The following is a 144179-nucleotide window of genomic DNA, read 5'->3' on the forward strand; positions in this document are numbered from 1 at the left end:
GATGACTGCAAACTAGGAGCCATAATTGAAACTCCTAACGATGTGGACATCCTACAAAAGGGCCTCACTGAGACAGATGCCTAGTGTCAAAGCCATGGCCTCAAGCTCAATGCCAAAAAGTGCATTGTCATCCCCTTTGGTAAAAACTCTGTACCCATGAACTACAACATAGGTGGTAGTATACTTAACACAAAAAGTGTGATAAGAGACCTTGGGGCACATTGGACAGTAGTCTCTCCTTTGATAATCACATTGCCACAGTAGTCAGAAAATCCTTCTACGTGGCACACCTCATCACAAAAGGTTTCTCATACAGAAAAAAATAGGTCATTGTTCACCTCTACTCATCACTCATTAGACCCATTATAGAATACAACACCCCTTTTGGTATGTACCTCACAAGACATCTACAACAACTGGAAAGGCCACAGAAATACCTCACAAAAAAGATTACCGGCCTCAAACAGATGCCCTATGCAGACCGTCTCAAAAAACTCCAGCTTTACTCCGTCGCATATCGCCTACTCAGAGACGATCTCTGCCTAACATACAAAACTATGTCAAACCCAGAGCTGTTGGACATGCTCCACTTAAAGAAATCCCAATCCCTCCAAGCTACACGCTCTAGGGACCTAAACCTTGTCACCACAATAAACAGAACATGCTGGAGGGATAGATTCCTATCCCAGAGACTTCCCATACTCTGGAATAAACTACCTATCTATATCAAACAAAGCTCCTCATTAGCACTCTTCAAGAAAAATCTTGATGATTGGATGGGAAATAGGAAATTCACCCCAGGGATCACCTCTGTGGCTCTGGTCGACAGTGGCACAGGAAAATAATTTTCTTGGGTGGCAAAAGCCAGGGTACCTTTTTTTTTTTGATAGCCTAGTACCTACCTATGAACCTATGAAGGCCTGAATGTGTCCGGTGCAGTTGTGGTCCTGATAACTGCAGATCTTTCTGTCTGTCTGCCTGACTGTCTGTGATATGACTCATACATATGGTAGAATAGTTTATGGGGCTCATATGTGTAGTGAACATCTAATCATTCTATCAACATGCTCCATGATAATATTGTATAGATTATTGATAGTAACATGATAGGTTATTGTATAGGTTTGGCACCATCTTTCTTTCACTTTTAACCACTTTACTGTCTCCTGCAAGCCTTGGTGGTGTGTATGAGCCATTATTTCAGTGATTTTATGGTAAGTGTTTGGCTACATCAACCTGAATTCAAGTAGCATGTACAATTTCCAGTCTGCAACATAACAAAATAAAGTTGTAAAAGTCTACAAATCACCCAACGTGAATTTCAAGTAACACCTACACTAAGTACAGTGCTTTAAATCTTCAGTCTGCAGCACACTGAAATAAAGTAAATGTTTGAAAATAATTTTATCACTCTCCTGTAACCTGTATGTTTTTTTGTAAGGCTCTCTGCACACCACAGGGCACCATCTTTATTATGACCCTTCTTGTTCATCTCTACTTTTCTGGAAGTAATTGAACTCCCTTTAGATTCCCTTCCTTTTTACCCCTCTCACTGCTTTGTGTTAACTCTGTGATATCTAGTAGACCCTGCCTATACCCCAGCTCAGTACCTTGCTTTTGCCTTCCTTTTACCCTCTCCTTTGCATTCCTATCATTAAATATTCTATAAGACAGAGGCACAGTAAACTAAACTTTAAAAAGGGCACAGTATACTCAAATCAAGGGGTGGCGTAAGCCAAACACAATCGGGCTAGGCTTATAAATGCCCCAGGGCAGATAGCCTAGTATGAAGCTATGAACCTATGAACCTATAATAGTCTAAATACTGATTACTGTACTCTACCTATGTTTCCAGTGATAGGAATCTGCTTATAGATGTAATTCCTGCAATCTGGTTCTTCTTGCTCCATTCTCTCTGCTAACTCTGCTCCCCTCCCACCCCCAGGGCCTCCACTCATATCTCCAGCAAACTGCTACCTCTAATTTCCATTATCTAGTTATATACAACTCTGTCCTGTCAAGTTCCTATTACATTATCAAAGTTCTGAAACTTCGAACACCATAAGGTCGAACCCTTATGTTCGAAGTTTCAGAACTCCGATAACACTAAAAAAAAACAAAAAACAAAAAGCAATAGATAAACTTTTGCAAGTAAGCCCCCCACACCCCCACTCTTTAAATATACCAACTCTGAGATTGCACTACAGTGCGGTAAAGGGAAATCTTTCCTTTCCGCACTGTATTATGATCTCAGAGTTGGTATATTTAAAGACCAAGGAGTGTGGGGGGTGTAAGGGGGCTTGCCCCCCTGCTTGCAACAGTTACGTAGGTTTTAGGGTTTCTATTTATTTAATTTTTTTATGTTCGAATACTTGAAACTTCGAACATCTGAATTCGATGTTCTCAGGTTCGAAGTTTCAAGTATTCGACAACGTAATAGGAACCCATCCTGTCCACACCCACATCACATCCATAGATGACATACTTTTATATAACCAAGCTGATCTGCTTTCCCCTTTCTCCATCACTTTGAATCTCATTTCCCCCTACTACAAGTCTTTGCATCTTATTATACTTCTTCTTCTTTCGGCTGCTCCCGTTAGGGGTCGCCACAGCAGGTCATCTGTTTCCATTTCCTCCTGTCCTCTGCATCTTGCTCTGTCACACCAACCACCTGCATATCCTCTCTCACCGCATCCATAAACCTTATCTTAGGCCTTCCTCTTTTCCTGTTACCTGGCAGCTTCATTCTTAGCATCTTTTTCCCAATATATTCTGCATCCCTCCTCAGCACATGTCCAAATCAACGTAATCTTGCCTCTCTGGTTTTGTCTCCAAACCTTCCAACCTGGGCTGACCCTCTAATATACTTATTCCTAATCCTGTCCATCCTCATCATGCCCAGTGCAAATCTTAACATCTTCAGCTCTGCCATGCCAAGCTCTGACTCCTGCCTTTTTGTCAATGCCACTGTCTCCAACCCATATAACATAGCTGGTCTCACTACCCTCTTGTAGACCTTCCCTTTCACTCTTACTGGTTCTCGTCTGTCACAAATTACTCCTGACACTCTTCTCCACCCACTCCATCCTGCCTGTACTCTCTTCTTCACCTCTCTTCCACACTCACCATTACTCTGAACTGTTGATCCCAAGTACTTAAACTCATTCACCTTTGCCATCTCTTCTTCCCGCATCCTCACCATTCCTCTATCTTTCCTCTCATTCACACACATATATTCTGTCTTAGTCCTGCTGACCTTCATTCCTCGTCTCTCGAGAGCATATCTCCACCTCTGCAGGGTCTCCTCCACCTGTTCCCTACTCTTACTACAGATCACAATGTCATCTGCAAACATCATAGTCCACGGGGATTCCTGTCTGATCTCGTCTGTCAACCTGTCCATCACCATTGCAAATAAGAAAGGGCTCAGAGCTGATCCTTGATGTAATCCCACCTCCACTTTAAACGCATCCGTCACTCCCACCACCGACCTCACCGCTGTCACACTACCCTCGTACATATCTTGTACCACTCTTACATACTTCTCTGACACTCCCGACTTCCTCATACAATACCACAACTCCTCTCTAGGCACCCTGTCATATGCTTTCTCTAAATCCACAAAGACACAATGCAACTCCTTCTGACCTTCTCTGTACTTCTCCATCAACACTCTCAGAGCAAACATCGCATCTGTAGTGCTCTTTCCTGGCATGAAACCATACTGCTGATCACTAATCATCACCTCCCTTCTTAACCTAGCTTCCACTACTCTTTCCCATAACTTCATGCTGTGACTGATCAGTTTAATCCCTCTGTAGTTAACACAGCTCTGCACATCACCCTTATTCTTAAAAATCGGTACCAAAACACTTTTTCTCCATTCCTCAGGCATCCTCTCACTTTCCAAGATTTCATTAAACAATCTAGTTAAAAACTCCACTGCCATTTCACATAAACACCTCCATGCTTCCACAGGTATGTCATCTGGACCAACAGCCTTTCCATTCTTCATCCTCTTCATAGCTATCCTTACTTCCTCCTTGCTAATCCACTGCACTTCATGATTCACTATCCGCACATGATCCAACCTTCTCTCCCTCTCATTCTCTTCATTCATCAACCCCTCAAAGTACTCTTTCCATCTGCTCAACACACTCTCCTTGCTTGTGAGTATGTTTCCCTCATTATCCTTTATCACCCTTACCTGCTGCACATCTTTACTAGCTCGGTCCCTCTGTCTAGCCAATCGGTACAGGTCCTTTTCTCCCTCCTTAGTGTCCAACCTTTTATACAACTCTTCATACACCTTATCCTTAGCATTTGCCACCTCTCTCTTTGCCATGCACCTCATCTCCTTATACTCCTGTCTACTTTCTTCATCTCTCTGACAATCCCACTTCTTCTTTGCCATCCTCTTTCTCTATATACTCTCCTGTACTTCCTCATTCCACCACCATGTCTCCTTGTCATCCTTCCTCTGTCCAGATGTGATACCAAGCACCTTTCTAGCCGTCTCCCTTACTAGCTTTGCTGTAGTTACCCAGCTATTTGGTAACTCTTCACTGCCACCCAGTGCCTGCCTTAACTCATCCCTGAACATCACCTCACAATTACCCTTTTTCAATTTCCACCATTTGATCCTTGGTGCTGCCCTCACACTCATCCTCCTCTTCTTGATCACCAATGTCATCCTACAAACCACCATCCTATGCTGCCTAACTAAACTTTCCCCTGCCACCACTTTACAGTCTCCAATCTCCTTCAGATTGGCCCTTCTACATAAGATATAATCCACCTGTGTGCATCTTCCTCCACTCTTGTATGTCACCCTGTGCTCCTCCCTCTTGTTAAAATATGTATTCATCACAGCCATGTCCATCCTTTTCGCAAAATCCACTACCATCTGACCTTCTGCATTCCTTTGCTTAACACCATACCTACCCATCACTTCCTCATCCCCTCTGTTTCCTTCACCAACATGCCCATTGACATCTGCTCCAATCACCAGTCTCTTACCCTTGGGTACAGTCATCACCACTTCATCCAAATCACTCCAAAATTTTTCTTTCTCATCCATCACACACCCAACTTGTGGAGCATATGCACTAACAACATTCATCATCACACCATCAATTTCCAGCTTCATAAACATCACTCTATCCGACACTCTTTTCACCTCCAAAACACTCTTAGCATTCTGTTCCTTCAGGATAATGCCTATGCCATTTCTACTCCCATCCACACCATGATAAAACAATTTGAAACCACCTCCAATACACCTTGCCTTGCTCCCCTTCCATCTGGTCTCTTGCACACACAATATACCTACCGTCCTTTGGTTCATCATATCAGCCAGCTTCCTCCCTATACCAGTCATACTGCCAACATTCAAAGTTCCGACCCTCACTATCACAGTCCTAGCCCTTACCTGCCTTCGGGCATGCCTTCCACCTCTTCTCCTCCTTCGGCCAACAGTAGCCCAATTTCCACCAGCACCCTGTTGGCCAACAGTACTGGTGGCGGTCTTTGTTAACCCAGACCTCGACTGATCCGGTATGAGTTTCTGTACAGTTTTCTGCATGTGTGATGTGGCACACATTTACGCCGGATGCCCTTCCTGATGCAACCCTCCCCATTTATCCGGGCTTGGGACTGGCATAAAGAAATGCACTGGCTTGTGCATCCCCGGTGGCTGGGTTGCATCTTATTATACTTCAATCCTCTCTATATAAACACCACCTCTAACTATCTTACAGTAAGTTCGGCCCTACCTCCTTCTCTGCTATTACTCCTATTATTTCACTAGCTTTACACCATAAATTTACTATTGACCAATCACATCCCCCCCCCCACGTATCAAAAATTTCAAGATAAAAACATCTAACCAAACTGTCAAAGCCCACCCTGAAGACAACACATTTCCAGCCCTACCGTAACCTGCTCTCCTATCACTGGATAGTATACATCTCTAATTAAACCTGATACTTCATTCTAACACATAAATACCACTTCTACTATTTGTAAACCCACCCTCATCTTAGACATGCTCCTCTTAACTTTCCTAATATTTTTACTCTTAATTCTCAACCTCTCTACAGCTGTATGATCACATACCCCCATTCACCAATACGCGTCAATAACCACCTCTAACCATCTCTGTGATACACAACACATCTTCTCACATATCTCTGCCCAGCTTTTTTCCTAGACTCTCCCATACTATTCAATCTACAAATTGACCTCCTTGCCTCTTATGAAACCACACTTGACACCAGTGCCATCATCTATGTATAAAAAGCATATTCCAGGGCACTCATGCCTCATCACCTATCTACTCAAAAGTGGAGACATACATCCTAACCCAGGCCTACCCTTTAATCCTAAACCCAAAAGTAGGAGAGGGATAGCCCTCCTATATCCCTCTGCACTCAATATCACATCCTACACCAGTAATGTACCCACCTTTTCTAATGCTGAGGTACTAATCTCTTTCTGGAACCTGAACACAACAAAAAGAATTTGCATAATAGCAATATATATCCCACCAGGTCACAATATACCCGTGTTGGAAGATATATTATCCTGGACATCCCAAACAATAAATCCCAAAAGAATAATTTTAGGAGACGTTAATATAGATTGGCAGACCATTGCTTCCAGCTCTCTCATAAATAGCATCAATCTGTATGGTTTTTCACAGCTTATTAATAGTCCAGCAAGAAACAGCAAAGATCTTACCTTCCAATCCACCCTAGACTGGGTCCTAGTATCCCAGCCCCCAATTATCCCTCTTCAGGTACACTGTCTATTACCCTGAATGCAAGCCTTGAAAATGGTTTGAAACAGGTAAACAAGAAACTTCCCAAACACTGTCTTCCAAGACCACGTGAAAAATCCACTACGAAACCTGCGTTTGAAATATTTATTTTGTTAATACTATATATGTGTTCATATATCCTGTCCCTTAGTCTTCTGTCGGTTTTGCCGACATAGAACGCAGGACAGTGGGTGCAGCTTGCCAAATACACTACTTGCTTACTGTTGCAATCATACTTGTCCTTGGCTTTGATCTTAACATCCCTAATACAACAACTGTTACCCTCATGGATATATTTGCATTGGTTACACATATAACATTTGAATGTACCCAGTTTCTTTTTCATCACAGTGGCTCTGTTTTCTAAGATTTGTTTCAAATTGGAACCACGTCTAAAAACTATTTTCGGGCATTCAGGGAAAGTTTTGCGTGTCTCATTATGGTTCAGCAGTAACCCCCAATTCTTACAAATGATGTTAACTATTTCAAAGGATTCCATGGCAAAAGTGGAGATAAAGCAATAAGGGCTGAACAACTCGTCAGGCCCCTGTTTATCACTACAAACCAAAGTCATATTTTTGTTACACAAAATTGGTGGGAACACTCCTCCATGTCTCTTAGCTTTCACTTCCTCAAGGAGGGTCATGAACAAATCGAGAGGGTAACCTCTCTGTAAGAAAAAAGTTCTTTAGTGTATCGCATTCGGCTATAAAGTCCTCATCTTTTGTGGACATCCTAGCTGCCCTAACTAACTGCCCCTTAATCACAGATTTCTTCTGTGAAAAAGGGTGGCAGCTGGAAAAATGAAGGAAGGAATTTGAGTAAGTACTCTTACAGAAAATTTTTGCTAAATAAACTAATTCTCTATAATCTTTCCTTAATTCAATGTCAAGATATGAAATCTTGTCCTTGTGTACAGAATAAGTGAATTCCAAAAACTCCGTGCTGTTATTAAACATGTCTATCATTCTCAGTGCCTCTGATTCCTGGCCGACAAACATCACAAAAATGTCAAAAAAAAAATCACAAAAATGTCACAAAAATGCAATTTTTGGACGCGATTCTTGGACGACATTTTTGTGATGTTTGTCGGCCAGGAATCAGAGGCGCTGAGAATGATAGACATGTTTAATAACAGCACAGAGTTTTTGGAATTCACTTATTCTGTACACAAGGACAAGATTTCATATCTTGACATTGAATTAAGGAAAGATTATAGAGCATTAGTTTATTTAGCAAAAATTTTCCGTAAGAGTACTTACTCAAATTCCTTCCTTCATTTTTCCAGCTGCCACCCTTTTTCACAGAAGAAATCTGTGATTAAGGGGCAGTTAGTTAGGGCAGCTAGGATGTCCACAAAAGATGAGGACTTTATAGCCGAATGTGATACACTAAAGAACTTTTTTCTTACAGAGAGGTTACCCTCTCGATTTGTTCATGACCTCTTGAGGAAGTGAAAGCTAAGAGACATGGAGGAGTGTTCCCACCAATTTTGTGTAACAAAATATGACTTTGGTTTGTAGTGATAAACAGGGGCCTGACAGTTGTTCAGCCCTTATTGCTTTATCTCCACTTTTGCCATGGAATCCTTTGAAATAGTTAACATCATTTGTAAGAATTGGGGGTTACTGCTGAACCATAATGAGACACGCAAAACTTTCCCCGAATGCCCGAAAATAGTTTTTAGACGTGGTTCCAATTTGAAACAAATCTTAGAAAACAGAGCCACTGTGATGAAAAAGAAACTGGGTACATTCAAATGTTATATGTGTAACCAATGCAAATATATCCATGAGGGTAACAGTTGTTGTATTAGGGATGTTAAGATCAAAGCCAAGGACAAGTATGATTGCAACAGTAAGCAAGTAGTGTATTTGGCAAGCTGCACCCACTGTCCCGCGTTCTATGTCGGCAAAACCGACAGAAGACTAAGGGACAGGATATATGAACACATATATAGTATTAACAAAATAAATATTTCAAACGCAGGTTTCGTAGTGGATTTTTCACGTGGTCTTGGAAGACAGTGTTTGGGAAGTTTCTTATTACCATGAATGATCATCTCCCAGCTTATGCCATTAGAACAAACTACCAACAACTGAGAGTACACACTGTAAAATCGGTTATGAATTAATTTAACTAATTTTTGTCAGCATACATTCAACTATCTCCTACATGAAATAGACTGGACACCCCATTCAACTACTACCCCTTAATGATGACGTATATCCTTCAATAACACCTTCTTTCACATACTTAATACCCTAGTCCCCATTCATGTGAAAAGAATCAAAAGGAACCCAGCCTCATGGCGCTCTAAGGAATGTAAACACCTGATGAAGCAAAGGGATCTTGCCTGGAAAACCTGGAAACTAAACAAAACCAAACAAAATCATGTCAACTTTAACATACTATGTAACAAAGTTACAAAATTAATCAACAAAGATAAGAAACCATACTATTCTCAGCTTCAACTCCAGCATAAAACCATCCCACCCAAAAATTTGGGGCTCCATATCTACTCTACTTAACCCTGGGATAAATAGAGATCACACCCCTTCACCTGATACCCCTCCATTACAAATAGCCGAAAACTTTAACAAGCACTTCATAAAATGAATAGCAGACCTACTAACTAACATCACTAACACTGGACCCCCCCCCTTCAACCTATTTAAGCACCAATCCTATGCCATCCAGTACCTCTAACCCTATCATTAATAAGCCCCCTGCTCAACAAAATGTCATACAAACCCCATTCTCATTTCAGCTCATACCCGCAAATACCATAAAGAAACTGCTACAAAAACTAAAACCCTGCTCCACCTCGGGTGATAATCTGTTACTACACTACCTCAGATTGGCTGCCAACTCCATCGCCTACCCAATCAGTATCCTTCTAAATTGGTCTTTATCCAAATCAGAAGTACCAACCACATGGAAATAATCTCACATCACCCCCATCCACAAAGGAGGCAACTCTATTGAACTAACCAATTTCTGTTCTATACCCATCTCTAAAATTCTCAAGAGAGATATCCATTGGCAGATTTTATTTATTTAACATTTGTTGACCAGGAAAGAGCCTATTTTCAGTGAAGGCTCAGGGAGAAACACTCCAGACACATGTTTTTAGAATGTGGGAGTAAACCAGCGTACCCAGAAGAAACCCACATGAATGCAGGGAGAACATGCAAACTCCACACAGAAGGCACCCCAGCCAAGAATCAAACCGGAGAAACTCTTGCTGTGAGGTGACAACGTTAACCGCTGCACCACTGCTACCCTAATGTGATAGCTGTTGCAAAAACAATCTTTTAACCAAACCCAACCTGGTTTCCAACCCAGCCACAGCCCAGATACAGCCCTATTATGCTTTACAGACACTGCGGCCAGAGATGCAAGATGCTATACAGCCTCAGTACTCCTTGATCTCTCTAAGATGTTTGATACAGTGTCTCATCCCTTACTACTGAAAACTCTGTCTAACCTAGGCTTCTCACATAACACAGTAAAATGGTTTCAGAGCTACCACAAGGATTGTAAACAAGCAGGGAAATGGTCCAACAAACTCTTACTCTTTTTCCACAACCCTATTGGAGTCCAAGGCTCCATCCTCGGACCCCTACTTTTCAACATTTTCACTAACAACCTTCACACTGCCTCTCACCCTGGGACCCTCATTCAATACACTGATGGTTCCACCATACTCTCTACTGCTCAATCACTACCAGGACTACTCTCAAAAACTCAACAGTCCTTTACAGCAGTCAAATGCTGGCTAAAAATGCCCAACTCTTTCTTAATCCAAAGAAGACTAAATTAGTAGTCTTCCACCCTAAAAACACCTCCCCTCTCACCAATAATTTCAACATCTTTGCATCTGACAACTCTGTCAAAGAAACAGTGCAGGAAACCAAACTTCTTGGAGTAATCATTGATAATAAACTTTCCTTTGACCTCTATATTCAGCAAAATATAAAGAAAACTCATCAAAAACTGGGACTGTTATATAGAAATAAACATTTTTTTTTAACTACAGCAACCAAAGTTTCCCTAGCAAAAACCCATTTTCTTCCCTCCCTTCTTTACGGTGCCCCTATACTAGCTAATTTAAAAACTTCTACCCTAAGCAAGATGGAATAGTGCTATAACAAAGTAGCTAAGTTTACAACAAACTCTAAATATCACAGACATCGCTGTGAAGTGCTACTAAAACTAAACTGGTTTGAACTTCCCAACCAACTTGCTTTTATTCAGCTATCCACTTTGCACAACCTTATTTTCAAGCCTAGTGCCTGCCCTGCACTAGCCAACTTAGTCACACCTTATACACCCAATAGATCCAGTGATGAGAAGACAAAAATCTCTTAGTTATCTCAAAACCCACAAAAAAACAAGCTACTCTCTGTAGTGGCCACAGTGGTGTAGTGGGTAGTGTTGCTACCTCACAGCAAGAGGTTCTCCAGTTTGAGCCTCAGCTGGGATGCCTTCTGTGTGGAGTCTGCATGCCCTCCCTGTGGTCGCTTGGGTTTTCTCTGGGTGCTCTGGTTTCATCCCAAAGACATGCTGTAGGTGGATTGAACATGATAAATTGGCCCTAGGTGTGTGTGTGTGTGTGTGTGCGTGTGCGTGTGTGCCTTCTGTAGAAGGTTGGGTGCTGGGCTCGCAACTTGACACTGTAAAAACTCCACTGCCAATCATGAGCAGACAGGTGATCTACTGTGGTGACCCCTAACCAGGAAAAGAAGAATAAGACTCTCTGTATTTAAATTCTGTTGCTAATTATGCCTGGCTTAACCCACTTTGAAGCCTCTTTAAAAAATAATCTCAAAATGACATGGCTCTGCTCCTATATAAATCCAGGCTAATGCTCAGCTCTTCCTCTTCATCCATGCTAGCTTCATTTTCTTCTTCTTCTGTTGCATTTCACTCATTCACAGTCTATGAGATCTAATGTCTCTAGTAACTCCTTCTCTGTTTCTATACCATATCCTTAAGCTACTTCTGAGTCTGTAATGCCTCTGCTCTTCTTAACTCTCTATCATTCTGCATCACTAACTCTTCTATTATTTTCCTAGCTGAAGCCAGCATTTTATTTTTCATGTACCATAACAACAGATGTCATACATTGTACTACCTACATACTACTTTTGTACACTTTTTCTACTCATAGGCTATGTATATGTTGTAAGAATTACTAAAATTGTCTATAATGATATAACTTTATAGAATTGTCAAAACATGTAACCTAGCTTACGTTCTATCAACTTATTTTTTTATAGTGTTCCTCATGTCACTTGTATTGTTTTTTGGACTGTAATGTATTTGTATTGTACTGTATGTGGAGCTTTTCTCCCCGGGCCTCCACTGAAAATGGGTTCTGTAGACCCAGTCAGACCACCCCAGTAAACAAATGACAAACAAATAATAAATAAATAAATAGGTCCATTATACCTATGGATAGGAGCAACAAATGACTGGCTTCTGGCTAACAGGTGACTTGGATTCAATTAGTAGTCCTGGGACCTGATTAACCATTCAGGGAGGGGAAGAAGAGAAGGGACATGGTTCACTCACCTTTCTCAGGGCAGAGGAAGGAGGGATTGCACATACTCAGAGGCACACTGAACAGTGCTAACTTCCTGATAGAGACCAGGAAGCTTACTGCAAAAATCAAAGATGGGCGCGCAATGTATTCTGAGGTTTAACATTCTTTTGTCTGACCTTTGCTCCTCTTTCATAAGACCAGTGGCATTTAGTCACCTCAGTCCTTCTTCTCTCCTAGCTTTTTTTAATTATATCTGTAATCTCTTCATCCTCTGCAGAGTTGTCATCTGTTTAAACACTGCCATGGTCTTCATCGAACCAGGCTCTAAGCATTTTATCATCAGTAACTTCACAGCCATTCAGTATGATTACAGTGATTCAAAGTTTATAACAGAACTTGCTTCTCAAGTCATTCAGTTAACTTATTTATTTATTTATTTATTTATTTATTTATTTATTTATTTATTTATTCATTCATTCATTCATTCATTCATTCATTCATTTATTGATTGATTCATTTATTTATTTATTCACATCAATGGATTTGTTCAGTGTTATACAAGTAAGAAAAGCACATCTCCCATCCTATGATGCTGCCACCTAGAAGTAATAGTCAAGAAATGCACTGTTCATTCAACTTTTTCTTTACAATAGCACACTGCTTTGGAAGTTGCTGTTATGCATACTTATTTGAGTAAATTGCCATGTTTGTAACCTATTGCTTTACTCCCATACTTCTTGGAGAACTGTATTCCTTGACAGCCTTTATCATTTGCATTTGTAGACTTTCCAATGAGCTCTAGTAATAGTAATAGCTTTTTTATGTTGTCATGCATCCAGTTGTGTATGTAGATTTCAAGAGGAGAAGGTAATGATTTGAAGGAGTAGGGAAAGTTTTGTGACCACCATTTTGCAAAGTTAATCTTATTATATTTGATAAGGAATGAGACACCCTCTCAACCTCTTCTACAACAGGCGATATATTCATGTTTATTAAAAAAAAAAAAAAAAAAATCTATTAACCAATCCATTTGCATGCCTTACATAAAAAACAATCCTTGTGTTCAATGCAACCTCTCTCCTGGCATCAGAGCTAAGGCCATGCAACACTTATGTTAACTATAGGATATCTGAGTTTTCCAGATGGAGTGATATCCATGACCAGATCATTAACTACGTTAAAATATCTCCCTATTAAAAATAGACAGTTGGCTTCAAGCATGCTGGTAATAGCCCTGAATATCTCCAAAAGTGGAATCATCTCATTACTTTTAGATAAACTGCTCACCAGCACCATGTTTTTCAAAATCTCACTACCTTAACTGACCAAATAAGAGAGATAGTATGATAACCTCTCTGTATTCTATAGACAATATACAGTAGGAATTTAACATGTTAACCTTGAATAAATAAAATAAAAAGTATTCAAGCAACAGTTATATACAATGTGCAATACTCTAATCTGTTATGTAGCTACTTCATTGAATTGCAGTCAGTTAATGAAAGTAATTTATAGCTCTTCAATAATATCTGAGGTTATATATTCCTGATATATTTCTGCAAAGCAAGTGGCATAGCTGGCAAAATGATGCCAATCTTAAGTCTCAGGGAGCTATCTGCAGCAGCGAAGGAAGTCTGTTGTCAAGTGGGAAAGTAGGAATGAGCAGGGGCATGGATGGACTTCAGGTGACTAGAAATTGGAAACATAAACCCTGGGATTCATTAAACGTCTTATATCGTGCAGGAAGAGTGTAGCCACTCCTGCACGTAATATGGCCGCTGAGCGATTCAACAAACAGCTGATCTGACATGCCCGAGCCTGCCAACAATGTTTCTGCATGGAAAGCCATGCAGAATGCTAATTACCTAATTTTCTGGTGAAAACCATGCAAATGAGGTGAATTAGTGATTCAGGAAGCAGGCAGGCATCCATGCAGGAACAGTGCAAGTTGCAGAAATGTGTTTGGTTACTAACAGAGCACATTTCTGTAAATAGCAAAAAAGAGGCATGACAGCTTAAATAAAAGCATACACTATAAACTTTAGTCATGCATGGAAAAGTGTTTAATTTAATTAAAAAAATCCAAGTATTTTTGTTGACTGATCTCGGCCGTTTAAGCATAGGGCAGTGGCGCACAAATGGGATCATGCTGAAAATAAAAAAAAAAAAGTAAAAAGTCAATTTTAGAGGAAATCTACATGTTGCCATTATAGTCAATGGCATGCAGAATCAAAGCATTACCAGGGAACAGTGGTTGTTAAGGGGAAAGGCTCTGGGGTAGTGCAGTGACTATGGACTAAGGCAGTGGGGTATGTAAATGAGGGGAAATTTACTGAATCACAAAATATTCTAAGTCCACACACTGCACCTAACCATGTAGGTGCTAGGACAGGAGAGTGTAGGCAGGAGGAGCAGCTTACATGAAAAGGGTGTGTGTCATGCTTGCTGTAAGCACACTGGAGATCTGTTGCCTGGGTTTGCGCTTAGCTAAACACAGTTAAGCAAGGGGGTGTGTCTGAGGCTGTAATGTCTTACACCATGAAATTCATAAAATGAAGAGCATGTTCACATCCAGGGAGGGTCATTTCTGCTAAAATGTGTTTACCTTAGCTAAATGGGTGTGAGTGGCACCCACTGGGACTTAAAAAAATGGAAATAGCAGCATTGTTTACATTTAGGCAGCGTATTTGCACTCCATGACTCGGGGCTTAAAAGGGCAGAGATGGGAAGGGGGAAAAGGAAAAAAAAACTTAAAAGGGGTGGAGATGGGAAGGGGGAAAAGGAAAAAAAAGGGAAATTGAAAAATACAGCTACTCAAATATAAGTAAAATAGCTGGCAGGTGGAATGTGTCAAAGTTAACCAATCACACAGGCAGCATTTGCAGCACACCACTATAAACTATGCAAACACCTTCCAGTCTGTTTTTTCCCACAAACTCTGCCCCATATTGTACACATTCGGGGGAAGTTTAACTAACAAAACTGGCAAAAAATGTTAGGGGCTGCTGTCACATTGATCTATCAATATGCGCAGGAGGCCAAGGTTGTTGAGGAGTATAATGCTGATAACCAACTCAGCCCGAGGAGGAGGAGAACAGTGTTCAGACCCAGGGTAACCTACCATGGGCTACATCATCTTTAGATAGTAGAGCACTACAGGGTAGACACAGACATACTTCAGCAACTTGTTGAGCTGTGCTGGCCTCTCCTCAGACCCAGAACCAACAGAGGGGAACTCATCCCAGTGGATACCAAGGTATGTGTAGCCTTAAGAATGCTAGCTACAGGTATTTTCCAAAGACCAACTGGGGATATCATAGGGGTCTCACAGGCATCTGCATCTAGGATACTCCACCAGTTCCTGGATGCCATGTGCCCACATGCTGCTGAGCACATTTACTTCCCCAGCACATGTGAAGAGACGACAAGCAATATGCATCTCTTCCACTGTGTAGCAGAATACCCAGAGGTACTGGGTGCCATAGATTGCACACACATCCACATCAAAGCACCAACCAGGGTAGGGTCTACCAAAACCGTAAGGGGTTCCACTCAATCAACTGCCAGGTCAAGTGCGATGCACAGGACATTATTATGAATGTGTTTGCTGGCAGCCCTAGAAGTTATCACGACTCCCTCATCTGGCATTCGTCACAGCTGTACCAGGCATTTGCCAGTGGGGACATCCCATATGGCTATCTCTTGGGGAATACTGGCTATGCACTGGAGCCATGGCTGATGACACCCATCAGAAATGCACCCACACCCACACAAGAATGCCATAATGAGGCACATGCATAAACCAGGATCATTATAGAATGTGTGTTTGGGATGCTCAAGTCATGGTTCCACTGTCTTCACATATCTGGTGGAGCCTTGCAGTACTCTCCAGCCACATGTGCACACATGTTCATAGTATGTGCCATGCTGCACAATATGATCCTGCAGAAACAGCTGCAGCAGGAAAAAAACAGGGAAGGGCCGCACAGTCTCCCACCATTGCCAAGGTCTCCACAGGCACAGAGGGAGGAGGAACATCCTAAGCCTGCCACTGTAGACAGACTGTGGCATGCCCAGTATGCCCTGTCCTTGGCAAATAGGCAATGCATAGCACATACACTGACACTGTAGAGCCCAAGGGACTGATGCCTCTCTTTCTGACTCGCACACACAGTAGAATGGATGCCAAATATAACATCTCCTATACCTTCCCATGTATAGGCAGTGTACCGCATGCATCTGACATCGTCATCCCTCAAGCACCATCCTCACAACTGCCTCAGGCACAAAGCAAGTAAGTCTCCTTAACAATAAATGAATGGAGTAAAATGTACTGATAGCACATCTATGGTATTGATGCAAGCATGCAAGGGAATAGGGTGGCTTACTAGGATAGCAGCAGACAACTGACAGCTCTGTGGGACAGCAGGAAGTGTATTCCCAGTACTGGCCTACCCACACTATGCAGTACTACCCTAGTTGACAAATACCACTGCAGTATATGTGGTGAGCCAAATAACTGGAAGGTCATGGGTCACATGCATGGATGTCAAAGTGGGGGTCCCATACCCACCCTCATACTCACCCAGCAGATCAGCTGTAGAAAACCATACAGAAATATCTGGAAAAGGCTCCCACATGGTGACATTCATGAAATCCCCACCTACAGACTTTTACACAGTGATATCGCAGCAGGTCTGGCAGTGGCAGTATGACTCTGAAAGGTAAGAAGTCTGAAACTACAACTGTCTATGCCAGAACAATCTGACCTGAGGTTGATACTGTTATGCCTGTAGTCTCATAGATAGGGCACACCACTATGCTAAATGGGACCAAAATATTAAGCAAATATCAGCACAGTCTCTGCAAATGTGTATTGTGTACAGATATGTCACCCCTCATAGTCCCATAGAAATGCAATAACATGTCCCTAGCCTTAAGCAGCATCCAACCGTCAACTAGAGTGATGGCTCAACACAAACAGAAAGCAATTCTCAGTAACACCCACAGTCAACTTACTGGTGCCATCTCAGAGTTGTCCACTGCTGGCAGCCTGGTACCATATGATCATCAGAATGCACTACCTTGCTACAGATGGTCTGCATCTGTCACACCTGACCTACAGGCCTCTGCCAAATGTTCATGCCTCACCCACAGTACCCTGTTAGGGAATATCATGGGGTCCATAACACAAACATAACACAGTCTACAAAATGCAAAAAAAGGCCATGCTGCTAACTGCTAGGAGAAAACCTGCCAGTGTCAGAGAGCCAGAAATATGGACAAAGCCATAAATAATGGGGTGAAAAAGGTCCAAAGAGTGGGACACCTTTGAAATACTGCTCTAATAATGTTAGAAAGTTGATGGAATGATTGTAGTAGCATGGAATGTCTGCAGGGTATGAAGTCTGAAACTGCAATGTCAACTGTCAGTAACATCTGACTTCAACCCTGAATGACTTGCAAAACACTTTTCCTTGAAAAAACCACACTCGTTTGGGTAACCAACCAGATATATGAGTCATGAATCTGAACATTCTGTGATACTCTGTACAGTCGACAGGCAAGGCTAGGAGTCTAAATATAGGAATGCACTCATTGCAGGCAGTCCTAACCCTGGAAGATGGTGACATGTCTGCACTTCTTACACAAAAAGTGACACAAGCACCACAATGCTCAATAGAACTCCATTTATTAACAGTGCTAGTAACAATACTTTCACCTCTTAAGGCTTCTTCAGGCAGAAAATCTGCATAAGGATGTCAGCATAGTTTAAATACAACCTGATTCATATCGTGACCTTAATTGAATACAATTAAAGATATATATCGTATATATCAATCATTTAAAAATAATATAAAACAACAGATAATTTAAAAAACAGTTATAATGTATTTCTTATGTCCTTCTAGACTAAAATAATCATTTAACCCTGGCCATAGGATGATTACTCAGAGTCAAAAGAGATTTTGAATGGTACTGTTTTTAACCTTTCAGATTATATTTTGACTGATAAAGACAGTTATTAAATAAGGGTTTGACTTTCATCCCATGGCAGTTAGCTGACATTTCTGATATATTAATGAGCTTTAAGCTATTTGTACGTACATTGAATTTGAAATTAATTTATGGAATTAACCAGCCAGACTTGGGGAATTTATGTGATTTAACTATAAGTAGAAAATGTACTTTTATTCCTGTTAACAATCCACTAATTGCTGAATTTGAGGAAGTGGTTACAAATTAAATATATGATTTGTTATTGCATAATAAAAAAAGTTTCTATCCATATAGGGAACAACAGTATGCAGTTAAATCACTTATAGCTAATAATAATATAGTAATCAAACCAGCGGACAAAGGAGGGAGAATAGTTATTTTGAATTTATCAGATTATGTAATTGGCATGATGGAATTGTTGAATACAGAAGATTATATTATCCTGAATTTTAATTAAGTAGATAATATTATTCAGAACATAAAGGCATGTGTATATGATAGGCATCTAAATGGCCAGATTTTTTTTAGATGTTTTAAAATATTTTCATGTTATGCATCCAAAAACTCCTTTTATTTATGGTATTCCCAAAATACATAAATCTCTTATCCCCCCCACTTGCAACCCAGTGTTTCTGCATCAGGTTGGATTACCGAACCTTTGTCTAAATATGCAGAATTACAGCTAAAGAAAGCTTTAGGCCGTTCTATTACTATTATAAAAGATACACCTGATTTTTTAGAATAATTATATATCTGGTCTGATGAATATGATGTTTCTAATTGCTATTTTCTTACTTTAGATGTGGATAGTCTTTTTACATCTATTCCTAATGATGTGGGAAATTACTATTTTAGGGATTACATAACCCTTTGTCAAATATTTAGCTCTACAGAAATTTAAGCTATTTGTGCTCTGGTAGATTTAATTTTAAATAATAACATTTCCTTATTCCAGAATGTTATATATAAGCAGTGCAGAGGGGTAGCCATGGTTACACCCATAGCTAATAGTTACACCAATTTAGTGGTTAACAACTGGGAAATGAAATATGTGTTTGACAGTGAAAATAATAGATTCAGTAACAATATTTTATTTTATAAACGATTTGTGGATGATCTTTTTCTTATTTGGGATGGACCCTTATCTGGTTTTGATGATTTTATCAACTACTTGCATTCTACTTGTACATTTTTATGGTTTAAATCTAATATTAATTATACAAATATTGAATTTCTTGATATTAAACTTTTTAAAAAAGTGGATTTGGCAATAGGTACTACTCTGTTTAAGAAACCTGTGAAGAAGAATATCTATCTGCACAGAGGTAGTATGCACCCACCTGCATATTTTCAAAATATAGTTAAAAATCAAACTAAAATGGGTTATTTGTTTAAATACAAATGCAGACTTAATGGATACACAAATATAGGCTATGACCACAGATTTTCTAGATAGGGGATATATGGAAAATACAGTCACAAACCTTGTTACAGATTTGAAACAGGAAGTTGCTAATAGTAATTTATATCCTATTTTTTCAGAAGTTCATGTTAAATAGCATAGTGATAAACACCATGCTAGAACAGAGATTTTCAACCTTTTTCATCTCTTGGCACAGAAAAACTAATTGTAAAAATCTTGTGGCACACCAAAAAATATATTGTAGTTTTTGCCTGGCAAAAAATAGGTATAATTTTGATTGATTTGGAAAATCTTTTTTCTCTTTTTTACTTGCATTTAATATTTAATGAGATATCTGAGTTTGACATTATTTTAGAGTGTCTTTTGTGTGAGGCTGAATTTTGGACTGGCATAATCTTACATCTTCTTCCATGGTTTCCAGCTGCAATCTATTTTTTGTTCTTAATATTATTCATTGCAAAAAAAGCTTGATTTGCACAGATATGACATGGAGAAAGGAAGAAATGCTTCTACTGCTTTTTTTTGTAATATTGGGAAATCCACTTTTAAGAGAGAACCAAAATGTAGTTGTATCTGTTATTTAAGTTTTAAGCCTTTGTCCTTTCCTATTTCTGTCAACTCATCCTCTTCTGTAATATTTACATTTGCCGGTCTGCAAGCATTTAAGACAAGTAAATCTCTTATCCAGTCCAAGGATGATGTATCAGCTGGGGGAAAATATTTTTTCAGTATTTATACTAAGTAATTTTAACGTCTGTAAAATTAGATCTATAAGACGTCCATCCAGTTTCCACCTTTTTGTTAGCTCAAACATTTCTACTGCATTTTCTCTTCTGATTCTTTCTTCCCAAAGCATTAGTTTGTCCTTTGAAAGCATGAATTTTGTTGGTGGAAGTAAGAATATTTTTTCAAAATCTCCTTGAGCACTTTTATTATGTGTGTTTAAAGATTGAAACAAATCAGAAAGAAATGCAATCTTGTTGCATCAAAGCTCATCACTGAGAAAATCAGCTAACTGAGATTGTTGAGTTATCAAAAAAACTTCTTCTTTTAGTTCATAAAATCTTAATAGAATTTGACAATGAGATAACCACCTAACTTCATTTTATTTATTTATTTTACATTTGTTTACCTGGAAAATCTGACTGGACACAGGTCCCTTTTCAGTGAAGGCCCGGGTAGAAAATCTCCAGTTACAAGAATAATGACAACATATACTAGCATACATAGAGTTCCAGTTACAGACATTTCAGCAGTTAACAAACATGCAGGATACTATATTGATGACAAATAATGCAAAAGTATAAGACATACATTTCATCTAAAAAGTCCCATCAAAGCTCATCCTCATCCTGTTAGATAGCTTTCAAATCATGTAATAGTCGAATTGTTGAGGTTTAGACTGGAGAGAATATTGAGGAGTTTATTGTGATTGATCATATCAAAGGGCTTGGATAAGTCTAAAAATATGGCTGATGCAAATGTTCAATTGTTACTATGGTAGTTAGTGTTAGTAAAGGATAGTAGTGCTGTGGTAGTGCTGTGAAAGGGACAGAAGCTGTGTTGGGTGTTTTGATAGTTTGTGTGTGAGAAGGTAGTCCATTAGTTGGGAGTGCATGACTTTCTAGTATTTTGGATAAAGGAGATAGAATGCAACTGGGCAAAAATTGGTGAGTTCAGTGAAATTATCTCCCTTGTGTAGTGGTAGAATGGAAGGTTTTCCATATTACGGGTACCTGGCTTTCAGATATTGAATGGTTTAGGAGTATGGCTACTAGGTAGGCTATTGCTTCAGCTGCATTTTGTAGAAGTTCTGCTGGAAGGTTGTCAGTGGCTAGAGTTATTAGTTTAAGTTTTTGAAGTAGTTTTTTTACAGTTATTACAGAAACTGGATGTAGATTGAAGTGGGAGGTGGAGTCTTGGGATTTGGTGCTGTTCTGTGGGGCAAAACGGGTAGGGTTACTGTCACAGCCTTGAGAGTTTTCTAGGGATTGGATAGTTTCTGTGAAGAATTTATTAAGTTGGGTTGCAATATTATCAGAATTATTGGTTGCTGTTGTTGGTGCAGGGGTGGTGGATTTACCTTGTTGAAGTATGTTGTTAACTGCTGTCCAGAATCTTTTGTGGGGTTTGTATGTTTATTTTGGATCTTTTGGTAATAGTTGATTTTCTCTATTTTTTTTTTAATTATTCTGAAGTTCTAGCTATGTTTGCTTAGTTGTTTGCATTTTTTTTTTTAATTTGTTGCCAGGCTTTGTCTCTAGCCTTTTGTAGGGATCTACATTCTTTAGTTAGCCAGGGTGCATACTTAGATTTTACTCTGATAGTTCTAGGGGGAGCATGGGAGTTTAGTATGTCTAAGAATGTGTTGAATGAGTTAACTGCATCGTCAAGAGGTAACTGTTGGAGAAATTCTCAGTTACAACTGTTTAGAGTGGTGATAAAGCTATTTAAGTTGAATTTTTATTTTGTTTCTGATTAAGCAGAAGGTGGGTTGGACGACTTGGTGAGTCCAATTCCTAAGAAGGAAGGTTGGCTGATAGTCACTTAGACTGTATGGCAGACAAACTGCTTGAGATGCCTGAGAGGGGATGCTAACTAAATCCAGTCAAGAATTGACTGTCTTTTGGAAGATTTATCAGTTCTTGTAGGGGAGGCGATGAGTTAAGTAAACTCACGGAGGTTTACATGGGAAGATGGATTTTCTGAGGAGCAGTTAAGCAAATCTATATTGAAGTCTCCCTCAGAATTAAGTGTGGGAGAGAATTAGATATCCAGAGTAGTATGTTTTCCAGAGTGGGGATATTGTTTTCTGGTGGGAACCTCATTGAGTTGATTGCTGACCTTATAAGGGAGATGAGTAGTAAAAGGGCCTCTGGCCACTTCAGACCCATCCTCTCCCAAGGATGGACAGCAGCTCACATTTTGGAAACCAACATCTCAGTAAAGATAGAACTGAGTAACCCCATAGTTAGGAATAGTATTGGACCACAAAGGGAGCAAAATTGTTTGAGATTCGTGACTACATTCTCTTTAGATTATGAAGCCCTGATCACAATACTGAGCAAAAACTGGCAGTTGTTACTGTCCAATAGGGATATACAAGGAAAGTTGGGAGACAAACCGCTGGTCACCTGGAAAAAAGGAAGGAACCTAAAAAACTTACTGAAAGTAGTAGCAGCACTTTTAGAGGCACCCCAGAGACATTTAAATGTGAGGCATGTAACCAGTGTTGACACATTGCTACAGGGTCAAAATTCATTATTAGGGGGTGAGACTATTTCCTGAAGAACAAGTTTAACTGTAACTCCAAAGCCTTAGTCTATGTAACATTATGTCAGTGCTGCCCTAGTTTTTATGTAGGCAAGACTGATCGTAAGTTTAAGGAGAGGATTTACGAACATGTTTATTACATTAACAAAAGGAAAATGGAGAGCCCACTAGCTAGACACTGCGTTGAAAACGCTAGCCACCATTTCAAATTTAAGGCCATCAATTCAATTGAGATGAATAGTAGAGGAGAGGTGTCTACACTTATGTTGGAGAAATTGGAACTTTTGTGGCAGCTTAGACTCAACGCATGCTTTCCACCGGGCTTGAATGAAATGTCTTCTATTCTATGTGTGCTAAAATTAAAGAGCCTTAAGAGATAGTAGCTGCACACACACTATTTTTGTTGGATGGTTAAATCATAGATGCTCATTAGCCCCAGGGAGGTTACAATTGCTAAGTTACACTCAACTTTTATAGGTTAAAAGAAACATTACACAACACAGTTTTTTATGAAAAGATTACTATTTCCATGGGTCCCTGAACATTAGTTATAAGTAAAGTGAACTAACTACGATTGTAATTAATACTATTTCATTTACTACATGTGCCATTACAAGACAAAAGAACTTTGTTTTTTTATAAAACTAAGGCACTCATTTTACCTAATGACTTAACAAAAACAAACTGTTTGACTGCAGTATTTTAGAATTATACCTTTAAATTATGTGACTGTGCTTAATTGGCTTAATTGTATTAACAAATATGAGTTACTAGGATAGTACTTAAACTTGTTTTTTTCTTTCTGAGCACTATTGTCTGAAGAAGTTAGGAGAAGTGTTTCCTAACGAAAAGTGCTTTACACTTTGTGACTTGGATTCTGTGCAGCCAGATCGTTTTTAACTTTTTATTGCTTAGCAGTTACCGGAGTGTGCACCAGACTACGGATTGCTGTAAGCTTGTTTTACTCAGCTATTAAACCTTGTTGGACTTTGCAGTGTACGCTTGTCTTGTGCCTATTAGTTTTTGGATGTTTTTAGTATATCTGGCTAAGTGCTCCAAATGTAATGCATTTTATATAGGCAAGAGGAACAAGAAACTGAATGATAGGATATGTGAACATCTTTCGGAAATAAGAAGAAAGTTAGCAACTAATGCCTTACATAAACATATTAAAAATACAGATAATACACATGTATTTAATTTTCTTATTTTGCAGAATATTAATAAATCCATTAGAGGGGGTGATTTACTTAACTATACAGAGTTGTCAGAGAATAAATGGATATCATGTTTTAAAGCTTATCAATATCCAGGATTAAATGATTATTTTAGTCTTGAAGGACATAAGAAATAAATTATAACTTTTTTATATTATTTGTTGTTTTATATTATTTTTAAATGATTTGATATATATGATATATATATATTAATTTGTATTCAGTTAAGGTCACATGATGAGTCAGGTTGTATTCAAACTATGCTGATATCCTTATGCAGTTTTTCTGCCTGAAGAAGCCTTAAGAAGTGAAAGTATTGTTACTAGCATTGTTAATAAATGGAGTTTCATTGAGCATTGTGGTGCTTGTGTCACTATTTGTGTATGATTTGGACTTTTTGAGTGACACTGACTTTATCTGCGTGGTAAGAGCCCTTTTTGCTTTGACATGTCTGCACTCACAGAATCCTGGCCCACAGACATGGGGAGTAACACACCCTGCCCTGATCACTCATCCTATGCAACATCCTGACCTCAAAATGTGGCCATCCAAGCAAAATGAGGTGGGCCATACATATATGTAAGACATACACACACATCTCCAGGTTGGTCAAACAGTCTGACACACCCAAGACCCTCTAAGTGCAGTCAACCTTTAAGAAGACCCCTAAGCAAAGTACTGGTAGCTATAGGCCAACATATCTGAACCAGGACACCCCCCCACATATTTATCCCCTACAAATCTATCTAGGGTCTGCCTGTCACCCTGATCATGCCTGACTTATATTACCCAGCAATGGATTGGAATTCAGACCAGGCAAGAGCTGAAATGCACAGATATTTGACCATTGTAATATATCACAAAGGTGCTGGACTGTTACCACAGCTCCAGCAGTCAATTGCTCATAGGCACCCCTCTCAACAAGCTGGATTGTGCAAGAATGCATAGCATTTGGCCCATAATATTGGTGTGTGCATCATCCATCCTGTATTCCTCTGGTAAATCACTGTGATGATCTGAGGAGGTATGTCACGAGGTACTGAAACGATACATGACAGTGTCAAATGTCATATGTGTCAGATGTCTGCTAAAACAAACCCTGTAACCCTAGCAACCCATGCATTACTGAGAGAAATAGTCACAACCACCATATGTACCATTGTTTCCCCATTTTGATAGGCTATCTCCAGATATCCTGCACCAACAGGTTGAGAATTATGACTGTAGCAGAAAACAAACTGGACTGGAGTACAAAAATCCCAGGAATGGAGTCCCACATTTACTATAGAAGGTCACACTGGGCATGCTCATACACTTAGAGAAATGTCAGTAGGATATAGGAATTAACAGGCCTTCCCCACTCAGTGCACTTGCCATTGCCCTACTTTAGCAGTCCTGAAGATATCTGTCACCATAGAAGAACCTTTCATCAACCTCAGCCCTATAAGCTCTGTGGCACGTGCGATACCTGCATAATACTATAGTACAAGGAACTAGGTAGGTAAGAGTTCTAATCCCAGTTCTGGCAAATGCGTGTGTAAGTGTGTATACATGTAATTTAAAGTATTTTCTGGCCTCTCTCACCCAGTACATTACCCATTGCCATACTATACAAGGGATGGTGATGTTCCTCACCTTAGAAGTTCCACCCACCACACTTACCATTGTCTACTATACTAGATTTGAAGTCAACCACCAAAGACTGGGATACAACCCCTCAGCCATATAAGCTGTGAGGCACATGCAAGAACTGTTACACAAACCTGGGAAATGTGTGCAGATACAGCTCTAGCTCGACAATGACATGGTTGATGTGTTACAACACTGCCATACCCCTTGTTGGTGATGTCTGCAGGGCCACATCCTGCTGACACACAGACACCTGAAACACAAACAGAATACAGCATGTGAGAACACATTTGCTTAGTGTTACTAACACCAATAATGCATCACAGCTGAAAAGGTACACACACACTCTGATGTGTACCCATTACAAATGCCAGATGGCAGCACCTTGCACAGCATTAAATAGCTACACTCTGCAAAGTCACCTTGTGCATCAAACCCATATAAACATGTCACTCCACTGATGGTATGGATGGCATGGATATGGCACAGGTATCATCATATGCATAGGGTGTTGTGTGGGTTTGCCAGAACCCTAGGCTGGGCCATATAGTTGACATCATGTGTGTGTGTTAGTGCGGTGTTCATTAAATTGGTTGTGCAGGGGTGGTGTGTGTGTGTGTGTGTGTGTGTGTGTGTGTGTGTGTGTGTGTGTGTGTGTGTGTGTGTGTGTGTGTGTGTGTATGTGTGTGTGCGTGTGTGTGTATTATGTGTGTGTGTATTATGTGTGTGTGTGTGTGTGTGTGTGTGTGTGTGTGTGTGTGTGTGTGTGTGTGTGTGTGTGTGTGTGTGTATGTGTAGGTGTGTGTGTGTGTGCATTAGTGTGTATTAAAGTGTTTCTGAGTGTGTAAACATGTGGATGAGAGTAGTTGGTGGCCTGTCTCACCCAGAGCAACTACCATTGCCATACCTTACAAGTGCTGTAGATGTTATTCACTATATAGGTACCTTTGGAAACTCCACAACATATAAGCTCTGTGGTGTGTAGAGTAACTGCATAACACTTTAATACCAATAACCACATAGCTAGGAGCTGTAATATGAGTCCTGGCAAGTGTGTGTGTGTGTGTGTGTGTGTGTGTGTGTGTGTGTGTGTGTGTGTGTGTGTGTGTGTGTGTGTGTGTGTGTGTAAGTGTGTATATGTGTAGGTTACAGCATTTCTGGCCTCTCTCACCCAGTACATCACCCATTGTCATAATTTGCAAGGCCTGGTGATGTCCCTCACCTTAGAAGTACCTTCGGACAAGTGTCACCCCATAACCTCCATGGTACATGCAATAAATGCATAACAATGTAGTAAAAATAAAGAAATAGGATTATAATCTCAGCCCTGGCAAATGTGTGTGAGAGAAGACTATTGTGTGTGTTTGTGTTTGAACATCTATTGGATGGGCATGGCTTCATATTTTATGCCATGGTAGACAGAGTATACATTCCTAGGTCTACTGTGTGAAGTCCACTGTTAACATCAACTGTAGTGGTATCTGTAGACACTCTTCAGCCCTATAAACGCTGTACAACAGTATGGAATAGTATGGTACGAATAACAAGATAGGTTGGTCTGTGAATATCTGTACTGGCAAGTGTGTGTGTGTGTGTGTGTGTGTGTGTGTGTGTGTGTGTGTGTGTGTGTGTGTGTGTGTGTGTGTGTGTGTGTGTGTGTGTGTGTGTGTGTGTGTGTGTGTGTGTGTGTGTGCGCGCGTGCATGTGTGTGTGTGTATTGGTGTGTATAGCAGTGGTTGTGAGTGTGTACACTTGTATGCGATACTATTATGAGTACTCTCACACCCAGTAGAGCCACCATTGCCATACCCCACAAGGCCACGTGATGTTATTCATCTTGCAGGTACCTTGCAACACTCATCACACTAGTAGTCCTGTGCCATCTGCAATAACTGCATAATAGTGTGGTACCATAACTTGCTGAGTAGAAGTTCCAAACACAACACTGACAACTGTGATCCTGTGCGTGCATATGTGTTTGTGTGTGTGTGTGTGTGTGTGTGTGTGTGTGTGTGTGTGTGTGTGTGTGTGTGTGTGTGTGCGTGCATGTGTGTGTGTGTATTGGTGTGTATAGCAGTGGTTGTGAGTGTGTACACTTGTATGCGATACTATTATGAGTACTCTCACACCCAGTAGAGCCACCATTGCCATACCCCACAAGGCCACGTGATGTTATTCATCTTGCAGGTACCTTGCAACACTCATCACACCAGTAGTCCTGTGCCATCTGCAATAACTGCATAATAGTGTGGTACCATAACTTGCTGAGTAGAAGTTCCAAACACAACACTGACAACTGTGATCCTGTGCGTGCATATGTGTTTGTGTGTGTGTGTGTGTGTGTGTGTGTGTGTGTGTGTGTGTGTGTGTGTGTGTATGTAACAGTATTCTCTGTGTGATTATTCGACACAATATACTCTGGGGTTGAGGGCATTAGCAATCTGTGGTGTATTCTACCCACCACACTTACCATTGTCCACTATACTAGATGTGATGTCAACCACCGAAGACTGGGATACAACCCCTCAGCCCTATAAGCTGTGAGACACATGCAAGAACTGTTACACAGACCTGGGAAATGTGTGAGATACATCTGGTACCTTGACAATGACATGGTCGATGTGTTACAACACTGCCATACCCTTGATGGTGATGTCTGCAGGGCCATATCCTGCTGACACACAGACACCTGAACCACAAACAGAATACAGCATGTGAGAACACATTCGCTTAATGTTACTAAGACAAATAATGCATCATGGCTGAAAAGGTACACATACACTCTGATGTGTACCCATTACAAATGCCAGATGACAGCACCTTACGCAGCATTAAATAGAAACACTCTGCTAAAGTCACCCTGTGCATCAGACTCATATAAGCATGTCCCTTGCATTGATGATATGGATGGCATGGATGTGGCACAGGTATCATCATATGCACAGGGTGTTGTGTGGGTTTGCCAGAAGCCTAGGCTGGGCCATACAGTTGACATCATGTGTGTGTGTTACGGTGGTGTTCATTAAATGGGCTGTGCAGGAATGGTGTGTGTGTGTGTGTGTGTGTGTGTGTGTGTGTGTGTGTGTGTGTGTGTGTGTGTGTGTGTGTGTGACTTTTCTGATGGTGATGTGTGTGTGTTTGTATGCACACAGTCACACCATGTAGGCGCCCTACACAGGAGTATTTTGGAGAGCTGTTGGCTGTACATGGCAGGGTGTACAATTCACCATCTCTGGTCACAGATACGGGAACTGGGCCTGCCGAGGGTATCACAAGCACCAACAGGGCTGAGTTCAGATGCAGTACTACTCCCCAATTGTGACTGCTGCCTGCTGAATCCGCGTCCCTGTTGGGATCAGCCAGGATCACGTGCCCATGGCCTGCTGCATTATAGCATGGACAGCACACCCCCTTCACCAGTGCTGGTTGTGCTGCCAGCATGGGAAAGTGATGATGCACAGCCACGTAGACCCTTATCTGATCATGGTGCTGCCCTACAGCCACATGGCTGCTGGCCACTGTCCACCAAATGCTCAAGCACAGATATTCCACAATCGAGGAGTGCCAAGGTCTCCCCCACTGTCTATCCATGACCCAAGTATGCTAACAGATGGCTGCACTGAGTTCATATCACCTAGGACACCAGGGATGTACTCATCCACTACCCTGTGTATATGTCTGGTATTACATTTGTTACATGCCTATGCACCCATGACGGCCTGAAACATGCATCTGGTGACTGCTGCATTGGCATTTGTAACAGGGGCATGATGGGCTCCTCCGAGCACCCCTGCCCATCTGCCTGTGTAGGACCTCACCAGCACTCTGACTATGGCTAGTGGCTGCACCCTCACTTGCCATAGTCACCACAGTAGCCTGTTCCATGCCACCACCCGCCAACTTTCCATTATCTGTGTCCACTGGTGACAGGGTATGTGTGGGCATTGTGACTGTGTGCAGGGATGGGGTTGACAATAGTGGGATGTGAACTGATGGCACAATATCAGCCCCTGACAACTCCACCTGTGCCTCAATATGAGTATCATCATGGTCTGCAGAGACACTGACATCAGTATCAGAGCAGGAGGGATTGCAGCCATCATGTCCACCTGTGAGGGAAAACAACATATGTAAATTACTACCGGCACTATAAGCTTAGCTGGTATACACATACACACACATACACACACACATGGACACACACAGACAGGTGAGGTGCCTCAAAGGCATTACACAGACCTCACATTAGCTGACTGGGGGCATTCACGACATACAGCCAATAACATACACACTCTGGACGGACCCTCAGCATCATGCAGTGCAGCCCTCTCTAATTATTGTTACTACTAATATACACCTCTGGGATACATGAGTGGTGTTAGTAGGTGTTGGGCCTTCAGCTAGCACACACTGTACCTATGTAAATTATTGTTATTCACATCTATAGCATTGTGGCAACTCCTGTGGCTCATATGTTTGGTCTGTTCCTCATAACTCCTGTGTTTGTCTGATACATTAGCAGGTTGGCCTGTGGATTGGTGCCACTAAGTAATGTCCTAATTTGAGGTGCAGACTGCTTAACCTGCACTACATGTATGTTAAAACAAAGTCAGTTACTCAAACAACTTGCCAAGCTTACAGTGGATATACTAAGTATACATACAACTGTTAACATGCCAGGTTTTCTTGATATATCAGATGAGACCTCAGAAATCAGGTCATAACATTGCCATCATTTCATATGACATATAACTTGTGCAATCCAACTGAAGAACATACACATCAGTTGCAGGTAACATCTGGTAACTGAAATAGGTATAATAGGCTGGTTGCATGAGTGTGCACACCTTTAATGTAATACTCTGTTAAAGCACCTTTTGATTTAATCACAGCATGCAGTCCTCTTGGGAAGGTGTCTATCAGCATGGCACATCTTGACTTGCCAATGTTTGCACACTCTCCCTTGCAAAACACCTCCAACTATGTCAGATTGCAAGGGCATCCCCTGTGCACTGCCCTCTTCAGGTCACTATGCATACATCCTATTAGACTTAGGTGTGGGCTCTGACTCATCCAGTGCAGAATGCTGCATGTGTTCTGGTGAAGCCATCCTTTTGTTGATTTGGATGTATGGTTTGAGCCATTGTTGTGTGGAAAGGTAGAATCCCTCACCATCCACAGCTGGCAGACATCAGAATGTTTTGGAGCCACAAGGGACCAGTGTTTGGAACTGTTCATAATCCCTTTTAACTTGACTATAGCCCCAGTCCCAACTTGTGAACAGCAATCCCAAAGCAGGGCATTGCCATCGCCATGCTTCACCATGAGGGTGGTGTTGTTGTGGTGATGTGCAATGGTGATATTGTGCCAAACACACCTGTAAGAATGGTGGCCAAGGAGTTCAACCATGGGCCCATATTACAGTAACACATTTTCATTTTGCTTTTTGGAGCCCTGATGTATTGTTTTCAGACTTTCACCAAGCCTGGATATTGTTTGGTGTGAGGAACTTCTGCCATCTTCCAACCATACACTATAGGCAGGACATATGGTGACTATGAAAGATTGTTGTGACATGTAGTACACATCCAGTACTTGCTGGAGATTCCTGCTGCTCCTTCACTGTTGCTGTAGGGCTCCTGGCAGCCTCCCTGGCCAGTTTTGGTCTTGTATTCTTATAGACTTTTGTGGGATGTCCACTCCTTCGCAATGTCACTGTAGTCCCATATTTTCACCACCTTTAGATGACTGTCTGCACTGTGTTCCATGGTATGTGCAATGCTGTGGAAATGTTTTGTTACCCTTCTCCAGGCTGATACATTGTAAACATTTGGTCCCTTAGCAGCCACGTCAGCTCTATGTAAACCATGGCTGTTGCTGTAGCAGGCAACTGGGTATATATTAGGATAATCCTGGTAGGACATCTGACCATTATTTGCTGTTAATCAAAGAGTCTGTAATTGATGGCTGTTGTGTACCCAATAAGATGTGTTGCTGTAGTTATATTGAAAGCTGCCTCAACAAAGTACTAGCTTCAGCCTGTGCACACATAGGCATCTAGGTTGTTGTACTATTATGTGTCATTATTGTTCCCCTAGCAGATTTGTTTGCTTTACAATTAAATTGTACAGGTTACAGGTCACATGAAAAGTTGGCAGTATTTTGAACTTGTATATTATGCTCTCATTTTTGTATATTGCACATACCTGGCATTCTAACAGGTGTGTACACTATCTGGATGCACTGTATACCACTAATTTCTACAGTATGACCATAGCTTTGCGGCCTTTGTCCCCCTATTTTGTTGGTCTTTGTCCAGATGTCCTGCAATGACAAACTGTATAGTATGCTACAGATATGTGACATCTCCTGCAAATAGGCCCTGTCATGACCACCATGATGCAATGCAGTAAACACCAGAACAGGTGAACATGCAGATATTGCCAACTGACTGAGTGTAACAGTTGTGTGAATGGCAACATGTATTAACTTTAGCATGCCTGGGGTACTGGTGAGCCACAACAGGAAAACCCCATACTTACTGAGTTCAGGCTGCTGTCCCATGTGCAGACCAGAGGAACCTATGTAGTTGTGAGGGAGAGGTATTGTCAGCAGATTCACTTAGGCATTGGTGCAAAATGAACGCTACATTTCTGCACAGGTACAGTACACACTATGATATTACACAATTTTCTGTCCTTCACTACAGATGTGCACTTGTGTGCATTACTATATTCCACCCACTAACCCATTTTGCACTCACATATGCATCTAGAGACTCTGTAGAAGATAGTTTTAAATGCTACCTCATTACATTAATGTGCACCTTGGTCTTACCTGGATGCTCCTCCCCTATTGCCTGGGTGCCACCTACCTCCACGACTGCTGTTTCCCATGTTTGAGTTTGTGTGGAAGCTACCCTAAGGCTAGCAAGAGCTCCTCTGTCACCATAAGTGGGCCCTGTGTGGCTGGCCCTCACTGGTAGCAGTACAGTCCCTCACTACAGCAACAGCCCTTTGCCAGGCATGACATATCAGGTCAGTTGCTCTATGCCTGACCTGATCATAAGTGCATCCATGGTGGCCCAAGACATTCACTCTGTGGATGATCTCATCCCACAGGGTAGTCTGCTCCTGCAGATTTTGCCAGCTATGGCCAGAAAGGATGGCATAGTTTAAGATTACAGCTTCAGTGATGGCTGCTGTCTCCACATCAGTGTAAGGCAGTTGCTGCTACATGGCACATGGAAGACATACACAGTGAAACACATCACAGGACCTCAGACATTGCCCAGAGTTCTTTACAGAGCCAGCACATGAATATGGACTATCATTAGCCACCACTTGCAAACACATCGTACTCCTGTACCTGGCAGCACTGTATGAACATGCATTGTACTCCTGGTCCTGATGTGTCATGTTCCTCCCAATGAGGGCCAGTAGATTGCATAAACCACCATTCACCATTCACGTTTGTGTAGAGGAATGACAGCGGCCGTGTTCCTTGCAGATGGAATGTCAATGGTGCTCAGGCCTTGTTTCCATACAGTCTGCAATGGAGCTGGAAGCATATGCCTGGGTTCATGTAGGATGAAGACAGTGATGTTATCAGGCCCAAAGGGGACTTGCTTTTGTTAACTTTGATTAGGCAGTTTGCACCTGATCCATGATGATGAGGGGAGGGGTGCATGTGCTATGCATATCCACCTTTACTGATGGTGATCCAGGGGGTGACGTTTGCCCTAAACCTGTCTGCAGCAGGTTGGCTGTAGCTATGGTGTGTGTGTGTATGTACTGTGATTGACCACCATTACAGGATGGGTTGGGTTGGTGTCTCTGAGACTGCAGACATATGTGAAGATGGCCTTGTGAGTGGCCTTATTGGAGGTGTCCGATTTGTACTCATAGTTAGCCTTATAGTAATCCACCTGTGACATAATATGCTCATTCAGACAAAGGTTGATATGCCGCCCAGTTGGTGCCTGCTCCTACTTTGCCCTGTACAACCAATTTAGCATTACATTATGTGTTTTGTGCATTGCTGCTGTCCAGCAAAGGGGTTTACTCTACTTTGGTGAAGACAGGTTTTACAAGTAAGGTATTGCTGAGGCCATACAGCTATGTGGGTAGTCATACATCTGTTTGTAGCAGGCATGGACACAGGGTCAGAACACAGTTGGCCACCTCTACAATTTCAATGTGATACCCATGCTTATCATACTACCCATGTCTGTGTCAGGGCAATGACACAACCAGTAGCTGTAGAAGTGAAACTCTATCGGATGCACAGAAACTAAGGTTACACATGTGTACAACATGTACAGCTTATTCACCTGACGTTTTGCATCCCAAGTCAGTGGTTATGAGGCAGCCAGGTACACCTACCCATACATACATATGCACAGGTAATACCTGGTATACATTTCTGTTCTATGTCAGTATGGCAGACTGTAATTACAGTCTTGCTGCTCAGTCAGTCATGTCAACCTGTTAGGGCAGGACATCTGGAGGACACCGCACATACATTGTGGGCTATGGGCCACAATTAGTGACACTTTCTTCATGTTGCTGTAACACATATATGTCATTTGATAGTGCAGTAACCTTTGCATTCACAGACATACCCTAGAGGATGTCTGATGCTCATTTGGCAGGCAGAGAGGTGAAAGGCTAGGTGTGTGGTAGTGAAGGAAGGAACTGTTAATGTTGTGAGTATGATTGGTATGGGGACATAACTAGCTGATATGCTGGATAGAGGAAAGGTGGATATATTATGTGCGCCACAGACTACATGGAAGGGATGTACAGCTGTGTGAATCAGAATCGGGTACAAATAGTCCTATCATGGTGTGTATGGGAGGGGAATGGTGTAGGGGTTAACCTGAAGGAACATTATGACAAATGTGTTTGTGGAGGTGATAAGAGTGTTGGGTAGAGTGATGTTTATGAGGCTGAGAATTGATGGTGTAATGTTGACAGTTGTTAGTTCATATGCTCCGCTAATTGTGTGTGTGATGGATGAGACAGACGTACTTTGGTGTGGTTGGATTAAGTGGTGATGAGTGTACCCAAGGGTGAGTGAGTGGTGATTGGAGCAGATTTCAATGGACATGTTGGTGAAGGGGACAAAGGGGATGCAGAAGTGATGGGTAGGTATGGTGTTAAGCAAAGGAATGCAGAAGGTGAGATGGTGGTGGAGTTTGCAACAGATGTTGGACATGGGTGTGATGAATACATAGTTTTACAAGACAGAGGGGCATACGGTGACATACAAGAGTGGAAGAAGATGCACACGGGTGGATTATCTCCTATGCAGGTGGGCCTGTTTGAAGGGAATTAGCAACTGTAAAGTGGTGACAGGGGAAAGTGTAGTTAGGCAGCATGGGAGGTTGTCTGGGGGATGACATTGGTGAGCAAGAAGAAGGGAGGAGTGTGAAGGCAGCACCACAGATCAAATGGTGGCTACTGAGAAAGGGTGATTGTGAGGTTGAATTCAAGGAAGAGTTAAGACAGGCAGTGGGTGGCAGTGAAGAGTTAGCAAATATCTGGGTAATTATATCAGAGCTAGTAAGGGAGATGAGTAGAACGAGGCTTGGTGTGACATTAGCACAGAGGAAGGAGGACAAGGAGACCTGGTGGTGGCATGAGGAAGTACAGGGGAGTATACAGAGAAAGTGGTTGGCCAAGGAGAAGTAGGACTGTCAGACAGATGAAGAAAGTAGACAGGTGTATAGGGAGATGGGGTGCATGGCAAAGACAGTGGGTAGCAAAGGTGAGGATGAGGCATCTGAAGGGTTGTGTGTAAGGTGAGACGCCAAGGATGGAGTATAGGACCTGTACCAATTGGCTTGACAGAGGCATGTAGCTAGGAAGGATGTGCAGCAGATAAGACTGAGAAAAGATAATGGTGGAAGTGCACTCACATGTGAGGAGAGTGTGTTGAGCAGGTGGAAACAGTACTTTGATGGGCTATTGAAGGAAGAGAATGAGAGAGTGATAAGGGGGGATGATGTGGGTATGGTGAATCAGGACGTACAACAGATTATCAAGGGGGAAGTAAGGATAGCTATGAAGAGGTTTAAGAATGGAAAGGCTATTGATCCAGATGACATACCTGTGAAAGCACGGAGGTGTTTAGGACAAATGGCAGTGGTCTTTTTAAACAGATTATTTACTGTAATCTTGGAAACTGAGAGGATGCATGAGGAGTGGATAAAATGTATTTGGGTACTGCTTATGAGAATAAGGGTGGTGTGCAGAGCCGTAGTAACTACAGAGGGATAACACTGATCAGTCACAGCATGAGATAATGTTAAAGGGTGGTGGAAGCTAAGCTAAGAAGGGAAGTGATGATTGCTGATCAGCAGCATGGTTTCATGCCAGAAAGAGCAGTACCAATGCAATGTTTGCTCTGACAGTTTTGATGGGGACATACAGAGAAGGTCGGAAGTAGCTGTGTTATGTCTTTGTGGACTTAGAGACAGCATATGACAGGATGCTTAGAGAGGAGCTGTGGAATTGTATGAGGTGGCCAGGAGTGGCGGAGGAATCTGTAAGAATGCTACAGGATATCTACAATGCTAGTGTGACAGTGGTGAGTTTTGCACTGGGAGTGACAGGTGTGTTTAAGGTGGAGGTGGGAGTACACTGGGGATCAACTATGAGCCCATTCTTATTTGCAGTGGCAATGGACAGGTTGACAGACATGATCAGACAGGAGTCCCCCTAGAGTGTGCTGTTTGCAGATGATATTGCGGTATTGAGAGTAGGGAACTGGTTGAGGAGACCCTGGAGAGGTGGAAGTATTGTCTAGAGATGGAGGAATAATGGTCAGCAGGACTAAGATGGAATATATGTGTGTGTGAATGGGAGGGAAGATAGATGAATGGTGAGGATACAGGGAGTACAGTTTTTAAAGGTGGATAGGTGTAAATACTTAGGAACAACAGTTCAGAGTAATGGCGAGTGTGGGGGAGAGGTGAAGACAAGAGTATGGGCAGGATGTGGGTGGTGGAGAAAAGTTTCAGGTATGATTGTGACAGACGAGTACCATTAAGAGTGAAAGGGAAGGTCTACAAGAGGGTAGTTAGACCAGCTATGTTATATGGGATGGAGACATTGGCACTGAAAAAAAGAGGCACAAGTCAGAGCTGGACGTAGCAGAGTTAATGATGGTAAGATTTGCACTGGATGTGGCCTAGCAGTGTCACAGTCAGTACTGTGCAACACACACTCCAGTAGTGGTCATATGTGAGCCATCCTTTCCTGGGGTGACTCAGGGTCCTGAGCTGTGTTCTATGTCACTGCAGACAGACACAGTTTCTATGGCTATAGGTTCTGCTCAGCAATATACCAGAACAGCATGTGTTGTTGAGACATAATATTGTTTGAACTACCTATTTTCCATGTTTACATACCCCCTAGTAAATTCCATTACATGCTTAACTGTTTGACATACCTGTGTTTTTTTTTTTGGGGGGGGGGGGGTCAGTTAGCATAATCCATCAGTTTCAGTGTGTGTGTGTCTGTCTTTTTGTCAGTTTGTCTCTCTCTCTCTCCCAGACAGATGTAGGATATACCTCTGTTTTATATAGGCAGCAGCTTGCCTTTTGTAGGTAATGCTCATGAGCAGCTGATGGAGTCCCCCACTTGCTAATTGCATGTAGAACAGCTGTGGTATCATTCCCATACTCAATGGCATGGTAACACACTCCTTTAACTGAGTACTTAATGTAGGCATTGTCCCTTTTCCTTGCCTGTGAGGACTTAAGGACCTCTTGCAACAAACATTGTGGAGACAGACCAACAAACTGGGGGAATGTTCTAGACATAGGGACAGAATGTAAATATTGCTGTTATACAGTTGGATTAATGTTAGTTTGATAGGGTTTGTGTGGATATGGCTGCTCTGCATGCATTTAAGTCTGATAGTGTTATATGGTTGATGTAACTCTCAGCTGTAGGGCTATCCACAGACTGGCCAGAGTTTTGACTTTTATATTTGGTGTGTTACTCACACATTTTTTGGCCTTGGAAATTCAGTAGCATACTCTGAGGATTGCAGTCAGTAAATGGTAACATCCATGTGTGTTTTTGACTTCATATCCCTCAGAACAGATATGTTACAACAACCCTGCTACACCAGCAACGTTCTCAGTTTATAACAGCGATATATCCATAATGCCCCTGTGTTTGGGCCTCTGCCTCCCAAGTATGCCAGGCTTTGTCCAGATGTCATGCTATAAAAGGTGAATAGGTATCATATATCATTATATAGTGACTTCATTCCTGATATTATCTCAGTGATGTATCAGACTGCCAGACATGTTTTATGCAAGAGGCCTTATATATATGAGGACAAGGCCTGGACATTCTGTGGGACACTATACAGTTGAGAGGATTGTGTATTTCTGGCAATTGTTGACAGACTGTCAGGATTGTGCAGCAGTGTATTGTGCATGTGTTATTTGGCCTGTATAGGAAGGGGGGTAGATGTAAGTGTTATGGGTCCTTTTCTATATGACTTTGCATGCTGCTCCAGTTTCTGGTGGTCTATCAGCTGTATATGTTTGTAGGGGCAGACTGACACATGTCCCATACCACAGTCAGGTATCAGACTACACTATGAATTAGGCCAGTATATGTAGGGCTAGTGTGTGAGTGGCAAACATGCTGATGATTTTGTTCACACAGTCCATATACTCTACTGCTCATGTGGCTTACCAGTGTGTCAGTTTGAATGTGATGAGATTCGTTATGGGTATGCACTTTCACACTAGTGTCTGTTTGTCAGTGCTGTTACATCCCTGTATTGCCTGATATATGTGCAATTACATGTGTATTCCAGTATAGCAAACTTGGGTTAGTGTTGTGTTAGTCTGCCTGTAGTTTAGACAGTGCTTGGTGACATGCATAGCAGCTCAATGTAGTTTCCCTACTGTGATGTTATGCCCATATATACATCAGATGTACTGTTGCCTGGCCCCCATACGTGTTGTGTATTTCTGACACATCAGTGGGATGATGTGAGGATTTATGTCAATAACTAGTTGGAATTAATGTTTTTTTGGACTTGGGCTATTCCAGTCAATATACATTACAACAGACAGGAGGGTGCTACTGCACCAACTGTGTCACTTTATCTACTGCAGTATTCAGGATATGTTCCTAGATTCATGGTTTTACCCCCCCCCCCTTTGTCAGGCTTGGTCCAGATTTATTGCACTAAGGGATTCTGAGCATACGTCTCGACTGGTCAGATATTTTCAGACTGTCCAGGTTTACGTCCAGGTTTATTGCTCATATTTCTGTTCTGTTCCACAGAATCATTATTTTCATTTCTGTGGTAAATCACTTTGAGGATCTCAGGATTTCTGACAGTAAATGATGACATACATTTCAGGTTCAGAACTCACATCCTTCTGAACATTAATGCTAACACAAACCTTGTTACTGTAGCAACATTCAACATTTATAACTGCAGTACGTACATTATGTCCCTGTTCTTGGCCCACTGCCCCCCATTTTGACAGCCTTTGCCCAGAATTCTTGTGACTCCACTACATGTTATGAGCATACATATATATATATATATATATATATATATATATATATATATATATATATATATATATATAGATATATCACTATATATATATATATATATATATATATATATATATATATATATATGGGTATGACTCCATTACATATTATGAGCACATATATATATATATATATATATATATATATATATATATATATATATATATATATATATATATACCCTAGGTAATGAGTACTGTACTGTACTATTTCAGACAACAGATATGTGTTAGGTTTTCAGTAATAGTTGCATGAAACAGTTATTTTCTACCAGAAACACATAACTATGCAGAACTTGTACACATTTATATTCCTATCCCAACATGACAAAGTAAACACAACAGTCTGGGGTTTTTATTTTTATTAAATGTTACAGAGACCTTTATTCACCTGACAGACCTTTATTCATTGCACACAGTACACAGTTTACCTACTAGTTATTGACAATGTACTACTTTCTATTTATTTACTCTGGATAATGCAAGCTACATATTTACTCACCAGCCTCCCAGCCCAGACTTAGCAGTCTGCTGCCATGTGCATCAATATTTGCAGCCCTCTCATCTGCAGCTGTACATGAGATAGATAAACAGTTATGCATAGCTATTGATTACATACTCAGTTTGGACTTTGCAGAACACTAATTGATACTGATACTTACACACTTCAGGGACATTCCGTGCCTGTGTGTCTTGGATCCACTGGTTCAAGAGATCCCTCTTCCTATGCTTCAGGTCAGTATAATGGTGCCAGACCTGCTCACCCATCTGAGGGATACCAGTAGCACTGGTGAGGTCACGTGCGAGATGGTCCCAGGCCTCCACTTTGTACTGGGATGCCTAGTACTGGTCCTGCAACCGTCTCCCTTCATAGTCTTTTACAAGGAGTCCAGTCATGACCCTGGACTCTTGAATGCCCCAACACTGTGCCAGAAACTGCACACCTTCCCCAATGCCAGCCATAGTGCCTGTAATGATCAGCTACAACTGGTTATGGGCTGTATTCCTGCCTGTGAGGTTTAAATATGGCTGATTTCCCATCCTTTGCCATGATTGGATGATTTTTAATATGCTGAGTTAAGCTAAGTGACGGTCAAACCCGCTTAGTACAGATAAGCATTGCTTAAAGGGGTAGATGCTAAGCACTGCTTACAAGTGTGCAGATCTGCTTAGCTATGCTAATTTTTGCTAAGCATTCAAATTTAAGCAATACCAAAATCTTTTTAAAACAATATTTTTATATACAATGTTTTAACAAAGGCTGTGGATGCATATACTTGTACATATTTGAGAATGTGTTTTTAAGAGAGTTGTATTGCTTATTTGACTTATTTAAATTAAGTTACTAATTATGTGCTAATTTACAGGATATATATAGGTATCTTAATTATGAGATGTAGTCTTGTTCTGATGAAGTCATTGTCTATGATAAAAGCGCTTAACAACTAATGGATTTTGCTGATGTTTGGTTCTAATAAAGTGGCATTTTTGTTGATGGCTATCGGGTGCATTATTTTTGGTTACTAGTAAATTTAAGCAATGCTTACACCAGCTAAGCACAATTTAGCATTGTTTATCTTTCATTTTATGGACCATCAGGATTGTGGGGTTGATTCCTTCTTAATGACATCTTCTGATATGTATATAGTTCCCTTCCATAACATCCCCTATGTGCTTACATTACATTATATTCTTTTATGGTTATACTGTTTGGGACACTTGTATTTATATGCGGGTTTCACATCTGTACTACAGTGCTGTTTTCACATATAAAAATTAATGGCTTGTCTTGGTACTCAATCCACGAATGACTGCATGCTAAACAAAAGCTCTTACCACTACGCTATTTCACTTTGAAATTTTTGGCTGTATATTTCTATTTATCACCTTTGGATGTTTAAGCTATGCTATACATAGCTGTGTGACATGCACAGCCACTCAGCTGCACTTAAACTTTAGTGGGGATAGGAAAAAAATATATATATATTTTTTTATTTTTCTTAGTTTAGGGGTGTGCATATAGCTAACAGTCATACCTCTCCACTTCTTGCAGCATGCAATCTGGATAAAGCCTAACATGATGTGGGGGGAGGGGCAGAGAGGACATATTTTAAATATTGCTTTTACAAACTTAGGAAGTTGATGAATAATAGGTTTGGCATTACCATGACTTATTTGATGGATGTGGACTCTTACACTCAAATGTTTGTAATTATTTAATGACTTAGAGCCTCAGCTCTTTGCCAGGACAGTAGGGGGAACACACCTGACATATGCGGCAAAAATCTTGACATTCTGCCATTATCTGTTCATTTGGGGATATGCTATCAGTGTCCATGGACACTGTTTTTGTTTGCAAAGTGCCGTATGGCACTTCATGAGTGCATGGGGCGTGTTTACTGTGCATGTGATGCTCAGACACACCCCCTGCACTCATTCACGGATCATATCCATGCAGGTTATATAGTAGTGTGCCTTCATAAATATGCATTCTACTCTGCTGTGCTGCACAGGCACAATCTGCTCCATGCAGGAATAGACTTATTCTTGTACGGAGCTTTAATGAATCCCAGGGAAAGTGATACTTCTTGAACTGAGGTCACAGTGCATTGCATACTATGTGCAAGTCTAGTCTTGACTTTTGCTTCAAGGAAGCAAAAAGGCATCTGAGTTGAAGCCACAGAGTGATGCACACTGATGACAACTGATTCTTTTAATCTATTTTTGTCATATAACTAGCATGGAGTCATACGGGTTGAGTGATCCCTTTTCATGACATCCACTTGTAGCTAATTTCTTTAGAGAACCCAAAATGCTGGAAAATGTCCTAACATTGTCTTTTCAAGTACCCAGTATATCCAAGTAGGGTTCAACCTCCACAGCATAATTTGAGCTGCAAGTCATTTATCTGGATAAAATTGTGCAGGGGAGCTTAGTTGTGCAGTAGTAACTCAACCTCTGAAGCTTCTTGCAAAAAGAACATTTTCTTTTATTGCAAAAGGCATTGCTGTAATTTGGAGCTATTTTGACTTGCCCATCATCTTTGTTGCTAAGCTAAGTGCTAAACTAACTTCCCTTACTAATTTCCCTTACATTGTAATGCATTAAATGAATATCAGATATCTAGGGAAGTTATTGCTATGGACTTTCATTGTGACTTTATGGACCGGCCACTGCTGAGAATAATTTTTGAAAGAGTAACCCAGCTCATGTTGCATAAATTTTGCAGGTGATAATCTTTCTTTGCCTTGCAATAGCCCAGTGTCTCTTAAATTATTTCAGTGATTTCTGCTTTCTAGGTTATACACATCTGTGTCCAAATGATAGAACCAGACTTGCATCTCTGGTATGACTGCAATAATGAAGTATAGTGGTCCTTGGCTTGTTTATTTTTTGAGGGGGTTACAATTGTAGTTCTCATTTACATTCAACTTATTAGTTTGATTTTGTTTTAACAGTATCAGTTTCCTGAAGAATGACTTCAACCATCTGGATAAACACTTGCAGAGAATCATGGGCCCTGTGGACATTGTCTTAGGTTGGACAATGCATAATACTTGGCCACATTATAAATCAACGATAACTAAACCACAAACATCTTTAAAAAGATGAACTTTAATTGACATAACTTTGATTTTTAGCAACTTATTTTCATTGTTCTATTCACTGTTGTACTCTTTGCTTGCAATATCTACTTGTAGGTAGTCCATCCACCTGGGCCAGCTTCAAGAATTCTACCTGGCCCCAAGGACTCAGCCAAAGCCCTAATTTTGCCATGTAAGGATGTCAGTGATGTAAGATGGGCTTTGACACCATCTTCAGATCTTACATCTAGTGGAGTATTGCTAGTCACAGTCTTTTGGTTGACCTGCTTCCAGTAACCAATATGTACTGCATAGTGAATTATCTTGTCTATATTTTTATACATCATTTTCTAAATGGCTGATAGTAATTGATTCCACATCTACGGTAAAGTGAAAAAGTGTCCATCATGTACATGTTGTAGATGCATGTAAACACTGTGCTAGCTTCACCTACATAACAACCCAAAAAAGGGCAAAATCCCCCAAGGAGTTTACAGCCAAAAAGGGGGCGCATGCCATTTTCAAGGCATCTATTGTGTCTGCCAAAGCCTCTGGTAATGTCTTGCCTAGAAAACAAAATATTCATAGAGAAAAAGATGGAGAGAACAATCAGGAGACTGAGGATGTCTTACTGGATTTTTTTCTTATGTGATCCAGTGTTCCAGCTTTTACCATTGAAGTAGTTTTCTTGCTTCAATAAGTATTTAAGTTTTTTGACAACATTCAAAATCGGTTTTACTTACTTTATGTATAGTATAGCTTGTACTAGTCAACATCTCATTCAAGACATTAGCCTATTTATTAGACACCTTTCCAATCAGCAAAAACTTTCTTAAGGGGAGAGAAACAAAGTTATGGCTAAAATTGTAAATAGTGCTTAGTAACAAAAACACACACGTGCACACACACACACACACAGACACACACACACACACACACACACACACACACACACACACACACACACACACACACACACACACACACACACATATATATATGTTTATACATACATAAAACTAAAAGTTATTCATTTTAAATCTGACAAAAATTCATTAACGTCCTATGCCCACGGAAGTATACCAATAAATTATCAGTATATTAATAATGTGTATTTCATATTGCCTGAAAAATTGATGGAAAAGCATAAAAACATTTTCAAAAAAATCCAGTAAATACATTTCTTTGGTTGGGTACAAAGGTTCCACCCACAATAGAACCTTGTTTCTATGCAACAAATTTCCATAAAACAAAAAGTAATGTTCTTGGAAGGGTGGTTAATGGTTAAGGTGTTTGCCTTACAAGCACAAAGTGCAGGGTTTCAGTCTCACAAGGGATAATTAGCTAGGCTTAAAATGGCTTGCAAGGGCAGTTAGTTTAGTATGAATCTATGAACCTTAAACAGAAGTAAATTAAAAATAATTAATTATGTGTGTGTGTGTGTGTGTGTGTGTGTGTGTGTGTGTGTGTGTGTGTGTGTGTGTATATATATATATATATATATATATATATATATATATATATATATATATATATATATATATATCTCTATGGGTCCACCTTTAAATATCATAGCCCATAATACCGACTAATCTCTTGCCCAGCATGTAAAAATGCCCCTTTGCTCCACTGTAGCGCTGTAGTGTGATCCTGGAGTTGGTATAAATATATATATATATATATATATATATATATATATATATATATATAGAGAGAGAGAGAGAGAGAGAGTTAGGGAGATATGGGTGCAGCCCCCACATTGGGAGGTGTGGGTGGAATAGCCCCCAACCTAGGTGGTTGTGTTATTGGCATGTGTGTTTGCATTTGGTTTTGGACAAGCATTTCCTTGCCCTGGGTGACTTGAGCCATTCATGATTATGTGTTTTCAGTATTCTGGTCTAAAGAATGTCAACATCGGTGCTACAGGCTACAATATTTAGAAGTGGACCCCTATATATATATATATATATATATATATATATATATATATATATATATATATATATATATATATATGTATATACATACATGCACATAGGATCACTACGGAATACCAAACTTCCACAATCCTGAGACACTGAATCTCGAGGAACAAAATCTTGAAACAAAAACAAAAAAAAGGAAAACATACAACAAATAATTCTAACATGTATGCAGGGGGGCAAGCCCCCCTGCACCCCCCACACCCCCTGTAACTTAAATATACCATCTCTGAGATCGCACTGCAGTGGAGTGAAAGGCAAAGTTCCCATTCTGTACTGTACGGCAATCCCCATTCACTACGTTCGAGATTCCGCATTCTCGAGATTCTGGTTATCGGGATTCAGAGTTTCGGGATTGTGGAGTTTTGGTATTCCGTAGTGATCCTATATATATATATATATATATATATATATATAGCATCATCTCAAATCCAAATTTATGCTAAATAAGTGTGTAAAGGCTATATCTGCCAGTAATTTAATTGTCAATGAACATTTAGTTTAGCCATTAAGTTGCAAACTCCTTTAAATGTAAAGGCAACTTTTTAACACTGGAAAGTAAGGCAAAATTCCATAAATCACCCATTATTTCAAAACAATTACCACACCTCGAAAATAACCTGTTTTACAGGATAATTGGGTCCTTATGTTAATTAAGAAGGCAGTAACAAAAAAAATCATTAGCCTCTGAAGTTGATACATTTGAGCTTGCTTATAAAATAATATTTTAAGAGTAAAAGTCAACTGTTATTTTTTTGCAAAACCTTTATATAATGTGCCTATTAATTTTCTCATATACATTCTTACTATCTAAATAACTCATATACCTTGCATAATATTGCTTAGACTAAAACAGAACCCTGTCTTTTTTCCTTGTCATCTGGTTCAGCTACAATATTTCTAGGATGTTACAACTCTTTTAAAGCATATCACCACTACTTATTTGAATTATATGGCATTGAATTTATATTAAATGCATTAAAACATATCTTAATAGTGTATCAGAATATCATAGCATCACTATACTGTTGCATTATTTGAAGAAATTCAATTTTATTTTTGTCAAAAAAGTTTCTATCGTATATATACTGACAGATATATATGGGTTCAGTGTGTTATTTGTACACTGAATGTTTTTGAAAGAAACTTTTTTAATCAAAATTTTAGTTCATCAAAGGATGCCAGCTTGGAATTGCTATACAATAGGTAGTGGTAGCTTGTCTTTTCTTTTGTGATCTTGGAGATGGCATACACACATATATATATATATATATATATATATATATATATATATATATATATATATATATTATATATATATATAGGTTTACTATTATAATATTGAGGTAGACTCAGTCAACTCCACTTTACACGAATTCTGGAGGTCAAACAGGTGACATTGTCGATCTCCAATATTGTCAAAGTACAGATCTTGCCACATGCTAATGCTTGTTCCTAGGTCAAATTTGGGATGTAATTCAGTAATATCAGACTTCGGCACTGTGACTTTTTGCTGACATGGGTCAATGATATGATCATTTGAATGAATCTGCTTCAATATTATGATAGTAAACCTATATACAGTCTAAATATATATATATATATATATATATGGATCTACCTGACTAGATCGACAGGTCACAACAGCGACAACTACCCAGAAGATCGACAAGTCAGAAGACCGACGGAGGAAAACACCGACGCTGAGAACACTGAGATGGGGAAAGGATGTGTAAGTATGTGGGAGTGACGGCCATTAGGGTGCGAGTAAGGTAAGTGTGCGATGTTGACGGTCTGTAGGGATAGGGGTGGGATAAGTGAGTTAGGGTTAGGGCGCTGGTTAGGTAAGGGTGCGAGTAAGGTAAGTGTGCGATGTTGACGGTCTGTAGGGATAGGGGTGGGATAAGTGAGTTAGGGTTAGGGCGCGGGTTAGGTAAGGGTGCAGTAGTGATATTTTTTGGGTTAGGGGGTTAAGTGAGTTAGGGTTAGGGCGCGGGTTAGGTGAGTGTGCGATAGTGACGGACCTTAGGGTTACGGTTTCGGTTAGGGTTGTAGATAGTTGTGTATGTAAGGGTTAGTGTTGGTTTGTAAGGATTTTGGTGTGCCTGTGTTGTGTGTGTGGGTTTTGGACAGGGGATTTGTTTTGTTTGTTGTTATGATGTGTCAAGTGTATGAGGTGTCGTGTTTGTGAAATGTCGATTATGTGGTGTCGGTGAGGTGGCTGTCGGTGTAATGAAATGTCGATCTAGTCAGGTAGATCCATATATATATATATATATATATATATATATATATATATATATATATGTATATATATATATATATATATAGATATATATATATATATATGTGTGTGTGTGTGTGTGTGTGTGTGTGTGTGTATAAATAAATATATATATATATATATATATATATATATATATATATATATATTTATATATATACATATATAGTTCCACTTTATAATCTCAAAATACTGAAATCTCGAATTTCAGTAACTCAAAACCATAAAGTGAAATTTTAAATCACGAAACTCCATAACAGCGAATCCGGAAATGTCTGTATTTGTTGTGGGATGTAGTGAGTGCAGCATGTGCTGTCTAGTATGTGGATTTGGCTGGTATGTAAGGTAAGTGAGCATTTTGTTAGGGTTTTAGGTATTTGTTTGAGTGTATGTGAGTGCGTTTGGAATTTCTATGTGTGAATTAGGGTAGGCATGTAAAAGTATGAGTGTTTAAGTGCTGAAAATGGTGATGTGTGTGAGGGTGCTGCAGAGTGTCTAGTGGTGAGTTTGCTGTCTTTTTCTATTTGATGCAATCTCAGAGTTAGTATATATAAGTAGGGGGGGGTGGGGGGTACAGCCCCCCACATGGGGGGTTCAGGGGTACTTGCCCTGTGCTTATATGTAGCATAGGTTTGTTGATTTGTGTTTTTGTTTTTGTGTGTGTTTTGTTTATTTGTTGTAGTTTGGGTAGGATGGTGTATGTGTTGTGTGGTGTATGGTGCGTTTATGTTCGCGATTTTGTGTTTCACGGTTTTGGGGTTTTGGGATTTCATGTATTCAACTTTATGGTCTCAAGATACTGAAATTCGAACATGTTATTTGGGAAACACATCACTATACTCACAGTCAGCTCTGTGAAGCAATCCTCTTTCACCTAAGTAGGTCAATCTAATCACATCACTACAGTTCTTGTACTTGAACACTTCATATTATTTAGATTTTCCACTAAAGAGTAACCTCTTAATATTTATAACATAAATAATTCAGTGTTAGCATCTGTCCAGGCTGGTCAGTCATGTTATAAAATGGCATCCAAGCATGAGCCTTGTGTGTGCTTTCCTGTATACCTGATTATCTTTTGCATTCTACACACAGATCATTGTGCACACTTCATTTACTACACTGTAGCAGAACATTCCCTGGGATTCAATAAAGCAATTTTACCATGTCAGAATTGTGTAGAGGTTCTGCATGGAATATGGTCACCGAGCAATCCAATAAACAATGCTGGGGGCATGCATGAGCCTGCCAGCACTATTCTGACAAGGACGCCACTGAATAATGCTAATTACCTCATTTGCTGGTGAAAACCATGCAATGGAAATTAATTAATGATTCAGTAAGCAGGCAGGCATCCGTGTCAGAGCAGTGTCTGTTGCAGAAATGTTTTCGGTTACTAACTGTGTACATTTCTGCAAAAATTAAAATGGGGGCATGACAGCTCAAAGTAAAACATGTATTATGAGTATTAGGCATGCCAATGGCCAAAAATATGGCCATTGGTATGGAAAACAATTTAAAAATTATGAAAATCAAAGTTTATTTTTTTTTGCCAATTTTGGCCGTTTAAGTGTAGCGCAGTGGCGTGGAAACGAGATCATGCAGAAAATATGAAAAAATGTAAAAAGACAATTTTAAGTGAAACCTGCATTTTTACATTATAGTGGGTAGCATGCAGAATCAAAACAATAACAGGTAACACTGGTTGCTAAAGAGATAGGCTCCAGTGTAGTGGTGTAACAAGAGACTAAGGCAGTGGGGTATGCAAATGAGCTAAATGTATTAAATATGAGACCATGTTCACCTGCGCCTAACCATGTAGGAGCTATAATGTTGCAGTGTAAGCAGGATAAGCAGCTGACATGAAAAGGGGGTGTGTCATGCTTGGTGTAAGCACAATGAAGCTTTGCTGCCTCTACTTGCATTTAGCTAAGCATAGCTAAGCAAGGGGATGTGTCTGAGGTAGTTCATGAAATGCTGAGCATGTTCGCTTTCGTGGGAGGGTCCTTTCTACACAATACTGTTTACTATAGCACAGACATTTGTGTGGTGTGCTGTGGGGCTTAAACACAAGGGAAACAAGAAAAAAAAAACAACAGGAACCAGCAGAAGTGTTTACATTTGAGCAGCGGTGTGAGTGGCATGCCACAGGGCTTAGAAGGGGTGAAAATGGGAAGAAAAAAAGGGAAAATATCAGAATAAAGGCAGTCAAGTACAAATAATATAGCTGGCAGGTGGAATGTATCATAGTCAGCCAGTGACACAGGCAGCATCTGCAGCACATCAGTATAAACTATGGAAACACCTTTCAGTCTGAGTTTTCCCACAAACTATGCACCACTGGTGTACACACTCGAGGAAATTTTAACTGACAAAATGTTAGGGATTGCTGTTGCTTTGATACATCAGTAATTGCTAAAGGCTAAGGGCAGTAAGAAAGATAATGCCAACAACCATCCCAGACTGAAGAGGAGGAGAAGAGTGTTCAGACCCAGGGTAACTTACCAAGGGCTACATGATCTGGAGATACTAGAGTGCTAAGGGTGGACAGGGACACACTTCAGTATCTCATCAAGCTGTGCCGGCCTCACCTCAGACCCAGAGCTAACAGAGGGGAACCCATCCCAGTGAATACCAAGGTACGTGTAGCCTTAAAAATACTAGCTACAGGTATGTTCCAATGACCTACTGGGGACATCATGGGGATCTCACAGGCATCTTCATCCAGGGTACTCCACCAGTTTCCAGATGCCATGCTCCCACATGCCAGTGAGCACATTTACTTCCCCAGTGCACCTGAGGAGAGTACAAGCAATGCGTGCCTCTTCCACCATGTAGCAGACTACCCAGAGGTACTGAGTGCCATAGACTGCACGCACGTCCACATCAAAGCACCACCTGGTGAACAGGGTAGGGTCTACATAAACCACAAGGGCTCACTCCATCAACTGCCAGGTTGTGTGCAATACCCAGGGCATTATCATTAATGTGTGTGTTGGCAGCCCTGGAAACTATCATGACTCCCACATCTGGCATTCCTCACAGATGTACTAGGGATTTGCCAGGGGGGCCATCCCATATGGCCATCTAGTGTGGGATGCTGGCTATGGAGCCATGGATGATGACACCAATCAGAAATACACAAACATGCACTCAAGAATGCCATAATGAGGCACATGCACAAACCAGTATCATTATAGGGCATGTGTTTGGGATGCTCAAGTCACTGTTCTGCTGTCTTTGCATATCTGGCGGAGACCTGCAGTGCTCTCCAGCCACATATGCACACATGTTCATAGTATGTGCCATGCTACACAATATGATCCTGTGGAAACAGCTGTGGCAGGAACAGCATGGGGAAGGGCCACAAACCCCCCCCCCACCATTGCAAAGGTCCCCACAGGCACAGAGGGACTCAGAGGAGGAACCCCATGAGCCTGCTCCTGTAGACAGATAGAGGCACACCTTGTATGCCCTGGCCTTAGCAAACAGGCAATGCATAGCACACACACTGACACTGTAGGGACCCATGGACTAACACCTCTCTCCAACTTGCACACACAGTAAAATGGGTGCCAGACACATCACACTGCCTGTACCTTATCATGTATAGGCAGTGTACTGCATGCATCCAACTTAGGCAGCCCTGAAGAACCATCCTCACAACTGCCACAGGCACAAGATAAGTCAGTCTTCTTAACAATAAATGAATGGAGTAGTATGTTCTGGCAGCATATCTATGGTATCACTGCATGCATGCAAGGCAATGTGGTGGTCTACTGGGACAGCAGCAGAGAAGTGACAGCTATGTGGGACACTAGGAAATTTTTGCCCAATACTGGCTTCCCCACACTATGCAGTAGTACCCAAGGTGACAAATCCCACTGTAGTATATGTGGGGGCCAACTAACTGGGGGTCATAGGTCACATGAATGGATGTCAATGTGGGGGTCCCATACTTACCCCTCAGCCTCACCCAGCTAGACAACCATAGAAAACCATAAAGAAATGTCTGACAAAGACCCACAAATGGTGACAACAATGAAATACCCCCTACAGACTTACACAGTGATATTACAGCAGGTCTTGCAGTTGCAGTAAGGCTCCGAAGGGTAAGAAGTCTGAAACTAAAATGTATGCCATTCCAATCTGACCTGTGGTCTTTAGTGATATGCCTCTATTCTCCAAGAAATGGCACAATATTATGCTAAATGGATCCAAAATGTAAAGCAAATGTCAGCACAGTCTGTGCAAATATGTACAGTTGGCAGGTGTTCCAGCCCCACATCCATATTCCCACAGAAATGCAGTAACATGTTTATTTCTAGGGAAATAGCAGCAGATCACACATTGCCAGGGCTGTCCCTATCAACATGATAACTTGTTGCATGTCCACAATATGTAGGGGACAATGAGCTATGTATATGTGTGGTTAATACTGTCAGGATGTGGCCAGCACTTACTCCTGGCTGTTGTGTCTTAGTGGCCTAGGTACAGTACTGTGGTTGACAGGACCATGTTCCAAGAACTGCAGTGCCAACTATTTTGCCTGTCAGCTACACCTATGGTAGGAGTTGTACACACTGTTCAGATGTCAATATTTGTTACTGCAGGAAAGCTGGACAGGTCATGGACAGGGGGCCACATATATGGACAGTACACAGCTTGGAGTAACCTACACAGTGCCTACCATACCTCTCAACTGTACAGACCTATTGCAGAATGTCCAGAGGTTTGCATCATATTTGTTGCCTATATATATATATCATGAAATAATGGTTGTCTAGCAATGCATTGGCAAATCATGTAAGATTAAGGTCAGAAAATAATGACAGATTGTAGTGTCAGACTTCATACCCTATAGAAAAACACATGTTAATGCAAAACCTGTTATTGTATCACCTTTCTAGGTTTGCAAGGCCATTATTTAAAAATGGTCTCTATAGTTAGATCTTTGTCACCCAATTACTTATGGCTTTGTGCAGATGTCTGGATCTCAGATGTTGAGAGGTATGGTGCCTAGTAGGACAGCAGGTACCTGAAGGTCAGTGTACTGCCAGTATATAAAGTGCTTCCACCTTTCTGTGTCAGCACTGACAACATGCCACTGGCCAACAGCCATACCCCTGGAATGATAGAGGATGTCACAGAAGGAGTGCAAGTATGTCTTGTATATCTGTTCTAATTGTCCTACCATTGCATTTGCCTGCCAACTATTTGCAAAACAAGAAAGGGTCATGTCAAAACAGCAATGGCAGACAGTGAGGAAGTAGACATCATACCCTTAAGAGAAAGCAAGCAATTACTAAACTGGTCTCCCAACTGTCTTAGTTTGGCAGAACATTATTAACACCCTGTCCCCATGTGTGGGCCTTTGCCTGACTGTCACTCTGTGACAGTATGACAGTTAGGCCACATGTAGTCTCGTAATAGCATATAGCAACACAAACCATCTAAGGATCACAGCAAAAGTAGTGGTGCAATGATGGACAACCGGCTAAATAGCTACACTCAGAGGTGTGAAGTTACAGCATTTACCCCACTCACATCAGAATTATAAATACATAACAGCAGCTACTGTGGCCAACACCTGTGACTGGACTACAGAAGGACAAAGAGACACACATAAGGGGAAGGGGAACCACTGGCTAGACAAATGGAGAATGTGCACATCACAACAGATCGTGCAGTAACATAGGTGCCATGCAGTGTAAGGGGTCAGTAAGACACACCTGCAAATACACAGCACACACGCATGTAACGGGAGGTCTGCAGCAAAACCAAATCCCAAACAAAGGACCCCACAGAGGAAAAAACACATGAGAATTCCGCAAACCTACACACCACAGACCATGTAGACACCACACACCAGGGTCTTGCAAATACTAAGGCCTTACCCCAAACCCCAAACACCTTCCCTACACAGATAGGCTGACAGCACTGTCTCTCTCTACCCCATTCCATACAGACTCTACTGGGGTGATCCCTGTCTAGCATACAAAGCAATCTAGACCCTGCCTTGATGGGACTGTTGCACATCTGGAAGTCAAGCCCCACTCCATCAACCTATAGGCGCAGCATCAACCTGTGCTGTGATATCAGTATGGCTTGCCAATGTGACAGATATGTGTCCCACACACTCCCCCATCTGTGGAATACATTCCCTGTCCACAGTAAGCCAAGTGCCTCAGTATCCCTAGTGATGTGCTTCCTGTATAAGTGCATGGGAAACACAAAATATAGTCCTGTGATTCCAGCTGTGTCCCTACTGGACAGGGCCTCTGTGCTGACATGACTTGACATGGGCTACACTCTCATCTGTGTGGGTTATAAGGGTTTCAGGCCCAATTCCCTACTAATATTATATTACTCTATCAACCTATGCACAACTGTCTGTCAGTGGTTCACCACATTACTCTTTACTGCTTTGCCACTCACATGCCTGGAAGTGACAATGCTATTTGGAATATACTGCACATATAATGGACATTTCTGCACAGTAGAATCCACTCTGTACCCACAGCCATACCTCTCAACCGCTGACAACAAGACATCTGGACAAGATCATAAATAAAAGTGGGACAAAGGCCAAATGATAGGCAAGTGTTGTAAATATTGTCCTTACATACATGAGAAAGTTAATAGAATAACAGGTCATGGATTAGCAGAAATTGTCTGAAGGTTATGAAGTCAAAAAATAAGTAATCTCCGTGGTATCCCCGAAGTCTCAAAACAACCCACTAAAGTGTAGTGGGTACAAAAACAAAACAGTGTAAGAAACTTCTCTGTGTGGAAGATTGTCAGTCCATATATTTCTAGTTAATCACTGTATATTAATCAGATCAGACAATAGTAGAAGTAGCGAACTTAAACTCAAGTCAAAACAAAACAAAACAAAAAATAATAATAGAAAATATAAAATTGTACAGCGTTAATAAGTATACAAAAGTAATCAAAGCAAGGCAGACAATCTGTTTCCAGTCGAAATCCTTTATTAAGTACACAGACAAGTGATCCAAGTAAAACCAAAATAGAGTAATAATTTCCTCACAAGCTTTCTAAATATATATATATATACTTTTTATCAGGCATGGGAGTGGTTTATTGTGCTGTAAAACAAAGTGTTATTGGTACACATGTTAAATTCACATCCTTTACCCCATCAGTGTGACATTTGAGCTGGTCCAGCCCTACTTAGTAGCTGTCATAATAATATATAACCCTTATGTACTTTAAATAACTTTTATAATGATGTGGTACCTCTTATTTAACCAGATTATTAAATAGATTATTAAGTATGTGATTTTATCCAAGACAATATACTACATGGCTGGAAATATATCAATCTTAGTTCATTTGGCAATCAAAATATATATATAAATATATACATATACATTTTGCATGTAAAAAACACCTGAGATGTACCATTGGACACCTGTCAGCCCTTTAAGCTCTGTAGCGCATGCGATAATTGTGTAACACTTTAATACAAACAACTAGATAGGTAGGGGTTCTAATCTCAGTCCTGGCAAATGTGTGTTTGTGTTTGTTTTCTAGTAGATGAAACAGTTTTAGGACATTTCCACCCAGTACATTTCCCAGTGCCCTACTTTAGCAGTCCTGCTGATGACCCATGGATGTATCAGGCCTATGAAGACTTCTGTGTTTGAGAAGGCATTACGGACCTGCTTCCTGATGATGATGAGGGGAGGGGGGCAGGTGCTGTGCATGTCCATGTGTACCAATGGGGGGACAGTGGGTGATGTTTACACTTAACCTGTCTGCAGCAGGTTGGCTATATCTATGCCGTATGTGTATGTGGGGTTAATGACCACCACTACAGAGCAGATTTGGGTGTTGCATCTGAGATTGCAGACATATGTGTGGAAAGCCTAGTGATTGGCATTGGTGGATGGGTCCAATTTGCACTCAAAGATAGCCTTAGGTTAATTCACCTATGACCTTATTTGCTTGTTCAGACCAAGGTGACATTGCTTCCAATTAGGCATCTGCTCCTTCTTGGGCCTGTCCAGCAATTATTTCCACCTATTATAGTATTTGTGTAATACTGCTGTTCACCACAGAGATTTATGCTACCTTGAGGGAGATGATTCTGTCCTGTCAGGTATTGCTGACTCTGGTGTATGCTTGGACTCTACTGCTGGTTCCAACTGATGGGATGATGTCTGTAAAGTTGCTTTTACCTGCTCTGAGGTGATTTATATTCAGTTTTGGAAAGTTATTTTGTTTGACCCTGACAAGGGAGGGCATGGGAGATGGTGACCTCAACAGTGATGGCTATGTGGTCAGATATTACCAAGGTGGATGACACTGTAGGAGTGCTACAGTGACTACTCATGTTGGTTAGGGCCAGGTACAGGATATTTCCACCTGTCATAGGAGTGTTGACCAGCTGATCCATTGCATTGCCATTGACAAAGCCGAGGAATCTCTGTGCATTCATGATAAGGTAGAATAGGTCATGCACACTATGTTTGGGTAGTTAAAGTCACCCAGGAACAGGGTTGATGGTTGAATCTTGACAGATTCAAGACAATTCCTGATAGGTGTAGTGGATGTCCAGAGTCATAGCTGGGGGCTGTAGCTAGCTATGATTTGAGTAGGTGTTCTGTCAACAGTTAACTGCACTTTGGATGTCTCCCATGTGTCATACTATTTGGCCAGCCTGGAGGTGTGTATGTGTATGACAATGTTTAAAACTACACCTTCTGTGGCTTTGCAGCCCTCCATTTGGGGTCTAAATGTATAGTGGGACGAGTAACCTGGCAAGGTTAGTGTGCTCTCCACAGCTGCAGACCAGGTGTCAGTGACTGCATAAATGTCAGCATCCTCCAGGATAAGGTATGCTTGCAATGACATGAGTTTCATGCTAAGACTCCTAGCTTCTGTTAGAGCAACACGTCTGCACAAAGGCTCAATGGTGGGAATAGGCTGGAAGATAATGACACCTTATACATCTAGCTGTAACACACTTAGATGGTTTCGCATTCACAGGAATACTCCACAGGATATGGTATCTGACATTTAAATGTATGCTATTATGTTATGACTTCAGTCTTTACTGGGTTGCCAATGATTTGCCAGACAATACACAACTGTAGGAGGTATTGTCTACAAATATGAGGCAAACATGTGGTCAGTCTGCAGCACTCTGGACAGTTGAAAGGTATGAGCTGAGTATATAACATACAGTTCAACACACACTTCTGCATAAGTTGTTTACTATGCACATACCCTATATAAGTTTCTTACATTTGTAAGACAAGCATATGTATCATGGTAGCATTCACAGGTGACATATGAATATTTACAACATTCCAGGTAGCTGGTCAAGCAGTGTCACAGTCAATATTGCAGAACAGACACTCCACTAGTGGTCATACATGAGCTGATCTTTGCTGGGGTGGCTCACAGGCCAGAGCTGTGATCTATATCACTGCAGACAGGGCCAGTAGGAATGGTGTTAGGTGCCAGATAGCAACATGCGAGTCCAGCAAGTCTTGTTGCAACCTAGTGTTTAACTTCCTATTTCACATTATTGCATCCCCCCTTCTGCATTCCATTACATGCTTAATTGATTTCCACACCTGTTATAGTGTTGAAGGGTTTCCCCAGAATAATGCAAATGTTTGGGTTTGTGTAGTCACAGTTTGTCTTTGTGTAGAAGGGTTCAGACCTGTTTTGCATAGGCAGCAGCTTGCCTTTTGTAGGTAATGCTCATGAGCTGGTGATGGCCTGTGCACCAATTGGTGTTTCCCACTTGCTACTTGCATCAAGTCAGCTGTGTTGTCTTTCTATTAGCAAATCCCATAGCAACACAGTGCTATAGTTAAGTCCTTCATGTGGGAATTTCCCCTTTTCCTTGCCTGTGAGGAGGACATTATGGAGGTGTAGGGGCTACAGCTTCACAGAAGGTAGGTGGAAATACCTCTCAGAACAGGAAATGTGGAGACAGCCCAACAAAACGGGGGCAAAGGTCCAGCATTGGGTACAGATTGTAAGTATTGCTGTTATACACATGGAAGACTGCTAGATTAACAGAGTTTGCCTGGACATGTATTTTCTGTGTGACATGATATCTGACAGTGATATGTCTCTGACATATCTCTCAGCTGTCCAGATGTTCACAGAATGCCCAGGGATTTGCCTCCTATGTTTGGTCTGTTCCTCAGACAATTTCTGTTTTTGAGAAATCTTTAGGATAATGTGAGTACTGAAGTCAGTAAACGTTGACATCCATTTGTGTTTCAGACATCATATCCTTCAGGGATGTTAAGTTGCAACAAAGCCTGTAATACCAGCAACTCTTTCAGTTTGTAACACCATTATGTGAGATATGTCCCTCTTTTCAGCCCCCTATCCCACAAGTATGTCAGGCTTTGTCCAGATGTCTTGCAGTAAGAGGTTCAGAGGTATGGTATAGCATGATTTAGTGACTTTACTCCTGATATCGCAGTGACTTAGCAGACTCTGGGAAGTGGTATGCGTCAGTGGCCATAAATATGGTCCCACACCCTGGACATTCTGTCGAAATCTGTACAGTTGAAAGTTATGTATGTCTGGCCATTGTTAACAGACTATCAAGATTGTGTAGCAGTGTAGTGTGTAAATGTTTGTTGGGCTGAGTTGGGAGAGTGGCAGATGTGAGTGTCATAGATCCTTTTCTATCTGACTGTGCATGCTTCTACAGTTGCTGATGGTCTATCAGGTGTATATCATTGTAGGGGCAGACTGAGAAATGCCCTATAACACCTCAGAATTCCCAGTAGACTGTGATGTGGGGCAGTATATGTCGGTGTAGTGTGTGACTGGCAATTATGATATGTTTGTTCTAACAGTCGTTATACTCTAGAGTCCAGTTAGGATAGTTCATAGGTTCATAGGTTCATAGGTTCATACTAGGCTATCTGCCCAAGGGCATTTATAAGCCTAGCCCATAGTTATTTGGCTTTCGCCACCCCTTTAGTTTGAAGAAAACTATGCCTATTATTTTGCTGTGCCTCTGTCAAGCAGTGACACTGAAGTAATCCCTGGGGTATATCTGCGATCTCCCATCCATTGGTCAAGATTCCTCTTGAACAAGGCCAGCGAGGTGCTTTGCCTCACATGTACCGGGATTTTGTTCCACAGCATAGGGAGTCTCTGGGTGATGAATCTGTCCCTCCAGCACGTCCTATTAATAACCGTGTCAAGGTTTATGTCTCCCGCCCTTGTGGTTCTGAGGGATCTAGATTTTTTGAGGTGAAGCATATTCATCAAATCTGGGTTTGACATGGCCTTATATGTCAGGCACAGGTCACCTCTGAGCAAGCGGTATGAGACTGATGTTGCTGTGACTGTGGTGCAAATGGTTGTGGGTGGACAATTTCTCACTTATGTCTGCTTTTCCCTACAGTTACAGCCCTGTAATGCATGATATATTTGCAATTGCATAGATAATTCCCTAGAGCTGATTTGGGGTTTGGTCTGTTCCCCATAACAGTTGTGGGTTTCTGACAAATCAGTGGGATGATGTGAGCATTGACATCAGTAAATTATGACAATCATTTGTGTTTCAGACCTGGAATCTATCTGAAAATATATGTTAAAACAAACCATGCTACTCTAGCAGACTTCTACACGTATAACAGCCATATTTCAAATATGTCACTATTGTTTTCCCTTTATCCCCCCACTTGGTCAGGCGTTTTGCTGATGTCTTGCAGTAAGAGATTGAGTGCGTGTGTGTGTGTGTGTGTGTGTGTGTGTGTGTGTGTGTGTGTGTGTGTGTGTGTGTGTGTGTGTGTGTATATATATATATATATATATATATATATATATATATATATATATATATATATATATATATGGGTCTACTTTCATAGACCGAACGTACGAATCACCGACACCGACATTAGCGACCCCAAAACACCGACAACTCCCTTCGGCGAATACTGAATAAACCGACACTTCACTCTACGACATTCTTCTAACCGACAATGTAACATAACTCGCAATTAAGAGACTGCATAAGTGACATTCATTGAACGATCACTTGAAACGTTCCAAGTCGATTTCCGCTTTGAAAAGTAAACATATAAGCATGGTGCAATGTAAATTACAAACAAATCCAGGGTCGGCCATTAATATCAGAGAAATGAGTTCTCTACAAATAGTTCTACGCAGTCTTCCAACACATTAACAAGTCCTAACGTATTACAAACAAATCATGTAAGTATGCATTAAAGTAATTGAGACTGTTACTCCGTCTCACTTATAATTCACTTTGAAAGGTTTTCAGGATGCACTCCACAACACAACTACCATCAGGTTACACCTTTAGTAACCTAGCGACACATGTTACGAATTCAACTGCAGTGTATTCCCTCCGATTGTTCAGAACAGTAATAAAGCGTTCATGTCTACTTTTAAGTTTCCTTTTCTTTGGTGAAGGAGGAAAACCTGTTGACATTCGAACGCACAGTTCATCAACTCCTGTTCTCTGCACAAACAATGCATAAGTGAATTTAGATCGCCGTCATGACATCCTATTATACATTTTAAACGTCTATGCCATGCCTCCACCGAGTTTTGTGTATGAGGCAAATGCAGTTCATTGAGTTCAGCCACGTTCCAAAACTCTATAGGGAACAGTGGGGGAAGTCTTACAGCAGTAGACATTCTTGTACTAAATTTACGTAGTCTTCCGACAACATACCAATCAGAAAAATACTTCAACAAATCTCGTCCCTCAACAGGAAAGTTTAGTTTTAATTGCTCAAATGTTGCAACAATCTCAGACTCCTGTAAAAATGCCAAAGCTACGAGTGACTTTACAGACAACTGGAAAGATGCATTGCTATTATACAATGATGACAAACCAAGGCTCTGTACCTTTCGCCAAATGTTTTGACCAAAGTGGAACAGACACCCTTTGCTTTTAGCTCCTGTAAGATTCATTCTAATACTTTTAAGTGCTGCAATCTCAAAGTCACAAAGGACATATTTAACATTAACTGTCAAACTATTTGCAGTTAGCAGATAAAGTACAGAGTGCCAGAGATAATTGTAGCACTTTAGCGACTTTTTACTCATGACACAATACAACAATGGAACAGCTTTGCTGTAAGAACCGCATTTCACCATACCATGAATGCTGTACAACTGTCGACAAGTAATTCCTTTCTTGAAATAAGTACCATCCATCAACCAAATGGATGCAGAGTTCATATCTTGCAAATTAGTAACTGTAGTAAATGTAAAGACTACAGTGTTAGTAGCTTTATCACACATTCGTTTACTAATAAAGTGTCCTGCTTTTAACGGATAATCACTAATCTTCACATTCATCAAACTAACTTCATCACATTTTTCCAGAATATTTTGTTTACGCCGTACTCTTCCAATAGTTTGTAAAAGAGCTTTCCGGCTAGGTAAGCTATGTACAGCGTCCAATGAAGTGGAAGCCATGGCTAGATCTATTATGCAACAGGGGTTATCCCTACTATATTTTGCCCTGACTTTAATGTCAGTATTTAGATTATACCGTTCAATGTCAGTCGGATCTGCCGAATGATAATGTGCCACAGATTTTAACAACATTTCGCCTTCCGGTACTGAAATGGTCACAGCTCTACCTTTACATTTTAGTCCTGATTTGTCTTTACACCCCCAATACCATCTACTCTGTTGATTCTTCTCCAAATGATACAGATATCCATCTAAGTATAACATTTATTTCCCTCTTTGCGATAATATGCAATGGTAAGTATTCCCCACAATTCCTGGTGCTAACTCTAGCCCTTCCGCCATCTTTACGTAATGATAGCACATTGATACACTACATAGCTGGCTATTAATACGTACGTTACATGCTAGGGAAGTGATTAACACTGTATAATGATTGTCGGTTAATTGACTGTCGATAATAAGAAGTTTCAGTGAATTAGATTGTCGGTAAGTTAGTCTGGCGCTTTTGAATGTCGGTGATTTGTTCGTTCGGTATATGAAAGTAGACCCATATATATATATATATATATATATATATATATATATATATATATATATATATATACACATAAATATATAGATAGATATATGTATTTATATAATCATACATATGTATTTAAGAGTACTATGGATATGTAATTTCCTTTATGTTAAATGACTGTTGTGCATGATATGTTTGTAAAAGCATTACAAACTCCCATAGCTCAGAGGGTGTACCTTGCTGTGATTGTTGGTAGTGATGACTTTTTTCATTAATGTTAAGTGACCATAATGCATGATATGTTTGTAAAAGCATTACAAATCCTCCTAGCTCAGATGGTGCAGTGGTACATTGCTGTGATTGCAGTGCACAGTGTCCCTGGTTTGAGATTGGCAGGACTGATTATTTTGTTGCTGTGCAGAATAAGGGCTGATGGAGACAGAGTGGTTAAAACACTTTTAAGCAATTGTAAATGGGTTTGCACGATTTTGCGTGAAGCTACATGATGCTAACAGATGGTTAAGTCCTCTTAGCTTCATTTAGCACCTCTTTCTCTCACTTACACCAGCACTAATTTTAATTAAAGAAAAGAAAAAAGGGTGAAAGGAAAGTAGTGACATGGGGGCAAGGAGGGGGTAAAACATTAGGAAGACAATATAGGGATGTGCAGGATGGGTCTAGGAAAGGACCATAGCTCTACATTTCTACTGTGGCAACAGCTGTGACTGATGTAGAAAATTTGGGATTTACAGCCTCACACCCCATAGGAAGGGGTGTTGGCAACATATATTTGTAGAATAACATCAGTGTTGATTGATTTATGTCACTGGTCATGGAGGTGAAATGTAGTGCTATGTATGGGGCAATGATTTTTCTTCTGGGACAGGTACCTTTTTTTATTAAGGTGAGAGTGGGATGTTGAGGAAAGGCTGTAGGTATGTTTGGGGAGGTAGGTTGGGTAGGATAGGTTGCATTTGCAGACAGACAAGACACACAAGACAGCAGACAGGGGTGGTATATGACATGAGGGGGTAAACACCTTGGCCAGGGAGGGTGGTTGGGAATCAGAGGCCTATGAGCACCCAAATGGATACAGTGGGACTGAGGTCCCCACCTATGGACAGTCACCACTACACCTTCATGGCCCCAAAGGTGGCTGTGCTGGGGGCTGAACAACAGGGGCAGCTTGCCCATCCAGGTGCACCTGGTGGCCCTCCATCTGGTGCAGCCATTCCCCCAACTTGGAGCGAATGGCACTGTGTGCCATACCTCGGAACTTGTGGTGGGTGATAGGCTCTTCTCCATGCCTGCCCCCAGGGAAGAACAGGCCCCGTCCCCTGAAGCAGTCTCACCCAAAGGTGGAGCAGGACCAGCAGATGAGGAAGTTCCAAGTTGGGTCCCAGATGTGGGTGGGGCCTGGTGCCATGGCCAGATGAGGCAGGACAGGTGGATCCACCGAGATCTGCCTTCCCAAATGTGCTATGATGTTGAGGTTATCCAAGATATATTGGTTAGTCATGAACAAAACATTTCAAAATTAGTTATAACAGCATAGATTTGAAGCAGTTACACAGCAAACAGAACACATGCATAAATGAACAACAGTAAGCATTTTAACAGCATGCAAGTTACATTGATGGCAACAGGCCACCAATAATAGTATTTTAACAAAGTATAAAATAAGAGCACTGGACAGCCATTGACCCAAGGAAAAAAAATTTTAATGACACAGCAAACCCAAAAGAACACCAAACATAAAACTTTTAACATTGAAATCACAGGCAGTAGATTTCCATCCGCAACTTCATCAGAATACAGTCCAAAACCAAATTTCAACATTAAATAGGATGCCCAATTACATTAATTGCGTGCAATCAATGTTGACAATAAAATAATTCACATTAATTAATAAAACATTCAACTTAAAACGGTATGAAATAGATATAAAATATGAATATGCAGTATAGTTTATATATAAACCTAAGATGCAAGATACACCATAAATAAACCTATTGTGAATTTTAAAACCATACCTTAAATTAAAGTTTAAGACAAGCATACTACTGACTTGCTTCTGTCAACAAGCCTGCTAAAATGAGAATGTATCAAATGTAAACTTATATATTAAAATATGTGCAAACAAGTACAAGTCTTTCATATAAATAACCTGATGGAAACCTCAAAACATTTTAAAATATTTAAAAAATATGTTTAAAAATGTAATAGAACAACACTGTAAGAATGTATAAATGTATGAATATATAATAATTGGTGAATATAAAATTAAATATATGAACAATAATAGAACACATGTCCCAACAATAGGTTTTGAGAACAACATACCTGTAGTTCATGAATAATAATTACTGATGCAGATGAGGAGTGGGACGAGAGAAAATAGTCCGTTAAAACTGTATAGGCTTCTATTTTTCACAACAGTACTGCTCAATACTCTACAGGTCTGCCTTCACTTTACATCCACCGATGGCCCATACATTCTGTAACACATACATACCCGTTAGACTGTCAACCTGTAATAGTATGGGGCAAACTGGGAGAGCAATGGCTACATTACTGGAGGGAGATTGTACATGTCAGGGTTCCATACCTGACAGAAAAGGAGTACCCTGCACTGATGTTGTGTGAGTCTGCTACTGGCATACTTTTCTGGATTCCTATCTGTGTCCAAGGTTATTGGCAGCAGTGACCACTAGCCATGACAGCATGACACTTGAGGGACATGTATCGGGGAGAGGGCATGGTGTATGTACTTTTCCTGCTGTCATTTGCAGGCATATGTGTTTGGACAATGGAACAGTGGTACACAGAATATTAGTATATCCTTCATAAAGCTACTACACACATTTCTTTACCTGTAAGACCCGTGGAGAAAATATCTGTTAACACTTTCCTGACTATTCTACAAATATTCAGGATTTCTTTACTGTATATATGCACACATCTCAGTGCCACTCCTTGGATTCAAACAATGTCTGGGTGTGCTAAAATTAACAACAGGGCTATTTTTCGTCACACTGAGCTACTGGGAAAATGATGTCGCTTGCTTGACTGACTTCTGTCTATTCTCTCTGGGTTAGACAGTCTAACCTTGTAATCTTGATGTTCATGCATGGCAGATAGTTATTGTACTGTGTATTAATCCTTTGAAATAATACAATCTGGAAAGCAAAGGTTAACACATGAATGCAATACTGCAGGGGGGACACTATCATACTGTAGACATTACTATTCAGGATTCAGAACTTAGTGCATGCAATATTTCATATTTCCTTTACATCTTGTTTTACAGCTCCACATTCTACTGTTTTGCATACTAGCTGGTTTTCAGAACAGCCTCAGTTACCTCATGCTGTCAATGCCATATTTGCTGTGAAGAATCTGTACATATTCTATTTCTACAACAACATACCAGAGTAAACACAACAGTTTGTGGTATACATCTTTATTACAGTGAAATGACACTTTTATTAATGGATATTCTGTGGATCAATATTAGTGTGACAAACATTTATTCATTAGACACAGAACACACTATACCTACTGGCAGTAAACAATGTACCCTTTCTACTTTATGCCATTATATCCTGCAAGATAGATCTATACTCACCAGCCTATCAATGCATCAATGTCAGGGGTGAGAAATGAACATTATGCATACCTGCCTATCACATACCCAGGGTAGAATTTGGTACACCTATATCTGTGATACTTACAAACTGCTGGAGCATAGTTGTCCCAAGCATCTTGGATCCATTGGGCCAAGAGCACTTTAGGTCAGCATCGTGATGCTGTACCTGCTCACCAGTTCGGGGGATACAAGTGGCACTGGTGAGGTCACAAGCCACATGGTCCCAGGCTTCCACTTTATACTGTGAGCCCTGGCACTGGCCCTGAAGCAGTCTGTCATGATTTGATGCAAGGAGCCCAGCCATGACTTTGGACTCCAAAATGCTACAGAACTGTGCCCAAAAGCATGAGCCCTCTCCAACACCTGACATAGTTCATGCACAGATCAAAATACAACAGGTCCTGGCTGTATTCCCACCTACATGGTCTAAATAAGGCCGTATTCCTGACCTTTGCTGTCACTGAACCAGTTTGAAAATGCTAAGCTCAGCCAACTGGTGTGCAAACCCACAAAGATGAGTTGAACAGTGCTTAAAGGTGTAAATGCTGAGCACTGCTTAACAGTGTGCAAATCTGCTTAGCTGAGCTAACTGCTGCTTATAATTTACATCTAAGCAATGCTTAAACTGGCTAAGCATAGCTGAGCATTGCTTAGCATTGCCCAGTTTTCATTTTAAAGATATATTGGGATTGTAGATTAATTCCTCATTTCCAACATATTATTAAGTGTATCTGATTTACTTTACATGACATCCCCCTATGTGCTTTCATTACATTACCTTGGGAAGTGACTATACTGTATGGGACACTTGGGTATACATAGGTGATTTCACATGTTATATGCATTCACACTTCCTTTTTGGACCAGCTACACTACCCTGGGTGACAAATATCACTTACTACATAATTTAACTTAAATTAAATTTAACAAAGCGTTCCTATGTAAAAATAAAGTGTCAGTCTTGGTACTTGAATCATGAACTCCTGCATGCAAAGGTGAGACTCTAACCACTACGCTGTCTCATCATTGAGTTTTTAGCTATATGTTTTTATTTAGCTGCTATGAGATGTTTAAGCAATGCTGAGCAGAGGCCCTAATGCGCAAACCCACTGAGCTATGCTTAAACATACTTTATAATGGAATAAAGGAAATTAATTAAACTACTTTATTTACATGTATCAATACTCCGTGGAAGTCACAGTAAGGGCAATTGTAAGAGGACAAATAGGGACAGATTTTAAATATTGCTCTTACAAACTTAGAAAATTGATAGAAAAATAGGTTTGGCATTAACATGACTTTTCCAAAGGATGTGGAGTCTTAAACTCATATCTTTGTCATTATTTAATGACTCCAATCTTCTGCTATTTGCCAGGTAGGGACAGATATTTCTTGGAACACAGAGCCAATTAGCCCACAATTTGAGCACTTCCAATGGAACAGTCAGCCTTCTCAAACCAATACAACTATAAACAAGTGAAAACAATGAACACCAAAGCTGTAGAACATACTTTTAATAACAATTGGTAAGCTCTTTCGTGAAACACTTCTTCAGACCATATCACTAAATTAAAGCACAGTCTTTAAATACACAAAACATAAAACCATAAACCGATCAATTTCAACTAATGTAACAACTTCCTAGTCTTCAAATAGGGTTTTAAAAGGACAGCATCATTTAAACCAAAATCTTTGTCTGCCTGCAACTTAAAAATCCACCTCAGCTCTTCACATTCTATTCTATTAAGCAGGATACCTCCTCTAACATTCTTATGTAAAATGTTTAACACCATAAACTCAAAATTATGTCTTTCATTGGCTTTGTTCTGTTTATTTAGTGCATCTGTGGGGACATCTCTCCTAATATCTCTTTCAATCTCCTACTTGTCATCCCCACATAAAAACAAGGGCATTTTTTACACATTCCTAAATAAACCAAATTTTCACTGGTGCAATCTGCATACAAACTCACTTGATGTTTAACCCCCGTGGTGGGGTGAACAGAAACAACTCCTCTTTGAGATATATTAACAGGCTTTGTAAGACTTGCATGGAAACATCCACACTCTATCTGAGATCTTCATCCATTGCATTATTATCCCATAACAAAGCTTTTGCTTCAATGAGAGATCATTCTTGAATGCAAGTGAAGGACATAGACCTACCACATTTTTAATCTTCTCATCTACCAATAATAATTGCCAGCTGTGTTTAATTACATCACATACACCTATATTGCTTGCATAAGTAAGGGAAATCCTAGGTTTCAAGTCCATACCCCTATTGCTGACATTCTGATTGGAGTAAAAGTCAGAAAAGTATGGACTACCTGTGGTTGCCTTCAAGTTATTCACCCGTGTTAGTACATCTGAGATTTCATCTACCATGTAACCCCACTCTAGAAACTCCTTGCGTGCAATTTCAAATGCCTTGCAGCAGATCTCCATGCTCTGTATGTAATCTGGAAATCCTTAAGAAATGACTTTTCATGGAGCATTTAAACACAAACTGTGGATGCATGCTCGAACAGTGGAGTGTACTGTTCTTCCAGCATGACTTTTTATATAGTCTAGTTCCAAATTTACCTTCTAAGTCTTTAAATATATTTACATCCAAGAACTCTATGATAGTATTAGAATAGTTAGCTATGAATTTTAAGAAGTCAGTACTGGTATTCAAGAGCTGAATGAAATCAAGCAGTTCTTGCTCACCTCCCTCCCACAACAGAAAAATGTCATCCACAAACCTCTTATAATAGATGACATTCTTGCCAAAAACTTTGTTATGGGGTAAGAATGCAATGGATGAAGATCTCAGATAGAGTGGGGACATTTCTGTGCAAGCCATGCAAAGCCTGTCAATATATCTCAAAGAGGAGTTTTTTTGTTCACCCCACCACAGGGCTTAAACATTGAGTTTGTACACAGATTGCACCAGTGAAAATCTGGTTTATTTAACAATGTGTAAAAAAAATGCCCCTGTTTTTATGTGGGGATGACGTGTAGGAGATTGAAAGACAGACTGCTTGAGCATATAGGAGATATTAGGAGAGATGTCCCCACAAATGCACTAAATAAACATAACAAAGCCAATGAAGGACATAATTTTGAGTTTATGGTGTTAAGCATTTTATATAAGAATGTTAGAGGAGGTATTCATAGAATAGAATGTGAAGCGTTGAGGTGGATTTTTAAGTTGCAGGCAGACAAAGATTTTGGTTAAAATGACGCTGTCCCTTTAAAACCCTACTTGAAGACTAGGAAGTTGTTAAATTAGTTGAAATCGATTGGTTTATGGTTTTATGTTTTGTGTATTTAAAGAATGTGTTTTAATTTAGTGATATATTTGGGGGAACACAACAATAATATGAAGCACTTGAGGCAGACATCTGGACATTCTGCAAAAATCTGTACAGTTGAGGGGTATGGCCATCTGAGACTTTCGCAATGCAGGGGGTGCATGACAGTACCTGCCACACACACCCTGCATTGCTTCCTATCTACATAGCTGCACTTCAAAAGTGCCATACGGCACTTTGACAATGGAGGGGGGTAAGTGGCAATACCTGTCACACACCCCCTGCATTGCTTCCTATCTACATAGCTGCACTTCAAAAGTGCCATACGGCACTTTGACAATGCAGGGTGTGTGTGATACTACCTGTCACACACACCCTACATTTATTTCATAATCTCCTAGCTATTTTAGTGTCCACAGACACTGTTTTACTATTATATCTTCTTTCAGTGTCCGTGCCATATGGCACTTTGAGAGTGCAAGGGGCATGTTAGATGTGTGTGCAGTAATGAAACACTCCCCCCTGCACTCAGTAGTGTTCATGTCCACTTTGCCTTAGCATTAGCATGCCTTCATGAATATGCAAGGTGTGCTGCTGTTAAAGCTATGTGGAAATGGAGATGGTTCACTCTGTGCAGGAATAGCACTATTCCTGCACGGAGTTTATTGATTCCTGTGGATTGCCTTTCCTTCAGTATTGCGTTTTCCAGTAATCATTTGTCAGACTATGAACACTGGTATACATTACTCTACATATGTCCGCTGATTTTTCCCTTTATCTCATACTCTCGTATATATTACCTTTGCCTTTTTTTATTAAGGAGGTGTTTCCTATTCTACTTTATCCCATGATATGAAACAATTTCACTAAAAAACAAGTATGGGTAATTTTCTGTGATTGCTGTCTGATTAGATATCGTTTGTGAGTTAGAGCAAAGAACCTGTTTTTTCTGTTTTCCGATATGGAATACTTTTTAGATCATAACCCCTCACATTGCCTTGTCTTATCCAGTATTTCTTTAGCATGTCATTTGTTCACATTACTCTGTTTTTTTCTAAGAACTAAAGCATAAATGGGTACGAAGAGAACAAGAGAAAATAAAATAAATAAAGATTTCGGAGTAATGACACCCTTGCCAGCAAGTAATGTTTGTAGTAGCGATTACTGCTGTAAAACCTCTGCAATATTATACACAATACTGTAAGTTATGTTTTAGAGTTTCTACATTGTAGCTGAACAGCATGATTTTACAAGAGATATGCATTTACTTTTCTAAAGCATGGCATTGCCAAATTACTTCTTTTTGTCTTATTATTGTAGATCTCATTGTAGATGTATAGCTACAGAAATGCACAGTTGTTATCTGTTGGCACTATTCATGGGAGCATTGCACATCTCTTTGTCCATCATGCAAATTAAATAGTAGCTAGGAGAAAGCAAATGACTCTATTTTCTACAGTTCTGAGTAGGTCTTGCCTCTGTTGATCAAATGTAATATTGTACACTGTTATTTCTTTGGAGATTCTGATTTAAAATACAGAGCTGTATATCACACTATAATAGCGGCTTGCTATTTCTTTTCAGCAGCCTGAACAGAAACAGGATTATGAAGACATTTAGTACATTCATTATCCGCTTGCCTTTCTGAAACATAAAAGTAGCCATAATATTCTTTTAGAAGAGCTGTAGCAGTAATAGTACTGGCAAAAGAACAAAATATCACCTGGAAATCCTGCCAGAATAACAAATCTTTGGACTTTTTCCATTCTTAGTTACAGCATTCATAATTGCAGTCTAAAATTCAGCTGACACATAACCTTATCTTGAAAGCAACAGTTTGAACAGCTGCTACCATGAGAATGCAAGGTACATGTACCACATAGTAAAAGATTTGTCAGCTGCTTATTCTCCTTCAGGAGAAAGCTCACTCCCAGTTCTCAAATTATATTTTAATTAGCAGGAACTGCTCCCATTTAGGAACATTTTGTTAATGCAACTGTTTATTTGTGGTGGCAGGTATTCATCAAGAGGGAGGTTATACAATCTGTTATACATTTTTTCTTACTGAAGGAATCATTTCAAATAATACATTTGTGTGGACCTTGTAAGAGATGTGCAGTCAGTTTTTGTTTCACATTTTTAGGAAATGTTACTAGCATATGGGGTTGTTTGCTATCTGTTCAACTGAGGTCTTGTTTTCATAATCTTTTTAGTCTTCATTTTGAAAGACTCCACTCAGTGGCAGCACCCATGAAGCAGCCATGACTTTGTATTTATTATTTAAAATATTATGCATGTGTACTGGTACATGCAGTTAAAGAGATTTCAAAACTGGATTAAGAAGCAGTTATTCTTTTTCCGTTGCTTACCTTTGCCACACTATAAATTAAATATGCTTTATACTAGTCTTTGGAATAGGAATCAATCTTATTTGTGGTGAAGGTCACTGGACCAAATTAAAATGACCTTCCCTGTTCTAAACTATAATTTCAGACCATTGAACATGGGCTTAGATTTCTTTGTAATGAAGCTCTGACCTTTTAACTATGTCCTCCTCCTCATAATGTCAGATAATTACGTGTCTCGTTACCTTGGTAGCTGAAACATTAAATTAGAGTAACAGAGCTCTTTATACAAAAACATGTGCGCTGTCACTCCTGTCAACATGTAGGCCAGCACATTGCCTTAAGATGTGTTCTTCTTCCAGGTTCCATACCATAAAAATATACATGACTCTAATACACAGATCCGTTCAAATGCCCTAATGGAAGTTCAGTTAAGGAATAAATTAAGTCAAGTAAATGCACAGGATACTGGTACGTGTATGGTTCTTTAGTGCCTGTTGTCTTAAATAAAGGAAACCTCTCTCAAATTATTTACTTTGATTTTTGGCTTTGGCTCAGTTGTATATCACAGTTAAAGTATTGCAATGCACTTCACCTTGATGTTAGTGATGGAACTTTTGGCCCGCCCCACCCCCTTGTATCAGGTGTGGCATTCTTCAGTGTTGCCTGATGTCTTATTTTTGTACTATGGGATCTGCAGTGGCTGACTCTTGCAGTAAGGTTAGTTTTAATTATGCACTTCCCTATCACACATAGTTTGAGTTCCATCTACTTGTAGGAGCTTTTGTCCTTCTTATTCTTGAATTGCACAGCTCAGATCACTGAGGGAGGAGCTAACATTTATTCACAAAGTGTAGTTTAGCACAAGCCTAGATCATTTCATGTGGAATCAGCTACCTTCCCTGATTCAGGCATGCAAAAAGGAGCCTTTGCTTTAGATGTCCCTCAAATACCACCTGTACAGATGACATTACTCATTAATATTCATGGCTTAATTGATTTTGAGCCTTTAAATTAATTGCTTAATTGGTACTGTTTCATTTCTACAGTTTCAACAGTGTAATTAACAACTGAATTAAGTTATTTGTTTTTGCTGTATAGTACCTAATAACTAAGCACTTTAATAAATGAAAATTAAAACTTGTCTGACTAAGTTTGCTGATGACTGCAAATTGGGAGCAATCACTTGAGTCCCACAATGATGTTAATATACTGCAGACAGACTTAATGCAGACAAATGATTGGTGTCAGTCACAGATTAAAGCTAAATGCAAAAAAAGTACATTACTATTCCTTTTGGGAAAACTAATATTCCTATTAATTACATTATAGACAGCACCACTCTAAGTGTAGACCTAGTGGTATGTGATCTGGGTACTCAAGTTGATAGCAATCTGAACTTTGACCACCATGTATCAACAGTAGTAAGGAAATCCTTCTATGTGGCACATCTTATAAGTAAAGGCACCACTTCTAGTTCTAAGGATGTTATAATTCCATTATACTCAACCCTCATCAGACAAATAATTGAGTGCAATGTTCCTTTTTGCATGTACCTCACCAGATACCTGCAACAATTGGCAAGACTACAGAGGTTTCTCACCAAGAAATTACAGGTCTGAAAACCCTGAGGCTGTATTCTGTCTCCTACAGGTTGCTAAGGGGTGACCTGTGACTGGCTTAGACTGCAGTCTCTGACCTTCTCTGAAGGAGATGTAACACATTTGTAAATCAAACTGCAGGAGTGTCACTTGCTCCAGGCTTCTTAACCTAGCCTATGACAAGAACAGGTTATGCTAGAGAGATAGATACATCTTCCACAGACTGCCACTTCTCTGGAACAAGCTTCCAATTCACATGAAACAGAGCCCCTCCCTGACCCTCTTCAAACACAACCTAGGTCAATGGAATGGTGACCGCAAATTCAATCCTGGGGTGGTGCCCATGTCCCTTCTAGGCAGAGAAAGTTGGTATTAACTACCATAGATCCATACTTCTGTGAACTTCACTCACCTAACCACCGGCAATTGGGGTAAGTCAGGATAAATATGGCTAGGCTTGTAAAGGCTCTGCCCATTAACCTAGTAACCTCCTATGAACTGATGAATCTATGAACATTTTTTTTGGTTATCTGTAATACAGAAAATCATTCAACATAATCCTTTCTACCTAACATCAATGACAGAATACCTCATCTGCAATGTTGAATTTCTAGCATAGCAGGAAGATTACCCTGTCTCCATTACTTTAGTACCACTACCCAATATTTGTGAGTATCCATTCTATGAGTGACCATGAACCAAAAATAAATACGTAAAAATAAATAAATTGAAAAAATCCATGATGCATAGTATTATTTTAGGGAAAGACATACTCTATACAATGGAAATATTACAATAATGCTCTATTTTGGTGATAAAGCATTTCTAATGTCATTGTGTTATGTAAATAATAAGGTTTCTTTAAGAGCAATTAGGTAATATGTATTAGACGAGCAGAAATGCCTGAATGTTTGGTCAATGGTGTGACAAAGAGAGATACTGCCAGCACAGCTATCTGGATGTTTGTAAATAATTATATGTCATTGGTGAATATCGAAATGATTTATATAAGATGCTTGTGTTATAACTGTATTAGAAATGTGTGTCATGTGTATATCAAACTGCTGATACAGAAGTGTGTGTTGGAAAGGTTTTTGCAAAGTGCTGTTTAAAATGTAACCATAGTGTGCCCTTTTGGAAGAGAACAGAAATGTACTTGCCCTATTGTAACTGTTTAAATGTATATATTTTAACAGTGGAAACTGGAATACAGGAGGTTAACTTCAGTCCAGCAAAACTTCAAAATAATTGCTGAAATTAAATTACTTGATGGCAGCTACAGACACAATTTCTGTGCTGAGAAGCTTTTTGCATTTTCTTCGGAGTGAACTAATTAATGTACCAGAGATATAATGTCTATCTATTCTCACAGGTGGATGCTAAATGCTGCTAACTTCCAGCAGTGGGGTGTTCACCTGGGATAGAGTCAGATGACAAGAAATTATGTCATTCTCTAGGCAATCAAGCAGTAATATTTGAAATATTAATTTAAGAAGTCTCTTAGAGAGACACATCTTTCTGTATTCTGTCTTTGACCTGACAACAACTAGAAGATCCATTCATCACATCTGCCTTGCTCTTAAGTAAATTAACTAGAGTATAGTAATTCTCTTAGTTCAGTCAGGAATATAGTGAAGCTTAGTTTAGATATCTTTCTTTATTTATTTGAGACTGTCCTGCAATGTTGTTTTAAATATTTCCTGTGATTTTGAACTCTGATGTCACTGTGAATATATGCTGAGTATTTTTCTTGGCCTTTTATTATTTACTATTAAATATATTTAAACCTTTCACTGTGGCTGGTCTTTGTAGAGATATTTAAGTTTTGAGAGTACTTGCATATTTATTTTGTGACACTGTGGGCCACTCTTAATAGCCTTGCTCTTGGTCATACTACCATTTGTATTAATATTACATTACACAGTAAGACTGAACACCCTTTGTTAAGTAGCTGATAAGGAGGTGGCTGATGACAGTGATAACTACCATATAGTCTGGGCAAAAGTGGACATAGGTAGTAAACCTATGCCAGCCATTCCCTGGTGTATCTGTGTGTGCGTGTAAGTGTGTGTGTGTGTGTGTGTGTGTGTGTGTGTGTGTGTGTGTGTGTGTGTGTGTGTTTGTTTGTTTGTTTGTGTGTGTGTGCATGTAAATCAAACCTCAAAGAGTGTGTGTGTCAGCTACTTGAGCAGAGACTTGAAGCACTGGTTGGACAGAGAGAGTCCTGGTGGTCTTGGTTGTTCACTCAGCTGAGATGTCAACTCTATAGCTGTGCCAGTGGGGGAGTCGCATTGGTGATCTGGAGAAAGAGGAATTGCACTTAGTGCAGACAGCTGCATCTGGAAATAGTATGTGTACTTGTCATCCTCCAAGTGCACCCATTGGTGCCAGTGGTGAGGACTGAGGCTCTTTGATTACTGGTCCAGTGATGGGTCATCACAAATGGATCATTATGAGATCAATTACATAATTTGTTCATGTATTAAAGGATGATTTTCTATGCCATGGAAAATTTGCTGGAGTCTCATTGTCCTGTGACTAGATTCACTAGAAATTTACTAGAGTCTGAGGGTAATGATCATTGTCCTTTACTGCAGTTCGAGTGGAATCTATTGTGCCTCATACAGATGTGGTCCTCAATCCTGCAAAGGGATTCCTAGAAAGAATGGCGTTGCCAAATGTCAAGAAAGAGAGAAGCTCTACAGATACTAAGTAATCATGGGCCTACATGGCATGCTATCATTATGAAACAGCTTTATTTGATGCCTGCAACAAATTCTTCCCAATTATCCAGAAGATGCATTTACAGTACATTTGACTTTAAATTGTGGACAATGTGTGCATCAACATTTTTTGTCAGTGAAACAATATTTTTTAGCATATACATTACAGCCTTGGATGAAAAAAAAACATGTCAGATAAATAAAAATAAAATATTCAGTTACTTCTGTGTCCAGTTTTGTCAAAATACCACAACTGTTGTTTGCAGTGGACAGAAACAGTGCTATTATGTGTCAGTTAGCTGTACTCCTAACATATTGTAAGAGAATCACCATTTTCTATTGCATTTAAAAGTGAGTATTTTCACTGTAGTGTAAATGAAGTTAAGACACTTGAACAGTTTTCTGCAGCTGCCTTTTCCCTTGGAAATTGAATGTGTGTACCTGTGTAAACATTCTACGGTAGTGAACAAACTACAGTAATCCTGAACTGAGTTATTGTCAGTTACAATTATCAAATACAAACATGTTTGCATTCAACTAATGTATCTGCAAAACTGAAGAAAGCCATGAAGAAAATGATTAAAGCCATGATGCAGCAAAGGATGGCTACAGAACAGTAGCTAATCTGTATTTATGGAAATAATTACATCTGTAGCATTTCAGAAAACCTTATCATTAGTCCTGTAATGAGATTACAGGAGTAAGTGCACCTTATTACCAGTATACTACTGAGTCCCAGAACTACACCATCCTTAAAGCTGCTGAAGGAAGATGGTATAGAATTCTGCTTTCTTACTTTTGTACACTATGCTGCACAAGAAAATTGGTGCAAAAGTGAATTGTCAAATATCCTTTCTTCACATTTTCTGGAGATGCTTTAAAGGTATATATGGAAATGAAAGATACAGGCTACTTGGACTACAATAAGCGGAAAAAAAATTTTTGTCTAGTGTAGATGCTATTCCAGAAATTCAAGTTATTAAATTTTTATGGTTGAACTTTTAATGCCTGTAAGTAACAGCTCAAATGCACAATGTGAAACATACTATTAAATTGTGTTTAAAGCCTGGTACTAATAGTAAAGAAAAAAATAGTATTGCTTACTGTTGGTATTTTTAAGATTGTTGCCTGTTAATATAACAAAGTAGGTATATCAATTTGATCCCAACAATTCAGATAACTCCATAGTTGTATTTGAATGTTCTTGAAAATGATACTTTAAGTAAAGTTGAAATGTGCATATCTAAAGCTAAAATAATAGTTAACTACTCAGCACCACCAGAATTGACACTAAAACACAACATTCATGTAGGTACTGAGCTAACTTGTAAAAGGTAAAGGGGAGTCCATGCAGCAAGTATTTTTCTCACTAATAGAAATAGTGTTATTGATAGGTATGTGCAAATGTCTGAAATGCAGACTGAAAAATAAGCATGCCATTTGATAATGTAGATGTTAAACTGACTTAGCATCCTGTCACTGGGCATCGACTAAATTAATGTAATGCATGATATTTCGTAAATCAATTCACTGCAGTACAAGGTTTGTTGAATTTAGGCAATGTGGTTACTTTAGTGAAGTCTCCATTGTGTGCAAGCATAAACTATAAAAACAGAAGACAGCTAATCTGTATTTATGGAAATATTTATATCTGTAGCATTTCAGAAAACCTTATCAAAAGTAATACATCACATATGAATAGTACCTGAACTAATCCATGATGTTATTTAGAATTTTATATAATTTAAGACCCCTTTAGAATCTATGGAAAAACTGAAAAATTTAAATTGCTTGCATCAAAAAGATAACCACACAAAAAAAAAAAAAAGAATCTAAATAGTTGCTTGTAGATTTAGTCCAGAATATAAATGGGGACTGGGGAATGAGACTGAATAATACATCAGATATATACTTACAAAAGAAGACCAGAGCAAAGGAAAATATGTTAGCCTAAAATTAACTAATGGAACTACCATATTAGTTTTATAGTTTCACAGCTTCTGGTAAGCTGCCTAAAGGTCAAGGGCCATGATAACACAGGGTCTAAGATTACAGAGTATGTATTCAAACCAAAATCAAGTATTTAACAACTTCTTGAATGATTCTTGGGAGTTATATTTCCTTACTTGTAATGGCAACCTGTCCCATAATCTCACTATACTTTGGGTGCTAAACCTTGATCTAACATCGGTTCTACATTTTGCTGTTTGAAAGGTATCATTTGCCCCATGAAACATTTGCTCTGATTGCAGCAACTCAGTATAAGACAGAACCTATAATTCTTCATCATGAAGTGTATGGTATGCTAGGCAGAGGTTGCCATGCAACCAGTGATAACTAATAGAAAATAAGTTAAGTTTAGCTAAATGTTACTGATATGTAATTGAACTGGTCTCCTAAATTCTTTTTCTCAATTTTCTTTGAATATTTTCTAATATGGAGAGGTCAGCTCTTGAATATGTACAAAATTATGAGTTCTATTCAATTATACATCTAATATGCATTGTAATAATTTCAAGAGGACTGCAAAAGATCTGGGTGTAAACTTTCTCAGAAGAAGGCCCATGTCATGCAAGGTCTTTCCCTTAACAGTACATGCATTTTTTTAATGTTAAGATAGAACTTATACATAAACAAGGTCTCTGTATTCAGTCACTTCCTATATACCATATTTTCCCAAACTTAAAGGTTTTGCAGTTCTGAAGTGATGAAAATACGTAACACCACTCTAAGACAGACTGATATAAAGACCAAATTTATTTCACCATCCAAATCATTCAGGCTCATATGAATTGAAAGCCAAATAATCTGATAATGATATCAAAAATATTTCATTTTTAATATTACCAGCATATTTCAACAGGCAAAAGTGTTACTTGTAGACAAAATGAAAATACAAAGTTGAAGAGTAGAGGGCCTAAAACAGACCCCTGCTGGACACCAGTAGAAATCTCTGACCTCCATGTCTAAGAAAATACCTAACCCATTCAATAGCGTAAGAATTTATCTTATGCTTTATCAGGGAATTAATCATTGTAGCGTGAGGGATACTTTCAAAAGCTTCTGACAGATCTAAGTATGCAACCACCACACTGACAAGATTATTATCTGCGGCTTCACTAATAGTTTTATAAAATTCAAGAAAATTAGAAATAGTCAATCTTTTCTTCATAAAACCATGTTGTTTAAGATCAACAAGTGCCAGTACATTCTTGTGGATGTTTAGAAACGATGGTAAACACCTCTCAAAGCACTTGCCTAAAAGTGATGTCAAACTTATTGGATGATAGTAATATCATTAAAAGATCCACTGTTACATATTGGTGCAATATTTACCAGCATCCATAAATCATGAACAGTGCTGGTCATATTAAATAATGAGAAGAAATTATAGCAGATTGATATAAAATTACCCAATGATCAGTCAGAATCCTGAAATAAGAAAATAAAGGAAGACTCAGTTTATGATGTCAGTGTTAGCAGTAAAGACAACACAGTGAAATGTAAAAAGCTAAGCCTAAATCATTTACCAGCATGCATGTATAGGTATGAAAAAGCAACATTTAAGTGAAACTTCAGATACGAAACAATCAGATAAAAAAAGTTGCAATTCTTGTGACAGCCTAATAGAAGAAAGGGACTTGCACAATAAAATGGGGTGCCCAACCTTTTGGCTTGCTGAGGCCACATTGAGTGAACAGAAATTATCTTGGGGGCTCATATAAAATATATCATATAGTTAACTCTTTTGCTACCACAGGTGACCAAAGTCAACCTCCTGGCTGTACTGTAGGTGCATTTGAACAATGAATAAATGTAATAAATGTCTGATATTTGCCTTAAAATTCTAATTGTCATTCTACTTCTTAATCTAACAGTTAACTATAACATATTAGTTAATATTTTTTTTTTGTTTTTTTTTTTACAAATAGGTAAGCAATAGTTTCTTACTGGTACAAGGATGTTAGAACCTAATCACAGCCCTACCATCAAGTTAAACACTTTACTTTGCATGCTACCCAAGGAAACTCATTCATTTGCAAAGAAAAAACTGGCACACAATACCACTTTCATTTTAGTTACTCACCACAGCACTACCAATTCTCACTGGGAAAAAACAATCCAGCAGTCCAACTACTTAAAATGTCAACATTAGCAGTCCTACAATATTATAATCTACAAAGATAAGCCAACAACTTTACAATAAAGTAAATAATTCACATTACTGACTTAATAAAACAATTCTGAATAAGCTACAAGAGGGTCTCACCCAAATAAATGACTGGTGCCAGAAACATGGCCTCATGCTGAAAGCCAAAAAATGCATCATCATATTCTTTGGGGAGAGTGATCCCCACAAATGAACACATTAATAACAATGTTCTAAGGATGCAATCAGTCGTGAGGGACTTGGACAAGACCACGGGTCCCTATTAGATGGAAAAGGCTAAAGATCAAATGGCTTAGAGATCGAAAATGCTGTTCTTCGTAATCAGTATCATTGGATTGCAGTACAGTGAAGATTGGAAAATGTGCCCTTTCCTCACTGTAGTGCGATCTCAGAGCTGGTATATATAATTAGTGGGGGGGGGTGTAGCCCCCCACAGTACTTATTTCAAAGAATGGCATTTTCAATCACTAGGCCACAGGACCTTTAGCCTTTTCATCAATCTAATAGGGACCTAAGACCACAGTCTGCTCAGATGGGTAATCACAGAGACACTGGAAGAACATGAAAACTGAGGCACTGGCTGGAGGTCAGGATCAAAACTTGTACCTTATGCATGGGAGGCAAAGGCCATAACCATTATGTCAATTGGTCTGTATTTAAGAAAATAAACAACTCTATGAAAACTGTATATAACTAAAGCACCATAACAATAGTCTAACATATACTGAGGTAGGAAAAAAAACTTGCTAAAGTTCCTAGGCATCCTCATAGATTATCTCAACCATGTTGTCAAAATACTGACATTACACCCACAACTGCACCTACAGTTACTGCTGCTTCTCATAGTCACCTGTAGTGGAAGCCTATGTCCTTTAGTTCCCATAAGCCTGCAGTACATCCCTATGCTCCATCAAGAGAGTAACTTGTGCTTTATTATTTTTTTTTTTTTTTGCAGTCAAGAAACATAACTGGAAAAAAAAACAGCATTAAAACTCATTCAAAGAAATGCATCTGGCCAGTAGAGGATTACATTTACCTTTGGGTTGTTTTCAAATCACAGGCTCCTTGCACACATTTTTAGGGACATGCTTATATATATATATATATGTTCTTTGATTCACCTTACTGATTGTATTAAATTATATTCTTTGTATAACTGGTAAAAGAACAAACTAGTTTCCAATAAGAGGCAAGCTTCTAAAAAACTCAAACAAGATTTATTAACCCAAATAAAACATGAGCGCATAAGCACTTTCGGCAAGAACAATGTCTCGCTTTCTTCAGACAAATGACCAAATACAATTTTAAAATGTATTGTATATACGCAAACATTAGGGTAAACCAATCACATTAAAATGCATTCATGTGTACTATGTTGCCATCGAAACCTTAAAGCAGAAAAAATCACAGTAATTCTAGCATTTAAAAACTTGAATAAACTTGAATAGCAATGCATATTTAAATGCCTGATCATTGAAAATTGCCAAATGCTTTCAAATGACACTTACAAAGGACTGTAAATCACAAGTTAATACATTCAAATATAAAATTCCGAAATAGAGGATGCCTATATAAAATATATTTTGTATACATGTTAACATAATCTATTAATATGTTTTCTAAATAAAAATAAAGAAATTTAGAAAACCAGTTTTTTATGTATGTATAAAAAACACAATGGTGTAATCCCAGATGCTTCCTTAAATGTAATGGATAATTATAGCCATACACAAATAGCTATGTTGTATAAATAACTTCATTACACTAATAAATTAATAGATAAACACATAAGTAAAAATTATTACTATACTTAAATAACCTTAAAAAAGATTACTGTGCCAAATACTAGGAACAAACTGTTCATCTTGTTGTTAATGAATTAATTTTGAATTAAACACTTCTTAAAAAATAAATAAATTTATATATGTTAAATTAAATATATTTTCTGATATATTTACAGTGATGTTACAACATGACAACCGAATTTGTAAACTACATTTAGGTCAAGTCATGTAAGTGTAACTTTGAATTAAATATTATCTATTATAAGAAAGCCATTTTAAAACAGGCTTTATAGATAAGGCCTCGTTAATACCAGGAAGAATGTGGGCTCTGGTACGCACCTGCCAGAATAATTCATTAATTTCCAATTGAATTTGCCAGGGGCCTCCCCTGTTATCTAGATCTCTTTTTTGTAAAATTGTGAAACTAAAAGTGTGACCTTCATTCTCTAGAATGTGCCTAGCCAAAGCGTTATTAACATCCTTTTTGCTTATAGCATACTGATGTTCGTATATCCTGGATTTTAATTTACGCTCGGTTTTTCCGATGTAAAATGCCTTACAGAAGTTGCACAATGCTACATATATCACTATTTTTGTTTCACAATTATAATGATTCCTCACTTTATATATTTTATTATTAATAGTAAACTGGTTCCCGGTCTTTATGAACTTACATTGGGCACATGAGCCACATTTGAACATCCCTTGCTGCCTATTTACATTAACCTTTTTCTTAGTTCTTTCTAATAAGGATTTTAAATTATCCCCTCTTCTATATGTTATCTTCGGGGTGTCACCTAGTAGATTCATCAAATGTCTATCATTTCTTATGACATCCCAATTTTTAAGAATAATTTCTCTGATTTCCTTGAAATCCAGAGAATAAGTGTGCAAAAAGCTAATGCGATACTTGTTATCACCATTACTAATTTCAGTTTGTTCACTATGTATGTTACCCACCGCGTGGTCTGTAGCCAAGATGAAATTATTGTTTTCACATAATAAAGGGACGAAAATACCTTCATCACGTTTAGATGTTACCTCTGTTATAACACTAAGGATCAGAGTAAGTGGGTAACCTCTAGCCAAAAACATATTCCTAAGATTGTTGCATTCCATATCATAATCATCCTTGTCTGTCACCATACGTGCTGCTCATACTATCTGGCCTTTGATGACAGCTTTTTTCTGGTAATATGGGTGATTACTTGAAAAATGCAACAAAGAATTAGAATACGTCGGCTTTCTGTAAATTAGACTTTTGAATTTACTATTTGTTCTATCATTGATTAACCATATGTCTAAATAGTTGATCTCATTGACCCCAATATTGTACGTAAAATCCAAAAAATCAGTGAATTTAGAAATCTTATCTACAAATAAAGGAATAAGTTCTTGGTTGCCTTCCCAAATACAGAATATGTCATCCTGGTACCTAGTATACCAGGTGACATATTTCTGAAAGCAATCGTCTTTAAATAGGAAACTATTCTCCCAAAAGGCCATTACAGCATTTGCAAATGTGCCCCCACAAGGGGAGCCCATTGCTACCCCAGATGTCTGTAAATAGAAATTGTTTTCAAAAGTAAAAAAGTTGTTAGTCAACACCACTTCTAGTAAAGTTTCTATTAAATAGACAGTGTCATCACAGACTCTCTTGGACAACATAAACTGCCTCACCCAATCTATCCCTACTATTTGGGGCATAGTGGTATATAAGTCTTTGACGTCGATCGTCAAAAAAATGACGTCTGGTGAGTACTTGTGTTTATTAATGTTCTCCAGAAAGCTCCATGAGTCTTTGCATATTTGTTTTTCACTATCTATTAATGGTTTTATTACACTGTCTATGTATTTTGCACAAGCATAAGTGATTGAACCCCTACCATCTATGATAGGTCTAAAAGGGGGGGTACTTAATCTCTTGTGCAATTTGGGGGTACCAAAAATGCTGGGATTCTAGGTGCGGCCATTTTCAAGTATCCATGGAGTTCTGTATCTATGAACCCCTCCAAAAATAAGTAATTTAAGATGTTATTAATCTTTTTGTATGTAACGTGTATCTCATTTAAAGAAACTTGTTTATACACGGGGGTATCCAAATGTTCTAACATGTAATCGACATAAGTACAATTGTCCATGAAGACAAGGCCTCCACCTTTGTCAGGTTTCATTACTCTTATGTTGCAATCTTTCAGCAAATAGATGAAATCCCACTCTAGTTTAGTTATATTACTAGTATTATTTATTTATTTATTTTATTTTATTTTACATTTGTTAACCGGGCTGGTCTAGCTGGATACATATCCGTTTTCAGTAGAGGCCCGAGGAGAAAAGCTCCAATACACAATAGAAGTACATAATTAAATTGCAAGATTCAAAGTATTGTTACAACAAGAGAATATAGCTTACATATGCAGGAATGAAAATTTACATAGATGTTATATAAGACAAAAGGACAGACAGGAAATTATACACAAAACATTGATTTCGTTACAGATACTGGAAAATAGACTGAAATCAGAGATTTTCCTTATTACTAAAAGGAAAGAGAAATTTTAGAGATCTGCAATTAGGGAAATGGGCTAGGAAGTGGAACTAGAAGTTATGAGATATGTAGTTAGTCAGGTTCACGACATGGGCATGTCCATTGTGTGGAGAGATATTCTTTAAGGTTAGCTTTGAAATGATTGAGCGAAGTAGTAAGTCTAAAGTTGTTTGGCAGGGAGTTCCACTGCTTGCCAATGGAATTGGCGTAAAGGGCATCCCCACCTGAGTTTTTTGCTTTAATGGTTAGGATCTGGATGCTGTTTGATGATCGGAGACTGTTGAGGTTAGTATATGGAGTGAGAATTTTGCACAGTGAGGGAGTTTATCAGGATGGTTGATTATTTTATAAGCTTCGGCGAGTTGGCTAAGTTTGAGGAGATTTGGCAGTTCCAACCAGCCAAGTCTTCGCAGATATATATGATTCTTGTAAATCTCGTGGTTTTGAATGGCCCATAAATCCATTTCACAAATCTTTTCAAAGATGTTTAAAATAGGGTGAAGAGGTGGATTATATGAGCTAGATACTCTAAGTGTCTTAACATAAGTTGCGTCATTGCCTAAAAGGGAGTTGAAATTGAGTTTACGTACAAATACTTTTAAGTCAATGATAGTTTTACTAATGTCCATACGTCGGCTTGGGACAAAAGATAGATCTTTTGCCAAAAAATCTACCATGTCCTGATGTATGTCCATTACAGTATAATTGTAGATAGTGAAGTCACCCTTAGAACTTTTGTGTAATTTTGGCTGTAAACCAAAATCATCAGTTATATTCATCTCTTCCGTGCCTTCCTCCTGTTCTTTGTGTTGTTCTGTTGTCGAGCATAATTCGAATTGTTGCCGCAGGGATAATTCACTCGGTGAAAATCCCATTGGATTGGTTGGTTTTATGATTCAGATACTTGCATTCCATCATTTGTGCCTTCATTCTGTTGGGCATTTTGTTCTGTGCTGCCTACAAAGTTATTCTCATTATTATTCACATTATTGCCATTTAATCTAGGACTTCTTCTTGGAACAGGTCTTTGTTCCTTTGGCTCATTAGGGATATTATTGGGATATTATTGGAATTTACTGCATTAAATTGCCCTCGGGAATGTTGATTACCATTACTAATATTAGATGCCATTTGCGCCTGTACCAAGAGCTTGGGATAGGCACATTTGTTTTTATAGTCATTAATATCCCGAGTTAATTTCTTTTTCTTAGTCAACAAGAGTTTGTCCATTGTGGCATCTATGCTTGTGTATATTATGCATTCTTTGTATAATACAGCACCAGTTGTTAGAATGGGTTTTAAATTTGTAGTTTTGAACAGTCTTCTAGTAAGCAATGAAACAAAATGTATGAACCAATAATGACAAAACTACCAATTTCAGAAAATTTCAACCATAAAAGGCCACTCAGACTTCTGCCATTACAATCCACCAATATCAGTAAATATGCAAAATCTCTGAGTAAAGTCATAATAATTCCACATTAAAGGGATCGAAAACTAAGATTGTTATTAGAATTAGAAAAAAAATACTAACTCCAACCTTGTATTCCGCGAGGACTCTGATAAAAAAAAAACAGATAATGTGTGGGTTTTCGTAACTCCTTAATTTCAACTAACTTAGAAGGTATAAAATAAATTAAAAATGGTGTTGTTCAGAAATGATGATGCTTCCAGTATTGCGTGTGTAGTTGACTCAGTACTTTACTTGGCATTTAAGTTTTATTTCTTTCATTATCAACACAGGACCTTCTCTAATAAGTGCTGTATCTTAAGCCACCCACAGGTCCAATTTTTTCCCACCGCTAGAACCCTTATCTTCTGTTTTTCTAAACTGCAAACCCCCTATAACTGCTGTACCCCCCTTTTATTTTGTTTGTATTGCCCCAGATAAAGTTTCAGTCTCACTGGCACATGCTCCATCCATTCATAAGGAAACTATCAGGTTCAAATATAAGAAGCCTCTAGCATATTATCGAAAGCTTTTTTAACGTATTAAAGTATAACATCTACGAATGGTAATGGCTCGTGAGCCAAATTGTTACAGTAACTTTACTCCAGTTAGGTAATTCCTAGATGTCTTTCCTAAAAATTGTCATTTCCATCCACACACAATAAAGCTCACTTTCTTCCCCCAGTTTATAAGCATTTTCCCAATCAAGCATACTTGCACAGCTCTTATTCGCATTTCCAGTCCCTCGTACTAATATTCCCTTGAACATTTTCCCCAGCACATATGAGCGATCTACACACACCTACACATACACTCATGGGCATCCCATGTGGATGAGTAAATGGTCCTGAGCCTCAATCTCTATCCTCACACATACTCGGGAACACCTAGTCTGACATACTTATATGAATTAATAACTCTCTGCTTTCTGGCTCCCTCATCCGTTGTGCTTTCCAATTGCCTGCATTGCATGTTAAGTGTTTTCTCTGTACTTTATTACACATGCTCCACAGCACCGTTCATGAGATTCATTCACATATGGATCTCTGATTGCTGCGGTCATCCTCATACGCCATTCAGCATCTATCCTCCCAGCCTGTCCAACCACTCCACTTGCACCCACTTAGTCCCACTCCACATTCTGGGGTGGATAACATATTCCTTCTGACCAACCCAATTCATGCCCACAAAGGTAGCGCCTCCCCACTGAGGCACACCCCCCATTTCCTTCCCAACCAATACACTCTTAACCCTCCTTTTAGACCCTCCCCTCAGTCCATCAGATCAGTGACATGACTCCACACCCCGCAACACCCCCCAACACCATGTATTTATCTTTACCAACACCTCTTCATGGCGATTTGCTATCGCTCAGATTCCCACAGCCAATCCCCACCCTATACCTATCCCATAATCACAAATCACTACAGCCCACCCTTCATCTATGAGACAGCTACACTATTGGTTAGCATTTTTTGAACATACCTATCAGGACATGAACTCAGACCCAACCAATGTGACACCACACCCCACATTATTTTAGATACACACCCCTTTATTGCGCAATGCATAGCAAACTACTGATAGGTCTACACAACCCAAATGAGCCTATCATAACCATCATTTGTCCCAACCCACATCCTTTGTTCAGACATGCCCAGTCTCCCGCTCCAAGCAGGTTATTTAAATGTATTATTTAAATGCATAATTTTAAGTAAACAGAATATAACCATATTAAAGTGCAAATTTAACACGAAAACACTGTTTTAAACATTTGCTTTTCCCCATGAGTTTGGTTATTCAGTGTTTGTTATTAAGTTTTGTGCACTCACCTACCTGAAGTGCACTGAATTAACTGGATTATTACAAAAAGAAGGGATTTTTTTCTACAATTTATTTTAATTTATTTTATACTTTCTAAGTTAGTTGAAATTAATGAATTACAAAAATCCACACATTATCCTCGTGGAGTACAAGGTTGGAGTTACTAGTTTTTTTCTAATTCTAATAACAATCTTAGTTTTAGTTGGAAAGGCTTCCAAGGGCCTGCTAACCTTGTATTTTAGGGTATCAGGAGAAAGTTATGTTTCCACAACTGCTCTCCGCTTACTGTGTACATGAAAGGGATCTGTAACTAATGAAGAGGTTGCTTACAGCAAACAACTTAATATTTCATCATTTCATCTACAAATAAAGTGTCTGATGCCCTTGAAGAATAAATTGCCTATGTTACATTACAAAAATGATAAGCTAGTAATATTTTATTTTTATTTTTTATTTATTGCATTTGTTTACCGGGAAAGTCCACTGGGCCTAAAATAATCCATTTTCAGTGGCGGCCTGGGGAGAAAAGCCCCAACAAGTACATAGATACAGAAAAAATGTAAACATTAATTAGTACAGAAGTAGAAACAGTGTTACAGATAGTAAATACAGTAACATATACAGAATATATACATAAAAGCAGGAATCTAGTTTGTTTGATTACAGTTATATATACAGAAATATACATTAAAGCAGAATTCAATTAATTCAATCAGAGAGGTAAAAACAGAGATATATTAATCAGCATTATTGTACCAGTATCAACAAGAAAAGATAAAAATAAAAAATAAATATGGAGAAAGTATCATCAGTCACTAGTAGCAAAAGACATAGGAGTTTAGTAATCATATAAGGAGAGTGAATATGTTAGGTTATAGAGCAGGAACATAGCCAAGAAGAGTTGAGATGATTTTTCAGTATTTGTTTGAAGGTGGTGGTGCTACCTGAGTTTCTTATAGAAGGTGGAAGTGAGTTCTATAGTTCGGCGATGGTGAAGGAATAGAGGAGTTGACCAGCAGGTAAGGTGGGCTTATCTACTTTTAGAAAGTGATGATTTTCAGATCTTAGAAGCCTGCTGGGATGGTATTTGGCAAGTAGAGTTGAGAGAGCAGGACAGTCTGTGGGTCTGTAGATTATTTTGTGCACTGTAGTTAGTTGGGTGAATGAGAGATGGTGGGGGAGTTCCAGCCACCCTAATTGTTTTAGTGACTTACAGTGGTGGGATGAGAATTTGGCCTTGATGGCAAATTTTGCTCTTCTGTTGTAACACATATCAAATTTGGATTTTGTAGAATTTTAGATATTAGTGAGGAGAGGGACACAGTAAAGGAGAGAGGGTAATAAAAAGGTAGTTGCAAGGGTTTGTCTAGTAGAGTGGCTAAGAAAGTGTTGGTGCCTTTAGAGCATACCAAGCTTTTGGTGTGTTTTTTTTTTTTATATTATTGTTTATGTGTAGGTCAAATGTAAGGTTTTCATCTATAATGCCTAGTAATTTAGTGTGTGGGACAACTTCTATAGTGGTATTGTCTTGGGCTTGTATATTGAAGATTTTTTTATCAAATGGAGTGGTTTTCCTAGGGGTAAAAATTACTAGTTTAATTTTATATATAGCAATAGGAAAGGAATGCCAAAGTGATAACAGGTTCATAGTTACTAGGTAACTCCTCCAGAAGAGGGCCTTCACAGGACTGCAGCATCCACTCCCTTTAGTATAGTATAAGCAATCCATCTGCATACTGTGGGAGTAGAACCCACAGCCTTCTGCATCAAAAGCAAGTATATTATGTGTTGTGCTACTAACAGTCTGAATAGATTTGGTATAAGCAGCACTAAACCTCTCTTCCACTGAAGCTCTCATCTCCTTGTAAAATCCTCACTGAACTCCTAGAGTCACAAGTGGTGGTATGGGTATAGGATTCCAGCTCTTGTTTTGTGTACCTAAGGTACAGGGTTTGAGCCTGAATAACACTAACTGCATGGTATACATAACTGAGGCATACATACACACTAGTATTAAATCAGATCACTGCTGTGCACATAGACATGATGTTAACTCATTAAAAGCTTTTAATTAAAATAAATGATGTTCCCTTTACAAAAATGGCAGAACAAATATTCACATATTCAGGGTAGAATGTTTTTTGAACTGATGTCTGCACACAAATCAACTTGATAGAGTTTATCTATTCAACATTATTATTCTGCAAAATTACATATCTAATATTTCTGATTTGTCCCAATACACCTTAAATGTATTTCTAAATAAGAAAATCTCCACAAACTTCAGTAAAACACACACTGGTACCTGAAATGGAACCAGCAGCATGCCACTTGTTTAAGCTTTCATGTAACAATGTAAAGTGCACCTTCTTACAGAAAAATTAAGTTTTGGATATTGCGGGTATACCTGTTCCTACAGTCTGCCTCTCTTTCACACTGCTAAACCTTTTGAAGTGTAGCCAGTATTTCACTTCCTTATTACTCTGTTTACACTCAGATAGTTTTGAACCTTGGAGAGGTGAGTTTATCTAAGCAAGCTCATGAAGGACCCAATTAATCAAGAATCTCTGCTTTTAGAAATGCGGCAAAAATCTTAACTACAGAGTTCTCCATTTTTCCTCCATCAAAGCAAGCTACTTTCATAAATCACACAGAAACAGTATGGACATAAAACCTACTGCCATTAGACTGTGAAGTCTGTCATTGGTTTTTATCTTCTATTCAATATTCACTTCACACACTGGAGGAAATAAAGTGAGACATAAGAGTGCAAATAACATATCTTGGTTAATTACAGTCCCTAACAGCAATGATATACTAACAGTCAAGTGATGCCATTCCTCCCATATGGGATTAAAAACTACAAGCTATATGCTGTTCCACTCCCCACAAAAATTAATATGGTTTCACACCACTGGTGTTGGCGTACCATATCTGAGTTACAACCTCTTATGTCTACAGTTAGAAATAAAACCCCAAACAGCTACTTTCTAACAAGAGGAGAATACATGGGGATCTGTTCTGATATGCTCTTTTTGGAATAAAACTGTAGTGTCATGTGTTATTTACTGACCTAGCCCCCAGACCGATATACAATCACATATTTTTACACCAAAGGCCAAGAATAATGATGATGATAACACAAAAATAAAGTGAGGCAAATGTTGTGCACTACAATGGAAACAACAATAAAGGAAATACGCTGGACAGGTCTGGACAGATGTACATCCAAACCATTCAGTTAATCAAGGCACCATCATTTGTTGCAGCTTAAATTACTTACAGACCCATGGACTTCATAATACATCAGCTAAACTAGTTGCAAAAATTGTAGTTGTTAACAACATGCAACCAACCGCAACTCCAGCGCTGCTACAAAAAACATGCTCTGCACACAGATGAAATATGCATATTAGTCTGCAGCACAATCAGATGCTGAGAATGATTTATTTTAGTCCAATAAGGAAAGTGGCTGGCACTCTCATTTGGCATCCTTATCCTATTCAGCGCAAACAAACACACTGATTCTTCGGTGTGAAAATGGGAAGAATGCTTTGGTGCATGCACACATCACAGTTACAGGTCACTGGCATGAAATCCAAATGAAAAAAGTGTTTTTACACTGAAGTTGCAGTTAAAGGTTGCAGGTCACATGGAAGAGCTCTGAAGGCTGCATGCGGCCCTCAGGCCACAGGTTGGACACGTCTGCAATAAAACATTACAGCACGAACGTGTTACAAAGCAGCAAATAAAAGTTTACTATAGGAAATAAAAGGACAAATCTTTTACTAATGAGTTCTACTCATAGAAATGACGCTAGAAGGTTTGAAATATGCAGAGTCTGAGTTGAACTGTAAACTGTCAAAAAATGAAATAGGAGGCTATAAAAGTGGATAATTCTAATCAGTAGGTGCATGATGAAAAGAAGAATTTAGGCAATAAAATACAAATTACTGGTACAGTATAAGGAGAAGAAACACAGTCTGGTCAAAGTCCTAAAGTAAAACCTCTCATTTTAAAACAGAACTTTAGAGAAAGGGCAGCTCTAAACAACAGATGTGTGTGACTGAGAGGAAAAATAAACTGAAGGCAACTTTGTTTAAAACTACAATTTGCAGAAGTGGACATATTTGGAAGAACCTACACTAGTATATGATGCAGAGGAAGATGAGCATTCAACTTTTGAAACAAACAAAAGAGGTGAATGATCCAAATGGAGCAGACTTAAATGTGAGCAATATTAAATGTAGAAAAGCACGATGGAAAGATGATACCATCGTGAGAGCAAGGGTGACTACTGGAGTGGTAATGGGATATGATAAGTAGCAGGATGAACCTGTTCATGTGCTATCAGTAGGAAATATTTGTTTTTAGTTAAATAACAAAGTCCACTGGAAATCTTACTAAAAGATTAATGAAGTGGATTACAAGGAAAAGCAGACAAGTAAATGAGAAACAGATCAACTGTATCATATCACTGCACGCGGAAGGAATGGAGAGAAGATAAAGCTTCACTAATGAGTTGTAGCACTGTGGTAGAAAATTCAGTCAAGAAGAGTACCATTTCCTACTCTTCAGATACATGCATCTTTATCTAAGATACAGAAAAGAGGTGTTGAATAACAAAATATTTTTAGATTTGCCTGACATGTCAATTTTGATAGAGAACAGTATGAAAATGTCTCTAGATGTGAACATGTATTTAAATCCCTAGAAAAAGCCCGTGGCACAAAAAAAAAAAAAAAAAAAAACAGTACAAAAAAGATACTGAAGGCAGACTGGTATAGAAAAGAGTTTGTCAGAAATTTTAAACTATGACACCAAGAGTAAATATTGACTATGAAACAAAAGTGCAAGAGAAAACACTGAATGTAAAGTAAGCATAAACACAGTAGGATGTGTGGATTCTAACAATGAAGTTAGTATTGTCTGTGAACAGAATAGTTAATAAATGATATGTAAATGGAGTAACCAGTTACCTATTTTGGACTCTTGGCAGCAGAAAAAGTCAGAGAAAGGAAAGATAGAAGCTAATTTTTTTTTTTTTTTTGGTTATACACATAGTACAGCGGAAGTAACTGAGAATGACAATGCCAAAGGATAACATAAAGGCAGTTATATATTTATAGAACACAATGTTAAGATCAACAGTGTGTCGAGTTACCTAAGTACAGAATTTCTATTACTGCAGTAAATCTTTGTTAATTGCTGGCCTCTTTGACTAACAAAAAAAGCCTACTTTGATTGAATTTGAGTTGACAGATGTAATAACAAGCAACAGAATAGTAAATGGAAAAGCTGTGATTCATTTTCAGGGCACAATGACACAGATTATACAGTGATTTCATGGTTTAAATACAACATTAGTAATATTTTGTGTGGTCTTTTGTTCTGTACTCCATATTGACATTTTGCTATTTGCTACGGCATCATCAACATGAGGGTTCAACCTTCTTCCTACTGATAGATACCTTTTAGATTCCACAACCATTACATTTGATTAAAAGCTCATTATGTGATGAATTGTCTACTTTTCTTTTGAATAAATGGATGATGTCTTACAGATATGACAGATTCACTGGAATTTCAGTTGGAGCTTCATTGCCCTTTTTACCAGATTCAATAGAGCCTTAAGGATGGGCACATTGTCCTGGATTAAACTAGATACTGTCATTTTGCTTCAGTTGGAGGTGGGTTGTCTTGCCTGGAGAGGGATTCCAATGAAGGCCAGTGCCTCCAATAGCCTAGAAGCGTAAGCTCTAGACAGACTGTGTAACCATGGGTTTGGAGTGGTATACTCTTAGTGTGAAATAGATTCATTAGCACCTTGAAACAGATTAATTTTAATTGGATAAGAAGTTACATTTCTGACTGGACTTTTAGTGGTATTTCTTTTTGGAGAAACAATATTTTTTCAGCCTATGCTTTACAATTTTTAATAAAAAAGGGTGAGCTTAATAAATACTGTAATTTCAGTTGCTTCTGTATCCAGCTTTTAAAATACAATTGTGTGTGTGTGTGTGTGTGTGTGTGTGTGTGTGTGTGTGTGTGTGTGTGTGTGTGTGTGTGTGTGTGTGTGTGAGTATAGATAGATAGATGGATAATTATGTGCACACACACACACGCACACACACACACGCACAGATATTCACTCGACTGACATCAGATCAGTCAAGGTACACCATATCAAGCCGAATTAATGAAAAGTAGAACTTTAGACTTGCTCCCCTTTCAGACCCATGGTAAAGTTATTCAGAGAGGTAAATGCAAGTCAGGTATGACATGTGCAACATTGCATGCTCAATGTTAAACCTCATTAACAGCTATTGCAATTTGCCAAACTGCAGTTCAAAGATTTGGTGCATACTTTGTATAGGTAGATAGTGCCAAAGTGGATGTTTAGTAACAAAGTATGCTGCTTGTCTTATAAAGCTAAGGTATTACATGCACTGAAATGTGGAATAAATTTGTGTATCAGCTATTACAGCAGATCACACAACATGACTGTGAACACCTGCTGTTATAATGTTACAGAGGGCTATAATCATGCAAGATAGAAATGTTTGCCTTTTGGTAGAGAGGCACTATAATCTGGAAGAAATGGTTACCTCTCATTGATGAGGACATCTTTAGCAATCTTTAGACTCTTGATGGTTGCCATCGGTTAGATTTCTTGAAAAATCATTACTGGGAATAATTGAGAAGGCTACCTGAAAATGCATGTGAAGAAATGTTTGGACTTTCCTAGACACTGAAAAGTTTTGCTGGATGTGGAAACCAGATTGAAATGTTAGACTTTGTCCTTCTTGTTAACAAGTGATGCTTGGTTTTGTTTACTTATTTGTCTCTGTAAATAAAGTGACTTGAACTTAAGGACACCGTCGCCACTTACCCACCATACTGTTATGTTTATTATTTTTTTCAGATGATCAGAATTTAGTCATTTTGCCAAATTACCATATTTCATTCCTTCTTTACATACTGCTAGGGCACCTATATTAGGGACTTGTTTTCCCAACAGAGACAAATGAAAGACTTTCACTTATTGAAAATAGAGACAGAACTGCTCATGAATTGTTATTCTTATGGTTTGCCAAGTATAGAAACATTTGTTGAAATTTTAAGCAGTCAGACAGATTTGGCCAAGCTTTTGTCTTCCTATCTAACAGGGGAAGTAATAAATGCTTACATGCAATATATAGACTTTGTGGACTATAACAAGCTGAAAACAAATGTTTGTCAACACTGATGTGTCTCAGAATACAAGTTATAACATTTCATAATTTTATATTTGTATGACCTCAGGTTTCTGATTTAAAACCTGTTTTAAATGTATGGATAGAACCTGAAGCAAAAAGCAAATGCAAAATGGTGAATATTGCCTGCCGATAAATTCAAGAAGGCATTGCCAAATTTATGTGTCAATCTCGGAGTTACTATATTTAAGTTGGGCGCGGGTGTGGGCTTGCCCCCCTGCTTATCTGTAGTATAGTATTATATGTTTGATTGTGGAGGGAAGTTGTGTGTATGTGTGTATGTGTGTGCTGTATGTGTAGCGTACATTCGGGATTTTAAATTTCGCGATTATGGGGGTTTCGGGATATAGTGTTTTCGGTGATGTAATTTCAAAATACTGAAATTCAGGATTTCAGTATTTTGGGATTACATAGTGAACCTATATATATATATATATATATATATGTGTGTGTGTGTGTGTGTGTGTGTGTGTGTGTGTGTGTGTGTGTGTGTGTGTGTGTGTGTGTGTGTGTATATATATATATAGATATATATATATATGTGTGTATACACATATCCAGGTGAGTGGCTATAGTCCCATAAGAAAGTGCAGGAGCATGTGCCCCTACTGCAAGTGGTTCTCAGAAAGTTATTTTCACAGCTTCAGAACTCACTGAAATCTTTTTTGACAAGTTAAGATAATTCCTTAGAAACACGGTTACCGGAGCAATGCAAAATAATGCAGTCAGTGAATGGAGCTAGTATATGTACTCCTGTGTAGGAGTTCCAGTATATATGCATATGGTCCCCTTAGACATAGAGGTGTAATTGTATGTGCCAACCTGAACTCCAACAGATGTCACTGATTCAGCACATGATGCTTACATTTGAATGGAGCAATCAGACATTTGTCTATTTTTCTCCCTCTCAAGGGTCAATATCCAAGTGTCCAGGCTGCATGCAGCATAGGGTAACACCTCATCATTCTACAAAAGGGTTCCTATCATTCTGCCAATTTTAATTTTAATATTGTAAACTAATTTTAGTACATTCATTTTATATGAAAAAATTATATGAAAATTTGTAATTATTTTCAGTAGCAGTTTTGTATGCTCGCCCCTGCAGTCTGTACCCTCTGTTGCAAAAATATTTTATGTTGAATTGTCTTTGGCCTGCATCTTAGCTGAATAACTTCAGTGGTGGATCAGTTCACATACCCATTAATGCATACTTAAATAAGCCAAATATCTGTCCTTAATCAGCTTCATAGAACAGAGGCATGAAACTCTGACCACATTACAGGTGACTTGGGTTTGGGTATTTACCCAGGGCATTGAACACGATGGCAGGGTGAAAGAAAAGAGTGATAAGGCATTGCTCACTCACCTCTGTCATGTGAAAGGCATGAGCACATATGTCAAAGGTGCACACTCCATGTAGCAATCCCTGATGGAGACCAGCCATCATACAAAAGCTTGTTGCAAGAAAGATGGAAACTTTTAGGACTGAGACTCAGAGAAGTTAGCGACACCCCTTGTAATGGCCTTTTGCTTGCACTTCCTCAGAGCACAGGGGAAAATGAAAGCAAATACCCCTTGATCATTGCTTGGATGAGAGCTATGTTGCAGCTGTGTTCATTTCCAGTAAAGAGAAGCAAATGGTGATAGTGTTTGCAACATCAACATGATGGTCAGGAGAAACACATTGGTAAAATAAAACAAAACAATATATAAATATAGCTGTTCTTGCTGTACATGTTTTGTTTCCTCACTGTTTTTTTCATTCTACCTGAAGTTGAGCAGTTATCCACAAAATTACTTCTATTCCACTCCATATTCTGGATATCTGTGTCAGTAAATATTTCATTTAATTTCTATGTTTGGGCACTTCTGTTTCTTTATGCTAACCCAATGTGGTTGTATGCAGTGGTGTCCTTGTCCTTTGTTCACTTTCATGCAGGTTTAACTGCAAGGTGCTTTTTGGACTACTACAAAGCATGTTTACCTGACTGGGAACCAGGATTGCACTGCAGAATCCCTCCCCATGTAAAGAACTAAGTACATGAACTCTGCAGAGGGATGTCTAAGAGAATTTTAGGCTACTTGGTAAAACAGTAGTTGGCGAAATGCAAATATGTTTCTCCTGCACCTTCCTAATTGACTCTATAATGACTATGCAGTTTTAAGTACAAGTTGTAATGCTAATCGCAGATAATTTATCACTGAGATGAAAGAGTAACTGTTTTATTTGAAGAAACCAATATGTAGCCTGAAACCCAAACTTTTGGAAATTCTTTGAACTGATGAGTAATAATAATGTGCCTTCACTACATGTAGGCAACCACAAATTGGGTGGGTAATCACTAAACTTATGCCAGGCTTATTACTGCAAGGCCCTGCTCAGTTTTGGAAGTAAGCACTATTATGTGTATAAAGGAGTATATGGCTTGGCATCTTCTAGTCTCTATGACCACTTGCCTGCTATTATTTCTATGTTCCTAGGTTCCTATGACATTAACCATCCCATGGTACCACACCATATTCTTATTATGTAGTTGGAACTCAACTTACACACATAAAGGTATGCACAGATGTATATTATTTGGCTGAAATCTCATTTTAATGAAAGATTTTCAAATTATTTTTTTGTATATGGGCCAAAATCCATTACTCCAAATTTATTTTCCCTAATTTACCTCTCAACCTCTTAGTGCAAGAAATCTAGACAAAACCAGGCAAAACTCAAAATAGGTACAGATTTTAAATATTGCTCTTTTAAATTTAGAAAGTTCCTAGAGTAACAAGGTTTGTGTTAACATACATTATTGTTGGATTTGAAGTCCAAAACTCAAATGTATGTCATTATTTAGTGACTTTTGCCCTCAGATCATCCCAGTGATTTGCCATAAAATCACAAATTTTACAAGGAATAGACCAAAAATATGAGACAATAATATGGACATTCTGCAAAAATATGGATACTTGCAAGGTATGGATCCCCCTACTTAATAGAACAACATCCAGAGCTGCACCAACACAGCGGAAGGGAGAAAAACTCTTATAATTGAAAATGGGACTCAATTAATGATATCTTGCATACCAGGTAGTACATGTAGAATTTCCTTATTTCTGAGCTCTTTAGTGTTTATCTTTTACTTATACTATGATAGCAAACATAAACTCTTGTATAATGTGCAATGTGAAGATGTTCTTATTTGACAATAAATAGTTTTAATGCTCAGTATGTTGATGAAATCAATAACTTTAGCAGCTATATGTTTTGCATTGCAGTATACCTTTTATTTTTCTACTCACAGAGTTGCATGCAATCCTTTGCAGTCTAAGTTCACAGCAAACAGCTTTCTGTAACCAAACCAGATCACATAATTATATTTTTATTAATATCATCTGCAGAAAGCTTGTGAAAAAAATGACTGTGTGTTATGTATTACTTACAGTCTAGCTGCTTTATTACCCAAAAATATTGCCAGCTAAAAACCCATTCTTATCTTTTTAATGGGATGTATCCTATCAAGTCCATGTATCATTCATACGGCATTATAAACCATCTACAAGTTTTCAAAGTCTGTAAAAATAAATCCTGAATAACATAATTAAATTGCCATTGAATGAAACCTTCATAAAATATATAATTCATCAGAAGAGTAAAATACCAAAAAAAAATCTGCCTAAAAGCTTTTTGTTGTTTTTATTATTATTATTATTGTTATTATTATTATTATTATTATTATTATTTTGATTTGTTATTGCCTCTTTTAGACTATGGCTGCTGTTTACCTCTTTATTAAAACCATTTTATTGTAACATATTCATCCACATAACAAGGATACAATAACCCATGTAAAAGCACTACAACAAATAAATAATATATACTGAGTTACCAGCATTAATATACAGATATAGTATATATATATATATATATATATATATATATATATACACACACACACACACACACACACACACACACACACACACGCACACGTGCACATGCACCCATACACACACACACACACACACACACACACACACACACACACACACACACACACACACACACACACACACACACAGTGGATATAAAAGTTTACATACCCCTGTTAAAATGCCATGTTTTTGTGATATAAAAAAATGAGACCACAATAAATCATTTTAAAACTTTTCCCATTTTTAATGTGACCTATAACCTGCACAATTCAATTGAAAAACAAACAAATCTGTTAGGGGAAAATTTAAAAAATACGCTAAACTGGTTGCATAAGTGTGCACACCCTTAAACTAATACTTTGTTGTGTGTGCACATTTTTAAACTAATACTTTGTTGAAGCACCTTTTGATTTAATTACAACATTCAGTCTTCTTGGGTACACACCTGCCATCAATTAAAGATCCCAAATAAAGTTCAGCTGTCCTAGTAGGATGTTTATGACATTTATTCAGTTGCCTGCTAATGTGAGGAGAAAGTGTTTATTTTCTCCAAGTAGTTTCCATCTGTTTTCCACAATATATTATAGTATGAGGAGAAAGTGGGCAGGATTCACGAAGCCTCCGTGTAAGAGTTACAAGGCTTACACGGAGGCTGCAGTTAAACGGTGTGACATCAGCATGTCATGCATATGCATGAGGGCATGCTGAATCACACCTAAGGCTTACACGGTCCATGGAAGACAGTAGGGGGCGTGTCCATAGGCCAAGCCGTGCAAGCAGACACGCCCCCAGAAGAGTAAAAGTGCCTAAAGTAAACCCCCACGACAGAGTCCATGGAAATGTGAATAAACACAACACAACACATGCCCCCACAGACTATGAACATAAAATATATAAATAAACATGTTATATTTTTTTAAATTGTAAAGATGTTTGCCCGTGAGTGCGCTCATTTGCGCAGGTGTGCCCGTAGCTTAGCCACAGTTAGCAGTAAGTGGAAAAGCATATAAGAACTTCGCAAAGTAAGCCAAAAAGCAATAGCGTAGCGGTAGAGACATTGGCTGAAAAGCAGGCAGTCATGGTTCAAGCCCCCACAACATTAATTTTTATTTTTAGTGAAATAAGCACGAAACAAGTCCCTGACATATATGTACACATATAAAATTATATTTTATGCAAAATGTAATGAAATAGGCCATTTATTTTGAAGAAATGTGAGATAACAAAATAATAAAGAATGCCAGATGTGCCTATAGCTGAGCTACAGTTTAACAAGTTGAGTGCATCTGCCCATAGGAGAACAGTGGTTTGACAGGTGTAAAATGAGTGCCCGAGGTGAGCAGTGGTTTAACAGGTGCAAAATGAGTGCCCGTAGGTGAGCAGTGGTTCAACAGGTGCAAAATGAGTGCCTGTAGGTGAGCCGTGGTTTAACACGCTGAAACTGTGTGCCCCTAGCTGAGCTGAGCATAATATGCATGCTTACAGCCAAATGAAGCGTAAACCAGCGTAGCCCGTTTGCGCGGAGGTGCGCACTGCGCCAACAAGCTAACCGACGGGCAATGTTGAGCAAGTTGTAACAAAACTGCCTTTACACAGACACACCTCCTAACCTGTCTAGACAGTCATAAAATATAAAAAGCAGTGGCCAGGTTCGAACCCAGGATACCATGCACCATAGTCAAGGTACTGAACCGCTAAGCCATGACAGCTGTACTTCGAAATGCAGTAATAGCAAATATATAGGAATGAATAGAAAGAGGAGCATGACAAAGCAGGTTTTGTGAAGCTGATACAATTCCAAAATGGCCAATCATAGAGAAGTGCGGGAAAAACGGCATATATAAGCCCCATAGGCGGGAATACACAGCATAACCGATTGTAGAACTAACTTGCAGCCAGAATGTCAGGAGTAGGTGAGGGTAGTTGCTTCCGAGCACAGAGGTGGGGTGTTGAGGAGTCCAAATATATGGTTTGGCTCCTTGTCCACAATCATGAGGCCCAACTCATGCAGGGTCAGGTCCTGTGGGGAGCATATAGGGCTGAGGCGTGGGACCGGTTGGCTCATGATCTCACCAGTGCCACAGGGATTCCAAGGACTGGTGAGCAGGTCTGTCACCACCATGTGGACCTGAAGAGACGCAAGCAGGACCAACTGAACCTTTGGATGCAGGAGGCTCGACAAATGCCCAACGCCCCACTACTGAGTAAGTTACATCTAATTATGTATGTAAGAAATTAACGTAGCTGATATTATGGAGATGTGTATTCCAATATTACTTTATTTATATTACAGCTGTAGGTGTCCATTCTGCGAACCGCAGAGCCAATGGTGATAGGCTGGTGCGGTTGCGCCACCAGGCAGGTCAGTAATTCTCTCCCTGTAACTGTAATTAAATATAAAAGTATGACAGATAGCAAAAGAGTGCAGTGTAGTTACTAAGTAATAAAATGTGCAAGTAACAGTGTAAGAGTGTTTGCAAGTATTGCTTGACTACAAAAGTGTGTTGCAGTCTGTAATCCAAACAGAAAAATGAAAATGTCTGAAATAAAGTCTGAAATAAAGATGCCCCACCTGTAATATAATAGTACACAACCTGCAGCAGGCTGAAAAGTACAGCTGCAGAAGATGAGCAAAACACGTGTGAAATTTATCCCTGTTGAAATACTGAAACATGACAGAAGTGAGACTGTTGGAAAGGATTGTAATAACTACAGGTAAAACATGTCAATAAAGCCTAGAAGTAAGTACCATCCTGAATTGTAAAATAAAACAAGTGAGAGAGTGTGAGAAAGAGTTATGAATCCACCAATAAAGTAGTAATAACTCCTGAATAAAGTATACTGCAGTCAGTACAGAATTAAATGAATGTGACAAGCAGAACCAAACTGCGAAATGTGTTCAAAATGTTCCTGCAGCTGGAATGTGTATCCCAAAATCTGTATATGTTGCTCTCAGTCTGCAATATGCAGATAGTATGATTGTCTGAAATACCAAACATCCACAGTTGTCTATAGCTATATAAAGCAAATGTAGCAGGATGATGTAGCTGAACAGAGCCAGATATGAATGTGTATGAATAAAAATGGAAATGGATATTGATGTAGCAGTAACATTCCTATCACCAACTTGAAGTAGTTATCAGATAGGAAACTGTAGGTAGATCTGTAGTGTGTATATATCTGCAGCTATTAGAAATGTACAGCATATGTACTGGTATTTGAAGGTGTTAAATATATTTTCTTCACCCTACCCTATAACCACATATAATCCATTCCACGTGAAATTGGTATGTGCAATCACAATTAACACCCCTGGACATTTGTCCTGTTGGGTCATACATATTTGCATGTATGTTGATGCATCTGCCCTGTTCATACATCCAAACCTGATGGCCTGTTGCCATCAATCAACCCTGCATGTTGTTGGACTGTGTATTGTTGTTCAAATTATGCATGTGTTATGCTCGCTGTTCAATGGTGTGAATATCTGGGTGTTTGGTTAATGGGAATACTAATGCATGCTGTTACAACTAATTGCGAATGGTATTGTATGTTACTAACCCAAACTGTCATGACATAATGCAAAACATAGGACGACAGGGAAGGCGGGTTCCAGCGGACCCACCTCTCCCACCTCAGCTGGTGAGTGCACCTGGCAGTAGTGCCCAGTCTGGACCCTCCTCCGGTGGCCCTGTGCCACCTGCGGGTGGAAGCGCTGCAGGGGATGGGGCTCGTCCCCCCTCTGCAAGTGTGGCCGGAGGAGAACCACCACTCACCCTCGGTAGCATCTGGACTGTGGTGTGTAGGGAGATCCAGGAATCTGTTCTTGGGCCCCTACACCAGCTTGAGGCATTGGTGGCACAACTAACAGGCATGCCTGTTGCCCGGCCTACACAGCCCCCAGCACAGCCCCATCCTGGGCAGTGAAGGCACAGTGGCAAATGCCCATGGGTGGGGATATCAGTTCCACTGTTGCCATCTGTGGGCTCATGGGCTCTGGATATCCAAACATCCATCCCCGTCAATTGTGTAACCCCCCCACATGTGTCATACACCGCCCCTGTATGCGTCTTGTTTGTCTTGTCTGTTGACCTACCCAACCTACCTCCCCAGCTATACCGACTTCCTTTACCTGACATACCACTCTCACCTGGAAAAAAAAATAAAAATAAAGGGCACTCTGTACCCACAAAAAAATTATGCCCCATACATAGCTGCCCATTTCGCACACATGTCTGCTGGACATGGAAACTGTCAATTACAATTCGCTGTACAACAAGTATTATTGTTGTCCTTACACCTCTCTCTCAGGGGTGGAAGGTTTCAAATGTCACACCAAATTACATACATATGCACAGCTGTTGCTGATGAAGAAATGGGCAGCTATGGGCCTTACCTACATCCCTCCTGCAAAACCCAAGCTTGTTTTCTTACTGTCTTACCCTCTTTGTGACCCCTTTTTCACAACTTTCCTGTCTCCCCATTTTCATTTCTTTCAAAGAAAATAGCGCGGGTGTGCGCACGAGTAAGCACTTTTAAGTGGTTGTAAGCGGGTGTGCGCGGAGGTGAAGCCAGTGCGCATGCGGGAGCTCCGCGCAAACCAGCGCTAACCCAGTTACAACTGCTTAAAAGTGCCTTAGTCACTCTGAATGACAGGTCCTGTAGTCAGTTCAAAAGCAAAATAAAATCCCACTGTCAGTCCCGAACCCAGGACCTTGGAAACAGTAGTCTGCATGACTTACCACTAAGCCATGACTGTTATATAAGAACATTGTGCTACAATAAATATATCATGTAATAGTAGGAATGAATGTAAAGGGAATATAGGATGTGTAGTACACAAAGCATGTCATGTATATTTACTGTCAAATCTAGTGGATTTCTATAATAGTAGTGTGTGAACAGAAACAGCCATGCTAGTTGGTAGCTAGTAGGTAATAATGTCACTGTAGCACCTTGCAAGCCACACACCACAAGTCCCACAGGAAAGCACACACACCCATATTAACAGTAGTAGTAATAGTTGTAGGTGTCAGTTTACATACACACTTAGTACAGGAAACAGGAGAGATGAATGGAGAAATGTTAATCTACAACACAACCTGAATTATGAGAGAGATACTAACCTTTACACTCATAGAACAGTGTCCACAGCATACCAGCATGGTCCCCGCCCTTACAATCTGAAAGGGCAATGCCTATCTCACATACCCTTTTATAGCACTGTCCTGAAATCACAGTGAGAACTGCAATCAGTACACAACTGGCTGCATGCAATCAGCAAATGCTGGCTAACAATTGGTGCAGAGGCCATCACATGGACATATGCAGATACCTACAAAAGCATCCTGTACTCCCAGTCCACACATGCAATACTTTCATTGCACCATCTGGAGGCAGAGAGAGAGAGAGAAAGAAAGAAAAAAAGAAAATAAAAACACAAACAAAAGCTACACTTAAGAAAAACTAAGTTGAAGCTGTCATCAGTGACAGTATCAAGCTGGGCTAGCAGCAGCAGGAACCTATACAAACGGTAACGCAATCAGCTGTGACAAACACAGGTAATGTAAAGTAACAATTTAATAGTCTACATACTGTGAACCCTCCATATGTGTTATTGGTCTGTATCTATATGTATGTCTATGTGATAAGTTGTGTGTACGTTGTTTTACCCAAAGGGGATGACTATACATTACATGCCATTCAGTGTTAGGCCATGATTCTGGCACCAGTTGTCCGTTTCAGTGAGGCCTGTCTGTAGGATGTGTGTGTCAGCTGATGTATCGACTATGGCGCCTAGTTTGCAGTCATCTGGGAACTTTGTCATCCACAACCCACCCATGTTTGCTTTTACATCTGAGAAGTAAATGCCAAACAAGAGGGGTCATAGGACAGAGCCCTGTGGGATACCACTTGTGATTGGCTTTGAGTCTGACATGGCTCCCGCAAGTTTGACTTTATGGATTCTGTTGTTTAACCAGTTTGCAACCCATCATGTGACATACATATTAACATTTAAGCTGATGAGCTTGTCTATGATGCCTGAGTGGGGTATTGTGTTGAAGGCCTTAGGCAAGTCCAGGTAGGCTGTATGGACTGCTTTGCCCTCATCAATGGCTGCAGTGACTGTTTTGAAAAAGTCAACCAGGTTCAAAAGGCAGGATCAGCCCTTCACAAAGCCAAACTGTGTGGGATCAAGTGTCTGAAGGTCCCCAATGTCGCTGGATATGAGTCCCATAATGAATCTTTCCATAGCTTTGCAGACCAGGCTGGTTAAGCTTATGGGGCAGTAGTTCCCAGGGTCTGTAGAGGTGCCTCCTTTGTGGAGTGGGACCACTGTTGCTGTACGCCAGTGTTCAGGTACATATCCCGTAGTAAGGCTAAGGTGAAATATCATTTTTATATGCGGTTGTAGCTCCTCTTGGAGTTCACGTAGCACACATCCAGGGATACCATCAGGTCCCATTGATGCTGCGTGTTCTGCTTTGCTGAGGGCGGCCCTCACCTGGACATCTGACATGACAGGGAGGTTACATTCAGCTGTGATAAGTATTTCTTCTTTTGGGGGAGAGGGAGGGGGGATATTTGCACTGAACCTGTCTTCCTGAATGTTGCCAATATCTGTGGGTTTATTGAATTTTATGTAGTTGTGTACTAACTCTGAGCATATCTGAGGCCTTTGGTCCATGTTTCTAACAAAACTGAAGAAGGCCTTGTGGTTATATTTAGTGTCCTTGGCCATTTTCCTCTCAGAGTTGGCCTTGGATGTTGTTATGAGAGAACTTAGCTTTTTACTAGTGCTGACCACAGATGCCTTCCCTTTATGTGATTCTGCTCTGTCTTGCAGTAGCCTCCTTCTATTGTTATACAATTTGTCTTTGGCTGGGGTCCACCAGACAGGATGCTTAACCTTTGTGCATAGGGTCTGGGTTAGAATTGTGTGTGCATGTTCCATGCATTCTTGGGGATGTCCATGGGAAGCATTTGCAAAGGGGTCAGCATTGTGGGTTGTGGCTTCCACTGGCCCAGTGGGCTGCATGGATACCATCTCAGTCCTAACAAGTGAAAATTTGTCTATTCACATATATTTCAAAGTAGTCTACTGTGCTGGTGGTGGTGGTGGGATATGTATATCCAGGCCGATTAGTTTGTGTTCAGATCACACTAGTGGATGACGTTCCACATACAGTACCTTGTTATGAACCCCCAGAGTGAGGTGGTGCATTGGACCTGTCTCAGTGTGCTGACTGATGGGGCTTGGTACTATGTTGTATGGAATGTGGCAGGTATTGTTGCACAGGTGTCGGCTGAGCACTGATATCTGGCCATGTACATGCGCATCCACCAAGAGACACACACGTGCTACATATGGGAGTAGTAGTATATCACTACAGTTGAGTATCATGTATAGTATGTGTGCCATATTTTGCTGTCATAGTTTGCTGATATCCTGTTTGTGTTCTCTTTCAGGGACATGGCACGTCAGCGAAATCCTGCCTACTCTGCTGCAGAAGATGAAGAGATACACCAGAGCCTGGTGCAGGATTATGACATACTGTTTTCCCGCACCAGCCAGAATCAGCAGGAGAGGGCTGCACTGTGGCAAGACCTTGTCTGTAGGGTAAATGACATTGGCATGCATAATAGGACATTTGAGCAGGTACAACATCACTGCAGTGATTTAATCAGAAATGTCCGTCAGCGTGCATCAGATATCCACAGGCAACAGGTCGCCACAGGAGGTGGGGTGGACACACATCCCCCCTCACCAGACTGGAGGGGCTACTCCTAAGTGTTGTGGATTCAGCCGAGGAACAACAACAGCAACACACCTGCATTATGATGGAGGCTGGAGCAACACAGCAACACGACATGGAGCATGCAGGTAATATGCCATATGTACACTTGACTGTTCTGTACACTGTTAGTTTATGCATGTGTAAGGTGTGTCCTTGGTATGTAGCTGTCAACATAGATGTAATTGTGCAGGTGTGATATTGCCAATATCAGCAGCTGACATGTGAAAGGCAACTGTTGTACTACTGAACTGTATCATACGCAGTATCAATGGCACAGTTGTGCCCACTGACATTAATCCCCTCATTTCTGCAGGTCCCTCCGGTGTTACAGCAAGGCAGCCCATCCATGCTGGTGAGTGTGTATTAACAATTCCTATAATAGTCTTGATAGTGCTAGTAATAATAGTGTAACTCAGTAGTGCTCTGTGTGTATACTGCGGGGTGTGCATGTGTACATGTGTGCGTGTGTCCACGTGTGCATGTGTGTCCACGTGTGCATGTGTGCATGTGTGCGTGTGTCCATGTGTGCATGTGTGCATGTGTGCACGTGTGCATGTGTGCACGTGTGCATGTGTGCATGTGTGCATGTGTCCACGTGTGCATGTGTGCATGTGTGCATGTGTGCATGTGTCCATGTGTGCATGTGTGCATGTGTGCATCACTGATAACATTGTGTAGACATTGTAAACTGTGTTTCCTGTCTTCCTCCCCCAGGTTCTGGTGCTGCTCTGGTGTCCTGCAGCAGGGGACCTGAATCTGGTGCCACAGGTACTGATAATGATGATATCTGTCTAATGGCACAGGAAGGTGTGTCAGGGTCCATCATTGGTCAGCCAATTGACAGTACACAGCTGTCAACCCCATCATTGTGCACAGTCATCCTGCCAGTACATCCTATGTCACCAATGTCCCTAGGTGATGGACAGGATACAGAGGGCATTGACCAGGGTAATGTGGCATCTGTGGCACATGCTTCCCCACACAGTAGCCATGGGCAGGGTCCTGAGATGATACCACACAGACAGTTGCCCATGGGTTCTCGTGGGAGCATCCGTGGGCATACTGCCTCTGGCAGACATGCCCAAAGAGGTCTGTCAACCTCAGCTATGTTTTGGGCTGTCATGCAGGCAGTCACGTATAGAAAGGTACACCAGACAGGGTCTGAGGGAGCTGAGAGCATCTCACACATCCATGACTGACAGTATGCGTGACATTGCAGATGCTATCCGTAATTTCACCGATGTCATAGACAGACATTGTGGGGACATATTACAGCAGTTCCACAACTACATGTTCATGAACCAGGGCAATGGTGGACGGTTGCGGCATTGACGTGGCCGTATGCCAGCAACAGCAGCAGCTGGCAGTCGGCGCAGATGACAACAGGCCCGCAGATGCCCCCATAGTGCCAGCAGCAGCCCCAGCAATGCTGGGTCTGTGCTGTCATCAGACCGCCCCAGGAGACCACGTGCACATGGCTCTGGACAGTCCCAACAGGGACCTGTGTCCAGTCAACGAACACCCGCTTCTGATGACAGTACCCAGTCTGGCTTAGTACCAGATATGGTCCGTAGCACCCCTGCCAGGCACAGGTACTGTGTCCGTGGCCACAGACACTGATCTGTATGACCTGGCAGGTGCAGTCTGTGGCTGTCCACAAACTCCAGTATATGGCAGCCATGAGGTGGAACTGTGTGCATGCATACACACATGCGAATTGTTAACACCTAGGGCTACCACATACATGCACACACTGCATCAACAGTGCCCCACCCTGTACTGCTGTCCCTCACCAACACACATACACATACATGTCAATTGGTGGTATCAGTGGCAGACGCAGGCATACCTAGTTCACACCCTGTGCATATGATGAAACTGTGCCACCTCCTGCAATCTCTAACATCAGTGCAGGAACAGGTTAACATGTTGCTGATGCACAGGGTGACTACATAGATGTGTATTAATAGTATCATGTTGGTAACAGTACAGTGTGCTAATATGATTGTGTGTATATCCCAGCATGCCTGATGCAGTAACTGTATGACTATCCTGAATTGTTATCTACACCCATAGTAAGTACCATAGTGTAACAGCTGCACATTTTTGCATACTGGTGGTAAGGATGTCAACAGATAGCCACATACATAGGTAGCACAGGGGAGAAGGTAATGCAAGTAGTGATATGCAATGATGGACATGTACACTAATGGTGGCATGTTAACCACAACGACTATGCAATGTGGATGTTTGCGCATGTTGATATGTGTGCAGTACCAATTTAATTTAAATTAAATTAAATTTTAATTAATTTCAGTTTTACCATGGACATTTGAGCTGTGTATTCCTGGGTACATGTTTATAGTGCCTGCATATTTGCACTGTTACCTACTGGAAGTGGTACCCCTTCTTTGTTGTACAATGGACTACTTCCAGCCCTGCTTACTGTAGCTTTGTTTGCATGCATGTTTGCTTGAGGTTCCCTTGCACACTGATTCCACCTGCAATGCAGATTTACAGAGCTTCTGTGGATTCCTAGTGAAATCTGCATAGCTTACTATACGTATGTCAATGTCTCACTTGACAGAACGTCACTGTCTGTCCTGTTCGCATGTACGTTGCCTGTGACACATTGCATATAACTTACCTGGCATTTGCCCACGTGTGCAGTCATAAATGCCAGTGCTATGAAATCCGAAGCAGTACACCCACACATACTCACCTTCAGTATGTTGTTCCCCATTGGCCGTATGTGTTGGTAATCACCATGGCAATCGCACTACTATGGTAGCATATGCAAAGGTAACTTGTGAATCACCTCTATGGTCCAGTTGTGGAATATGTGAGTCATGTGGCAATGTCACAGCTGCCACATGTATGCAGTCAACCCTCTCCCCTGGCCAGGAACGTACAACACATGTGTGAGATGCAACCACATAGCCAATCTGGGGACTGAGCACTTTGAACCCAGTACTGGCATACCCTGTCAGGTGGCATGACATACTACAGTGACTACAATACCAGTATGACATAGACCTGCACTGACAGCAATCCAAACACATGAACACACTGGGGCATACTTGGATCCTCAGAATAGCATCCTGCCTGAGCATCACACACCTCCGCAGCTGGCACACAGGCATACGTTACATCGGAACAGAGCACAAGCCACACATGGCACACACATCCTGTGTGCCAAACACTCACAGCCTGTAGGGCTACACAACACACCTGCTACAGATGTGTCAGGTACCTCTCTTGGCCGGTGCAGTGGGGTCCCGCTCAACAGGCTGTACATGGTGAAGGTCACAGTGATATGCCCATGGAGCACTATGGTCCACCACATAACACATGCATACAGGTCAGTCAGAGGCATGGACACATATGAGTCAGTCATTGTCCATGCCACTATGGATGACCTGAGACGTACCTCCCTGGACTACATGATAGGGAACATAGAAGGGCTCTCTCAGCATGTGGCATGGGCTGGTTTGAGCCTGACCTTGGTTGCCATCATACCCTCACCAGGTATGCTACCACAATATGTAGGAAGGGTGTTCTATGCCTACATTTTGCTCAATCTCCAATGTCATTCATAGGGTATCCAATGGCTGTCAGTGTGTGCTTACATGCTAGGGAAGCCACAATGATTTGCGAGGGGCAGCTTGCACATGTCACCCATGGGCCATTGTATATTGGTGAAGCCTCTTGATACACACATAGTGCCTTTTGATGCAGAGCTCAGATTACATAGCCACCTCCGTGGGTATTACACGGGATAGGACACTAACAGTAATGTTACACAACACCAGCAGTGTACACTACAAGATGCATGCACTAGACACTGTCCTCAGCATGGTAAACTGCAATATCTGTGCAGTAACAGTTTCCTGATTCACAGCTCACAGGTGCAACCCGTCACTGTCAGGTTATACCTCATACCATGCCTGTCATCCCCTACACATGTACCACACATGAACAGGGGGGAGGTATCTCAAGGCACCACAGATATACACACCTCCAGGTTGTTGGCACAGCACAAAGCATCAGGGCCTATCCATGTGCAGCTAACAGTGTGTTGGACTGCCTTCTGGTTCATAGCCTGGCACACACAACCCTCCCATACACAGGAAACCCACCTTTCCTCCCTAACAACACTGGGAATATGACGGTCTCTACATATGTCTTTATATGTCTGGACTGCATCCAACCGAACATTGTGTGTAAGCATTACTGTAACGGCAACACACTAGCTGAAAGGTTCCTAGCATGTAGTCACTGAATTGCAGTGGAACAACATGTTAACACTCCCACAACAGGTGGGAACATGCAGCACCTGTTCATCGACTACATGTAGACTATATGGCCCAGACCAGATGTGTATCCCCCGCTGTTAGGATGATACCATATACAACTCACACTGTATATACACATACCGCATGCAGCCCCTGCACAGTAAGACACAGTCATAATGTTATGCAGTGCAAATACCATTTATACACTTGAGGCACGTGTCAGACATGGGAACTATTGAAGGTCACAGGTATATATGTGTATGTGGCACACACATACATCATGTGTGCATTGCCATTGCTGGTTTAAGCAATGTCATGCATTGTTATGAACAACAACCCACACATGGGCATTTTGTGTGACACAAACACACGTGGCAGTTGTGGGTTACCAAAACATACCTAATTGTGCTCTGACAGTAGTAAGAGACACAGTAGCGGAGCGCACTATTTGCATTACTGCGAGATTTGCCCTGTTTGGCTGTACTTATAGTTTGGTGACATCACCTGTGTTTACTGGGGGAATATGCAGCATCTGGTGTATTGTAGTAGTTGCCAAAAGGAACTGTGTTCTCACACTTGCAATTACACACACCCTACTGACCATACCCACCTTTCCCTGGACATCCATATCCCATCTCCACCCCCAGGAAAGGTTGTCACTGCAAACAAACTGTATTTATCAAAAGCAGACTTTACACTTGTGAAGACTGGGGTGGAAGACTTCAAAGGACCCATGCTGGGGGAGTATACAGGCCACTCTGCATAATCCTTGACAATTGCATTCTATGAGCATGTGGAAGGTTTGCATTGATCATGCTATCCCAAATATACCCATGACTGCTCCACAACAGGACACCTGTCAGGTGTACACCAGCCATATATGAGCTGTTCAACAGACAGAGTGAGCTAATACATTGCAGAGCAGTAGCCCACAGAGGGAGGGCATCTCTGAACAGTACCGTCACATCACTTCAATCCATCATAATCATCACAACACAGTGTTGACAGTGAAATTGTCCAGACAATGCAGATAAGGCTCCCCTCAGTCTGTTATTGATGCCCACTTACTGTTAGAGGTCCTCAGCAACCCTCTTCCAGAACACACCAACAAGATGGATGTGGCTTAGCAAATTCAAACCCTGGGATCTCCACTGTGTCCCTGCTTGACAGAGGCACAGCACACTAGCCTCACACGGTGCCTTATGTGACCTACTTTACAGTGACACAGTAGCCTACTGTACTGGGGAGGCAGACGCCAAGCACACTCTGGCTAAGCTGTCATTCCCTAGGGCAAACAGCCTAGTGTTGACCTCTACACCCATATGTTTAATTGTCAGATGTACATTATTTGTTGCTGATAGACTGTTTGCAGGTCTTTATTGCCATAGCATTCCCTGTTTGTATGAACAACTTGTGTATCTGTGGAAGATGTTTGCATATGGGAGGGATCCACTATATCACATATGTCTCTGTAGTCATTTAACTGTGTGCACTGGGCAGATTGCTGTAATGTGGTTGGTTCCTGGAATAACACGTACAAATACCAGATATGTGTGGCCAACTGCTAAACTGAGATTTGGCCTAAGTGTGTTAGCATGCTCAGTTCAGCCTTCCCATGGCATGTTGTCTGACATATGTCTCATTTATCAAAGTGTGTGAGCATGCCCAGTGTGAGCTTTCCATATGTTGAACTCTGCAGCCCACCACATTTGTGGATGAGTGTGAACTTCAACAATATCTCCCGTTTATGGTTGTGTGTTGTGTGTCATGTTGTGTAGTTACTGTCCAACTGCTTTGTGTGTGAACACAACAGGGATTATACTGTGCCTGCAGGGTTTGCATGGGATACTTTGCATACAGTTGTCAACATCCTTTCATACTGACCTAACACTGTAGTACCGTATAGTGTACTGGTTCAGTACTTTCACTGTGGTGGACAGTATCCTGGGCTTTAGTCCTATCACTGCTTTACATTTCCATAGTGAGCACAACAGCCTGGTTAGGGGCCAGTTGTGCACATCTGACCATGTTGCATTATGTTCAGGTATGAACTACTTAAACCAGGCTTGTCCAACATTGGTAGTGTATTCCACAACATAGGTGTACATTGGCAAACACTAGCGATGTGCCCTAGGCCATTTCTAATGCTAGTCGGAGAGTGTGTTTGTTCTTCGACACACATTGTAACTGGAGTTTGCCATGACATATGTCATGGTTAGTATACTGTGCCTCTGTCTACCTGTAACATAACAGTGATACCCAGGGTAAACCTACCATCTCCCATCCACTCATCAAGATTCCTCTTGAGGAGACTCAATGAGTGACTCTATGGATAACCTGTACTGGGAGTTTACTCATGAGTGGAGGTGGCTTCTGTGTTATGGATCATGCAGTACAGCTTGTCCTATGTATGTCAGTGCTGGGGTTCAGGTCTCTCATGTGCATAGCTCACTGCCATTCAGATTGTACATGGTGCAGCATGTTCATTGATTCCAGCTTGGACATGGCTTTATACATCAGGCACAGCTTACCTCTGGGTGGGCAGTATGGCAGTGTGTGGAGCTGCAGTTTGTTTAATCAGGCAACACATGGCATCTGTTCAAGCTCTTTGATACTCCTGGTGAGGTACTGTTGGGGACTTTACAGTTGATGGAGGTGTCTGCTGAGGTACATCCCACAGGGGCTATTGTAGTCAATTGTAACGCTGATGAAGGATGACTGCAGAGCCACAATGAACTCCCCTTATCTAGATCTGACAACCTTCATGATTAGGTGGGTATATGGTATGTTTCTGTAAACACTACAGCCACATGTTTGTCCAGTGCAGGATATCTATCACCTTGTGTCCCCAGGTCTCTAATTACATGTTAAGTACATAATGGGTTAATGCCTATGTGGTAATTGGTGGGCACTTACTGTATATCCACAGGGGTTGACTATACACTTTTCTGCAATTAGCTTGCTGACATGGCTATGGCACCAGCTGTCTGTTTCTATGTGGCCCTTTTGTGGGATGCTTGTGTCAGCTGGAGGGTCAGATATGGTGGCCAGTTTGTAGTCTTCTGCAAACATGTTCAGACACAGTCCTTCCATGTTGGCCTGTACCTATGGGACATATATACCAAACGAGGGAGGTCCCAGGACCAAGACTTGTGGGATGCCAGTTATATCTGGTTTGTAGTCTGACATGGCTGCAGCATGTCTGACCATGTCAGTTCTGTCCTTGGTCTGGTTTGCAACCCCTCTACTGACATAGGGGTTTATATTTAAGCTGGTGAGCCTATCTATAATGAACACGTGGGGTATTGTATGGAAGCCTTTGCAAGGTCTAGCTACGCTGTGTGGACCACATTGCCCTCATCAATGACCTTAATGACTGTTTCAAATGAGTCAAACATGTTTAAGGGGCAGCATCTGCTCTTAAGAAAGCCACACTGGGTAGGGTCCGGTGTCAGTAAGTCCCCAATATCTTTATGTCTGCGGTACATGCTGATCCTTTCCATAGTGTGCAGACCAAGCTTGTCAGAATTCTGGGGTGGAAGTTTGCAGTATCCATTCAGGCAACACCTTTGTTGGGAATGACCACTGTTGTTATACACTGCTCTTTGGGTACATATCCTGTGGTAAGGCTGACATTGAGCAGTAGTGTGATTTGGAATTCCATTCTTCTTGGAGTCCATGTTGGACTCAGCCCAGGATGCCATCTCATACCATTGCTGCTGTGTGTTTTGCTTTGTAGATGCTGGCTGTTACCTCAGCATCTGCAATGTCAGGGGGCCAGCAGTCTGCTGGGATAGATATTTTGCATTCTGGGGGGGGGGGGGTTGCACTGCACCTGTCAGGTTGTATGTTGGTAATATGTGTGTGTTTGGTATGTTGTTTGTAATATATGAGTGATTCAGAGCATATCCGTGAATTCCCAACAAGGTTCCTACCATCAGTTGAGACAGCCTTGTGATTATCCTTAGTGTCCTGTACAATTTGTATCTTCATAGGTTCATAGGTTCATACTAGGCTATTCACCCTAGGGCATTTATAAGCCTAGCCAGAGTGTGTGTGGCTTTTCGCCACCCCTTGCTATGTGAATATCATGGCCATTTATGATTTACTTTACTGTGCCTCTGTCTGGACGTGATACAGTGAAGACCCCCAGTGTACATCTACGATCATCCATGCACTTGGCAAGATTCCTATTGAAGAGTGCCAGTGAGGGGCTCTGCCTAACATGGAGTAGGATTCTGTTCCAGGGTGTAGGGAGCCTCTGGGTTATGTATCTGTCCCTCCAGCACATCCTATTTCATTATGTGTTGAGGATGATGTCTCTCACTCTCACAGCTCCGATGGCTTTGGGTTTTCTGGGGTGGAGCATGTCCATTACTCCTGTGTTGGACATGACCTTGTACAACAGGCATAAAACGCCTCTGTGTAGGCAGTATGTGACTGCATTCAGCTGGGGTGTCTACAGCCAGGCAGCATATGACATATATTTGAGACCCCTTATCCTCTTGGTGAGGTACCTTTGAGGTCTTTCTAACTGCTGCAGGTATCAGGTAAGGTACATCCCAAATGAGGCATTGTACTAGATTATGGGTCTGATAAGAGAAAAGTACAGGGGCACAATGACCTCTGTTGACGTAGATGCGAATCCTTTCATGATACGGTGTCCAATATAGACAGTCTTCCTAGCCAGATTGGCAATGTGAGTGTCACATAACAGGTTACTGTCCACTTGTGTCCCTAGGTCCCTGATTACTCCTTCCATAAATAATGGTTTACCACCTATGTGGTAATTTGTGAGTACCTTGCTTGGTATTTGGTGGGACATTCATACTGTCCAGTGTCTTCAGGACGGCTGGGTGGGGTTCCTGTGTGTGAGAGTGTGGTCTGTAGCATGCTACCGACTGTACAGCAGTTCTGCCTATGGTTAGGTGCACATGGGTGGTCTCCGATGCTTCGTGCATTGTCAGTTACCTGGACATATGGGTGTCTGTGCTGAATATGGATACTCCCCTCCTTTTATGTTTTGGTCCAGGTTTTGGGGCCATAACGCATGATATGAGGTATAACCTGGTAGTGCTGGTGTGCTGTCAGGAGGCTTGCAGTAGGTTTCTGTCACTGCACAGACATCAATGTTCTCCATACTGGGGAGGGCCTCAGGAGCAGGCATATTGCAGTTTACACGTCTGGCATTGGTCAGCATTACCCTTATGTTTCTTACCACTTATGTTTTCTAGGGTGGTGGGTTAGTCTTTTCAGCCTTGCCTACGTAAGGCTCTATGGGGGTGGCAAAAGCCTTATCCAATATCCAGACGCCCAAGGGTAACAGGTGCAAGCCATCCCTGGAACAGCAGCATGGCTTGTCAAGCATGACATCCCAAGCAGACAGACATTAGATCCTCTTGGAATGACAGCAGTAATTGTGCCACTTGTTAAAGCTGATCATTCTGTGTTTGTACTGTGGCATCATTCTTGGTGAGGGTAGGATGCTGCAAACGGTCAGTGTCATAGCGGCCTGGAGTACATACTCAGAGAGCTCATCTATGTCTCTTTTCATGTAGTCCAGAGAGGTACATCTCAGGTCATTCACGCCAGCATGGACAATGACTGCATCATATTTCTACTTGCTTTGGGGTGATCTCTACATACTTGTGTTATGTGGCGTATTGTAGCAGCCTACAGGCAGCTTACTGTACCCTTTCCCTTGTTTAGTCTAGTGAGCGGGACAGCAGTGTGTCTGACTATGGAGTCACCTATTACAACTGTATCAAGCATGTTGTTTCTCCTTCTGGCCTATGACTGTTTGGCATACCAGCTTTGTGTACTATGTGTTGCATGTGCTATGTCTGGAGGTTGTGGTTGCTTGGGGGTCTGCTTTGGAGGCCTCTGTTGGTGTGCTGTGTTTGTAATTAGGGCCTCCGGGAATGTTTTTCTGTGTTTATGTGTTTGGTTTGCAGTTGTGATAGGTCTATGTGGGACTGGGTTTGTGGTGTGTGTGGTTACCTTCTCCTCCTGACTAGTTTTGACAGTACTGAGTTGAGGGAGCTCAGCCTCTGGTTTGGATAAATGGTTGCATCTCTCACATATATTTGTATTTCTTGGGGGGAGTTGAGGGTTGTCTGTGTACTTGGGGCAGTTGTAACATTGCCTCAGGATTCACAGATTCAACTTGTTGTAGCTGGCCTTAGTGGATTGTATGTGTGGACATATTTTATTGCCATACTACTGATCAGTGATTACTTCCCTTTTTATGTTTGCTTATCATGTAGTAGCTTCCTCATTCTCTTGCATGGTTTGGTAATGGCTGGAGTCCAGCATGCCAGATGCCTGCGTGTATGGCATTGTGTCTTGTTATTTGTGATTACATAATCCAAGCATTCCTGGCTGTGTTCATGGAATGCCTGTATAACAGGTTCTGAGGTGTGGCCCATATTTTGCACCTGCACAGGGCCTTTAATGGAGTCCACATCAGTTTGGAGGAGTGCAACTTATGCTTTACACATGTTTTCCACTGTGGTTTTCTGGCCAGGGACTGTGGTCAGGATGTGTATATCCAGTGTGATTACTCTATGGTCTGGTCTTACCAGTGAGGGATACACTTCTCATCTTGCCATCCAGTACCCATGTTGCTGATTATCGCATCCAGTATGCTTACCCCTCTTGTGGGAGTGGTACGTTGTTCCTGGGCATTTTGGTTTATGGATTCTAGGAACTTTTCTCCTACAGTGTTGGAGCTAGTATAATGCTCCCAGTCTATGTCTGGGTATTTTCAGTCAACCAATATAATGTGGTTTGGGGGGCTTGATATATTCATGTATTCCAACATAGGCCAGGTGCAGTTCCTGGTGTTAGGACGGTAGTCTGTAGCAGGCTATAAACTGGGAAGCAGTTTTAGCCACTGTTACTTGACCATGGCTAGTCCATGCTGCTTCTTGTTGTAGTACCAACATGGGGGTGTGGTTATCCTTGACAATTATTGCTAGTCACTCTCCTTTTGTAGCTTGTTCCATGTTTTGTGGCTGTACAGCACAGTATGAGGTGTAACCTGGTAGTGTTAGGGTGCTGTTGTGAGCCTTGACCCAGTTTTCTGTTACAGGACAGATATCAACATTCTCCATACTGGGTGAGTTTACACTGCACACATCTTGCTGTTTAGACTTCCTGGCATTGGGTAGCATTACATCAAGGTTCTTATCCCTTGTGGTACCTATGAAGGTGGGTTTGTGTTTTGAGCCTTACCTATTCAGGGCATGCTGTGGGTAACGACAGCCTTTGCCAGTATCCATGAGGCCTGGACTGATAGGTGCATGCCACCCCTAGCAGGTGGAGCATCATGTCATGCTCAGCATGTCATCCCAGGCTGGCACACATTGGATCCCCTTTGACTAACTGCAATACTTCAGCCAATTATTGAAATTGATCATCCCATCGTCATATTGTGGCATCATGCTTGGTGAGGGTAGGATGTTAGTCAGGGTCCTCAAGTGTGCATATACTACATGGTGTTACATTACTTAACACATGGCATTCATGCCTCAGGTGGTGCTGCAGGGCTGCCTCTGTCAGATGCACATATTACACTCCCTGTACATGTTTGAGAGCAGGTTATGTCATTTTAGGCATCCATGTTATTATATGAGTGAGTCAGAGAGGGGTATCATTCCCAGGGTTCCTACTGAGCCAGTGTATGTGCTATGCGTTGCCTCTTTGCCAAGGCCAGGGCATACTGGGCACGCCTCCTTCTGCCTACTGGGGCAGGCTCAGGTTGTTCCTCCTCCGAGTCATGCTCTGCCTGTGATGGCCTTGGCAATGGTGGTGGGCTGTTTGACCTGGCCCTATGCTGGTCCTGCTGCAGCTGTTTTCGCAAGATCATATTATGTAGCATAACACATACCATGACAATTTGGGTACATGTACTTGGTGAGTACTGCAAGGCTCCATCCAGACACCGGAACCGTGACTTGAGCAGAACAAACACACGTTCTATTAGATTACATGTTTGTGCGTGTGCCTCATTATGGTGTTCCTGTTCAGGTGTGTGTGCTTTTCTGATGGGTGTCATCAGCCATGGCTCCGGTGCATAACCTGCATCCCCCACTAGGTGTCCATGTGGGATGTCCCCGTTGGCAAATGTCTGGTACAGCTGCGTCAAATGCCAGATATGGGAATCATGGTAGCTCCCAGGGCAGCCAGCACACACATTCATTATTATGCCCTGGGCATCACACACGACCTGGCAGTTGATGGAGGGGAAGCCCTTTCAGTTAATGTAGGCCCTACCCCACTCACCGGCTGGTGCTTTGATGCATATGTGCGTGCAGTCTATTGCACCCACTACCTCAGGGTATTCCGCTATTTGCTGGAAGAGATGCATATAGCTGGCCAATACCTCACGGGCATTGGGGAAATATACATGATCACCGACATGTGCTGACATGGCATCCAGGAACTGGTGCAGTACCCTGGAGGCTGATGCCTGTGATATCCCCATCATATCACCAGTTGGTCTCTGGAAGGTACCTGTTGCTAGTATTCTTAGGCCAACACATACCTTGGTTTCCACTGGGATGGGTTCCCCTCTGTTGGTTCTGTGTGTGAAGCGTGGACTGAACAGCTCGACAATTTGCCGCAGGAGGTCTCTGTCCACTCTATAGCGCTCTACTATCTCCAGCTCATGTAACCCGTGGTAGTTGACCCTGGGCCTGTACACTCTTCTCTGTCTCCTCACTGTGGGTTGTCTGGCACCATCTGCATTGTCACCACCCTCAGCAAGTCACCTATGTCTCCTTATGACAGCTATGGCAGCCCCTAGCATTTCTGCTCTGAGTTCAGCTTTTTCAGTTTTCACTTCTAATAGCTTACCCCTGTCTTGCAGTGTCTCTTGAGAGAAACATCCTGCACTGCTGTTTGCAGAGTTTTAAGTGCTTGGCTGAGCTACTATTCTGCCTGTGTAATTGCCTGCTTCTAATTGTTTTCACCTGCTAGCTCCAGCAGTATTCCCTGCTAGCTTACTACTAATTCTGTTGCTTCCTTTTTCCTTTCTGTTTCCTCAGGGGGAAGCAACACGCATACTAGCAGAAACACGCTCACAGTGGCTTACACGCATGCACACATGCTTACACGGTTTAGAATCGTCTTATTCGGGTTAAAACCCATGCACACCAGCGCAAACAGTGTTACAAGTCTGCCAATAGGCTCCCACATGCTCAGTCTGCCTTACATGCGCGCACACTAGTGCAAACAGTCTTAGAAGTCTGCCAACACGCGCCCACATGCTCAGTCTGCCTTACACGTGCACACACTGCCCTTCCCGCGCCTCGTGGCGCGCACATGTGCGCATGCACGCCCAACAAGAAACTTTGGTGTAAGCAACAGTGTACACCTTCCATTTCTTGAATTTTCCATGCTTATCTTGTGGCACTCCTCTTTCCATGATATGTGTCTGACATCTGTCATGTAACACTGACCTCCAATGAACTGCATTTCTTTCTACCATTCCCCCCCTGTGATGTCACCTATCTCCTACTCTATTCCTCCCCCTTATGTATCTCTTACCCTACTCAGAATGTGCTCATTTGCTATGTGACAGTGGAATTCAGTATCCTAACACTCATTTACATCAGATTGCCTACTAATGCTTAGTTACATCTCTTAGACTCAGCTTCCCCCCTTAGCAACCACTAAACGGTGGCCATGTTGTTTTTGATCTGCTGGTCCCTGTATTGTAAATCCATGTATTGCATAAAACCCACATTTGTGGGTTTATAACCTTCATTTTTATGTTTTATATAGCGCAACTCGTTTGCGCGGGGCTGCGCTGCGTTTAAACATCGGCGATCACCAAAAAAAAAAAGAATTATTTTTCATATTTGCATTGGGGTACCTTGCCAATGGCCACATATTTGGCCATTGGCATGCTGCCTGACACATATGCAGCCTTTATCTGGAGGTGACATGGCTCCATTGTGATTTTTGCAGAAGCGTACTCAGTTGTCAACTGAGTACATTTCTGCAGCTAAAACGGCTCTTACACGGGCTGCTTTCTGCTTCGTGGATCGCTACTCTAGGCTGCAAGTGAGGTATTTAGCATATCCACGCCCAGTCCATGTAAGAGACATTTTAGCTGGTTTCTTACACAGAGTTTCGGGCTGTTCCTGGATCGCAAGGCTTGCATGGAGTCTTACATGTCTCTTACACTCCGTGCAAGCCTTCGTGAATCCTGCCCAGTGTTTTTTTACTCAGAGTGGTTTCCATTGATTTTCCACAATATATCTCCGGATTGTAACTCAGTTTAGTATTTACCTGGGTAAAAATGTACAAAAGAAATGCTGTTTTAGAGCAGATCATAAGTTCAGTGTACATGGATGCAAAATAAGTGTTAATGGAAAAAATAAAACTAATTAGAGGTTATTTCAGGCCATTTGAAAGCATAAAGAACATACTTCTCAACCTCAGTGCAAGAAATTTGAATGAAGCCTAAAATAATGGGGGACAAAGGCCCAAAAATATTGACAGATTTTAAATATTGTCATATAAAATGCTTTTTTCTGAAGGATATAAAGTCTGAAACTCAAATGTGTGTCATTATTTAGTTGCTTCAATCATCAGTGATTTGCCAAAAAACACAGATTTTATGAGGACTAGATCAAAAACATAAGGCAAAAATCTGGACATTCTGTGAAAATCTGGACAGTTGAGAGGTAAGAAGAAATTAAATATTTTAAATGAGATCTGAAAACGAATTACAGCATTTCTGAGCTAAACTCAGTAAACATTTAGCAAGTAAGGGATGAATAACAATATCCTATTTTGTCCAGCACGAATTTCACTTATTAATTATAGTCTGGAAGAAAGAAATATTTGGTCTTAGGGATCTATATTATGCGATGGAACGTTTAGTTAATCAAACAACTAAATGTCGATCACTAAATGTTGAATACCCAAAACAGAGAAACTGCAGTTTCCACTCAGGGAAATAAGTAATTTGGCTGTTATGGGAATGTTGCCTTGTTTTCAATCTGGACCGATCTCGGAGTTGGTATATTTAGTTAGGGGGGGTGTGGGAGCACAGTCCCCCACTTCGGGGGATGGGGGGGTGAAGCCCCCTACTTCATTTGTGTTTATTGTTTTTTTTTTTATTTTTGTTTTTTTGTTTTTTGTTTTTTTTTTTTATGTAGGACAACAGCATTGTTTCCCTGTGTGGAAACTGCTGCTTGCAGTTTTGGGTCTTCGACATTTTGCAATCAATATTTAGTTATTCGATTAACTAAACATTTGATTATGTAATATACACCCGGTCTTAGATCTATTATGAAATAAAAAATATATACATATCTTTAAATTGTTATGACTAAAATAAATATATGGTTTCCACTGGAGACTCCTTCCTTCCTTGTATAGGCAATCCATTTTATTTAACTCAGGAGAACTGATTTTGTAGCAGATCGTAGAAACATTTTACCCAGGGTAAAGTGCATTCATTCATATACTATTTTTGTTGCTAGTTCTTCAGTATTAAAACTTTTTTTTTTAATTAAGGTTTTTATTAATTTGTAAAAAAAGTAACGTGATGAGAGGAAAGGAAGGAAAAATTAGAAAGCAGGAAAAGTCCCAATAAGGTTTATTTAACGGACATACATAACAAACAATCAGCTTATATATTCACAGATAGATGCATGGATATACAAGTTAAGCAAAAACAACAATAAAGTTATTGTAACTAACAATGATAATAAATAAATCAGAAATTACAATAATCCTTTATACACCCAAGAAGAAATATATTTTTCTTTGCAAGGCATATCACATCTTCCATATAAAGCAAGTAGACTGATATTTATAGTAACAGAGTTCTAGGGAGAAATCCAAGACCCATACTGCTAATCAAAACTTTTTCTGCAAAACATATACAGTGAAGCATCTCAGATCAGAATGGTAGGATACTGCTGACCACGATCCACCAAAAGCCTCATGCACAATAAGCTCTCCTTCCTCCCACTCCACTATACTCGCATACTTATTCTTATTGCTCCAAAGAACCAGAACTAGCAGACTTTAATTGACTCCAAGCATGTAAATATTGTAATCATCTGAAAAAAAAAAAATTCTGTTGTTAAACTGTCTCATGATGTATACTACACTTTGCAATTCTTGAATGTATGAATCCTACTCTTGTATTTCACTTTGTAATCTTTATTTGTTTTTTGCAACCTATATTGTACTGTATTTCACTTTGTAACATTTATTTGCATTTTGCAACCTTTATTGTATTATATTGTTCATGGAGCTTTTCTCCCCGGGCCTCCACTGAAAATGGGCACTTCTTGGCCCAGTGGACTTCAAACTGATAATAAATAAATAAAATAATAAATAAATGCTGTTCAATTAATAAAATAAATTAACACCATTATTGACTGAGCTTAAGTGCAATCTGTCCAATATCCAAAATGTGATGTTATCCATTGTCAGCATATTTATCCAGAGATTCATTAATAAGCATGTGCACATCGCAATAAGCCTACGTGTTCACTCATCTTAGTACGATGAGCAGCAGTGCTCATTGGATATGCAAGTTGCTAAGCAACCCTACACATTGAGAAACACCTGCTTGTGGCCAGAAATCCTGCTAGCAACACAGTGAGGTGCAAGTAGACTTGAGTGCACATTATAAACAACAGAGTATAAATAAGTTTAACCTCAGTGAACGAGCACACGTGGAGAGCACAATAAGAGCAACTTGTACTACATAAATTAAGAGGAAAGCGTGATTACATATCAATAGTTTATTATACAAACACCACTCATTGTAATTGTTTGTCACTATAGTAGTAGTAGTAATCATGATTAGAAAAAGGAAATGTTGCTCAATGGAGATGAGAGGAACACATAGCTACAGTGTAACAAAGTGACTGTATTTATAAATAAATAACTTTCTTAAGGTTGGGGAAGGGAGTTAATAGTTGTCAATGAAAGCAGACATTGCATACACTGCAGGTAATGCACATGTATTGAAATACACTGACATTGTCATATATAATGAGAAAGTAATGAAAGGAAATAATTTACATACACCTGACTGATGTTTGAACAACCAATTTAAAGAAATGTAACCCTTTCCTTGCCTTTTATGTATGAAAGAAATGGTAATGAAGCTGTTATGAAAATGTACACACATGCAAAAAATGTGGACATATTGAGAAAAATCATGAACTCCTATTAAATCATTTAAATAATAGTGTTAAGTGTGGAAACAATCATTTGTGGCAGCAGCCTGCATGTTGTGAATAGTAGAAAGTGTGACTGTTTATGCAAAATGTGTATTCATGTACTGCAATCCAGAAGGATCTCACATATACAGATCTGTCACATTAGCCAGCATAGCAACAGAATAGTGTCCTTCCTGACATACTTACAGTGGTCTAGCTATAACAGATGTGAGATGTATGCAGTTGCAATATGACAGGCATGGTCACGTGGCATATACTAATATGCAAATAAATGAAGGCAAAATTTTATTATCTTTATCATCCCTGTATTTCCCCTGGCTGCTGCATTCTCCTGGCCACAGAGGATCTGTTCTAGTCTCTCTTCCTCCTATCCTGCACTAAGGGACCTGCATGGTCATTAAGGACCCCTTTAATTTACTTTCAGCCATCACAACGTCTGGCCAAAGAAACCTACTGCCCCAGTACTTTTTCCCAGTTACCAAAGGGATTAAGAAACTCTCTTCCACCTATCCTGTACTAAGAGACCTGCCTGGTCATTAAGGACCCCTTTAATTTACTTTCAGCCATCCCAACGTCTGGCCAAAGAAACCTGCTGCCCCAGTACTTTTTCCCAGTTACCAAAGGAATTAAGAAAGTATGTTCCACCCTGGGCCTAACTATTAAGCTGACTTATTTATTTGTACTTTACCTAGTATAGAAAGTAATTAAGATACCAAGTCAAGAAGCCAGCAACCATTCTTTTTACTATCCCTGTAGCTACTGCTAATTTCTCCCCTTGGAATGTATTATCTGAATTACCTCTACCAGATAACTTTATTACAGATACCTTTGTTGTATTCTACTCTCTGCCCACTACGTGGCACCCTAATTTAGCAATGGGCTATAACTCTTACGCCACCTTCCCAAATATCATCTCAGAATACTTTCTCAGATTTCATCCCTTGACTAGTTGCTAATCTTCCTGTTGTATTACACTGGTCTTACCTTTTCTCTCCTGACCATCTAGCTATATTTTTTCTTCTTTCCACTCCACTATCCTTCTCTGCCTCACACCTGCTTTACCACGCTCTACTTACCTGTTACTATTTAGAATGACTCAGGAATCTGCTGCTCTCAGATTGTCTCTGTAGAATCTTCCTTTACCTGCTGTGGAATCCTCCTAAGTCTTCCTTCTTACCTGGACCTCTGTATTTCTGGAATTTTTATTTCCCCCTCCCACTACTCTACTGCACATTAATTTCTGCTTAGGCCATTTCTCTTCCCTTTTTCACCTATACTCACTTATGTAGTACAGCTGGGTAACCTATCACTCCTATATCACTGTATATGTTTTTTTGGCCCCTCCCTTGTCTACCTGCCAGCTCCTATTCTGTCTCCTCCTTCTCCCAGCTTATATCCTGCCCTAAGGGCATATAGTAGGGAAGCCATTTGTGGTGCCATCTTTATTATCCTTGTATTTCCCCTGGCTGCTGCGTGTCACTGGCCACACAGGATCTGTTCTAGTGTAAGTGTTATAGCTGTACAATTTTTTCTTTTTTAGACATGAATACAATTGTTGAAAGCTAATTGTAGACCAGTATCATTCTTAGCCCCTAATACCAAGTAAAGTGAATAATATGTATGTGCAGTTTTAAAGATTACATTGCTGTTTATTTCTTTTACATTTTGCGATACTTGTCCATGATGGCATTTGTTGAATTAGATTAGCCCAAGCCTACAATTACTTAGAAAGGTGAAGGATTTAAATGTGCATTTTTAGAAAACTAAGTGTTTGAGTGTTACAGGCATGCTAAATGGCTAACTTGAATTTGCTGTGCCTCCCACGTGGATTTCTACACGCCGCTCTGTGCGTCTTGAAACACTGCACTTCCCGCAGTGTCTGTTACCTCTGCTTTCTCTGATTTTTATGTTAGTGGGGTTCCAGATAAAGCGTTGCTTTAATGAAGAGAGTACTGAGTCTCTATAGGTATTCCACTGTATTTTATGTGGTCTCCGTGCCCTCTTATCACTCGCAGATGGTGCAACAGTTATTCTAATAGCGTTTTTGCCTAGGCATTTTGCCAGCATTTCAACTTGATGCAGCTTTACCATCTTGCTTGTGTAGTTTTGACCTTGATATATTAGGGTTTGAAAACCTAAACATATGGACACTTTACTGGTTTCTAACCAGAGTGCTTAATTAATTGCCTGGTGTACTCTGTGCTTAATAAGCTTTCTTGTTTGCTAGTACTGTTTATTTTAAATAGCGATTGTCTATGGTAAGGCTTGTCTGTCTTTCAGGCTAAACAATAATGCAGAGTGGTCTTTCTACTCTAAAGTTATGGATAATTTAACTAGTTTTAGCTGTAATGCTTAGAAGATTCGGCGGGTGTACTTTTTGACCTTAATCTACTAGTGTTTGCCTAGCTCCCCTGTCGGTAACTTTCCTGTAACAGCACGAAAATAAAAGTCCACTGTCTGGCACAATAAAGGTTGTCCTCCAACACCACAATACTATAGAAAGGTGAACTCTTCCAAAGTAAAACCAAAGCTCTTTATTTCCACATAAAACACACCGATTGAGCGCGCTTTCGTCTCATATCGCGAGACTTCATCAGAATCTGAAGTTACAAACAATTCACATTCTTTAAATATACTCCCAAATAATCCATGATTCAATTAATAAAATTCAAATCAATTATGTTATTAATCCAATCCAAGTCAAATAACTAGCCAGAAAAAGGAAAAAATGTCATTAAAAACCATTGTTTAAAAGTCATATAACCCTATCGACTTAGTAAAAACATTTTTTGTATGTTATGTATATATATATACACAAATCTATATGTTAATATATTACATATTAATAATCTAATAGATATCTAAATAAATAAATACCAAATAATAATAAGTTGTGAAGGCTAAGACTAGATTGTGATGAATATGTAATTGCCCTTAAACAGTTTAAAAAATGTGTAAAAACACATATTGTGTACAAAATTTATAACTCCAAACATATGTCACATAATTACTGTAATTATTCAAAAAAATTTTAATATAAAAATATATATATCTTCATAATTAGGTTAATATGTTAAAACCTTTTTGGAAAAATTTTTATTAAAATAATAATTAATAAATAATTAATAAAAAATACTAACTTTCCTGTAAGCTAGGGCTGCTTATTTTTAATAGCGATCATCACTAGAAAGGCTGTGTCTAATGTCCTTGCTATATAGTTGATGCTGAGTGGTCTGTTTACCCTAAATAGCTTTATTTTATATCGGCAACTGTTTGGTAAGCTAGGACTGATTATATAAATAGTGATTGTCTCTAAATTGGTGTTGTCTACCTTCCTGGCTATAGAGCTGATGCTGAGTGGCCTTTTTAACCCTGATATAAGAACATTTTAATTGTTGTTATCTTGTGAACATTTGGCAAACCTCTGTGGGAGAAACAAGCAGTTTCAAGTGGCTGTTACTTGCACATTATTCTGGAGAACTAGTCCAAAACCTGTTGAGTAATTACATAATGACCTAGTAGTGCTTTGTAAGAATAGGCTTGTTGTGATTATTCGATTGCCATCTAGTTCACTATATGTAATGCTAACTATCTATGTGTTATCCACAAGTAGGCTTTAGTTTAAATTTTATTGCTCTTAAAATTGAAATTGAAAGGGAATCTCACCAGTCCCATGTGCCTGCATATAACAGCTTGCTTATTTGATGTCTCTGTATCTATCTATTGAGATCATAGCATCCTTGAACAGTATATATTACTGCTATAACTGTGTCTTCACCCTGATTGCTTTAATAGTACAGCAGACATTAATGTTGCCTAACACCTAACTCATAATTTTTTTATCTTTCCAATCTTCCTAACTCTCTTCCTCCTATCCTGCACTAATGGACCTGCCTGGTCATTAAGGACCCCTTTAATTTACTTTCAGTCATCCCAACTTCTGGCCAAAGAAACCTGCTGCCCCAATACATTTTCCCAGTTACCAAAGGGATTAAGAAAGCATGTTCTACCATGGGCCTAACTATTAAGCTGACTTATTTTTTGTACTTTCCCTAGTGTAGAAAGTAATTAAGATACCGAGTCAGGAAGCCAGCAGTCATACTTTTTACTATCCCTGTCGCTACGGCTAATTTCTCCCCTTGGAATCTATTATCTGAACTACCTCTATCAGCTAACTTTATTACAGATACCTTTGTTGTATTCTACTCTCTGCCCACTAGGTGGCACCCTAATTTAGCCTCGGGCTATAACTCTTATGCCACCTTCCCAAATATCATCTCAGAATACTTTCTCAGATTTCATCCCTTGACTAGTTGCTAATCTTCCTGTTGTATTACACTGCTCTTACCTTTTCTCTCCTGACCATCTAGCTATATTTTTTCTTTCCACTCCACTATCCTTCTTTGCCTCACACCTGCTTTACCACACTCTACTTACCTGTTACTATTTAGAATGGCTCAGGAATATGCTGCTCTCAGATTGTCTCTGTAGAATCTTCATTTACCTGCGGGCTCACTTCGCTCCCCTACCCTACCCCCAATTCCCACCACCCCCCAGTGGTCCTACATTTATACTTCCAGAGCCACACCCCTTCCTTGCTATCCAATAGCTGGCAAGTACTCATTACAAGTCAAATACCTACACACCCACTCCCATACTGAAACTAACTCTACTACCCCTTAAATATTCCTTTACTCCAGACTCTCTCTACCTACCCCCTAACTTCTGACTGCATTCTATACTCTCCCTCACCATGCCCTTAACTCACAAACCCAGATTTATAAATCTATTTCTTTCACTTGCAGCACTATCTATTCTTTCTGTACCCTATACCCTATATCCTTACCTTTTATGAAAATCTACAGTATACCACATCTCACCATCCCCTAAAACAAACATTACTATTAAGTCAGCTAGAATTCCAAAGCCATTTAAACATAACATCTACCTCAACCTATCTCTTGCCAAAGTATCATAGAGTAGCCCATTTACTTACCTCCATCATAGGAAATCACAAAATAGTTGCTGTAAACTACTGAAGCTTTCATATAGTCCACAAAAACAATCCTTCCTTCATGGTGACATTTATCCCAACCCAGGACCAAACAATGACACCCCTATAAACCCGCTCCTACCTCATCCATCCTCCCCCTGCACTCCCATTAAAACTCAAAATTCTCTGCTCATAGCCCATCTCAATATAAGAAGCGTAAACAATAAAGTTAGCCAACTACATGCTTTACTAGATACACACTAATTTGATATTGTATGCTTAACAGAAACCTGGCTCAAACCAGTAACAAAGGACAATGAAATAATTCCACCTGGTTATAATATCTTGAGATTAGACCGAACAACCAAAAAGGGTGGTGGGGTAGCAATTCTATACAAATCTCAGTTCTTCACTAGGAGTACGACCACCTTTAGATAGCAATGTTGAAATCCTTATCTCCAAGCTCCAGGTCAGTGCTAATAAATCTATATATATATAATACGCTCCTACCTACCTCTAGGTAATAACATCAGCATCCTAGAGAGTATTCTCTGCTGGCTTTCTACATCCTTCCCACAGGAAACCATTGTACTATGTGACTTTAATATAGACTAGAACACCTGTACCTCACACAAACCCACAACCCATATAAACCTTTATGGCTTTTCCCAAACAATTACCACTCCTACCAGAATCCATAAACCCAATAGCAAAGAAGGTACCTTAGACTGGATCTTAACTAACAGCCATCCGCTCTCTTACAAAGTAGGTATCCTTCCTGATGATATTAGTGACCACTCACTTACCTATATATCTAGACAAAAAACCTTTATCCCAAACCAAACTACCTTTAAAATCACCCGGAACAAAAAAGATTTTAATCTAACAAATTTCCAGGCAGATCTTCAAGCCTGTGTTTTGGCCATCCTTAAAATAACTCCCTCTTGAGGAAGCAGTATCCTATTTTAACTCCAAATTCTTACAAATCCTGGAATTCCATGCCCCATCACTCTCTATAAGAACTAGAAGTAAAGCAGCCCCATGGCTCACTAAAGAGACTAGGCAACAGGTCCTACTAATAAATAAAGTCTGGTCCAAGTGGAGAAACACTAAAGACCCAATTGATCATCAATTCTTTAAACAGCTAAGAAATGCTACCAAAAAATCAATATTTCTTGATAAATAAAAATATTATTTCAAATGCCAGCAAAAGCACCGACAACAACCACAAACCTTCTGGACAGGCATAAATAGACATTTACACCCAGGCCACTCCAAAAACCAACCCCATCAGGTCTCTCTCTTAACACTCCCAACCAGATTGCTGATGCTTTTAGTACCTTTTTGCTGAAACTTTCCAATCTCTAGCAAACACCTTACCTCCTGTTACTTCTATCCTCTCACCCTCCCTAGCAAGCATACCTTCTAACTTTCACTTAAAACCAATTTCTACATCCCTCATCTATATTCTACTTCATAAACTTAAACAATGTACTCCCTCAGCTGATCTCCTACCAGCTGAATACATTCAGACTGCAGCAAAAGTAATTGCCTATCGCATTTCTATCCTAATTAATACAACACTCACTGAAGGCTTCGTTCCTTCTCTCTGGAAAATCTCTCACATAATCCCACTTCACAAGGGTGGTAACTCAACTGAATTCTCTAACTTTTGGCCTATAGCCCTACTTTCTCCTCTAGACAAAATCATGGAAAAATGCATCCACCAACAACGTCTTGACTACCTTCTCCAAAATAACTTTCAAGCTGACTGTCATCATGGTTTTAGACCTTTCCATAGTACCACCACTGCTCTCCTATCTTTACTGACTACATTAATAAACATAGTAATAATAACATGCTCTCCTCTGCACTCTTCATAGACCTATCTAAAGCTTTTGATATGGTTAACCATCAAATACTTCTTAACATACTCAAATCATTCTCACTTGACTCACAGGCATTACAATGGTTCAAGACCTACTTACATAATAGACAGCAGGTTGTCCTTTGGGAAAATAACCTATCCAAACATCTCCCTATTACCCTTGGTGTCCCTCAAGGCTCTGTCCTGGGACCTCTACTCTTCTCCATATTCATAAATGACTTTAGTATAAATCTACCTCTAGCTACCTGCATACAATATGCAGACGATTCCACATTGATTTGTAAAGCTTCCTCTTCATCTGAACTCCAATCCATCACCTAAACAGTATTTAACCTAGTCGAAAACTGGTTCTAACAATGTTGTCTCCTCCTAAATGGCAAAAAAACAAAACTATTGCTATTTACACCAACTCTTAAATCTTCCCCAATAAATTTCACTATTACATCCAGCAATAGTACAATCATAGCTCCTGACACAATTACCAAACTCTTAAGTCTAACTATTGACCAGAGCCTTAACTTTGACTCACATATCAACTCTACTATTAAAACAGTAAACAGAAAACTTGGTTCCTTGTATAGGATAAAACTTTTCCTCACCCCTGAAGCCAAAACTACCATTGCCCATACCCATCTGATCTCTAAACTCCTCTATGCTTCCCCCATTTATACTAATCTTTCCAAAAGCAACCTTAATAAGCTAACTACTTCTTATAACAATATTGCCAGATTTGCTGCCGGCTCCCTGTTTAGAACTCACCATTGTCTAAATCTCAAACATCCAGGATGGCTAGAACTGCAAAACCAGCTAGAATTTCAACAACTCACTATCACCCATAAGATTCTGTACCATCCTAGTAATACTCCTATGCTCAGTAGCCTCATCTCCCCCTACATAAATCTTACTACTCTTCGCTCAGCAAATAAACTACTGGTCACCATCCAGAAATCCCACAACAAAGCAGGTGATTCTCTTTTCTCAATTTCTGTGGGAAAGATTTGGAACAGGCTTCCCAGCAAACTTGCATTTCTGTCATCATCACCACTCTTCAAAAAGCAACTAAAATCTTCTTAAAAACACAATGGCTATGCCCATGTACTAACCCTGACTAACACTCCCCAGTACAACATTACTGTATACCTCTCACCCAAAACCCTATAGTGTGGGATTAGTAATCCTTCCCTTACTCCCTTTTTAGTCTCCTACTCCCAGGGAAATATCACTGAGTTTGTTCTTGTATATTTATTCTGCTGTGAGCAAAAGTCTTCCACCTGTATATAGACCAATTAGCTTTTTACTATGTGTGTAATGTGTGTTTAAATGTATATATACAAACTCTCTTATTTTTGAGTTATATTCTTAAAACAAGCTGAATACTTCATTTCAATCTGTACCTTCTTTTCTGACATACTTTATGTTGAATGTCATACCCTTTACCATGTAAATAGTACTGCATTGCTGTGTTAAACCCTGTACTCACTTTTCTGTAAAATTAAGTTCTTTGTTGAAAATCTGCATGAATAATGTATTGAAATATTTTTTGAGGTTTTGCTGTCCTGTTTTATTAGTTTAATGTGGAGCTTATCTCCCCGGGCCTCTACTGAAAATGGACATGTATCCAGTTGGATTAGCCCGGTCAACAAATGTAAAATAAATAAAAATAAATAAATAAATAAAATTCATGTGATGTCATTCCCTTGAAAACTGCATTGTGTGTATAGTAATGTTAGTATATCCCTATGCATATGATGTATATATGTGTGATAGAAAGACCACAAATGGATTGGTAACTCATAAAAGACAGCTCCAAACAACTCACATGCCAACAGTATTGTATAAAGGTATCAACTACAGGGGAAATGTATCACGTGTCATTTTAAAATTATTTGAGTGTAATGCATTTGTGTGAGTGTAATCAGTCATATTATGTGTCCTTCCTGGTACAACTGCCACACAATACATTGAAGTACAAAAATCTATCAAACTATGCCTTTGAATGCAGTATACCATCATGTCGGAGATCACATTTTGGCCTGAAGAGAGCTTTGTGGAACATATTAGTAATACATGTATGGTAGTACACTCACATAAAACCCAAACAGGTGGAACATTTATTATTAAGTGAAGTTTTGCAAATTTACATTTCACATACACCAACTATACAATGGCTTGTAACAATTGCTGTTATCCTCCATGCATAAGTCATTTCCTTCATTGTGCAGACTTTGGCAAAGCCAAGATTCCAGAGGCTAATTATATGAAGGTTTTTTTCCCAAAAACATTTTTATTTTGTTTTCATTATAAACATACACAAATGTACATATAACAAACACAATAAAACAATAACAAAACTATTTACAATATTTACATTCATCCATGATAAACAATCATTTTATTCATGAGACGTTATCAGTATTTGTTCAAAATGTTTTCCAGTTTTTGCCATGTTATTTTTTTATGAGTATTATATGGGTTGGAGACAGTGGCATTGACAAAAAGGCAAGAGTCAGAGCTGGATGTGGCAGAGTAAAAGATATTAAGATTTGCACTGGGTACGACGAGAACGGACAGGATTAGGAATCAGAGGGTCAGCTCAGGTTGGACAGTTTGGAGACAAAGCCAGAGAGGCAAGATTGCATTGGTTTGGACATATGCTGAGGAGGCTTGCTGGGTATATTGGGAAAAAGATGCTAAGGATGGAGCTGCCAGGTAAGAGGAAAAGAGGAAGGCCTAAGATAAGGTTTATGGATGTGGTAAGAGAGAGGACATGCAGGTGGTTGGTGTGACAGAGAAAAATGCAGAGGACAGGAAGAAATGGAAACAGATGATCCGCTGTGGTGACCCCTAAGGGGAGTATCGGAAAGAGAAGAAGAAGTTATGAGTTCTATAACAAATGGTTTGCAGTTCTTTTTTACAAACAACATTTGCTAAATTAATAAATTCTTTAAACATCAAATCTTGTTTACTTTTCCATTTCAAAGTAATAATTTTTTCTGGCAATTGAATTGACCAGAGTAAATGAATCTGAGATTTAGGTATTACATTAGGTATAGGAACATTGAATACGATTAGTGAATTAGAAATATGACAGTTATCATACCATAAAGCCTTTACAAAAATATCTGGTCTTTCCAGTATTGAACAACATTTCTAAATTCAATGAACATGTGAACCCAGATGGTCTCTAGTAATTCATCACATTTCCAAAATTTACTTACACTGTTTTTGAGTATAAGATTTATTTTATGTGGAGTATAGAAACTCCTATTCATAAATTTCCATGTATGCAATCTCCAATATAATGAAGAAGAGGCACCATGTGTAGATTTCAATAACAGTTTTTGGAGTCATCACATATTTGTTCTCCATTAATCTTTACATAGTAATTCCAAAAATCTGAGTCAAACTTTAGAGTGGCTTCTCTTAGTATCTTATAGATAGGTGAGATCCTTAATTTTGAATCATCTGTCTTTTCAAGACACCTAATAAAAAGCTGGATGAAACTAGGTATAGATTCAGTCTCTAGGTTGATTGATACTCTCATTTTGTTTTCTATAAACTGCCGTAATGAGTGTATAAACAACCAACTGTCTTGACTACTATCAAAACTACATAGAAGAGAGTTTAGTGGTTTAATACTCTTATTTTCAATAAACTGGTGCCAGAATATCAAGTTATTTTCCTTTAATTTTTGTATTGTATTGATGTTGAAAGAATCTAGACAATCAGGGGAGTATGCTATAGGGAATATAAGAAATAAGAATTGTTTAATGTTGTAATTACAATCAATTATATTTTTACAATTATTAAATATTTGATTAAGGCCATAAGAAAAATGATCAAACTTCTTATTAAATAAACAAAATTCATGTAAAAGCCAATTAACTCTACTTATTCTGTATTGTTCCTTAAATTCACTGTCTATAGTTCTGACATCAGTTATATCAATCTCATGTATTATTTTCCAGCCAGTTATATAGCTAGGTAAGATCCAATGTAATATTACATTAATTACAACTGATTTGGAATAAAGATCTAGGCTAGGGAATGCTATCCTATTACTGTTCCACTCTCTAATGTGCCATTTATATGCCATCCTAGGTTTTAAGGGGAACCATGAAACTTTAAGTAACATGGAATCTAATTTTTAAATACATTTTTGGGAGGGGGTAGTATCAATGATTGTATATAAAACAACATTTGAGGTAAAATTATCATTTTAATTAAAGAGAGCCTATCCTCCATTGTGAAGAACATTTCATTCCATCTTTTGATTAATTCACTAATTGTGGTTATTAAATTATTGCAGTTTAGTTTAAAATACTCTTTCCATGTACTCTTTATACTGACACCCAAATATTATAATACATCATTCTCCCAATTAAACAGGCTATTCCGTTTTAGGTTTTTGTTGATCTTTTTGTAAATTAGTAATGTTTTGGATTTATTATGATTAAATTTAAGCCTTGAAATACTTTCAAACTTGCTTAACGTATTTATAATATCATGCAAAGAACCATCAATATCATCCAATGTTAACAACATATCAGCAAATAATTGTATCTTAGGACAATAGTCCTTACTAACTTGAAAGCTTTTTATACTTTGCTTGTTTCTGATATATGTAGCAAAAGCTTCCATTGAAAGAGCAAACAATAATGGTGACAAAGGACAACCTTGTACTAGTTCCCTTGAGGCTTTCTAGTGGTGACGATACACATGATCTGATTTTCACATAAGTTTGTGCCCCACTATAGATTTTCATTAATAAGTTGACAAAATCTGAGGAGAATTCAAAACCAATCAGAATTCTTTGTAGATAAGACCAACTAATAGAATCAAAAGCCTTTTCTATATCGAGGTTAATAATAGTAAGTTGTTTTTTGTACTTGCATGGTATGTCTATTAATGATAATAATTTAATAATGTTATCTTGCACTTTTTTATGAAGAATGAACCCTATCTAAACATCATGCATTAGATTAGGTAATATTTTCTTTATCCTGTTAGCTAATATTGTCATGAAAATGTTATAATCAGTGTTTAGTAATGAAATTGGTCTATATGAATCACAAGTTTTGGGGTCCTTAAATTGTTTTAAAATGGGAGAGATAATTGAATATTTCGATGATGGGGGTGTTATACATTTTTGTTTAACCATAGTAAAGGCAATCATTTTCTTTATTATATATTCTGGAAAAATCTTATATAGCTCAGAAATTATTCCATCCAGTCCTGGAGCTTTATTATCTTTTACATTTGTATTTGCTCTTTCACTTCTGTTAGTGTTATTTGTTATTTAATGTTATTTTGTTGCATTGACACCTTAGTAGTTATATTTTCTTGAATAAAATATTTATTACAGTATCTGTCTCCAGAAGTGGTGTGTTATTATTTATATCTTTATAGTAGTTTTTGAATATGCCCATTAAGTTAGATGTACTCTTAACTGAACCATCACTTTTATATTTAACCTCATTAATAAGATTTTGATTGTTTATTTTTTTGGATCTTATGGCTATTTTATGTAGATATTTAGGATTTACAGCATAAGGTTGTAATTTCAAAATTTCCAGGTTTATGGCTACCTTATGATTCAGAACTTCTCTAAGTATTTTTGATTTAACTTAGTAATTTCGTTATGTGCTACTTTATTTGGTTTTGCATCCATTTTTATCTTGTCTATGTTTTTTTTGAAAGTCTAAAAGTTCTTTGTCCCACTCTCTCCTTTTTGTTTAAAGTACCAAGATTGTATTCTACCATATATAGAAACTTTAAAGGTGTCCCATAGTATAGTATCAGTCACTTCACCATTATCATTTGTTTCCATAAACGTGTCTATTTCTTTCTTTTTCCATTCCCTAAAGTCTTTTAACTTAGTTATGTAAGCAGGAATTCTCTGCAGAAATATTAAATCATCTGTATGTGTAGTTAATGTAAAGTTTATATCATTAAGGTCTGAAAGTGGACAAGTCATTATAGATACGTCACTTATTTTTCAGTATATATTATTTGATACAAAGGCCTTATCAATGTTTGTTTGTTTGTGTATCAAACTGATATAAATAATGAGTATAGAATAAGGAATAATGTTTTCTTAGACCATGTATATCTTCAAGGTTCATCTGGTTTGTAAAGCCATTTAACTTCTTGGCTAGAGATGTTAGTTTTATTTTACCATTTTTAGAAGTGTCATTGCCTGATAACAGGCAGTTAAAATAACCTGTTGCTATAATTTCCCCTTTTGCATTTAAGGTAATCAGGTCCAGATATTTGTCAACATATTTAGTATTAAGTCCTGGTATCCAGTATGTATTAATCAAAGTATAATATTTCCTGTTGATTTCCAAAATAACCATGCTTAGCATCCCATCTTTATCTGAAACTGTAACTATAATTCTTGGCATAGTATAAGTATTTTCCATAGAGTAAGAGTGCCCCTTCTCTTAGTCTTAAAACATGAATCAGCCAGAATGGTATAGCCATTAAATGAGTATTTTTGTAGGTCATTTTTTAATAGATGGGTTTCCTTTAAAAAGATGATCTGGGCCTTATGTATTTTGACATATTTAAGCAAACCAGCTCTTTTGACATTATTGTTCAAACCATTAATATTTAATGAAAAACATTTATAAGCCATTGACTATAATGTGTATGTTGTTACATACTGAAAGACCTTCCTTCCATGTTGATTTGAAATCTACTGAAAACTTTCATATCTTAATCTTAAAACATGAATCAGCCAGAATGGTATAGCCATTAAATGAGTATTTTTGTAGGTCTTTTTTTCATAGATGGGTTTCCTTTAAAAAGATGATCTGGGCTTTATGCATTTTAATATATTTAAGCACACCAGCTCTTTTGACATTATTGTTCAAACCATTAATATTTAATAATAAACATTTATAAGCCATTGACTATAACGTGTATGTTGTTACATACTGAAAGACCTTTCTTACATGTTGATTTGAAATCTGCTGAAAACTTTCATATCATGGATGTATAACATGTATTAAACACTACTTTCAAAAACCCAAAACTATTTACAAACAGATACATGACACATAACATTTCTGGTTTAGTTAAAAACTTAACTAAACCATCCATCTATTACCTCTCCATTACCAAAAGACACAAATTATCCATCACTGCTTAGAATATAGTATAAAAACAAAAACGAAAAGCATTATAAAACCAACTAAAGAAATCTGAGTCCATGAAATATACATTAAAATGAGAATGCCCAATATAACTGAAGCTATATGAATATGCCACATATAATAATAGCACCTCTGATAAGTAGATATGTCAGAAATACACATCAGATCAAAGTATGTATAAACATTAGAAGCTGAAGGTTAAGATGATTATCAATATTTCAAGGACTTTTCAAGAAACATCAGATGTTTTAACCATTTTGTCAGTCATCTGTCTAAGATTTTTCATGTATGGATCTGTTGACTATATACTCACACACATATATGTGTGTGTGTATATATATATATATATATATATATATATATAGGGTTCCTATCAGTTCGTCGAAACTTCAGCAGTTCGAACACCATATGTTCGAAATGGGAAGTTTGAAAACTGATTATCGCAAAGGTGTGGAACACTGAATTCTTTCCCAGGCAAAGAATTTGGTGGGCTGTTTCTGTGGCTTCATGATTTTCAGCACTGTGGTAGAAAGTTATGGGTTGGGTTCAGGTAAGTGTGCGATTGTGCGGACATTAGGGTTAGAGCACGGGTTAGGTGAGTTAGGGTTAGAGCCTAGGTGAGGTGGGCTTGCGATAGTGACAGACTTTAGGGTTAGGGGCAGGATAGGTGAGTTATGGTTAGGGCGCGGGTCAGGTGAGTGTGCAATAGTGACGGACCTTAGAGTTAGGGTTTGGGTTAAGGTAAATGGATAAATAGTAGTGTATGTACAGTTTAGTGTAGGGTTAGATGTAGGATTTTAAGCGTATGTGTGTGGATTGCTGTTTTTTTGGTGTGCTTGTGTTGCGTGTGTGTTTTTTGGAACAGCGATTTTCTTCCCTGTGAAAAAAATCGCTGTTGTAAGCCTTCGATGCTTTTGCACTTCAAGGTCAGAAGTTCGAACATATGGTGTTCGAACTTCTGCCATTTCATCACAGTGATATTGACCCTATATATATATATATATATATATATATATATATATATATATATACGTACAAAACACTCCTTACAAAAAAAGTCTTACAACCCTCTGTTTATTTACTAAAGGATTAGTTAAGTAACAAGTCCAATGTTAATATGCATAATGAGTTTTCTAATGCAGCTCCTAGTTCATTTGATGTCATTTGGTTACTAAAAGTGTCACTGAATCTGCAGAATGTATGCATCTATAAAAGAACATAGGTATTTTTAAAGGCGTTAAACACTTTCATCAGAACTAATTATTTACCATTTAAAATATCTAAGTGAAGGATAACAGAATTTCAAGAGAAAAGAATTCTAAATACAGCCATTTAGCAAGTTCAAAAGGTCAAGTAATGTCATTGTTGTTGTTTTCTCAAGCTGTGGCTTCATAAACTTGTTAAAAAGTATCTATATAGGCTCATGCACAGCAGAGGTTGTCTCTAGTGAGGAAAAAAGCATTTTCAGTGGGAAATCAAATCTTGAAGCTTTCAGTGTTTACAGAAAGTAAAAAAAAAAAAAAAAACACTCAAGCTGCCTTGTCAGTGCATGTTATGAATCACCACAATGAGAACAGTCACACAGATTACCAGTTTCCTCACAAAACATCAAAATCATAAAAACATTAACCCTTTCATATAAAAACAGCATTTAGAAGTAACAACAGCTGCCTCAAATCAGAAATAATTTTATAACATTTCAATCATTTACCCCCCAATTAACCAGACCAGAGAAAAAAAGAACCTAGTATATGTGTGTGTATATATATATATATATATATATATATATATATATATATATATATATATATATATCAAACGTATATTTAGCCATCTATAAAACACCATTAATGTACTGTATTAATGTTTATATGTGTCTAAATAAAGAGTCTAAAACATCTAGTTAGAAACACTAATCAGAAATATATTGTTACCTCACCACTGACCCATTAGAAAAATGCACTTTGGTATTGAATCAAATTATACTATTACTGAAGAATTAGAAGACATATATCATTTGCAGTTATTTAAGTGGGAAAAAGAGAGAAAAAGAATATTAGTAACAAAAAGGAATAGGAAGAAAGAAGAGAGAGAGAAAGAGAGAGAATGGTATTTGCATACTTAGTGCTATATATAATTAGAAGAAGTAAATATACAAAGGAAAAGCAAAAGTTAATAATAAAGATGATTCACATTACCCTACAGTATAGAGATTTTCCAGAATCAAATGCATTATGCTTCATAAAACAAAGCATTTAAAATTAGAAAAAATGTATTCATTTGTCCTTTCATTTCTTAGTTTTATTTGTGCCTTCCTTCACAGACCATCCATTTTTTGTTGCCTGTCTCTTCAAACTCTGGGATGACCATTCCATTTCTTCTATGTCCAACAGTATTTTCTTCTTTTGGATAAATTCTACTGCTTTTTGTAGGGAATCAAAGATCTTCACTCCTTCTGACAAGGTAATTTTTATTCTTGCAGGAAAAAGAATTTGAACTTTAATATTGGCTTTTTTTAAGGACTTAATTAGAGGAACACATTCCTTTCTTCTAGATATGACTGTAGAGGTGTAGTCATTGTCAAAACAAATAACTTTTTCACCCATCTTGATAGGGGAATTAGTCCAAGCTGATTTCAGCACTAAGTCCTTGTCTTGTGAGGAAAGAAATCTAACTATTATAGACCTGAGTTTAGATAAACTCAGAGACGAAGCTGGATTTGCCAGGGACTGACGAGCCCTCTCAATTCCAAAAGAAATGGATTCAGGCATGTTTAGTGCTGATAAAAAACACTTATTGAGGAACTGAATCATGTTAGCACCCTCTTCCTTCTCAGGAATTCTGTATATTCTTATCTTATTACCCCTTGATCTACTTTCAAGGTCTTCCAGTTTCTCAATCAGCCTGCTATTTTGTCTCAGAAGAAATTTATTGCAATGTTCATTTTCTGTCACTCTAGTATCCAGGTCAGTTACTGTTTCTTCTAAGGCAAGAATCTGTTCAGATTCATTTTTTTACTATTCCATTTAGAAGTTCCAGTTGTTTACTGCATTCTTGTTTGATAATATCCATTTTGTTTTTAAATTTGTCCATTTTTAGTGACAGTTCTTGGATGTATGCCACTCTCCTGGTGTGGGTTCTTCAAGTTGCTCATGTTGAGATCTCCAGTAGAAAACTTCTTGACAGGAATAATTAAAAAATTCTCTTGGCTATGTTTTAACTTTTAGAAAATAATAAATAGTCTATCTTAATCTATCTTTAGTATACTTTTAGTTAGATTTTTCTAAAAATAAAGTATATTCCCTGTCAGAATATTAAAATCTAAGCAGAGCTATGGATTTCTGCTGTGTCAGACTGGCATCTTGGCCACGTCCCCAATTATATGAAGTCTTGATGAATAAAAACAAATGAAAAAACTATCTCATACTTCAAATAATTAATCTGCATTGTGCTAAACAGTGCACATCTACCACTTCATTATACTGGGCATCTTCATCAAGAAGTAAAACAGTGAAAGCATTAATATCCCCTACCCACCAGAAAACATCAAGAAAGTATCATGCCACAGGGCCTGTTACACTTTATAACCATGTTACAGCAATAAACACATAAAGAACTGATTATCAAGCTATTCTTGCCTTTAACTGCTATAGTGTGAGCAAAATAATAAAAGGCATACATAAATGTTTCAATTCAATCATATCATAAACAGCATTCATTTTGGGGAAGCTAACCCTGCCTGTAAGCATTTTCTGACATACTCAGTAGTTACACCTTGCCAGACCCAATCAGCTGCATGAGGTCATACTCATTGATCCATATATTAATGACTGTCACCCCAGAAAGAAGCTTATCTGATAAGTCATGAAGCAGACACCTTTAGACATTATGATACATTATAGTCACAGCCACCTATGGAGGATTAGCAGTCTGACCCCAGTGGTCAGTCTAATTCCTCATACTGATGGTTGTCTGTGTTGCAACAGGAATTATGTTGACAAAATCAATTTACATGAAGAAATATAAGGTGGGTGCAGATAAAACATATAAAATATCACCATTTCCACGTCATTTTAATATTTTAAAATATATCCACATTTGCACGTAATATGGCATCTTTTGGCACATCTAGATATGAATGTGAAGTTATAAATATGTCATAAAATGCATGAATTTCAATGTTATTACAGACAATAGGCAAACAGGTGACTATGGCAGATTTGATATCTGCATTACAACTAAAGAAATCCAATTGTAAATATATAAAGTTTAATAATACTTGATGATTGCAGAAAAATTGATATATTATTGCATAATAAAAGTTAACAGCTGTTTGTAATTGAACTCACAAACAACTAAGTTGCTTTATATGTTGCTTAATGCCATGATCAAGAGCTACTGAAACAGGCATGTATCCTTGATATATATATGTAAGGTATCCCAAAACCAGTTTGTGTGCATCTCAAGCTCATTTGGTTTAATGCCCTGAAAAATGGTAAGCATAAAAACATTTATAATTTGTTATGGTTTTGCTAGCATTCATATCTGAGCCATACTTACACCACAAATCTCTTAGGAGTGATTTTCATTCCTGATGCACCTTCCTGTCCTGAACTATCTCATCAGAAGCTGTATAGAACAGAAAACAGGAAAAAACATAATTAAATACTGCATGTCTTGGCAATCCATGTATTGTATTGTATTGGCTGGTGATGGTTCACTATGATTACACAACTCAAAGGTGTTAGCAGTTCTAAATTCTGCCTCCCATCAGTTCAGGAGGTCCTGCTTGTACTTCTTCATGTCACTATAATGGTGATGATATCATTCTCCATTGGGTGGGTGCCAGTTGCACTGGTGACAGCCTTGGCCAAGCTATTGCTTCATCAACCTTGTAATGAGACCAGTATAGTCCTGCAGAAACCTACAGCTGTGGCACTTTACAAGGAGTGCAATAAAGATCTTGGAGTCCTCTTGATGCCACCTTTGGACCCTAAATGAAGCACCACCCTCCCCATTACTTGACATGTCTTCTCAAGGATATTTGGAAATATGGTAGGGAATTAGTGACCAATTCAGATCTTGCATATACCAGCCTGTGCACAATGGTGAAAAACCTTGACAACTGCGTTTGCATAGAAGAAACCACACAAATTGTCTGAGGTTGAATTTGAATATGATTTCTTCAAAGTGAACTTCAGGTGTCAAATATGGCAGTGAGACTTTTACACACTGCGACTGATAGCACCTGAGAATTGAACCCATGATAAAACAAAAGGCTGAACTGATATATTCTATGTATTAACTCTTAATAACACAGGAGAACTAACGCAGTCATCTTGTAAGTTGTGGTGTAACAATTTCAACAGGAGTACAGATTTATTAAAGAAAAGCCTCTGTGTTGAACTTTGAGTTCTTATGTTATCAGACTTATATTTTCAGTCAATTATTTATTCCTGTAAAGTATTGCTTTGGGTGACCTCAGTAACACATGTTGAGGAAGGGGCCATACATACTTTACATGATATACTGTCCTACACACCTAATGATGATATTAGTGATGAGTCATACTTTAGCAAAATAAATATTGATAACATAAATTTGCAACACTAATTTAAATTAATTATGATCATTGTTAAGCTTTATACACTTCACACATTGTATTTTCAATTTATTTAGTGTATATTGCACAAAGTTGTGTTTCAAGTTTAGGTATGCAAATTGACAGTTGCACTTCATGTTTAATTACTAATAAGAAGTCACTGGCAATAATTTATTCTGACTCCCTCAGTAAAACAATCACTAATTTGTATTTGAACTCTAATTACATTAGATGTTATTCATAACTTAGTGCACTGACATGTTGCTCTACAGACAAAGTTACACAGCAGGTATATTTTCTACATTCAGTACCATCCAGAGTGCTGACTTAATTCCAAAATGTTACATTTAAGCAGCACGATACTCATGTTGTCACACTTGTCCTTTGTCCTTTCATAGTAGAAGTCTGCTAAATGGGATATTTGCACCAGTTCTGCTACTGAAGCATGTCACATTACAAGCAAATGTAACAAATGCATGCAATGCTAAAGTGTGTGTGTTCTTTTTTGCCTGTGACTATTTTCGATGCATTTGTAATGTGATTGCATTATGGCAATTTCCTTTATTCTGAACATTTGTGATAATGTTCAAATTTTATGAATGTGATATGGTTTACAGACATGTTTTATCAAGATGCATAGTTACATTTTAACTCACTCAGAGTAATCACAACGTTTATTGTAAGCATATTCTCAATGTTCACCCTCTGTATATCTGTGTATATCAAAGTAGCATGAGTGTTAAATACTTTATTAATTGTGAAGTACTGGTAATTAGTCCCACTTGCAAGTCATTAGCTAGCCCTAGTTCTGAAAGCATGCTCTTATAGTGCTAGACAGTGTGCATGGTATAGCATAGGTCCTCACACCATGTTTATGCACCCAGCAATTCAAGCAGATTGAATGTTTCTGGGATGATATTGAGCTGACACCTGATTTACACATTCAATGTTTCCAGAGGGGGGGTTAAATTACACGACATGTGTACAACCTGGTGCTAAGGAACTTGTAGTAAGGAAGACTACTTGGATTCATCAACTTAGGATGCTAATGTTTGAGTTAAAGTGCAGCAATTGCATTACTTTTGGAAACTTTACTGCAATTCCTAAGGTATGTTATGTTCCTTATACGTATTATTTACAGTAATGATTTTATTATGTTTTCCTAGAAAATTGAAAGTGATGTCTACACTTTGCCCATTTGTGTTGGTATAGAAGGTATAACACCTGATGTTTCAATGATCCTCATCCTATGTTATAGGTTTATGGAAACTTTTTTCTTCGGAT

The sequence above is a fragment of the Protopterus annectens genome, chromosome 12.part0, assembly GCF_019279795.1.
Source record: "Protopterus annectens isolate FY-2018-M chromosome 12.part0, PAN1.0, whole genome shotgun sequence".
Lineage (NCBI taxonomy): Eukaryota > Metazoa > Chordata > Ceratodontiformes > Protopteridae > Protopterus > Protopterus annectens.